Below are 121,896 nucleotides of genomic sequence, written 5' to 3'. Positions count from 1 at the left end.
CGAGAATGAAAAAGGACGCTGGCAGAATCTTTATGGGTGGGGGGAAAAAATGAGTCAGAGATTTGTATTCAGCAACAAATCGGCAAATACTCCCAAGTGACAAAGTCTCCAGGGCATAACTTAGAGGTTTGGGGAGTTCCCTGCTCCTCAGAGCCACAATCAATTGCTAAACATTGTCCACTCAGAAAGCAACATTCACCATCCTTCTGTGAAGCTCTATGTGGGAAGTAGTTACCTCTTGGGCTTGCCAGAGCTCTAAATCAGACCTCACTCCGTGCTGCTCAAGAAACCACATGGCCAGGAACAACACTCTTTATTGGTGGTGGCTCAAGGACATGGGGGAAGGGCGCTTTGCACACGGAAGTGCGAGAAACAAGGACAGGTGACTCCAGGCGTCCTGGGACTTTGCCGGGCATCTGTTCTGAACAGCACACTCCCCAGGAAGTCCCTGACTCACTCAGCCCCACCGGCCAGCGGCTTCCTCCACGTGGGGCTGGATGAGCAGCCAACCTGGCCACGCGCGGCCGGCTGGAGGCCACCCTCAGGCCTTGCAGCGAGAGGGCTGGGTGCTGTCAGTTCCCGTGGCCTCCATCAGGAGGGTTGAGTTGGCCAAAAAGAGATCGATATAACTCTGTCCTAGAAGACAGACAAAACAAATTGGTTAACACACTGGTTAACTTTCTAAGGTTAAAAAAAAGAACTAAGCTAGGAAATACCCCAATCCGTTTGTTCAATTGAAACCACAGCCATGTAATTAAAAATGCATCCCACAGGTCTTATTCACAAATACAGAGAGAGGGAGGAACTAGAAGCCAATCCAACAGTGAGATGTGTAAACGGTCCAGTGTGGCTGCACACCCCGTCTCCGGGGAATGAGTTTCCTGTAAGTTTGCCCTTTACAGACAGGCTCCTCAAGTAAGAAAACAAGATTGAATATTTTAATAGGATGTATGAGACTGCCACACGATGAGGAGGATTCAATCAGACATGGGATGGAGGGATATAATTTAGTTTTCATACATTTTCTTCGACTTGGCAGTACTTGAAAAACAATGAAAATGACCCAGCAACAAGATTCCAATTACTGTCACATGTGCAGCCGTTCAGGGGGACCACGGTGCTTCCCGCTCCCCTGCCCCCTTCCCTGCTCTCAATCTAATAAGTAATTCCAATGCCTAATTTATTATTTCTAAAACTGGAGTTTGACGTTATGAGAGCCACCACATGCCACGGTCCCGAGTCCTTGGAAATAAAGTAAACGATGTCTAACCTCTGTTTCAAATACAACATACACACAAACTATTCGGCGATTCGCGTGTCGAGGCCTGGAAAGTCTCAAAAAGACAAGGCCCTCTCCTGTCTTCATGGCAGAAACCCCGGGACGTTCCCCCTGTGGGCAGAGAGAGAGGAGCCAGAAGGTCCACACCGGTCAAATCCACTCAGAGGCGGCCTGTGGAGGACGTGATGAACGGAGGCAAGTGACGCACGGCCACTAACTCTCGGGGAAGGGGGATGGGCTGGCACCGGCTAAGGCTCCCGGCCAGGAGGAAACAGGCCCAGAAGAAAGCTGTACCTGCTCTGTGCTATACTTTCAAGATCTAACCCCAAAGGTAGCCTGTCCTTCTTGTTAAGAAAACAGGCTTTTCAAAGTGCTTTTATTATCTGAGAGTCATCATCAGCAAACCTGACCTTCAAACTAAAGCAAACAAACAAAAACCCCCACACAACCAGCACCCTTCAAACAGCTTTCTTGGTTCAGCAAGGTTTTAACATAAAAACTTATTTGTCCGTTTTTTAAGTTATCCCACTATAGTTGTGGTAGGAACAGCGGTCTATAATTAGAAAATCCAGCAATAAAAATAGCATGTGAAAGCTTTTTGAAAAGAAAAGGATCTTTAAAAAGAAACCACAGAAGCTGAGAATATCAATAGCCTTACGGTGCTGAGCACTCCCAGGGCGGCCCTGAAAAGTCAGGCCGGACAACAGCCGCTCTCCAATCCCAGTGCAGGCAATCGGGGCAGGAACTTGCTGCTACCCTCGCCCTGAACACTGACCAGCCCCGGCCTCCCGACAAACGAAGGAGGCAGGTTCACTCTGCGCTCCATCAGCTCTTCTGTTCCTGCCTCCCCTGGTGAGCCCCGGACACCAGCCTAGAAATGAGAGGCAGCTTCATGCTAAATGCAAGTCTGAGGCAGCAGCCTCATTTCCAGTTGCTTCCAAATCACCAGCTCCATCGCAGAAGCGACAGCAAGACCCTGCCCAGGCTGCCCTCATCACGCGATGGCCTGCCTGTCTGCCAGTAAGTGCGTGTCTCTCTTGCCATTTCACAAAAAATCAAGTGGCACGGACGGGAGAGCCTCCATGACAAATAGGAAAGTGTGAGTTTAAGGCTGCAGCATCAGACAAGAGGGAAATACAGAGGCACATGCTTATTCAACCTTCGCAATAGTACCCACCCCCCTCACTTGAGCCTGCCACATCCGCCCCATCATTACCACCAGCAAATGCTTCCACTCAGCGCCAGGCCACAGAGAAGCGCCTGGGCTGGGGCAGCAGTTACCATCCCAGCAGGGCTGGAGAGGCAGGCAGGGAATGCAATGCTGAAACCCATGTTTTGATTGAACATTGGTTCACACTAAAGTGGGCAAAGCTGACACAGACGAGGCTGTTCATGGCAAAGCAACTTGCAAAGTGGAGTGCTCTGGGTTCTTAAAATCTTTTTATGGAGAGAGGGAGAATATGAGAAAGGGCTTATTCCAATCTAAAACTCCCCAAGGAATTACAACTCCATGTCTTCCTCACCCACCGATCAGGGGCTGTTTGTGCCTTCAAAGCATCTCAAGCTCCCTGTTCCTACAGGCTCCACCACTTCAGGCCTCACCGTCTCTGACCGGGAATATGTGACCGCTTCTACCCGACTGCTCTGCTCCCTCCTCCTCATCCCCTCTGCATGTCACTCCCAGGCCTGGCTCCCTCCCAAGTCCAGGAGCACCGCCAGGATAAAGATCCAGCCCCTCCTTTTCCCTTACCCTTGCACAGGCTGCACATGGCAGGGCCTCCCACCTTGGGACCCCGACCAGGAAGGGTGGGGCCTCAGCCCTGGTCCAACCGCTTTGCTACACCCCAACAGAATTTGACAAAACCCCTCATACATTTTCAAGTTTACATATAAATGTTTTCTATAAACTTAATAATCACAAAGGATACAGTTATCAGAATACTGTGAACACTAATTTTTAAAATAAAACTCACATCCCTTCTGTAATACACCCAATGGACTCTATATGCCATATTGATTGCTACCCATCACCACTCATTTAAATAACACATAAACAAACTCTTTAACTTGGAAATGTTACAGCATTTTTCTTTTTAAATGTATATTTCCATTTGACTTTTCCCTGGAGATTTTGGTCCCAATATAATTGTTTTATGCTTGAAAGTCTTTTATTGATCACCCTATCATATTTCTTGGTCACAAAAATAAATATGTAAATTGAAACATTTTTTGAAATTTAAAAAGTTGAAATAAAAACATTCTAATTTCTTGCGACTATAAGGTTCTAATTAATTTTTAAAATTTATTTTTGGATTGTGTTATCATTACAATTATTATTAGGATATATTTGTATATACAATAACAATATAAAAAAGTATATCATACTTTTGATATAAACAATGTATATAAATAAGTATAACATTAGTGGAAATGCATCTCTTAATGACACAGAAGAGGCTTCCTCTCCAGGACTGAGATTTATCTATTGCTGGAAGGAGTGGGTTCAGATCGACCTGTTCCTGTTTGTAGTTTTGTAGATGTAAGTACTGAGAGACCCTGTCACATTAACAAGTAGGCGGGAATGGGAGGGTTTTTTTAGAGCAACACCACTCATTTACTTTAATTCTTTCTGAATTATATACCCCCACCCAAAAAAAATCATATAGTGATCTGCCACCAAAAGTCTGTTTTAATCATCTACCAGCTGACAACTCAATCAACTTCTCCTGCATTTTGTTAAAAATAAAGGTCCTGCAGGGACTTGTTACCTAGCTCTTAGTCACTGCCATTCCCAATCCCTGCACCTGTAGTCTGACCTTTTGTGTGGTGCCCACTGCAAGGCCACGTCCCAGGTCAGAGCAAGGTGTTAGAGGTGTGCTGGAGCCAGCGGGCAGAGGACAGCTGGGCCAGGCCCGAGTGCACATCTGGGTCCTGGACACTGTGTCTACTTTCCCAGGGGAAGTCTCTGCACATCCCAGGATGAAGACTGACGTGTGGGTGCACTGAGCTCTGTCCCCCAAACCCAGACAGGCGGTAGTCTGCTGCCACTGCGTAGGGAAAGGGAGAGGCATCTGAAAAGAAGCAGGACGTGTCCATACCCCCTGCCCCATCCCAAGGAAAACAAAGCTAAAAATAAAAGTAGGCTGCAAAAAGTCACCATGTGACCAAGGGCAGGGCTGCCTTCTGCTACAAGGACATGTCCGATGATGAGGATTTAGCCACAAGCTCAGCTATCAATCCTCAGGTGACCCTCGTCTTCACCTAATTCTCTGGGCAACTGTAGTTTAATCCTAGAGGTTCCCTTAAGGCCATGCATGATGTTGTTTGTTTGTTTTTAAAATACACAATTCCTGCTCTCTCCCACATTAAGAATCAAGAGTTGAATCACTGAGCTGAAATGCCGTCCCCCACAGTCTTGGCCTCACTGGCCAGTGAGAATGTCCACTGTAGAAAATGTATTAATGTTGGTCTCATGCAGGAGAATAACCTACAGAGTAATTAACAGGACTTGGACCTGAGGTAGAAGGTCGATAGCAGGGGCTCTTCCTTGAATTAAAATTTAACTTACCCTTTATTGCAACCTACAAAAGCAAGTAATGAGCACTAACATTTTTATTTCTTTTAAACTGTCATTTAGGCTGTAGAGGGGATAATTACCTATCTCTAGTGTAGTAAGGTTTTATAACCCTTAGTAAGGCATTTTCTAATTTAATATTTTTACTATATTATCATAAAACCTGTTTCTGGGAGGAAAAATGATCATGGATTAGCAGCCATTTTCCATAAAGATTGTGTGTGTGTGTGTGTGTGTGTGTGTGTGTGTGTGTGGATTCAGCTTATTTATATGTGATTCTCCTGAAAAGATTTAAAGTATGCAGTTTATTTGGCCGTGAAGTGCAGGTGAGGTTGAAACTGTCCTGAATGACGGTGGTGTACGTGTTGAATAATGCAGCCCCGTACGTGTGCACCCAATATTCCCTTCAGCTCCACAGTCCCTCCTCACCGACTGCAACACAGACCAGTGTCTTCCACGCTGTTATCTGGGCAAACAGTGTAGAGCATACTGAACTTGCAGAGGATCTGTGTGGGGCTTGGATTCGCTAGGTAAGTAGCTTGCAGCACCTGGGATTCTGAGGGAAATGGACCACTGTACCCAGAATGCTACACTCCCGACGCTGGCCAGAAACCCCCACATCTCCAAGATATCCCCGAGCTGCACCTGTCCATCCCTGTGGCCAAAGACAGGTGAGGTGGACAGCAGAGGGAAAGCAGCAATGCCATTGCTTTCTAAAGAAACCTGTACAGCCCCAACCGGTTTGGCTCAGTAGATAGAGCATCGGCCTGTGGACTCAAAGGTCCCAGGTTCAATTCCAGTCAAGGGCATGTACCTTGGTTGCAGGCACATCCTCAATAGGGGATGTGCAGGAGGCAGGTGATTGATGTTTCTCTTTCATCAATGTTTCTATTGTAACTCTCTATCCCTCTCCTTTCCTCTCTGTAAAAAAATCAATAAAATATATTAAAAAATAAAAAAGAAACCTGTACAACTCCGAGCAAGTATTACACAGGAGTTCTAAACAGTCTTCCCAATGTGCTGGAGAAGACGATTCCACCGATTTCTTGCTTAAAATTATACACATAATGTGCCCTTATTATTTTGAAATTGTTCATTTGTCACTTCAATGGGGTGAGAAGGTAGTCTCCCTACATGTACAAGACACATCCCAGAATGCATCCTGGTGCCCCCTCCTTCCTAATTCTCCCCGCTCTGCCCACTCAGGACCCAAAAGTGGAGCAGCATTTGTTCCTGTTTAACATAATCCCTTGGACATACATTCCAGAATCAAAGGATGAGAAAACACACAAAGGGAGGAGACGAAGGGCTCCAATCCCAGCACTGCTCACGTCTAGAGGAATCCCGACACAATCTGCATCCTCCTGAGGCAGCAGGAACACGGACACATAACTGGCGCGGCTGCTGATGGCAGATGTGCTCTTAAAGATTACTGGGGATGTTACAATGTGTGCCTCTTTATACATGCAGTGTTTTGAAAATGGTTACTTATTAAGGCTTTGGAAACTTATAAATGTGCATCAGATGTGCATGGTCTCTGACCTCAGAGAATAACACAAAGATATAATAAATTCATAAATCACACCTGGATGCCTGTTTGACTTTGTAAGACTTCTGGAGGATTGCAGAGGTGTGGTGAGTGCCCGTTTCTCTGAGCCAGGGCTGTGGATGGCAGTACTGAGTTGGGAAAGTGAGCTAGCCAGCAAGTCTGTCTGGGGCAAACCATACCATGCAGAGAGACACATGAGCATTCTACCCTTTGCTGACCCGATTCGGCCGTTTGGTGATCAGGCTCTGTCCCTCCAGAGCCAGGAGAGGAATAAGGCTGACTGCTCTTCCTTGTGGCAGCGTTTCAAATTTGATGTCTTCCCCTAACTAAATCTGCTCTTTTCTAGGTAAAAAAAAAAAAAAGAGTTCACTCCATTCCTGCTCTGACTAAGTTGGAGTTCTCTTGCTATCCTAACCAAACTGCTCTCAGCCCTCCAGTTTGCCAAAGAACTGGCGGCAAGGCCCCCATACCTTCTGTGCCAGTCCCGATACACCTGGGGCAGCCTTGTTGGCGCAGAGCAGGGCTCTGTGGCCTCCTGTGTTCTCAGCACACCCTCCTCCTGCCTTCACAGAGCTCCACTCTCTTCTGATTTGCTCACCAATATGCCCAGCATTGCAAACATCAACAGAAAAGATACTGGCCAATTACCATAGGCACGTGCTAATGCCACCAAATGACGGGATACTCCCAACCCTGACACCCCAACCACTTGACAAAATCTTTCATTTACTCTTTCCTTCCTCTGCGTCCTCTGACCAGACCCATTCTCCTGTATCAGTTACTGTACAGGTCAGAGAGAGGGAGGTGTTTGAGAAATGTTTCTATGACCTAAAGAGGAAATACATAGACCCAAGAGGCAAGCAACTGCCCATTGCTCCTTGGGGGCACATGGCGGAGGGTAAAGCTCTGGGTCCCAGGAATGGAAGCAGGACACGCTGGAATCTGTCTCTCAAGAAGACTGGGCCGTTAGGAAGGCGGTCCGAGAGAAGAGAAGAGAAGACAGAGCTCTTACAGGGAAGGCAGTATCATCTAGTCAGAATGACATGCACACACTATGAGCATAGACAACTTAGAATCCTAGTGCAGTGGAAAGGTCCGCTCTTAGCTCTCCCTCTTTCCTCCCAACCTAGCCCAGCAACAAAAGGTGGAGCACAGGCTTCTTTGAAATCTCATAACAATTTTATACAAAACACACACACACACAAAGAAACAAAGAAATGAGGGGAAAAGAAAGCAACTTTTTCTTACCTAGAGCTTATTTCTTAACAGGATCAAGCTAGCAAAGTAGCAGTGACTCAGAGAACACCCGTCTGTCACTAATTATCTAAATCCGGATACAAGGCAAATCTCCAGACACTGGCTGAAGCTACAAAACAGCCAAACCGCGACTTCCCGAATCTGCCACAAGGTGGCAGCACACAACGCACATCTGATCAGACCAGGCAACCAGCGAGATTCCCAGCAAACGGCGCCCATAAATTACCTAGTGTGTCTGCTGTCATTACCATCCTCCCAGCGCTTGACGGAGACTCTAGAAGGTCTGTTCCAATTCTCTCTTTTGGTCGGGTCAGAACTAGGTCCTTCAAACCTCTGCAAATGCTTTTAGCCCCACAGCTTTAAATTACCAATGGTGACGTGTGGCCTCTGGCCTGTCTCCTAAAGATCAGACAGACCGAAGATTTATAAATGTTCAAAGAAGCAGGTTCAGGCCCCAAACAAAGGAACTGAAAGGCTGGGGGAAAGAAGGAGAGGGAAGAGGAGTAGAAGGTGAGGAGGGAAGGAGAGGTAAACTGGTAAGGTTTTCTCCTCACTTACGCTCCCTCCCGATTCCCAAGTCACTTCACAAATTCACTCCACTGAACAAAGGAAGAGAAATATTTGAAACTTCCATCATCCCTACCAATAGCTTCAAGACTCTCAAATTCTTTAAAAGAAAGATAGTTTGCCTTGGTATCGGATATGCAAAAGCCTGGCGTGAGGGGGGGCGGGGGGGGGTGTTCCTTAGACAAAGGGGACATCCCTCCTCCCCGTACATTAATATTCCACATTCCGGGGATGATTTCCACTTTCACAGTTTGACTGTTTTATAACAGATCTGATGCGAGAGAAGACAAATGGCCTCGCAAAGGAAAGACGACAAATCATCTCGCTGCTTTTAGCAGGGTTTTCTCTTTACTTTATTTATTTTTATTCTGTGGCTGAGCTGCAGAGCTCTCTGTCTTGCTGGAGATGTTTAATATTAACGTCAAGCCGCTGCGATCCTGGCAATAGAGTTGGCCGGTGTTGTGTTTACGGTTTTGTGACTGCTGGCTGCAGGAAGATGAAGCTCCTTGTTCAAACAGCAGCCCCTTTACCAGCTCCTGCTAAAAGCGATGCGGGGGCAGGGGGTGTGGGAGGAAGATATGCTTCACTGCTTGGACGTGAATCACTTCCTCCACCTTGGAGGTGAGACTGACACAGGAGTTACATTTGTATCCCTATCGAGGCTGTTGGCGGAGGGGGAGGAGGCAGCAGATGCCACATCTCTCAGCTCGGTGCAACTTCCACTTTTAGAGGATCAAAATACATGGAAATTGGCGAGGGTATTTACTGTCAACCCGCAGGGTTCCAGAAAGGCCTTCTATTACTTCTGGTAGTAAGTTATTTTACTAAAAACCCAGCACCGATTCAAACATAAAAGGAGCAACTACTACCCAGCAAACGCCCACAGGCAGTGCCTGCAATGCCATGACCCTTCCCAGTGAGCACTTCTAACTGCTCACCAGCCGCCGTCCCACCTCCTCCTCCCTAAGGTGCATGGCTCTTGGGTTCTCCTGGTCTCCTCCTTCTTTGTCTTTTTTACCTTTCTCTAGGTTCCCTTCTCATCCTTCCCGTCTCTCCTGACACCCTCCCCTGGAGTCTCACCCACACTCTCAGCTCTAACATCCGTGTGTGGAGGAGGAGGCCCAGAGGCAGAGCTCTGCCTCCTCACCTAGACCCTGAATCCTGCCCCCTGGCCCGGCAAAGCCAGCCTGTCACCTAAACCAGAGTTTCTGTTCCTAATGGTAGAGAATTATTTGTTATTCACAGCTTACAATTAAATGCTTAATGACAGGAAGTTATAAACAGAGTTACAGGTATCAATACCACATTTTCGATTAAAAAATAAAATACACCCAGAGATAAGCTCTTGTTTAGACATTTATATTAACTGATAAAAATGCAAATTGATGCCATTCCTCTGTCAATCTTTGTGGTTTTTAACAGTACTCTTCAAAGAGCATCCCCCTCTCCTCTGTAAATCAGAGAACAATTTAGGAAAAGGGAAATTTGTCCCAGACACCTGCTAGGTAAACTTTCCCAGGATTTGGCCATCCCAACCCTTCTCCCCTCACTTCACCAACTCATCACTGAAGTCAGCAATTGGATGACCTCGGCGGTTATGTGACTTGCTTTTAAAAGCCTGACTGCTCAGTGCAAAATGAACAGTTTGCATTTCTGCCCCTGAAAGCTGGCGAGTCTGCGTTGCTGCAGAGCTGTGCGCCCCCCCCCCCGCCCCCCCGCAGGATGAGAGGTGGGCGAGGAGGCAGAATGCTGCCAAGTGCATGTAGGAGAAAATGTGTATTGATTCCTTCTTTCTTATAAAGGAGCACAAAGCACTGAAGAACAATTGCTCGTCTTTGCAGCGTTTCACATTCCACATGAGACAAAAGGCCCAACCCCCACCAGCCTCTGCGAAGCTGAAAGGGGAGCCAGGTGAGCCGCACCACGGAGCGGGGTCTCCCGGGTGTCAGTGGTCACCACGCTGTTCGGCTCCACTGCTGGGACTCCAAACACCCCGGGCCAGACACCTCCCCTGCCTCTGACCGAGTAATTTCCCTCTCTGGGCTGATGTTTCCTCATTTATATTGGAGAAGAAAGTGCCTTCAGTCTTATTTACTTTTAAGTGGAGATGCCCAGAGGGTAAAAGAGTTCATGTTTATAAAGTGTTCTGTTCCCGAGGGAGACAATGGGTAGAATACAAGGTGTGGTTATGGCTCATTCAAGACCTCATTTCCAGGTTAGTTATAATAGCTTCCGTTACAAATGCTGGCTTTCCTAGCTCCTTGAACTCAAAGTACAAAGAGGCAATGTCCTTTATCTAAATATCCTTGTTTTAGTTTGACACGTAATACCAACACTAAAAATAACAAAAGGTAACCAGGGACTATTAAGCCTTGTTAATGCACAGAGAGAATCCATTCCAGAGGTGTTTTCTTCTTAAACTAAACACATCCTGAAAGCAGTCCAAAAACCAGACCTAAAGCTTTAATTGTTCATCACGGAGGCCGGTCTGTGTTCACACGTTTCCATAGTAACCAACAGTTTGGAGGAGGACCACCATAAACCAAACCCAATACAGACATCAGAGCCAAGAGGGGCAGGAGAAACCCTATGGTCTAATGTAAGGTTTATAGTGTACACTCTTAGTGAGGGAAATACAAGGGTGTTCATGAAAGATCTTTTCCCAGGGTTCATGTTAAGTAAACATGACCTCAAAAACTCTCTAGGTAAAGGGTTGGGAATGTGGAGTCCCAAATCTGGGCTCATTTCCAAGGCTTTTCCCGAGGTGGCATGAGTGAAGACCACATGAGCTGGCCCTCAAGCAGTACAATATTCCAGCGTGAAGACAGCCCGCAGGTGATTACAGCGCACCCTGGTGGTGAATGCTATATACATTCATGTGATCACGCACAAAGTGCTGAGGGAGGGAGCAGAGGGAGTGTATCACAGGAGCTAGGTGATTTGCAGAAATTTCAATAAATGGGCCGAAGCCGGTTTGGCTCAGTGGTAGAGCGTAGGTCTGCGAACTGAAAGGTCCCAGGTTCGATTCCAGTCAAGGGCATGTAAATTGGTTGCGGGCACATCCCCGGTAGGGGGTGTGCAAGAGGCAGCTGGTTGATGTTTCTCATCGACATTTCTAGCTCTCTAGCTCTCTCCCTTCCTCTCTGTAAAAAATCAATAAAATATATTAAAAAAAAAGAAATTTCAATAAATGGCAAGAAGCAGGTATTCCATCTTATAGGACTGTTTGCAAAAATAATCTTACTAACACATTGTAAATAGCCTTATAAGCTGAAAATATTAAAAGACTTTTCAGCCTGGCCAGCATGTCTCAGGGGTTGAACTTCAACCTATGAAACTGGAGATCACGGTTCAATTCCTGGTCAGGACACATGCCCAGGTTGTGCACTTGATCTCCAGTGTGGGGCCTGCAGGAGACAGCTGATCAATGAGTCTCTCTCATTACTGATGTCTCTTTCTCTCTCTCCCTTTCCCTTCCTCTCTGAAAATAATAAAAATATATACTTTTTAAAAATAGTGTTTCAAGGAAGAAAGAGTACTCCCCCAGTGGGGGGCAGGGAATCCTAAAAGCCTCCCTGGAAAGGCTGGTGTTGGTCAAGCACTTGAACATGGCAACAGGACAGACTGAGAGGAATGGGGTTAGGGGGTGCTCCAGGTTAAGTGAGCAGAATTAAGAGACACAAGTGGGAGGAGTATGGAGAGCGTCCTAGCACAAAGGGCATTACAAACGAAACAGGTGATGAAGGGAGGAAGGTAGCAAGGAGACATCTCACTGCAGGCCTTGCGTAGCAGGTTCAGACCATGTCCTTTATTCTACGACAATGAAGACTACTAATTTTCTTGAAGTGATGTTAGGAAAGTTTAATGTGGCAATGATACATAGAACTGGTTAGATCAGGCTAGTGGTCAAGAAACTGTTAGCGCAACAGTCTATGTGGAAAGTTAAAAAAAAAAAAATCCATAAGCATATATTGTGTTTATTGTAGGGGGGAAATATATTGTTTCTAAGGAAAACAGGTAATAGGTGCCTAAGTATGGCAGAGGTAGAACAATAAGAGCAAACTGACTGAATGTACTGGATCAGGTGTCAGAGCTAATTTCAAGGGTTAGGGTCTTTGTAATCACAAGAATGGTATGATGGTAAGCAGGTCTGGAAATTCAGAGATTCACACTAAAATGTGAATGACTTCATAGGCAAAAACTTCCTATATAGAAAGCATCTCTATTTAAAAAGAAAAAGGAGAAATCATTTAAAAAAATTTTTTTTTATTAAATTATTATGGAAAAATCATTTTAATCCAAATAAGTTCTTTGTTTTGTTTCTTTTCCCAAACAAGTTTTTGGTTGGGAGAGGTTCTGTGTATGTGTACCAGGGATGAGAAGAAGCAGTGTCCCCTTGCACATCGTTCCCAAATAGGTCTACAAGCTTGCTGGTTTTCTGGACACAGCGTAGGGGCTCGGAGCCATATTCCTAGGCCAGTGGTTGGCAAGCTCATTAGTCAACAGAGCCAAGTATCAACAGGACAACGATTAAAATTTCTTTCGAGAGCCAAATTTTTTAAACTTAAACTTCTTCTAACGTCACTTCTTCAAAATAGACTCACCCAGGCCGTGGTGTTTTGTGAAAGAGCCACACTCAAGGGGCCAAAGAGCCGCATGTGGCTTGAGAGCCACAGTTTGCTTACCACGGTCCTAGGTGCATGAATGATACCAGCTCCACTACTTGCTTGCTATTTAACTTAGGAAAGTTACTTATTTGTTCTATGCCTCAGTATTTTTATCATAAAATGCAAATAATGTCAAACACTTTAGCGGTTTCTTATAAGTATTTAATCAAATTGTATGTGAAGGGCTTAGTGCAGTGTCTGGCACACAATAAATGCTCAATAAGTGGAATATGATATTTTTCAATGTCATGTCATTGCCCATCAGAAATAGGGTGGCAGACTTAGGGTGGATAAATCAGAGTGAAGGATGAAGGCACTTAAAAACAGAAATGGTCTACAATCTAATGCTGGCTCAGTGATCATTGTGGGAAATGTATGAAGGTGCATAAATGCCCACTCTAAACTAACAGAAAAGATATCTAAACTAACAGAAAAGATATCTACATATTATATTTTAAGTAGAATAAAATAATAAAATACAAAAACTCAAAAACAATAAGTCCTTAGGAGAAACATTTGCACTTACTTTAAAGAATGTGAAATACTCCTTGGGGAATAAAAAGGATTCATAATCCTCTGAAGAAGTGATGGGCATGTGACTGCAGGAATGAAAACTACAGTCAAGAAGCCCCGTTTTGAGGAAAGATTGATCTGTTCAGCATTTACAATTTCTTCCTAGAAGATGTACTTTTATCACTCTACATCCTGTTTGGAACCATGACTTCAATCTGACAATGCAAATTCTCTAGAATTGTGTAAGACTGAACAAGCAGCAATCAGGAAAAATAGAGGAAACAATAGTGGTGCTTGCTTTTCAACCCAGGTTTAGAACTCTGGCCCAAGCTACGAGCTTGAACTTGAGAATATTTCCTTTGTCCTTTCTGAGGTTATGAGGAGAAAGGTCCGTGCCTCCCATTTCTGTGCTGGACGCCCTCTTTAATGATGATGTATGGGGTCCCTTTCCCTCAGCACTGCTGGGGGCTCAAACATGTGCTGCCACCCTCCAGAGCATCAACACGGGAATTATAAACTGTGTCAATCCGAGTTAATGCAAAGCTGTAATCCTCTTTATGAGCATAAAGATCAAATCACTGCCATGAGTTATGTTCATTCGGTAATCTGATAAGGAAGAGAGGGAACCTCTAATAAAAGAGTGATGGGAGCCTTTAATGACGCCGTGGAAGCCAGCACCGGAGAAAATACTGCTCTCGTTCACACCGATTAGATCAATGTTGCATATTCGCCTGGACTTGTTTCACCTGTCAGAACAACCTGTGTCTTTCTAGGAGATAAAAAGCTTCAGAGAAAACATCTGTATCTTAACTGTTCTTGCTTGCAAGTTTTTAAACAATGAAAAGTACTCTGTGGAGAATATTTCTGGGGTTATTAGCTGTTGTGTTTTCAAATGCTGGGCAAACTGCTCCATGATTCAGTGCCTATTTCTATTACATAAAGGGATAAAGTTAGCAACAGGGGATTCACAAATAGTCTACGTAACTTCTGGGTTACCAAGGGAGAAAAGAACATATTCAGTAGAGTGGTAGAATATCCCCAGCATTTAGGGTACAGACCCACACACGAAAGTGGCAAACCAAAGATAAATCGCCTGAACAAACCCTCAAGAACAGTGTGGCAGTGATATTGACAAAGCACTTTACAAGGCTGGATCACATTTGTGCATTTCTTTTCTAGAAAAGTCCAGATGCAGAACGATAACGTATTTGGTGCTTAGTAGTTATCATTAAAGCATCCTCTCTGGGTTCCTTTTTTAAATGCCAGTAGCTTTATAAAAGGAGTGGGAAAAGTGTTTTTTATTTGGGGGGAGAATATAAGAGGCATGGAAATTCTTGCTATTTCTATTGAGAATTTCTTTAAGGAACGAAGTACCTATAAAATGTTAATATTGCTATCATCTTTGTAATAAGAAAAAAAAGTTTCTTAGGAAATACAATAACTTACACCTCTAAGGGTCCGTACCAGGACCAGGACGCTGTTGAAGTAGCAGCTATGCAGGGCAAACACGTATTTTCCTTGGCGTACATCAAGCTGACTGTTCCCACTTAGACCAAAGCTCACCATGCCAGCAGAGCAAGCAGTTTGCACGGTTCCCTTTCCCTGAGGCCGTGGCCACTTTTGACCTATCTCTGAGGACTTACTCAGAATGTGCTTCTCCTACTTGCCACTAACATTTTCCTATCTGATTTCTATCAACACGACAAATGAGGAAGAATTACAAGTCTGCCTCAGAGAGGCTTTCAAAAACAGGTGATTTTTCCCACAACCTCCAAATTCTTCATTTTGTTAGAACTATAATGAGAGATCATCTGAATTTTACTTCAGAGTCCCTCTGGTCTGATAGACCTAGGGGGTTCACGTCATGTAAAGTAAGCTGCTTCTGAAATGTCCTTGGTAAGCTTCAGGTCCCTCAACAACACTCGTGTACATCCTGCAAGTGACATTCTGGCCTTTTCTTTGTGGTGATAATGTGCTTAGGGGAATTCTCTCCCAAGGAGACAGCAAGCCTCTTCTCCTCCTTAGCCCACTGATATCTGTCTCTACAATATCCCGTGATATTTTGGGCTCTTAGTAAAATGAGTCTGAAGGACAAACAGTAGCTGCTCTGGGAGTTGAGCTGTCCCATGCCAAGGGTACCCAAGAGTTTAGCAAAGCCAGTGATCATTCTTAGGCTCACGGTAATATCTTTCTTCACATGCAAACATGTAGTACATGGGCAAAGTGGCATTTCTTTTTTCTCTCAACACTGAGAATGCCCATCAGACCTGCAAGAGAAGCCAACTGCCCACCTCTTAATGGAGTAAAGATCTACTGGCCAGGAATTATATGAGATTAACTAACAAAGGAGACCTGAAGGCATATAAAGGCATTTAAAGCAGTATCCATAGTTTATCTAGAAAGAAAAGCCCCCAAAGGGAAATTGGTAACACAGAGAGGGGTGCAAACTATTGGGTCGGCAACTAAGTAATTGCGGGTTTCACACACATATGGCTTCAGTTGAATTTTTAGGTTTGCAGACGTAGTACAAATGTAAAACACATTTTGTATTTGATAGTTGGCTATTCAGCTGTTAATCAGTAAAAAAAGTTTTTTGATCTGTTTTGTAGTTTTTGTTTGGCGTTCGTTGAAAAATGGAAAATCAAAAGGAACATTTTCGTCATATTTTGCTTTTTTATTTCCGCAAGGGAAAAACGCATCACAAGCTCATAAAAAGTTATGTGCTGTTTATGGTGACGAAGCCTTAAAAGAACGGCAGTGTCAAAATTGGTTTGCCAAATTTCGTTCTGGTGATTTTTCACTCAAAGATGAAAGACGCTCTGGTCGTCCAGTTGAAGTTGATGACGCCCTAATCAAAGCAATAATCAATTCGGACTGTCACAGTACAACACGTGAGATTGCAGAGAAGCTTCATGTATCACATACATGCATTGAAAATCACTTAAAACAACTTGGCTATGTTCAAAAACTCGATACATGGGTTCCTCACGAACTGAAAGAATCACAGTTAACGCAACGCATTAGCAGCTGCGATTTGCTAAAGAAACGTAATGAAAATGATCCATTTTTAAAACGACTGATAACTGGCGATGAAAAATGGGTTGTTTACAACAATATCAAGCGGAAAAGATCGTGGAGCAGGCCAGGTGAACCAACTCAAACAACATCAAAAGCTGAGATTCATCAAAAGAAGGTTTTGTTATCAGTTTGGTGGGATTACAAAGGAATTGTCTACTTTGAACTCTTACCACCCAACCGAACGATCAATTCTGATGTCTACATTGAACAACTAACAAAATTAAACAATGCAGTTGAAGAAAAGTGGCTCGAATTGACAAATAGAAAAGGTGTTGTATTCCATCATGACAATGCAAGGCCACACACATCTTTGGTCACTCGGAAAAAATTAATGGAGCTTGGTTGGGATGTTTTGCCACATCCACCATATAGTCCTGACCTTGCACCATCTGATTACTTTTTGTTTCGATCTTTACAAAACTCCTTGAATGGTAAAAATTTCAATAATGATGATGATGTCAAATCGTACCTGATTCAGTTTTTTGCTAATAAAAAACAGAAGTTTTTTGAACGTGGGATTATGATGCTGCCTGAAAGATGGCAAAAGGTCATTGATCAAAATGGGCAATACATTAAAGAATAAAGTTATTTAGTTCCATGAAAAAATTGTCTTTGATTTTCTTTAAAAAATCCGCAATTACTTAGCTGCCGACCCAATATATTCATTTAACTCTGTTTAAAAAAAAAAAAAAAAAAAAAAAGACTAATCTAGAGATTAATGAGGAAAAAACAAAAAAGGCCATACATAGGCATTCATTTACAAAGCACAAAAGAAAATAAGAGGTCACAAAGTTTTGAGTATAAACATATTCAGAACTATTCACAAGCTGTTTAATACTCAAAGCATTGAACAAAGCAAACAAAAAATTAATAATCACTGTGCTCACCTAAACTTACAGTTCTATTACTTCACAGACAAGGGGGAGGAAGGGAACCTGTTAGGATTTAGTAGCAAACTAAATATATACAGATAAAAGGGTTAAATGTAGCTTGAGGTATAAAGCTGGCAAAACCCACATATGCCACATTATAACCAATCAGTTCCGTTGGTAAATATTTATGTTTAAAAATGTCTACCACAGCATTATTTACAACAATTATAATTAAAAACAATTTACATGCCCAATAATTACTGAATAGTTAAATAATATTTGAAAGTATACATAGTCATTACAAATTTTTGAATGATTTTAATAGTATAATGCTCACAGTAATTAAAGAAAAAATCCATAGTAGTGGAATATAATTTTAATTATGTAAAAAAGAAAAACAAGGACATACAAAAAATTAAATCAAAAGACTAAAAGAAAATATTCTGAAGTGATAAAAATGGTTATCTCCTGTGTATGTATACACACACTTCCTAGTTCTGAATGTTCAAAGAGCCCACTGTCAGTGAGCACCCCTAGCACCCAGATTTTGGTTTCTAAATACCACAATCAACGGAAAAGAATCAGGGCTCCTTGGAGAAAGACTGATTCCAGAGCTAGGACAGGGAAAGTATAAGATGAGCCTAGCATAACTTTGTTGTGCCAAATGGTAAGAAAGTGCTCAAATTACTAGGAACATCTCCAAAGGACACAAGCTAGCTTAAAGGGGCTTCCATTAATATGGGACAATTTAAAATCAAAGTAAACAATGACACTAACAGATTATAATTCACTATTATAAATGATCCATACTGATATAAATGAATGGTAAAAAAATAAGTAATCTTACAAAAATACTATATTATAATAAATTAGAGGCCCAGTGCATGAAATTCGTGAATTGGGGGTGAGGGGAGCGAGTCCCCTCAGCCTGGCCTGTGCCCTCTCGTAGTCTGGGATCCTTGGAGGATGTCCATCTGCCGGCCTAGGGGGATCGGGGCCTAAGCCAGCAGGTGGACATCCTTCTTGCAATCCGGATCCTTCGCTCCTTACTGCCTGCCTGCTTGCTCCTTATTGCTCGGCTCACTGCTCACTAGTCCCCACCGCCGCCGCACTAACCAGTTTCTAGCTGAGCAGCACTCCCCCTGCATTGAGCATCTGCCCCCTGGTGGTCAGTGCTCATTATAGTCACGGGATGTTCTGCTGTAATGGTTGCTTAGGCTTTTATTATATAGACTAGTAGCCCACTGCACAAAATTCATGCAGGGGGTAGGGGGGTGTCCCTCAGCCCGGCCTACACCCTCTCCAATCTGGGATCCCTCTCGCAATCTGGGACTGCTGGCTCCTAACTGCTCACCTGCCTGCCTGCCTGATCACCCCTAACCATTCTGACTGCTGGCCTGCTCACCCCCACTGCCCTCTCCTCCTGGCCTGATTGCCTCTTAACCATCTCTGCCCCGGCCCCGCCACCATGGCTTTGTCTGGAAGGCCATCCAGAAGGTCTCCTGGTCTAATTAGCAATAATACCCTTGCATTAGTATAGATAGAGGCCCAGTGCATGGGTGGAGGCTGGCTGGTCTACCCTGAAGGGGATCCCGGATCAGGGTGGGGTTCTCTTTGGGGGGCGGGACTGGCCTGAGCAAGGGGCTGATGGCCATTTGCATGCCAGCCATGCCCCCATCAGGGTGGAAGTCCCCACTGGGGTGTATGGCCGGCCTGGGCAAGAGGCTGAGAGTCGTTTGGGGGTGGTTTGCAGGCTGACAAAGCCCTTGACTTTGTCCAGAAGGTCTCCTGATCTAATTAGCATATTACTCTTTTATTAGTATAGATTGCCAGCTAATAAATATAGAAGTAATTATTTTTAAAATGGTTATCTCTGAATTGTAATATTATGAGTATACATTTCTATTTTGTGTCAGCTTTATAAAATGAGCATATACTGCCAAAACCGGTTTGGCTCAGTGGATAGAGCATCAGCCTGTGGACTCAAGGGTCCCAGGTTCGATTCCGGATAAGGGCATGTACCTTGGTTGGGGGCACATCCCCAGTGGAGGGCATGCAAGAGGCAGCTGATCGATTATGACTCTCTCATTGGTGTTTCTAACTCTCTATCTCTTTCCCTTCCTCTCTGTAAAAAATCAATAAAATATATATTTTTTTTAAAATGAGCATGTACTTCTTTTATAAAAATACTTTTAAAAAAACCACACCAATCCTTAGCAGCAGCCTGAACACGTATAACATAATGTACATCTCTACAGCCATTTTTAAAAGGACAGCATATGCACAAAACCCCTGAACATAAATCAAGTGCATGTGCTGTCCTGACCTGTCTGTCCTAGACAAGAGCTCAGGTGCACTGGGCAGGTGGCTAAAGTTAAAAACAAAACAAAACAGCAAAATCAAACAAAAATCCACCAGAGGCAACAATGAGATGTATGGAAATTTTGTTTTGGTTTTACAGTAATTATGCAAGTGAAGAGATGTGACAAGGACCCTTGCTATGATGCCCATGACAAATGGTTAACTGATAAGAAGAAATGGAGAGGGTGACAGGCTGTAGAACAGGTCAATATCAGGCTGTCATGAAGCCATTTGAGACAAATAATTAATCTATTACTCACCTTGCATCATCATTCATTGTGGTATGGTCAATAGGTGCCATGAAGCTCAGTAGCTTGCTAAGGACATGAAACCTTAAAAAAGCAGGAAACAGGCAGCAACATTAGTAACTATTAAACTAGAAAAGGAAGCACATCCTATGAGCTAACAAACTCCAGAACATTTGGCTCCAGAGTTGAGTAGAAAACACAGACAGGCATGTAACACAACTACAGAACCCTTTTTCCTCAGTGCTACGAAGAGAAAATGTGTGTGGTAACAGCACATTGTAAATGACAGTTCAACACAGATCCATTTATATCTCAGCCCCCAGAAAGTAGATACACTGTGTCCTTAGCAATATGCTAAACATTACCAGATAGCTATACAATTTATTCTATGTTTTTTTAAAATATATTTTATTGATTTTTTACAGAGAGGAAGAGAGAAGGATAGAGAGTCAGAAACATCAATGAGAGAGAGACATTGTTCAGCTGCCTCCTGCACACCCCCTACTGGGGATGTGTCTGCAACCAAGGTTCATGCCCTTGACTGGAATCGAACCCGGGACCCTTCAGTCCGCAGGCCGATGCTCTATCCACTGAGCCAAACTGGTTTCGGCCCGAAGTATTTTTCTATTGATTTCTCGAGAGAGTGAAAGACAGAAATATCGATGTGAAAGAAATACATCGATTGGTTGCCTTCTGCACACCTCCCCCCTCACCAGGGTGCAGGCCAGTGAGGAGTTTGCAACCGAAGTACATGCCCTAGATTGGAATTGAACCAGAGCCCTTAGGTCCATAGGCTGACACTCTATATCCACTGAGCCAAACTGGCTAGAACTGTAATACATATTTTTATTGGATGGCACTGCTGTGTGGAATACCTTTACACAGTAATACAATATAGTAACTATTAACTGCATGATGAAAGACAAGCTTACAGAAGTAATCAGATTAAAGACATTTAGTAATGTGTGCTTAAAGCAATGTATTTCATCTAATCTTAGTACTGCTGAGGATGAATGCATGTCTTAGTATTAAAACACCTTTTACCAACCATACTAAGAAAAGATAAATGTAATTTTGTGCAGAAGAACAGAGACAAACACAGTAGACATCTCATTATTAAAGACCTGAAAATTTAATTCATTTACATTACAGATCCTGATTAAATCAGTCAAATCCACTTATATATACTGCTGTGTAAAATACTGATAATCAATAGTTATAATTATTTCTAAAAATCAAAATTTTCTTTTTTCTTTTTTTTAATCCTCACCCAAGAAGATGCTTAGAGAGGGGAAGGGGAGCAGGAGAGAGACATCAGTGTGAGAGAAACAGTTTGCCTTCCATATGCTCCTCAACCAGGGATCAAAGCCTCAACCCAGGTATGTGCCCTGACTGGGAATCAAATATGCAACCTTTTGGTGCACAGAACAATGTTCAACCAATCAGGCCAAAATATTCCTTTTTTTTTTTTTAAATTATTTTCCAGTATCCAACCAGGAAGGTGCCATGCCCAGTCTGATCAGGCTGATGCCACTGACCTGCTATCATTTCAACTAATATTTCCACAATGTAATGTTCATTGTTGTTACGACATTTCTGGAAATCTTATCTTTCCAACCATATCACAAAGCGTAAAGCTTGCTCAATGATAGAACCTCGTATCAGTTATGATAGCTAGTTGAGATTTAATTTAAGGAAGTATTTATAATATTCACATCTAGCGTGGGCCACTTGGTTTAATCTTTCAGGGCAGAATGCTAATGTAGCCCAACTGTCATTCTGGCATCTGCTATGGCCACTTGGTCCTGCCAGAGAAACAATTCAACATCCAGAGGTTATATGCATGGGCTCTGGAATCAGACCAATTAGCTCAAATCCCTGTTTGATACGAACTAGCTCTGTAATGCTGGGTAAGTTGTTGACCACTTTACATGAATTAGCTAATTTAATCTGCACAACAACCTATGAGATGTGACTTTTACTTCATTCCTCAAAGAGGAAATTGCAGCTCAGAGATATAAAGTTACGTGCCCCAGGTCTCAAGGGCAGTCAGTGGGAGAGTCAGATTTCAAACCTAGACAGTTTAGCATCACTGCCTGTGCTTTTTCTATCTCTGCAGGACTCAACAGTGAGTTTCATAAATGTTAGTTATCACTATTGCTATTAATAAAGATCATTCTCTGATTCTGATCACATCCCTCATATTTATGGTAGAGAGCCAGGTGAATACAGATGACAAAACTGAAAAACCAAAACACATGACCACATTCATAACTTTCCTTTTTACAACAATTTTAGACTTATAGAAAAGCTGCAAACATAGAGTAGAGATTCATGTTTAATTTCACCCAACTTCCTGTAATGTTAATAATTTACCTAAACAGAGTATAATTGTCAAAATCAGGAAATTAACACTGGTATAATACTACCAACTAAATTATACACCTTATTAAAATTTCACCAGTGTTTACTCCAATGTCCTTTCTCTTTTCTAGGGTCCAAGCTAGGACCCCACATTGCACCTGGATTTCTCAAGGTTGTGTTAAATTCAGCACATTAAAAAACTGAATCTACTCCCTCCCTCAAAGACAAAAATCATTTTCTTCTTGCAGCTTCCTTCTGAAAGCTCGTGAGAGTCAACTCTTAACGTTCTCACTTTTCTTTATCTCCTTTCATCTTTCTAAAATGCAACTGAAATGTAATAACATCCTTCTGCCTAAAGTCCTAAATGACGCACTACAGCCTACAGAGTCAAGTCCAAGTTTCTTCAACTGGCTATGATCTAGCACTCACTACTCATACAGCTTCATTTCCTACTCCACATTCACTTTACGTCTCTCCCCAAATTAATTGCAATTCCCCAAATGGCCATGTATACTCTCTAGACACATTTTTGCAAACGTTATTCTTTTTGGCCTTTCACTGGCTAACTGTTCCTAGACTGCTCAGTGTGAAGTGTGGATGCTGCACCTTACAGAAAATCTCCCTAAGGAGTCTGAGTTCCCTCAGAGTGAGTCAGGGAATCCTGTACCAGGATGATCCCTACCATAGCACTTTCCACACAGCATCACTTATTGGCTAATTGTCTGCCATGTCTCCAGACTACATGCCCCTTGAGGGTAGAATGTGTATTCCCCAGCTCCCAACATTGCTCCTAGAACTTCAGAAGAAACCCTTATCTTTTTTTAAAAAAAAAAAAAAAAAAAAACTGTTTAGTCCTCTTTAAGCAGAATGTCTATTTCCTGCTTGCCTGTTGTCAGAATAAGATGTCAAATGCCCCTGGATTTATAATTTTAATCATTATCAAAATGCTAAAAACACAGAAATATATTAGTAACATGTACCTCTGAAGAACAGTTTAATGAGGTTTAATAAATATAAGAAAAAACATAACAACTCTGATAAATTCATTTTTAAAAATATATTTCTTTTCTTTTTTTAATTTACTTCAGAGAAGAAGGGAGAGGTAGAGAGAGACAGAAACATCAATGATGAGACAGAATCATCGATTGGCTGCCTCCTGTACGCCCCCCTCGTGGGACTGATCCCGCAACATGGGCATGTGCCCTTGGCTGGAATCGAACCCAGGACCCTTCAGTCTGCAGGCCAAACCAGCTAGGGTGATAAATTCATTCTGATTTGGAAAACAGACCTGTAGTTCTCCTGAGGTGTTTGCCATGCTCACTTCTCCAACACTCATCCAGGTTTCTTAATCTGTATTATGTTTAGACTCACTGCCATTTCTCATTACCTGATGAGCATGTTTATTTTATTGTCATAATCATCCAAAAACATTTTCTGGCTGACTAATGTCTATAAGGCACTACAGAAGATAATAAGGATGGAATTGTCTTAAAGAATAAAGCAGCATAATTATTGCTCTCAAGAGGCACACAACTATAGCAACTTGTACCAATAGTTTTAAAATTTATAACAGTAAAATATGTAGAAAAGGCATTATTTTCTTCTCTTAATTCTTTGGAAGAGCATATATTTGCAACAGGAATGCCAATAGATACACACAAGAGAAACAAAATAAACCAACACTTTCAAATGCTTACTATGTACCAGGCATTTGTACATTATTTTAACCCTCAAACCAAATATTGTTGTTGTTTTTTGCTTAGTTTAAATAGATTTGCTTTATTTTCAACCTAAAATTTTTTAACTAATTTGGACATGGCCTTTATATTTAAGCTCATGGTGCAATGGGGAAAACAGATCCACCCACAAACCAGGCATTTAATACATGGTATAAGATATTATGAGACAATAGAGAGGAGAATAAGGGAATAACTGATGGAGTTGGAGGAAGGCTTACAGCCAAAGTAATGTCAAACCAAATCTTTAAAGTAGGAATTATTATCTCCACTTAATAAGTGAGAAAGTGAGGCCCAGAGAATAAAGAATAAGTAAAATTATATAGCCAGACAGAGCCAGGATTTGAACCCAAGTCTTCTAATTTGAAATCTTGGGCTCTTCCCTCTAGAAAATATATATTGCCTCATACAGCTATATAATTTTTAAAGCACAGTACTGGATAAAAATCTGATCTCAAAATTAAAGAATAAGCTTGGCCAATTATAAAGTACTATTAGTAACTTTCTTTTGCAAGTCCGTACAGAGGTGGCATGTATAGAAGAAACATGTACAATAGAGGCATGCATGTGAACCAGCAAGTAAATGAACACTAGAGCAGGAGACAGGCCCAGTCTTGGTGTAATAATAACAATAATAATGATGGTAATAATGGCAACAAATATTTATACTATGTACCTGGCACTGTTCTAAGAGTAGCACATATATTTACTCTCTTAATCCTCACAGCAATCCTACAATCCAGTACTGCTATCACCCCCATTTTACAGATGAAGGCACTAGCACAGAGAGTTTAACCGTTTTGCCCAAAGTAACTACTAGTCAATGTCAAAGCTGGGGTTTACATTCTGGCCGTTTGGCTCTCGAGTACATGCTCTTAACCACTACTCTAAAAACAAACCTGGGGAGCTATGAAGATTTGGAAACTTCAACACGTGAAAAAAGGAAATTTCTGCAAAGTTATCGAAAAATAAGCATTTCCTGAGAAGTTCTGTTAAACACTCAAAAAGGTTCATTAAAGTAGTTGTGAAATCTGCTTCTCTGAAGGTATTTAAAAATGAGATAGATCCACATTTGTCCAAAGGGAATTTAATGACAGGCAGGCTCTAATAAGGATGTGGGATTAGCCACCTGCTTAAAACTGTCCTAACACAATGAGTTTAAGAATTTTTTCAACATGCACCTGAATTACAAGTAGTTTCTTTGTCACGGAAGCTTTGTGTGAATGATATAATGTAATACATATAGTTACAAGGAATCTAAATCTAAAAGCATAAATTTAAAACACTCCTGTTCTCATTCCTTTTTTTCTCTGCATATTTGTAACACATCTTAAAGAAATCACAGAGTTGGGAGTTTTCCTATAGTTAGAAATTTCTTGGCTTTCTCATAAAAATTATATTTCTTATCTCATTTAAGCACATTGTTAACATTCTCTGGAATCTTTAATTATAACTTTTTAGCATAGTGTGTTACATGTATAGCATCATGAAATGAACCAATATAATCCTATTCTAAATAAGACTCCAAAACCGAAAGTTTTATAGCATTCTACAGAAATCACCTTTTAAAACTAAGACATTTCAACTATCTTGCCTTGTTTACTTATTTCTCCTTCAGAGAAATGCAGATATCACATGACCTATCCATTCACAAAAGTAGAAAAAAAACCAAACCCATAAGACCATTATTTCCATTTTAGAATAAGGAAATTGGATCAGAAAAAAGTTTCAAATATTTCAGTTATTTTCCTGATCCTTAAAAACAGAATCACCAGAAGAAATAGTAAAATGACATAACAGGCAAAAATGCAAAAGAGAGATATTAACATAATAGGTTCAAATTTTTTCTGAAAAGAAACTCACCGAAGTTTCCGTCCTTTGCTGGCTTTCCTATCTACTTTCTTGTGGATTTTGCTTCGTAACTTCTGGATTGCAAGCCACTGCCTGGGAAATTCACAAGCAATGTTATGCATCATCACTAACAGAAATAGTTATACGTACTGACAAATTGGAATTTTTCCCACTAACAACCCTGCAGAAAGAAATCATCAACCTACATGAAGTTCCTCAAGATAGTCTGGGGCCAAAGTGACTAATCAATTGAAGAGGATTTGTGGAATAGTAAAAAAACAAATGGCAGCTGGGAAATTCTACAGCAAATTTGGTTAACAATGCTCCTTAGTATTTGGAACTGCTGTGACAAGCACTAAATAAATCTACCAGTCTGTAGAAAAACCTATCAAATTGAGTATAGCTGCTTGGGTTTGCTTTTAATGTTTTAGCTGTGCAGCAAGTTCTATTACTAATATTGCAAATCCTGGTGTGGTTTAAACACATGAATTCTTTAAATCTAATTTTGCCTTTGATAATACCCAACTGTTTTTTCTTGTGCTTTCCAATTTTTGCTAATTTTAAAAATAATTATCCACTACTGATACCAGTTTTACAGTAACTTACTATTTTTTATTTAATTTGTGATATTTCAGAATGTGTTGCTAAAAGGTAAGGGCTCTCCTCCCCTCCACCCAGTATAAGCTCAATATTACTGTCACACCTAAAAAAAGTTAACAATAATTCCTTACTATCAAATATGCAGTCAGTCTTCAAATTTTCCAGATTGTCTCAATTTTGCAGTTTGTTTGAATCAGGATCCAAACAAGATTTACATTTTCTACAATCATTTTTGATTAAAAGGAATTAATTTTTCAAATAAAAGATACTGGGCTAAAAAAAAAATCTTCATAAATTGCTCATATGAACAAATGGGGAAAAAACCAACGGTAGCAGCTCGTCATCTTACCTGATTTATACAATGAAAATTCAACGGGGGGGGGGGGGGGGGGAGAACCCAGGGAAATCCAATTACTGTAATCTTAATATAATCTTAATTACCATAATCTATTTTATTGTAAAGTGAGATAAATGTACAATATAATCACCACTTAAATACAATTTATGCTATCACATTAAATTTATAGTGAACAGCTCTCTATAACATTCCAGGGAGACACAAAATACCAACAACATCCTATCCTAAAATTCAAATAATGTTTTACTCAAAATTATTTCATCAACACAAAATTTTCTTTGCATTTTCCAAATGTTTCTCTGCACAGAATCTACTCTGGCACTTGCAGCTTTAGTTTCCTTTCAGGCTTTTGCAAATTATGGCTCATGGCTATTTAAATGTACACTATTCATTAGGTAGCACTCTAAATGCCCTTTTTATTTTCCAACCACAGGATGAAGCATACACACAAGAGCCTTCCTTCACTACTTTGCATTCTCCCCTGACATCTGGGTAATGCTGCCACGTTCCATTTCTAATTGTGCTGAAGCTTTTATTGAGGGGTGGAGGTCTAAATTAGGGCAGACTCTAACAAAGCAGATTCAACTACCAGCAAGGAACCTGTTGTACACAGTGCCACATCTGACAGCTGAGAGCACACATTTGGGGTTTCTTTTCATCCACTGGTCAGAGATTGATACAGATACAGTCACAATCCAAATCAGAGAGCACAGAGCATAAGAAGGATTTTGAAAAACAAACCTAGAACAAATACATATTTATAACCTCTTATACAAACTACACATAAGGGAATGTAGGGTAAAGAATTAGGGTTTCCATCACTTTGTCTTTCTAGCACTTATAATCTTACTCAACTTTTATAATCATAGGGCCAATCATTACCTTGGAGGCAGAATTAAAGGAAATCAAAGAGAGAAATATTATGTAGGCTGCTTGCATAAATAGAAAGCCATATCTAAATTACCTTCCCATGGCCACCTGATCATTGGGATCCAATGAGCTGGTCTTCCGTTCTATGAGTTCTCGAAGGAGCTAGGGGGAAAAATAAAGCAACTGGTTTATTTATTATCTCCCAGCACCAACTAACTTTAAAAGGGCACAGTAGGAGTTTTGAATGGCACAGTAACATCTCTAAAACTACAATCAATAAGGGACAACCCAATGGCAAGAGCATGACTGAATTCCCATTAACCCATTCCATATTTATATATCCTTAAAAAGGTGGCTAGAGCAATAGCTGAGAACAGAGAAGTCCATTTGGAAGACTTATTATACTGCAGTTCATTCCAAATGGATCAATGAATCTGCAACATCCCCTTCATTGTTTTTATGATTAGTTTTGTCCACCTCATCGATATCAATGGAGAATCTTTAAAAGGTCAGGTGGGAAGGGCTATGTGGCAAAAAGGAAGATGCATCAGCTTCTCACCAATAGGATCATGGTAAATAGTTAACTTCTGACCTATAATCTCCAGCAGTCAGGAAGGTCTTCCTCAGGCAAAAGCCTTTATTTTATATAATTAAAGGTGTGGACTTCATTCTCTTGTTTTCCATAGCTAGTACTCTACCTTGCTAACTATTAAGTGATTTAATCATATATGACACAAACACATTCACAGCCATAATAATTTTAAGAGGGAACCTAAAGAAAGACATATGTGCACATTTCAAATACAACACAGAAAACTGGTCTCTCATCCTATACAATTAACTTCATAGGAACTCTATCCTCCTCTTCTACTCTCCTCTTAATCCTGGGTAGTCCACTGCATGCAATCAGAGTCTACATCTTTATCTTTTACACAGACCTGACCATTTGCACTGTGTCTTAAGGTCGTAGGTAAAGAGAAGCAATGGATTTAAAAAGTAAACATTAAAGAAGAATTTTAAATTACAATAATAAAACTGCATATCATCTCCCCTATACAAGTGCTATAAGTATGCAAGGGAATAGGAACAGAGATTAAAATTCTAAAAATTTTCTATGAAAAATCTAAGGGGAGACACCAAAATAAGCTAGTTCCTGCTAATCATCTGTCAATAATACTGGTTTGACTATAAAACTTGTTTCTTCACAATAATAAGTAATTGCTTCATAGAGACATGGCAGCAATATAAATATTTCACCAAGTTAAATAACTCAAGTCTGTGGGAGAATAGAGGAGGAGGAATAAATTCCTATGAAAGTAGTTCATGCTCTCAATTTCATTTGTATAAGTAGGCACTGGAAGAAATAAAACAAATTTATAAAAATATTAATTTCCAAAAGGGAAAAGGATATCTCAATTGCAATTAAAGAACTGCCTGTGCTGTTTTTTTCATTTGCTTATTTTAGACACTAATACTATAGCAATTACGTTTAAAATGCGGGGACCAGAGGCCACTGGTTTATTATCACTAGAAAACAGCAAGCTATTTCTCTACCCTGTTTATCTGATTGATTCCCAACACCTTTCTGGCAGCCAATCTATCAGTTTATCTCTCCTACTTCATCACAGTCACTTCTGGCAGCTAAATACAAGATCCAAATCCAGTGTTACACAGACATACGACATAGTAAACCTCTGTAACACTGCTACTCTGTAAACAGCTGCCCTTAAGGCTAAGCAAAAATGGGCTTCTGGTCCCTAGTCAATATGTTGTCAAAAGCAAGGTTGGGAGAGAGAAGAGGGAGAGATTAGTAATAAAAAAATAAAAATAAATATTTTTAAATAAAGAAGGAAAAGAAGAGAAATAAAATATAATGAAATGACCGCATCTCACTGCCCTTACCTTGTTCCAGCCACATAAGAAATTATAACCGTTCCTGGTTTTCCTAATCAGCTCTGATCCCTTGAGACTGGGGCTGTCATGGCCACTGGGAGCAAGTGCTCATGGAAGGCTGCCCCAGCACAAAAGGGGTGATCCTCTGGAAGAAAGCCCCATATGTCCTTCCCAGAGGCTGAAAACAGGAGCCGCACACTGCAGTGGATCCATTACACTTGCAGTGGCCTCTGCAATCCAAACACCAGGATGGTGCATGTTTACTTTCCAGCACTCTGGGTACTTTACATAGGTTGGTTTGCATTTAAGTGCTTTATGTGGCTATTCTTAGTCATTCGTGATTAGGAAGATGGTTTTCTTGGTCTATATGGCTGTCTTGCTTATTCAATCCAATATTTCAAAAGATCCTGTTGTGTGTACGGTAATAATAATAAAAAAAAAAAGTAGCAAGAAAATACAAGTAAACTATTCCCATGGGTATTACTGTTTTGCACTGGGTTTGAATTTAATTAGGAAAACTGCTTTCAGAAAAGTTGCAGAGAAAAAAATGAAGCTTTAGGGATATTGCTGAAGAATTCAATTTTGCTTCTCAGTTCAATTTTTATAAGCTGAACTTTATGAACAAACTTTTCCATTAAAATTCAGGTTTTGGTTACAGTTACTGGAGCTTTTAATTTTGACAATGATGACACAATATTTGTAATTTTCTATGTGACTTGGGAAATGGAGCGATGTGTGAAATATTTTTGTTCTAGCCTGTTATAATTCCTCCAGAGAGTCAACTCAGAAAAGCTGGATTGTTTCTCGAGTTCTAGGGGAAAATCATAGAGTTAGGTTTCCAGGTCAGCCCACAGAAGCCTATTTAATCCATAACAACATACATGAGGAATAGCATTGCTAGTATTATGCAGCATCTAATCAGCATTTATAATACTTTCCCTAGAAAAATGTATGCCAGAATCAGTTAAAAATGGCAGATTGAACACATTAGTTTATTTCTTCTCCCTTCTCAAGCCTCTAAAAGACAGTAGAGGAATAAAATAAATGTATTAACCCACAAGAAAGAAGAGAAAGGGAGAGCTAATGAGAGCAGATTTTCATAAATTTTTCAAAGACAGTCAGGAGATGAGGAGTAAAAGGAAGTTATCACTCAAGCACCCAGAGGGAATAAGGTGGGGGTGGAGCTAATTAGGCTGACAGAAGCCTAGGGAGGACAAGCTCTTGGAGTGGCAGTTACCATGAAAGGTGGGGAAGGGGAGGGGGCAGAACTACTGGGCCCTCTCCATTTACCCCCTCACCACTTCCTCTCACTGAAAGGGGGGGGGGGGGGGAAGAGACGACATTAAGGAAGTTTTATTCTCTGGAAAAATTGAGTCACGGAAGCTCCAGACAGAGAAATAGAAGGTATGGAAGCCTGGGATGAAGCCTGGGAAGAGGCATAAGGGAGAGGCACTGTGCTCCTCTCCGGGCCCTTCGGCTTCCTTCCCATACCCTAGGCACAGAATGTTAGCACCCACATATTAAACCAGATAGGCAGCAGAGCAAAGGAGGAGTCCTTTCTGGAGAGACTGCAGGGCTGATCCATGTTCTCCCTCCCCAGAAAATAATATGTCCAAGTTCTGACATTTGAGAATATTCCAACCAAAAGAGGTGAGTTCACAGCACAATTATAAAGGAGCCAAAAAGCTATGATCAGTTTCACAGGTATTTTTTAATGCCTTCCTCTTAAATATGAAGAGACAGTTAAGGATCATCAGCATCTGAAGAGAGCCTCAGACATAGACCAAAACAAACAGAAAAAAAGAAAAGGGACTCAGGAAAGCAATGGTGGTGGTGGGGTGGGGGTGGGGGTGGAGGAGGTGGCGCAGAAGAAAGGAGGAAGGGGGAAAAATACAATTCCATAAGAACAGGATGCTGAGGAAAAAAGTAAAACAAGAAATTCAAGAAATTAAATACAAACAGAAAAAATTCAATTTCAACAGAATGACTGGAAGATAAATATACAAAAATCTTTCAGATACAAAACCAAGAGGTGAAAAGATAATATCCCTTTGCTTTTTTGTGAGGAAAAAAAAAATCTAGAAGACAATCCAGAATGTCAAATATCTGACTAACAAAGGCTGGGAGAACATTATTTAAGAAATAATGAGAATTTCCCAAAATTGAAGGACAGGAATGAACCTACAAAGATCTAGTACAGTGAATGAAAAAAGATTTTCCCAAGACACATCATCGTGAAATGTGGAACACAAGAAGTGAAGAGAAGATCCTAAATGACTAGAGAAAAACAGGTCGCATATTAAAGAGGGTGACCACATGTCCCAGTTTACCCCAGAGAGTCCAGGTTTATGCTGCTATCTTAGTATTCTTTCAAGGCAAGCAGCTCAAGTGTCCCAGTTTTGACAATAAATTATATAGTCATTTAAGGAATGAAAATCTAGATGGAATTAGACATCTCAATAGCAACAGCAGATACCAGAGGACAGCTGAGCAATGCCTTCAAAATTCTAAGGAAAATGACTTTCAACCTCAAATTCCATACACAGCCAGAGTGTTAACCAAGTATGAGAGTTACATAAGACATTTTCACACATGCAGGGCCTCAACAATTTACTCTCCACATACTCCTTTCACAGGAAGTTGTGCTTCAGTAAAATGAGAGCATACAGCAAGAAAGAAAAAGAATGAGATGCTCAGAAGCAGGTCTAACTAAGAAAAAAGCTAAGGCAAGACCACAGATGACAGTGGCCCAGCAGCCGTTCCAGAAGGAACAGAGTCCAGGGAACTCTGGAGGAAGGTCTCCGGGGAAAAGACAGGAGATGGGGAAAGTAATAGGTTATTTTATATACCTGAGGCATTTTGAGTAAGTGGGGGGAAAATACCAAGAAATAAACAGGAAACAAAGCAGATTGTTTTAAAACAGGTAGAATTAGCTCTAGAAAACAAATTTGTGAGGAAATGTAATCACAGTTTATTACTTGTGAATATTTATTTAGTCATAACAGTGTAACACTCACTTGTTTTCACAAAACTCTTGACAATGTACATGGAGAATGGAGAAGTGAAGTGTGGAGGGAAAGCATATAGGAGAGCTAGGGCCTCACTACCAAAAATCAAGAAATGATTTGATAAATGACTAAAATTGACATATCAACAGTAGTATATATTATTTTAAATATGCGAGTAATTAGGAAAATAAATAAAAGCATAGGAAGTTTTTACCCTCTAGGACTTCTTAGCACCCTACTATTATAACATTTCTTAGGCAATGGAGAAGCCAAGAAGAATGTGTCAGTATTAATTCAGCAATGCTCAGAGAAAAGATATAGATGTTTCTGAAAAATCTTCCCAGTCTGCAAATTCACACTGAGAAATTTTACAATTCCTACAAGGAGGAAAAAGAGGAGAGGGATTGAGAAAATACAGATAAAACCCCTTATAATATTTTTCTGTTTTCTAAACATGGCAATATACTAGAAAGAATACTGATGAACATTTATTTTTATTTTCTGCAGATAATATAAATAATTGTTAACAGCTCTGAGATATAATTCACTTACAACCTATCCATTAAAAATGTATATAGTGTATTTTAGTAAATTCAGAGTTATGCAATCATCACCACATTTCTTTTACATTTTCATCCCTATCCCTATCTATTAGCTGTCATCCCCAGGACACCCAGCCATATATTTTCATAGCCTTAAGCAACCACTATTCTTTCTGTCTTTATGATATGCCCATTCTGGACATCTATCTATATATATAAAACTCTAATATGCAACTAGACCAAACGGCAGAACAACTGGTCACTATGATGTGTGCTGACCACCAGGGGGCACGCACAGAACATGAGCGTTGGCAGTAGGTAGCAAAGTGTGGAACATGGTGGGCGCTGGCCACAGCGGATAGTGGAGCAGGTGAGCAGTGGCACCAGACCAAGGCCAGTCGCTGTGATCAGGGTGAGCCTGTAGAGGTTACTGGAAATTCTTTGTTCCCACGCCATGTGGCGCTTGCACCTGCTGCCGGCACTGGCCCCGCTCGCACCCACAGCCTGCGTTGGAGCTGCCACTCACACTTGCTGCCAGCACCTGGCACCAACCCTGATCGCTCAGCGCTGTCAGTGGGTGCGAGTGGTGGCTACCGGCCCTGACCATCTCTGAGGGCTTCTCCACCTGCCCTGGCTCCTGAGGGGTGATTGGGACAGCAGCCACCACCACTCACACCCACTACTGGCACCAGCCCCACTTGCACCCGCTGCTGGCACAGGCCCCAATCGCTCCATGCTGTCAGTGGGTGTGAGTGGGGTCAGCGCTGTCAGCACGTGGGAGCAGCAGCAGCAGGAGCAGGGCTGCCGGCTAACAGAGGACCAGGAGCTGTGGTGGGAGGGGCCAGGCGGGAAATTCGTGCATGGGTAGGGTCCCTAGGCTTGGTTGGTGATCAAGGCCAATTGGGGCCTTCCAGCTGCTGGCTGGGGCCTCCCTCCCCCGGCTGCTGGCTGCCTGCTGGGGACTTCCTTTGTTCCACACCACCCCTGGTGGTCAGTACAAAGTCAAAGTGAGAGATCGAACTCCCAGTCTCCTGGTCAAACTCCCAAGGAAACAATTTGCATACTAGGCTTTTATATAGAGAGATTCTGCTATAAAGTCATTACAGATTTTTGTACAAATATATTCTTTCATTTATGAAATTGCTATGTTTAAAATTTTGAGGAACTGCCTGTTTTCCAAAGTAGCTGCATGACTTAGTGTTCCCGACAATGTTTGAGAAGTCCAATTTTTCTATATCCTTGCCAGCGCTTGTTATTATCTTACTTTTTGATGATAGCCATCCTAGTGAGTGTAAATTATTATCTCATCTTTCTATGGTTTTGACTTGCATTTCCCTGATAGCTAATGAGGTTGAGTATCTTCCTGTGCTTATTGGCCATTTGTATATCTTCTTTGAAGAAATGTCTATTCAGATGCTTTCCCCATTCTTTAATTAATTTTAGGTTGTCTTTTTATTGTTGAGTTACAATAGTACTTTATATATTCTAGATATCAGTCCCTTATCAACTCCCATTTTGTGAGTTGTCTTTCCACTTTCTTGATGGCATCATCTGCAGTAGAAAAGTTTTTAATTTTGCTGTAGTCCAATTTCTTTCATGTCATTTGTGCTTCTGGTGTTCTATCTATCATTGCCTAACCAAAGTTATAAAGATTTACTCCTAAGTTTTCTTCTAAGCATTTTATAGTGTTAGCTCTTATATATAGATCTATAATCCATTTTGAGTTAACTTCTGTGCATGGTGTGAGGTAGGGGTCCAATCTCATTCATTTGCATGTGGACATCCAATTGCACCGTTTGCTGAAAAACTATTCTTTGAATTGTTTTGGCACTCTTGTCTAAAACCCAAATAATTTTTATTTTTATTATTTTTTAAAAATATATTTTACTGATTTTTTACAGAGAGGAAGGGGGCGGGAATAGAGAGTCAGAAACATCAATGGAAGAGAAACATCTATCAGCTGCCTCCTGCACACCTCTTACTGGGGATATGCCCGCAACCAAGGCACATGCCCTTGACCAGAATCAAACCTGGGACCTTTCAGTCCGCAGGCCAACGCTCTATCCACTGAGCCAAACTAGTTAGGGCAAAAATCCAAAGAATTTTCAAAGCATTTGTTTTTATGGCCACATATTCCCTGGGTTTCAGAATTTGCGACCCATAATTATTGATTCATACCTCTCAGGCTTCCCTGGCTCATAACCAAAGATGCATGAGATGAAAAAAAAACTTGAGGCAACCCTCTAATTAACTCACTTAGCCTTGTTGAGTCAAGATTTCTCAAACTCTCTCCCCAATACATAGAGAGCATATGAAAGAAGTGAAGTCAAAGCCTCTTACATGTGTTTCTGTCTCTCTGTCCTTGAGAGATAACAAAAAGCAGACTCACAAGTCCTGGATTTACTCTTCCCTCAGCTTCCTCTCTAGTTCCCATAAAAATTCTTAGTGAAAATATATCTATCAATATTTCTGCTCTGCCTTCTACTTTATCAACATTTTGTTTTGTTCTCAGCTCTCCAGTCTTTCAAATTATCCCCAAAAGGAGTCATATGCAATTTCTATATACTATATTTGAAGTGTACAAAAAATAAATCCACATATACTATAATTTCAAATAGCTGGGAAGGAATTACTGTACATGCCTATAGTACAAAATTGCTACAAAATGATCCACTCATCGTGAGTAACTTTTTCTGTTTCTTTTCTACATTGCCTATTCATTCTTCAACCAATTCTATACTGTCGTAGTATTTCTACCTCCATTATTATACTGAAACAACGTATGTCAAGAATTCCAGATATCCATATCTAATGGACATCTATCTTTACTCATCTTATCAGACTTCTTGAAGCAGCAAGAAGTCTAGACATTCTCACCTTCCTAAAACACTTTTCTTAGAATCTTTGAGGCACCTCCTTTGCTTTGCTCCACATTCAAACATTAAATGCTAACATTCCTCAAGAGTCAGTTTCAAGCTTTTTTTCTTATCACTTCATAAGCTTTCCCCGAGTTTCATTCTACTCTCAAGGCTTCAATAACCTAAGAGTTATCCCTAGAATTCCTTTTCCTTATGCTCAATATCTAATCTATCTCCATGTCTTATATATATAACCCACTAATTTAGGAATCTGTCCATTTTTCTCTATCTCCAAAGCCTATATAAGCTATTATTTTCTTTTTAAAAATATATATTTTATTGATTTCTTACAGAGGAGAAGGGAGAGAGACAGAGAGTCAGAAACACTGATGAGAGAGAAACATTAATCAGCCGCCTCCTGCACACCCCACACTGGGGATATGCCCACAACCACGGTACATGCCCTTGACCGGAATCGAACCTGGGACCTTTCAGTCCGCAGACCAACACTCTATCCACTGAGCCAAACAAGTTTCAGTGGCTATTATTTTCTTTTAAAAAAATATTTTTATTGATTTCAGAGAAAAAGGGAGAGGGAGAGAGAGAGAGAAATATCAATGATAACAGAGAATCATTGATTGGCTGCCTTCTACACACCCCACACTGGGGATCAAGGCCACAACCTGGGTATGTGCCCTGATCAGGAATCGAACCATGATCTCCTGGTTCATAGGTCGACACTCAACCATTGAGCCGCGCCAGCTGGGCAGGCTTTATTTTTTTCATTCATTCCATAAATACTTATTCAGCACACTAGAAAAATAATGAAGAATAAAACAGACATGATTTCACCTGCCTTAGTATAATTTCCTTAGTAAAATGTACTCTTTCCCCCTCTCCATTTTGCTCTCTTCATTATAGTCAGAGTAATATTTTTAAAATGTAAATATGCCAGAAGATAAAATTCTTATTACAGCCTAAAGGCCCAACATAGTCTGGCCCTTTATCTACCTCTCCAGCCTAGCCCTCCACCTCCAACTCCAGTCCCACCAGTGTGTGCACTATCCCTGAAATGCTCCCAGGCTCACTCCCACCAGAGTCCTTTTGTGTACACGCACTGCCTGGAACGTGCATCCCTAACCATTTACCTGCTTATATCCTACTCCTTCTCTACTCCTTCATTAAATTTCAGCATAATCATCTCTTCCTCAGGGAAACCTTTCTTATATGCACCCCTCCACACGCAAACACACTATGTTTTTGGGTTGTGAGCTCAATCTCCGGTGTGAGGTGTGCAGGAGTTAGCCAATAGATGATTCTCTCTCATCATTGATGTTTCTGTCTCTCCCTCTTCCTGCCTCTCTGAAATCAATAAAAAAATGTAATTAAATATACACACGGGGGAGGGGAATTATTTCTGGGGAAAAAAGATAAAATATTTGTTTACTTTATTACACACACACACACACACACTCCTTGTCACTGTTTTTAAACAATAGGATTACATTATTTAATACCCTGATTCTAATCCAGAGTACAACTATCCACCTAAACAACTCAGGGACCTACTTGTTTTTATCATTACCATTTTTAGCAATTCCTCCTCCCAAACAATATTCTCCTTCTAAAGGATCTTGCATAGGACCTAGAGAACTGGGTGGTTTGTTTTAAGTGGGTGAGAATTACTTTCATTTAACTATATCAAGAGTACCTGAATTTAAAAAACAAAAACAGCCCTGGCCAGGTGGCTCAGATGGAGCGTAGTGTAGTCTGTAGGTTGTGGGTTTGATCTCCATTCAGGGCGCGTATGGGACACAACTGATCAATGTTTCTCTCTCACATCAATGTTTCTCTCTCTCTCCCCATTCTCCCTCCCCCTAAAATCAATAAAACCATATCCTTAGGTGAGGATTAAAAAACAAAAAACTGCCCAGCCTGTGGAATGAAGAGTCTTAAGTTGGATTCCAGGCAAGGGCACATGCCTGGGTTGCAGGCTCAATACTCAGTGTGAGGCGTGCAGGTGGCAGCCAGTTAATGATTCTCTCTCTTCATTGATGTTTCTCTCTCTCTCTCTCTCCCTTCCCCTTTCTCTCTGAAATCAATAAAAATATATTTTTAAAAAACAGAAAAAAAAACTATTTAATGCAACTGAATGAAAAGATATTAAAGCATTTCTCATTATTTTACTGTTAAAATAATGTAGATCTATCCTCCCTCTTGAGTCTCATTTCCCAAAGGAAAAAGTTGGTTCGTTTTTGCTCTCTCTAACCACCCTTCATACCCTAGCCCTTTCTGTGGTATCTCTGAGTTGGTTCTTTTACTGTAAGAAAGGTGTCTTGACATTTCTGTAATATAAATATCTGCATCAATTTCAACATTGTTTTCTATTTAAATATACCTTATTTATAAAATAGGTTTGTCAAATCATAGTCACAGGTTTCCATCTCCCATTTCCTAAGATCTAATGCTTCTAGACAGGAGCTTTCAATTGTATGTGTATGTGTGCTGCACAGTTCAATATAACTGTGATTATCTACCAAGGAGCCAGGATAATGCCGTGGTTTTGGAGTCTGACATATCTGGGTTTTGAATTCCAGCTATGCCCCCTAGTAGCTGTGTGATTTGAGACAAGTTATTGTACTTCTGAGACTCAATTTCCTCATCTATAAAGTAGCAATAATTATACCTTATAAAGTTGATTTGGCATTTTAAACAATGATAAAAGTAAAGCATTGAACAAAAATGTAAATATTTGATAAATAGAAATATTTTCAGCACCAGATAATACTTGTAATTCCAAAATCCCATTTAGGACAAAATAACAACAACAATAACAAAAACAACAAAATTCAACACCTTCCTTAGCTAAATCACTACAGCTGCTAACAATGAACAAGCATGATTCTATTTTTCCTTTCTACTGATTTTCAATAGTAGATTAAAAATAAGATGTGAAATAAAGGAAAAGCCATTAGAATGGAGAAAAGAAAATACAAAAATAGTAAGCACAATACTTGAAAAATATGCTATTATTTGCAGGACTTTTCCAAACTAGACCTTGATAAATTGGAGCAAAAGTGATCTTCTCCATTATCAACTTCTATTTGAACAACTAATGTCTATTCCCTTTCCATGACTTGCTACTACCTCCTTCATACTCTGATCACAAGTTCCCTCCACCCTCTCAATCTCATCCTATCTAAGATCCTATCTCTCCTTCTTTGAAGACCTAGTCAAATACCAATTCCTCCTCCCTGCAACATTCTCTAATTCTGCCAAACTGTTATTAATTTCTCCCTCTTCTGAATTCTTCAATATCCCTTCACCAAGCCTTCTGGTTGTTTATGTTTATGTCATCTCTTTTGCTTGGCTGTAAACTTCTTGAGGGCAGGATATGGTCTGACCCAAATTCTTAGCCCCATAGTAGTATGCATACTACCTTGCACATAGTGATTACTCAACAATATTTATAAAATGAAAGGGTTAGCAAGCAGTCTTAATTACAAGAAAAATTATATAGGGAAGAATGGAGGGAAATCGAGATGTGAGAATAAAATCCAAATGTATCTTAATACTGAAGTTAAAATAACCCACCTTTGGTTACTAAAATAAGAAAATGTATAGCTAGAGGCTACCATTGAAAAAGTCAGCCTAACTGCCTCACTGCCCTTGGTCTTTAAGGATTTGATTAGTTTTTCCAGTGTCTGATTCAGCCCCCGCCCCAACCCCCGAAGCTAGAGCTAAGGCGTGTGGTTTGGAAAGGATGATAAATAAATTCATTCACTGAATAAAAAAGTAACACTGTTTTCTCAGCACAAGTTCTAAAATATTTCAAAGGCTATAATATTTCACAAGGCTTGGCCATTTGGGTTAAAATTTATTAGTCAAAACAGAAAACTTTCTCATCAATCCCCATATATTCCATTAGGCATGACACAGAATGTCTCCCAAGGCCTAATTATTAACTAGAGGTGTAGGTAAATCACTATCAGTATTAGGATCTGATGTTTAAAGATAGAAGAAGAAAAAAAAGAGTAAAAATTAGGCAATGCAAATGCTAAGAAATTTCTTTTTGCAAATTTGCTTCTTGTTTCTTTTTCCTACAACTAAAATGAACTTTACAAAGACTAGTGACTGCATTAAGCCATTTCTTCCAATCCATACCAAAAGTAATAAAATACAGAAAGTGCTACTTTTTAGAATTTCCAACAGCTCCCATTTCTAGTATTCTGTCCCCTTGTCAGCAGACAAATGTCCTGGTGTGCATCTTTTTTTCTTCTTCTATCTGAAACAAAAGTGGGGAGGGGGGTTACATATTCTTTGGGACACCAGCTCAAACAAAGACTATTTCTGGGTTTCTTTTAATGGCACCATACAATACATCGTTTGTATTAAAAGGATAAAGAAGAAGTCATTCATAACTAGCGACAATTTAAGTAAAACGGATTCACAAGAAAGAAACCGAAAGGGTAGTACTAACTTATATTATGTAATTATGTCCCTTTGAGGACTAAAAGCCCAGCTGAAACAAACCTCAACCTGTCTTTCTAGCATTCAGACTCCAATAATTCTTCAGTCCCACCAGGATCAATCATGCATTGATCCTGCTACCTTTTCAGCATCCCTGATCCTCTCCTCATGTGCTCATTTCCCTCCTTACTCAGGTGGATGCAAACTCAGCTCATCAGGATAACCACTCCTGGTATACATCCTTAACTCCCTTGCATGTAGTAGTCCCTTTATCAGACAGATCCACAATTCCTTGGGGATCCATGTGTCTTAGAATTCAGAATTTTTAGGATACACAATAAATGCCCCAGCATAGCCTGGGGCAGTGTCCCAAAGTTAAACACATTAATATTTCTATAGTAGAATACTTGACTAAGTGGAATAAATATGATCACTCAGATCAGATATTGGCCACTCAGACCAGATATTGCCACCACAATGGTTTGCCAAACTAAAACAAACAAAAAAACAGAGTTTTTAGAACTTTTTAAATTTCAGAATTGCACATAAGGATTATGTACCTGTACTTCCTTGGCAAACCCCAACCATCTTAAATCTCAGAAGCTGCATCCACACAACTGAATTGGCTAAAGAAAAAGCCAAGATCATATGAACCGGTCTCACTTTAAATTCGTTAGCACTACCTTTTGTGGGTAAGTAGCACTTACTGCAGTATCACAATGTATTCTCCAATTTCACCATATTTCTAAGCCAGATAAAGCTCATGAGGACATGACTTTGCTTTGTTCTAGTCCCTAACATAGCTCCAATAGAAACTTCTGTGATGATGGAAATATTCTATATTTGCATCGTTTAACACAGTTGCCACTACTTGCACATGTGGCTACTTAGCACTTCAAACGTGGCTAGTATAACTGACTCAAGAGCTGAAATTTTAACTTTATTCTATTTTAATTAAATTTAAATAGCTACATGTGGTTAGTGGCTACTGCATTAAACAGCTTAGAATAGTAATCACTCAATAAACACATAGTAGGCACGCAAATATTTGTTGAATGAATTAATGGAAGGAAGAAAGAAATCTGAAGGCTTTTCTTCCCCTTTAACATAAAAAATTTCAGAAATACACAAAAAGCAGGCCATAGCAAATGAACCCTCAAATACTGGAAGTCTTTTCTAACCTGAAGTAAGTTTCAGTGGATATCTCAATCTGGCTTCTACCAGTGACTATATTCTTGAAAAATAGAGAATTTATATTAACCCAACTTATATCTAATAGCATCTCTTAGGGCCATTACAGGTTATGAAAAAATGACATTAGGAATTAGATCAGGTGTATGTTGAGGGAAATACCAGTATGCTATAAATGTTTGAAGCATATTTATGATAGTACACTAGAGAACTGCATGTATGTTTTTATATCAAGGACCTGACTGCTCTCTTTCACCACTTATCTTCTCCACTTAAATTTTAATAAAGCCGCGGAAACCGGTTTGGCTCAGTGGTAGAGCTTCGGTCTGCGGACTGAAAGGTCCCAGGTTCGATTCCGGTCCAGGGCATGTACATTGGTTGTGGGCACATCCCCGGTAGGGGGTGTGCAAGAGGCAGCTGGTCGATGTTTCTCTCTCATCAACGTTTCTAGCTCTCTATCCCTCTCTCCTCCGCTCTGTAAAAAATCAATAAAATATATTTTAAAAAATTTTTAATAAAGCCATACTCTTAAAGAGGAGCTAGATGGCTACACAAAATTGCAGAGGTCCTTACTCTTATTAGATGACACAAATTCCTTGGGCACTGATTTTGTCTTATTAGTCTTTATAAGCCTAGCATCTGGTATAATAAATGTTAATTGAATGAATTTCATAATTGCACAGAAGTGATACATGTGACTTGTCAGAGTGCAAATGGATACACTGGATCTCTAATTTCCTAAACAGATATTAATTTGAAAAGGAAACTCTAATGTGGATTTTTATACATGTCAGGTCAAAAGGCAGCAAAAATCAACCTGGGAGCAAGAACACCTTAAAGTCCTAACTCACTAGTGGAGTGATCCTACACTAGTCATTTATCTTCTCTAGGCTCGTTTGTAAAAAGACAACCTGTCTTTTAGTTTGGACTTCATAGTCTTCAAGGATGCTATCTAACTTTAATGCAGTTATGTTCTATTCTTTATCCACAATACACATCCCTTTATAAAAATGCTTATAAACTTCCCCTTTCTATGCTAAAACTTGTCCCTATAACTTACTTTAAAAAACTATACACTGACTATGATTTAATAAGGCACCATGACTACTTTAGTGAACTGGTAGTGTTCCCCTTTTCTTGAGGTGCCAAATTCTAAAATGCTGCTGAAATCCTGTGTTTAATTTACAGTCAGACAGCTGACATTGTGCTTATTAGCATAGAAAAGACAAGTTTGGCCATATGTTTGTCTAGTAAACTCCCATGACCATTTGTGCTTGAAATGTTTCTTCAATAGTTCTAAGCCAATTCTTATCTCTTTCCCAGCTGGCTCCTAACGTGTACTGTTTTAGTCTCTGTTCTGAAGTTTTATCTTTGTTAAATGAAGTAGTAGTACTGAAATCATGCTCTGATGTTTATTAAAGCCAGGAAACTGAAAGAAATGAGGGCCATTCATGTGTACCTTCCCTTGATGCTGCTTTCATGAAATTTCAGTCAGACCTTCACTTAAAATGTGGCTTTGGCCTCTTGTCTGTGCATCCTCCACAACAGTGAGCCCACCCTAGCAAACAAATGCAAATACTGATGTAGGATTTGGGGCTAAACATTGACAGATAATGGCAACACAGAAACCAGAATGTATCTCAAAATTTGTACACATGGTTGCAAAATAATCTTGTAATTATTAAAACTGGGATTTACTTGGACATTAGTATTTGGCTTGGTTTGTTTTTTAACACCTTTACTATACCTCAAGAAACTCGACTGATTCTCTGCTATATCTTTAACCAAAATTGCAATTTTCTAATTTATGTACTTCATTTGAATGTCTTCTCTAAAATCGCCATAAAGGCCTATGTGTAATAAGTTTTACCAAACTTTTAAGAAACACATTTCAAATAATAGCAACATTTTAAAGTAAAACTTAAAATTAAATACTATCCTGAACACAAGTATCTGTTTTTAAACAACTAATTAAAAGGAGCAGGTTCAGATAAAAGAGAAAACATATTATTAACCATCAACTGAACCACTGGCAAGACACATGCCAAAAGTACAATAAGAATGTCCCATTGTATTAGCATTCACCAGAGAAATGGCTTCAAACACTAAGATCTAAATGCATACAATTAAAGCCACCAACCACATCAACTGTCCATATTAATCACTCACCAATCTAATTAAAGTAAACCATCTTCTCAGAAAGCTTACCTCTTCTCTTTTTCTTAACATTATCAACTTTTAATTGTTCACCGAATCAGTAATTACTTCTTTATGGTATTATCAAATGTCCTGAATACAAAAATCCAATGTGTGGCAAGGTCAGTTATAGACATGTCCTGATGGCAAATAAAGGGAGAAACTTAACCCATCAAAGTGGTCATCAAAAGCGCAAAATCTATTATGCCTTTCTCCAGACACTCCTGGTTAAATTCAAAGTGACAGGACAAACCAGATCAAAACTAAACACAGCTAGAAGCAACATACAAAACCCTAATGAACTCTTAGAAATCCCGGTATTGATCTGTCAATATCTAAGCTCAATTAGGCCTTTCAGAACAAAATACCTCATGAGGTGACAAGAAACTAGTTTGAAGTCTTGGCTCTGAGAAGAATAAAACCAGTCACTTTCCTTGGGTTACAGCTAAATACAGTCATTTCTCAATATGGAAATCTTGTGAGGATTAAATAAAGATGTAGGCCAAGTATCTATGTAATTAGTCCAGGAGCTGGCACACAACTAGAGTTCAGTAAACATTAGCCCTTCCTTAATTCTTTAAGAACTCAAATCAGGCTGATCAAGTCAAAGATCAACTGATGGCTTAAAAAAATAACATAAAGAAAAAACTTAAATGGTCATCTAGACAACACATCCTTTAAAAAGTTAATGTTTTTAAAGCAAATAAGTTCATAAAAATGAAAAACAGATGTTGAAAGTATTTCTGAATGGCTCATCGTTCATGGCCATTTACAACCTTCACGTTTTGTGAAATCGTCTTTTGGGATGAGCTTTGACAAGAAACAGGCCAAATGCAAACTAACCCCACTTGAGAGTAATGGCACTGCTTGTAGCAGGTGAACAGTTTCCCTGATAAAAGCTTCACTACCGGGTATACTTCAAGCTTTTAGCAATCAGGTTCCCAAACAAACCAGTAACACAACTATAAAGCTAATTTTTTTTTATTAGAATTGTTAAGAAATAAAAGAGTTTGATAAATCATTTACGTTTTAAGGAAAAGACATTACTTTCTAACACACATAAAATTTCTTCCAGGTCTAAGGAAATGAAGCTTATTTATTCACACATTGAAAAGTAACACTATAGTGAAGTCTTTTTATGACTTGAGGATGAAATATTTAAGAAATAAAGGTATGGAAAGAACAGAACTTGGTCCAAAAAGTCTTGAGATCAAGTACTAGAGTTGCCATTTACTGTATAAGTTTATATGAAGTTACTTAATTTTTCAGGGAATCATTTTCTTATAAGGTTCTTTTCACCTCAAAAATGATATAATTGAAATACTGATACTCTTCAGATATATGTTTGTACCTTTATTAAGTAACACAGACATATTTTAAGGCTGTAGTAATTTAAGACCCATTATGAAACAAAGAGAGAGAGTAAGTGTGTGTGTTTTGGGTGTTCTGACCCCAAACATTGTTCTCAGTAGTTAGGGCATTTACAAGCCTCGTGACACCTGAATTAACCAAGTAAGCCTTTAAACCCCTACAATGAAACATTAAAATTCAGTGTGGCTATAATCTCTTCCTTACAAAACATGGACACAAAGAGTCTGGCTTCAAGTATGGTTTAAAAAAACAAGAAGGTGAAATGTATTATATTCACTACCCAGCTTTTCCATATGACCACAAAAAAAAAAAAAAAAAAAAAACCACGCAAATGAAAACTCACAAGCCCATTGTAATACATTGTACTACTTCTGAATACAACACTTAGCTCAGGCTTACTACCCTGACAAATAAAGGAAAGCACTTTATAAAGCCAATTTAATTGGGAGGTGACAGAAAACATACAGCCATTTTCTTTAGCCTTATCATCGAATTGGCTTCAGCTCCAATCTCTGGCAAATCCCACTCAACAGAAGAAATTAACCAGGTCAGCAGAACAGGTGCTACGTTGTGTCTGTCAAGGGCCTGGCATCACCACAATTACTTGTACACAATGAAGCAGTAATCTTTACAGATCATCTCTCCCAAGAAGCATATTGGGGAGGGGGAGAGGAAAACTGAAGGGAGGAGGGGGAAAGTGGAAAGGAGAGGAATAGGAGGCAAAAAGAAAAGGCAAGAAAAGAAAATGAATGTGCAGCTGCCTTGAGGCTCAGCAGATGTCGGGATGTGATGTACGAGGCTAGGATAAGCTGTCGTAGCCTGCTGCCAAACAGTGGTAAGTGATTAAAGCCTGCACAGTTCTAAGCACCATATTTAGAATCTGCGGGGTTTCAAGACTTGCACCCATTCCTTGCTGTGCTGCCAGATGTTGGCAACCGGACCAGTTCCTACTGACTGTGCATGGATGGCAGCAGTTGGTACAGCAGCAAAGCAATCTGGAATGCTTCCGGAGATACTGTACATTAACAAGTGTCACCCATCATTCACCTTTACAGAAGGCTGAAACAACTCCAATTTGCTGCCACTTCCCTCTTGGGAAACAGCCAAGATAAAGTTGCGCCTGGCAGTCCCATTTGTTTCACTCAGGTGTTTCAGCTGCCTTGCTGACCTCTATTAGTTTAAGTTTTAATTTAGATTAACCCCAGCACCCCAATTAACCAGCAAGGGGAAAAGCTAAGATGTGACTAGTCATAACTCTGAAATCAGAATTTACCAAAGTTAAAATTATTAATTGGGATGAAGGGCCAATCAAGTAATGCTATTTCTCTTTAAACAGACCTCCAGGCCAAAAAATAATTTTTTTAAATCTTTCAGGCTAGGGATTTCCAGTAGAAGCAATTCTTTCCATAATTTCAGTTTATTTTATTAAGGCTATTTAATTTATTATATACTCTCCATTAACTAATGTGCACTTCAATTAATGAAGACTGAAACATTTTTGATTGTCTCTCATGATCTCACACAACTATATCCATTAATATCCTGTATCAGGTATTTCCTTTGACATTATAGAACAAAATAGAGTTCCCTACTCTTCTGACAAATGGATATAATAAGAGAAGAAAAGGAAAAAAGAATCAGGACCTCTGACAAGGAACACTTGAGACTCCACCAATCCTCTCTCCTCTCATTTAAAACTCACTATGGTAATAATTTTATTGAACAACACAGAATGAATAGAAAGATTAATAGAAAGTTTCTCTTTTTAGGACAAAATCAGAGGTATCTGCAATAAAGAATCACTTGTTCTACTGGATTCACAGTGCAATTTTCCTAAGTTCCTTCCTTCATATTCCATGTATATAATACAGTCATCATGGTTAAACCTTCAACAAACAATTGCAAAATCTTTGCAAAAATTAAAACACTAAAAATTTAGCAGAGAAAAAAAAATTATCTTGATAAATAATGATTCAACAAAAACTGATATATCACTGCTGAGCAACCTCCTCAATTCTCTGGAACTAGAAAGGATACACCCTAAAGCACATTTCATTAAGAAATATGACTTATCAAGAGACCCGGGATTACAGGAAATTATCTTAGTTCTTTAGAATAGTTCAAATGTCTAGCTCAACATTCACTAACATCATTAAAAAGAGCAACATGGTAAGAGGTATGATGTGAGAAAAAGAATTGGGAGATGTTTGTGAAGAGAGATTGAGAATAGAACCACATTTCAATTTCTACCAATTCTTTCTGTCTGCAAACACTACAACCTATATATCTATATCTATATCTATCTATCTATCTATCTATCTATCTATCTATCTATCTATCTATCTATCCATCCCTCCCCCTGTCCCTCACCCTCAGTCAGCAGCAGGCCCCAATCGGCCTGGCCCCGATCAGGACTGGGAAGGACGGCCCCAATCAGCCATGATAGCTGGCCAGGCCTAGGGACCCCACCTGTGCATGAAATCAAGCACCAAATCTCTAGTATTATTATAATCAACAGTAGCAATCTCAATACAATCTTAACTGATTTGAACAGGCACAAAAATAAATTAAAGACAAGAGACTTAATAAGTAAGAGAACCAGAAGTGCAATTAAAGAATTCTGAGATCCCAGCCCTTCAGTTCCATATTCCAATATAATAGTAAATAGAGGCCCGATGCACAAAACTTCGTGCAAGAGTAGGCCTACCTTCCCCCAGCTGCCGGCACTGACTTCCCTCCGGCACCCGCTTTATCCTGAAGGATGTCTGGTCTAATTAGCATATTACCATTTTATTATTATTATAGAAGTATAGATAGGACAAAAAACAAATAACTAACCAAAAATCCTCCATTTTAACATTATCAAAATCAGTTAAGAAAGAATAGACCTGATTCAAAGTTGAAACCGTTTTACAGATAACTCACAATCTGTAACAACTAACAAAGTAGCTGTAGCTTTCAAAAAGAAAAATATAAGACAAAAGAAAAGCAACAGATCTAGAACTACACAGTGAGTGAATTCTGAACACAGAAGTTTTAACTCCCTGTGTTTCTCTATCCCCAAACCTTTTGGTCCGAGAAGTCGATCAGCTGTTTTAAAATGCTAAAACCTGATTTGTAACAAAAGAAAAGAGTGTAAAAATCATACCTGGTGGTAAAAATCATCATCATCAAAGATTTCTTCATCCAAATCCTTCAAGTGGGCATTGGCAGGAGCCTGAGGAAGGATCTCCTATATCAATAGGAAGAAAAGGTGAATACCATTAGGTTATCTAAGTATTGTAGTATTATACTATAAACATTCAAAGCACTGCTTTCCTTAAAATATAAAGAGCTCTTAAAATTAAAGAACGAAAACAGTCCAATTGAAAAATGGGCAAAAACATAAACAGGAACTTGACAGAATAAGAACCCCAAATAGTAAAAAAATCATTTGAAAGTCTGTTTAACTTCATTATAATTACATATATATATATATATATATATATATATATATATACACACACACACACACACACATACATATGCAAATTTAAATGAAAAGACACCATTTTTTCACCTCTAAAGCTGACAACACTCAGCACTGGAAAACATAGCTGGTGGGATTGGAAATTACAGCCTTTTTTGGAGGCAATTCAGCAGCATTCATAGGGGTTTAAAATGCATATTCTCTTTTATTTAATATTTCCAACTCAAGAAATCTATCCATATGTTCACACAAATACAAAAATATAAATGCTCAGGAATGTTTACTATAACACTGTTTTAAAACTAGAGATAACAAAAATATCCACTGTTTGGATAAATTGTAGTACACATCCATACAACAGAATACTCTAGCCATTAGAGAAAATGAGGTAGATCTCTATGTAATAATATGGGAAAATATCTGGGATATATTAAATTTAAAAACTGTAAGATTTTATAAATACTTTATAACATTTTATGTATTTATATAATTTAGTTTAAAAGAAAAGGCAACCACATTTTATATATGTATATTTATGTATGTTGCTATGTACATATTTTTCTGTGTCAGCAGAAAATATATATGAATGGAAAATTACCCAAAAGCATGTTACAACTATGAACATGGGTTAAATCTGAGGAGTAAAATTTTCAGACTAGGAGGAATTTTACTTTTCATTTAAAATTCTTCTGAACCTAAGTATTAAATATATATTTCTACTATAAATAAAAGTTTCCTTTCAAGAAAAGAATCTGACTAATCCAATTTTGGATCCTTTTCTGGAGTATCCAAACATCCAATATAAAGCCTAAAGAACACACTTGCTTCAATACTGACATTTCTAAAGAAATTGCTTTAAAATTAATTTTAAAATTTGGATTACAAATGCTTCCATTGCCAGACTCATATCAACTTCAAAATTAAGATAAGACTACACACATGTTAAGAATAGCTCCAAATTTTAAAACCATTTTTTAAAAAACACATTTCTTTAACAATCTAGTCATGTTTTTCCCACTTTCTTTCATTAATTTTTCATATCAAGAGTAATACCTACAAGGAGGTGATCAGATTTTTCGGTTAATTAGCCTCACAGAAACTGCTCCCCATAATCATCCTGCATGCATCACAGAGTTCTTACCGGTTGCCCTGGCAAACTCTCCGGGACAGGCTGTGGTGCTGGCTCGGGTTTGCCAAGAACTTGGTAAATAGAACGCTTGGTCTGTGTCCTTCGAAGTAATCTTTCTTTGTCCATTAGAATATGATCAATCTGAGTCAAGATTGAGCGTTCAAATGCACCAAAACCCTGCAACAACATTAACCAGTGTCAGATAATGCAGAAAGTCTGTGCTGAAGGCAGCTACATTGGTTTCTCTATCTTTCTGTGTCAGCAGAGAAATAGACAACCCTTCTTTCAAGAGAGACTTTCTGTTAAAGACTGAGTTTATGAATGGCTGTAATTGTTCTCAGAAAAAAAAAAGTGGCTAATTGTATTACTTCCCTACACCCAGAGTTTAACTTCTGCTCCTTTAATAATATTTGTTTAACATCTGTTCTTTTAATAATAATTGTTTAACATCAACTTCTTTATTTGTATTTCCAACACTAGAACACTTACAAGGCCACAATTTCTGGAATAAAATATTCTTTTTAATAAAGTTAAAATCACAAGTCTGAATGGTATAAACCCCAATGATAGGATTTCAGTAAATTTTTTTCTACAGAATGACTGATTACCACAGTGACATCATCCATACAAACAAGCTGTAGATCCAATTTTTTAGAACTGCTTCATGTTGCCACAGCATGTTACTCACACTTGTGAGCACATGTGTGCACGCGCGCATACACACACACACACACACACACACACACACACACACACACTTGCCTTCCCCAGTTTTCCAGAAGCCAGTTTGGTTTTATCATGCCACTTCTGAAGTGTGCGGTTCCTGTAAACTGTGAAGTCAGCAAAACGCTTTGCCATAAAGCCAGGATAGTCATCCATCTCCAGCTTCCTCTTTGGTGGGGCCCTTTTCTGCTTCTTCTTCTCTCCTACCAGCTCTTCATCTTCACTTGAAATCTCCTCCTCACTAGAAAACCAGGAAGAATAATGAGTCCAATATAAATAAACATTACCCATATAAAAAGCTAGACTTGCATGAAGTTGAAAGTATTTAGGCCTTCCCTATTTTGTCTACATATTAAATAGAACCACAGATGTGAGGATGAATTTTATTTTGTTTGAAAAGAATGTTCATGAGGTCAATCAAAACCTCATTTAAGTTTTCAAATAAATATAACTGATTCAAAATATTTCTTAAAAGGTAAGCAAATCGTAAAATTACATGAGATTGCAAAAACATTATTAGAAATGGATATGAACCAAGCCTATACTGGTTACAAGAGGATCTTTAAAAGTTAAAACATATTATCATACTTTTATGACCTTAATCCCCAAATCAATAAAAGCAAACACCTCCTTATAATCAATTGTTCAGGACAACTGAATAATATTAGCAAGCCAGATGAGGAGAAGATGAATGTGAAGAAAACATAAAGGGGTAGGCAACAGAACCAGCATTAAGCCCCAATATTGTGTGCAACTGCCATGAGAAAGTAATACAACCTCCAATTATATAGTCAATCGCATTCACTGGATTACAGACCCGAACACACAGTAGGTACTCAATAAATGTGAGTTTACTACTTATCCCTCCAATTCCATAGAAAAGAATGGAGCAAAGGATAAACAAAAGGGAAAGCAGTAAGCAGGCTCAAACAAAGGGGCAGGGAGATGCTCCACTGAATGGGATAATTTCAATAAAGAAAGAGTTTTATTCTACTGTTTCCTGAAATTTTCCACCCTTCAAAATAATTGCTCCTTCCCTCAGTGAAAAGAAGATGGTTGTGACCAGAGATTCCATGGTATGGGCACAAAGTGCTTCATAAACATTAATTAAGCACTGACATTAAAATGTGCTTTCATCTACTAATTTCAATAGCTCTAAAGAGAAGGCAAGTCTTTTGCTGAAGTCATAAAGAGAATGAGGCACAATTAAGTATAAAAATTCAAAATTTAATTCCCAATTTTTGTGCTATCCTGGCCAAAAGGGCAGGTAATTATAAGTGGCTCTATTTTACTAACATTTAAGTCTGGTATCTGCATGGAAAGGATTTAGCTTTCTTTTTTCATAAATGATGGGACACTATTCATATGAAAAGAAAACAAGCAACTCCACAGCTGCATTCCTCCTTACCTTTCTGCTTTGGGCTTCGTCCCATCTACTAGGTACCTAGTGTCGGGGTACTGGAAGAGCAGCTCTTCCTGAAGACCTACCAATGACCTCAACAATGCTTTAAGTGCCTTGTGACCTGGGAAATAAAGCACAGAGAAGGAATAATTATCATGGCTCCGGAGCAGCTCTTGCTCAGGGTAAAAGTGGGGGCAGGCACAGGGAATGCAGGGACTAAGAACAACCACCTGAAGAGGAAGGCATTGTTATTATTTCCTTTTGCGAATTCTGTTTTTCAAAAATATATTCTTACCTGGCTCTCCTCATAGCCAACAGGATGCATTTGTAAAAGTTTGTCAGGATTCAGTATATAGTCTTTGGCTAAGCACTTTCAGAATAAAAACTGGCCCTTTGAGAATTGAACTCTTTCTTACCTTCTTTATCAGCCTAGTCCTATTCTAGAGGCTAATGACACTGGTCATCACTAGTTATGTGTTGATAGCACTCAGACATCTCTCCCAAGCTCAAACTTACACATTTCCAGCAACTCCAAGAAAATCTTCGCATGGATGACCCATCACTCCTTCATATATACCATTTCAGAAACAGAACCTTTTTCTTCCTAATACTTCTTCCTGGTCTGATTTTTCTCTTCTCTGTTTAATGTGTTTTCATAGATCACTGACATTTTGGTGCCCTTATTCTATACATTTAATTGATTAAAATGTATATTTTTCACAGTAATAGTTATCTCTGGCCACGCTTCTATCGCTCCTTCCCCTTCCCCCTTAAATAACTGCAGTCGCCGAAACCAGTTTGGCCTCGTGGTAGAGCATGGGTCTGTGGACTGAAAGGTCCCAGGTTCGATTCCTGTCAAGGGCATATACATTGGTTGCAGGCACATCCCCGGTAGGGGGTGTGCAAGAGCAGCTGGTCGATGTTTCTCTCTCATCGACGACGTTTCTAGCTCTCTATCTCTCTCCCTTCCTCTCTGTAAGAAAAATCAATAAAATATATTAAAAAAATAATAATAACAACTGCAGTCTTCTCACAAGTAACCCTACTTTCACTTAACAATCCCTACATTCATTTTTGTTTTACAATCCACACTAACTTCAGCTCAAGTGATTTTTATAAGTCTTGTTCTATCATTTCTGCTTCTACCTGGCCCAGCATGAATTATACTATTTATATCCCAACTTGTTTCATCAATGGTACACCAAGCCCCGAGTTAAACAAACTAACCTTGTGAGATAGCCTTCTCAGATTTGTCAGAAGGAAATCAATAACTCAATAACTACGTTGTATCCCTTCAAATACTCTGCATAAAAGACTACATAAATACTTCCTTGTTTAAAATAAGACCCTTGATCACAGCTTTTCTAAATTCTGTATTCTAATCCTTTTATAATCAGTGTATATCTGTACCACTTGGGAACATCATTACTCAAGAAATCCAAAATGCCTTGTGTTCCAAACCAAAATTCCAAATCTATTGCTCTGCCTCTTAAAAAACAACAAAACAAAATTTTCACCAAATATGGAGACAACTATACCCATGAAGAACAAAAGTAATACAGCATTATTCTTCTTTCTGTCGGCTTTGAACAAATGGATTAAGTATAAACAAGATGATAACACAGGCCAGAAGGAAAAATAGAACAAAGGTGTAGCAATTTTAAAACCTAAAATCAGTCAGTCTAAATGTGCTAAGTGTATAAGTAGAACACAAATTATGTAAATATATATGGGAAATTTTAAAAGGAATGAGCAGAACAAAGAATACAAATGATAATTACAAATATTAGATTACCACAAATGGTCATCTGTGAAAAGACCCCAGAACTAATAAGAGATATCCCAAGTAGCTAAGGTTCTGAAGTATATATTGTAGCAAGAACACTGAGAAAATAGAAAAGACACTTATACTTGGAAGGAAGCCCATGAAAACGGACAATTGTCATCTCATCCAAATTCCATGTATTAATCACTATTTTATAACTTTTCTAGAAATGTCTGTATCTTAAAGAGACAGGGCCCATGTTTTCCAAAGTGAAACCACAAATCAATTTTACATTTGCACACTAGTTTCTAAAATTCCCAAGACTCAACTTTGAAAATATTATGCTCAATGAAATAAGCCAGTGGCAAAAGGGCAGACACTGTTGATTCCATTTACATGAGGTACCTAAAACAGTCACATTCATAGAAAGTAGAATGGTGCTTGCCAGGGGTTGAAGGAAGGGGGAAGGGGATTTATGGATACAGTTTCAATTTGAGATTATGAAAAAGTTCTGGAGATGGATAATGGTGATAGTTGCATAACAATATGAATGTACATAATGGTACTGAACTGTACACTGAAAAACAGTTAAAATAGTAAATTTTATGTCATGATATTTTACCACAATTAAATAAACACTTTAAAAAAAATCCCAAGACCAGAATATAATAAATAATTCTACCATTCTAGACAAAATAATCTACAATCCCTCAATCTTGAATTCGGTCAAAAAGAACGGGGGGGGGGGGGGAGGAATATTATTCAGCCTTTAAAAATAAGGAAATTCTGACACATGCTACAATATGGATGAACCTTGAGGACACTATGCTAAATGAAGTAAGACAGTCACAAAATATTATATCATTCCACTTATATAAGGTACGTAGTAATTCATACAAACAGAAAATTGAAGGGTAGTTTCCAGAGGTTGGGGCAGAGGGAAATATTTGTTGTTTTAATGAAGTGTAAAGATTTTTAGCTTTGCAAGGTGGAAAGATTCTAAAAACTGGTTGTATAACAATGTGAATATACTTAACACTATTGAAATGATTATTAAGGTAAGTGTTGTTATGCATTTTTTTTTGCCACAATAAAAAATTTAAAAGAACAGAAAAGGCCAGTGCTTATTCCTTACTTTCACTAGGTACCATGTGTCATGTTCTAAAATATGAAATGAAGATCCATGCAGGGAAGAAGCTGCAGAGCAGTCCATAATGTTTATAGCTGCTTGCCCCCAACAAGCAAGTCATAATTTGACTCTAACATGTAACATAACCAAGAATTGTGAAAACATCCAATGAAAGCCTAGTACTTTAAGGGCCACTCTCAAATAGCTATACAAGCCCTTTTATTTTGTTCAAGTCAGTTTTTAAAAATCCACTGCAGATATATTAGACAGCCTATCAATCCAACAAGAAAGCAGAGAGCCAATATCAGTAAATCAAAGTGTGCCTTTCTGTTAATACTCTCTCATATGTTCTCATTTTATACACCCCTTCACCCAGTCAGAAAGTAGCCCTGAAGTATTTAAGCTCCATTCAGGGATAGCACCACCATGCATCAAAGTGTCAAGAGACCTACCAGAGATGAAATCTGCAATTCTGTGCTTCTAACCACACCAGAAAAAAAAAGAAAAAGAAAAAAAAAAGTTTATCAAAGTAAAGTCACTAGTGGCCAACACATGGACAACGGACAACTTCCTGTTTTAGAAGAAAGAACCCAATCCTCATTTCTTTACAATATTAGGGCCACATTTCCTCCTAGTAAGATTTTATGTAAAACCTGAGGAGATAAGGAGCAATCCTTTGCTGGACGTGGTAGGCCTCCTCAAAGCCACAACTGATAAGAGTGAGTCAAGATTCTCTCTGGGAGGCTCCAATCTAACAGTGAATTCTTCCCAGACAAAACCAAGACAAATGCTCTTTATCACTCATATAGGGCTGAATTCTGTTTGTTCAACCCTATAAATTATAAAGAGAATGGAATCAACAGTTTCTAATTCACTTCTAATTTTTCACCCATTACTGTTAAGAGTTAAGTTTTTAAAAGCAGCAAAGATGCATATACTTTCTTCTCTCTCCTTCTTGGCAAGTGGTTACCAAAACAAACAAACAACAACAACAACAAAAAATAGAGACTGTCAAAGATACATGTTTATTTTGCCTTACATGGACAATTTCCAGAAGAGAGCAAGAAGAACATATGCCTCACCGTATTACCAAGATTCAACCTAAGCATCTAGCCACCAATTTAGGAATAATTTTCCAAGCAGATAATAAATAGAAAGAGGTCAGTAACCCCACATTCTAAGTGACACTATCACTAACTAGTCATTTTATAGACTGAGTGGACCAATGTAATCTCTTTGAGTCTCAATGGTCTCATCTATAAAACACAGATAATCCTTTGCCTGTTTAGACCACAGAAAAATAAATGTTTTTTATATATTAAGGTATTTTTTAAAGTTTTAATGTCATAAAGATGGAAAGAATATTACCATAAAAATCATCATTTCACATGGTGAAAATTGTTAAGCTCTGCTTGTACTGATCTACAGCACTAGGGCTAAGCTAGTACTCACAGTCTAATATTAAGTATTCATTTGCATGCTACCCATATGCAAGCATTCTATATAGAAAATGTCACCAATCTAAAAACCATTTTCACCTAACAGCTTTATTTTTTCCCCTGATTCATCTAGGCTATCCAACAAAAACAAAATTGTAGGCAGAGAATAGGTTTGGACATGGGTGCACAGTTCATTCATTAGATTATAACCCAATATGTAAAACTTTGGTAAGGGGGTGGAGGTGGAATGGGAAGAGTGAATATATAAAGTAAAATAAAGTTTACCTTATCAGTTTTTAAATATCTATAACATTATTTTTAAAATATGCAAACATACAATTATTTATGTATAATAAACTGCCACATCCCTATTACCCCCAGATAAATATATTGAACTAGAATGTACATATAACAAGGGCATATGTTTTTCTCTCCTTCAAAAGTAACTCTAGAACTAGAGCTAAACTATAGGTCAAAATGACACACAATATATTGGCCTGAGAACAATACTTTTCATTCAAATCCACACAAGCCTGCCACTTGCACTAGTCATCCCCGGCAATTAATCCCCCAAGAAAGACGTTTGATTAAATCTTTTCAAGCAAATCCTTTGCTTTGCTTTTGTTAGTTCACTTCTTGTCAACATCTATTAAAATATGCCTTTAATTCTCCCACAATCTTAAAAAACACCGATTCCACTGTCTTCAACTTTAATCAACTGTATGGCCGGCATTTTTCATTTCATAATAATGTGCTGCTTGGAATTCAAGAGGCAGGCTCAGCATCAATCATCTGGTAAGAATTTTTCCACTGCAATAAATATGCAAATGAGGAGAGCCAGTCAGTCGTATTTCAGGCCCGACTTGCTAGTGTTTTAAAAAAGACACAAATTTATTAATTGCCGGTGGCCAGAGGAATCCTATTACTTTGGGCATTGATTACAAAGCTGTGTGAGTGATTATTGTGCAACTCGCGGGCTACCCAGGCATGAGGAAAAATTATTAAAGCAAGGCAGAGATTATCAACTCAGAATAACAATAAGCCTTAACATTTAGGCCCTAACTTCTTCAACAAAGAATTACGTGAAGGCTCCACTGTATCATAATTCCAAATTCTGTCAGCATTACTTGTTTGGGCTTGTACTTTATTCCCCCAGCAGAATGGTGTTACCAGTAAGAAAGAGTACAGCGGGTAACAAATTCCTCAACACCAACCATATGGATGAGTTGTTACGTTTTCCAACGTGTGTCCAACTAGAATTTTTATATATCCATGTATGAATACATATATACAGATGTGTGCACACACTGATTCCCAGATAGAGATACATGGCTGTGTTATTATTGAGGACTGTGGTTTTAACTGGAACCGTATAACGAGCACTGTCCCAGTGTGTTGGCTGGTTGTGTGAACCAAAAGCAGAATTTTTTTTTAATGGTACAAAATAACCTTTGATAACATTTTCAAAGCACAGCATGGAGACTTATATTCTAAATCATGACGGCTAAGCCAAAAGCAGACTTGGGTTTTCATACCTCTGAGGGTACCACAGTAGAAGGCAAGCAATCTATGCAGAGGTCTATGGAGAAAAAGGTTTGATAGGCTAATATGGAATGCAAAGTGTTTTTGTGAGAAACATTCAGCCCAAGACATATTAAATCAAATCAGAAAGAGGACTCAGTGGGCAAAACTTATTTTTTTCTCTTAAGAGAATGACGTGGGGAGTTGGGGGAGTAAGTGGAAGTTGAAAAAAGGGAGAGATGAAGAGACACATGATAAAATATATTGGGGGAGCCCCTCAAAGAAAGAAACAAAAAGAAAAAATCCTTAACATTTTACATTACTGCCACACTAAGTAACATGATAGATAGTGTGCATTTGAGTTCTGTGGAGGGACATCCCACTCAAGCTGTAATTTCTGACCAGGCATGAATTTATAAGGAGGGGAAAAGAACTGTAGAATTTCTTAGGTTTCCCTGAATACTCTCTCAAACACCTTGATGAAGTGTGTCAATAAATCCTTAAAAAGCCCTATAGGACACAGCAATCTAACTGATCAATGTACTTCCCGAAATCCACTACAGTTACCTTCCACTTCATAGTTCCTAGACAACCTCCATTGCTCTGGAGTACTTCCCTAACAAGGGAAATTGATTACCCTCCTCTAAAAAGAAAGAGTAACCACTCAGAGCATGAGGTACTTCAAATCCAGGTTTATTTACAAATAATTGTTTAACTGCCTGACAGGAGTTCCCCGGGAGAGTGGGGATACTCTTTTATCTGATTAGATGTTTTATATGCATATATTACTTTTATAATTTAAAATACTATGTAAAGTTAACTTTAAAGTAAGAAAACTTATTAAAACTAAAATTAGAACCACAACCCAAGTCACCCTCTCTTTCATATAAAATAGTCTGACCCCTTCACATTAAAAAGCCTTTAAATAAACAGACTCTTAGGTAATGAAACTATTCCTAACTAAATGCCAAAATTCTCCATAGAATACAGGTCTGAAAATAACTCCTTTGAAAATGGGGATTCAGAGAATACCTTTCTGAAAATGAGGATTCTCATGCAGAATTAATCACTCCTTTCTCAGTATCATTCATGTCACTGCTACCACACTTATAATGTATCATGAGTCTGTCTTCACTGCACTGTTAGCAGCTCGAGACCATAGACCTCACCCTATCACTCTAGCATCCAACACATACCCTGCGCCATAAAAAATATCCTACAATATTTTAGTTCCAGAAAAAGGATGCCTAGGTCACATGGCAGAACATCTTATTGCACTATCATTTCCAAATCTAATGCTGACAAGCAAACAAACTGTGGACTCCGTATCTGCTAACTGTGACAAATATGTATCCTCCACAAGCTGACCTTTGTTAACAGAAGCGAAGTAATCGAACTGAACTTTCCCCTTATTATAATACACCAACTATAACTGTATAGGTTACTCCTAAGAGTCTCAAAACCATCTTACCAGCTTGAAGAACCTAAAATTGTTACAATGTATTCTCATGAAGATTTAGTAGTTATCACCACTTAGAGCAATGGTTCTCAACCTTTCTAATGCTGCGACCCTTTAATACAGTTCCTTCTGTTGTGGTGACCCGGTTGAGAACCGCTAGCAGGGTCACCTAAGACCATCGGAAAACACAGATATTTACATTACGATTCATAACAGTAGCAAAATTACAGTTATGAAGTAGCAATGAAAATAATTTTATGGTTGGGGGTCACCACAACATGAGGAACTGTATTAAAGGGTCACGGCATTAGGAAGGTTGAGAACTACTGACTTAGAGGGATAAACTAAGGCTCAGACAATAAAAGTTAGTTTTCCTTTTCTTAATATTAGGAAGACTAAGCATTATTTATTTGCATAATCAAAATAAAACACTTGGAGAGGATGCTTTCATGTAAAAAAAAAAAAAAATACAAAAAAAACACTTAAATGATTTATGCTTTAAAAGTGGTTTACCCATCTCTACACCTTACTATGAGCTCCTTGAGGCAAGGACTATGAACCTTGGTATGCTTGGTGTTGGCAAATGGTGGACTCTATGTTCCTGACTGAATAACTGAAAAAAAAATGACAATGTAATATTTTTCTTGGCTCATACTTTTTTGTATGTGCATTTCAAGTCTTCAAAGAACTAACTGAACTAGTAAGTGCAGAATTTATTTATATGATGACCCTTTTAGAAAGAGGGAAACAAATACTTTGGCCATAGAACTACAGTCTAAGAAAAGACTGTACTATCACTATAAAGATTAACATTAAACACTAAGAACCTACTAAGTAGCAGCACTAGCCCCTAAGCACTTTGTATGTATAACTCATTTAAATTCTCACAACAACCATTTGATTAGGTACTATTATTATAATACTACTAAAGGCCTGGTGCACGAAATTCGTGCACAGGTAGGGTCCACAGGCCTGGCCAGCGATCAGGGCCTAATGGGACCGGGCCTCCCTTCCCTGGCTGCTGGTCAGGGCCTTCCTTCATTCTGCACCGGCCCCTGGTGGAATTCCTGAGGGGACAATTTGGATATTAGGCTTTTATATATATAGATAGATTACTGGTATATAGATAAAGAAAATGAAACACTCCTACAAGCTTAAAAAAGAAAAAGCCTGCACATTTTTCATTTTCTAGGTCAATGTATATTTATGGGTACAAACTATCTGAAAAAGGAAGTGTAATAAAATTTCAATTTCTAAAAAATGACAAAACTGTCCTCCCCTTACACTATTAAACACACACACACACACACACACACACACACACACACACACGAGGCTCTGTTACAATGTTATGTCCAGTCTTGGCTTGTTTGGTTCAGTGGAGAGAACATTGGCCTAAGGAATGAAGTGTCCCAGGTTTGATTCTGGCCAAGGACACATGCTCAGGGTTATAGGCTCAATCCCCAGTAGGGGTGTGCAGGAGGCAACCAATCAACGATTCTCATCATTAATGTTTCTCTCTCTCTGAAATCAATAAAAATATGTATAAAAAAAGAAAAGATAGCAAAATATTGCTTTTAAAGAAAGAAAAAGTAGATTTATATTCATTAACATGGGACGATATAAAGCATAATCTCATTTATGGCTTATAAAAAAGTTTAAATTGACATATAGTATATGGAAAGATATATACCAAATTGTTAAATATATTTACCTCTGAAGAGCACTATCAAGAGAATGGAAAAAGGGGACTGTTTATTAATCCATGTTACATGTTTCAGTATTGTTTGGGGGCAAGAGGCAGAACTATCTGAAAAAACTTTTTTACTAGTTTAAACAAATTTTATTTTTATGATTTTTAAAAAGGCAATGAAGATAAAATAAATATATTTAAAATACAGAAAGGTCTTCTAAGGGAGATGTAATTCATTCTGTCAACAGAAAATCAAACAAGGAGAAACATTAAAATAAAAGCAAAAAAGATTAGAGGTGGCCAAAAGATTGATTGACAAGGAAACTATCCACCCCTATAACTATTTTAAAATTTTCCCTGTACGATTCCCAAAGAAATACCAAAAACCAATAAATGTAAGGGAAAAATTGTTTATTCTCATTAAACACAGGGAAATAAAAAAATTTAAATGTAAATTAAAATAAGCATAAACCATTTTTCCTCTATCAAAGTGAAAAATATGAAAAAAAAAAAAAAAAGATAAAATTCAGTATTAACAAGAAAAAGGGAAACTGATGTTCATATAAAGAATGTAAGAATGGCCGGGACCGGTTTGGCTCAATGGATAGAGCGTCGGCTTGGGGAGTGAAGGGTCCCGGGTTCGATTCCGGTCGAGGGCATGTACCTTGGTTGCGGGCATATCCCCAGTGGGGGGTGTGCAGGAGGCAGCTGATCGATGACTCTCTCTCATCGATGTTTCTGGCTCTCTATCTCTCTCCCTTCCTCTCTGTATAAAATCAATAAAATATATTAAAAAAAAAAAAAAAAAGAATGTAAGAATGTTAACTAATATAACTAACTTTACTGGAGGGCAACTTGGTGATACAGATCAAAAGCCTAAAAATTTAGTATATCTTTAGAACACATACTAATTTCACATACAGAAATTTATTGTATGCAATAACATAATCATGGATATGAATGCAATGATGTTTTTTGTATTATTTATAAAAATAATCTGGTAGATTTGAGACTAAACATTCAGCAAAATGATCAATGTTATATGAAAGGTAACTAAAATTTATCAAATAACTCAGCAATAATCCAGTGTTGTCCAAATACAACAAATTTTCAAAGGAAATCATCTAAGCATACTTATGTGGAGATAGGTTATAAATAATCCTATCTAATAAAAATAGTAATATGCAAATTAATCATCACTCTGCTACACCACAAGCCATGCCCACCAGCCACACCCACCAGCTAATCAGAGTGAATATGCAAATTTCTCCAACCAAGATGGCTGTGGCCAGAGAGCAGGAGGGAGGCTTGGGTTTCCTAGCAATGGAAGAAGCCAAGCTTTCCATACACTCTTGGGGGCCCAGGCCTCCACTCAAGAGTACAAAGTTTCAATTATAGAAGATAAAGTAAATTCCAACAGAAATGGCAGCAGCCACTGAGCTGGAAGAACAGGAGGCTAGGGTTGCCCCGGACGATGGAGAAAGCCAAGCTTCTGCAGCCCTGGGGGTGATCAGGCTGGCAGGCAGAAGCGGTTAGGGGCAATCAGGAAGGCAGGCAGGCAAGCAATTTGGAGCCAGCAGTCCTGGATTGTGAGAAGGATGTCCCAGATTGTAGAGGGTGCAGGCTGCGCTGAGGAACACCTCCCCCCTGCACAAATTTCGTGCACCAGGCCTCTAGTAATTGTAATAATCAAGAGAGAAGTATGTCTTATAAAGGTATCATGATACAGACTTTCTCTAAGATAATTCATAAGTAACATTATAGCCGTTTTTTCCCTCACACCGCCTGCTACCCCCTATCCCATCTCCTCTTCTTGTCAAACTTCCATTAAGACTTAATGGAAAAACAAATCTAGTGAGAGAAAATATATATACATTAAAATGTCTGGAATAGCTGAAACCAGTTTGGCTCAGTGGATAGACCATCGGCCTGCAGACTGAAAGGTCCCAGGTTTGATTCTGGTCAAGGGCATGTACCTTGGTTGCAGGCACATCCCCAGTAGGGGGTGTGCAAGAGGCAGCTGGTCAATGTTTCTAGCTCTCTATCCCTCTCTCTTCCTCTCTGTAAAAACTCAATAATATATATATATATATATATATATATATATATATATTTTTTTTTTTTTAAATGTCTGGAATAATACACCCCAGGGTGTGTTCTCTAAGGAGAAGGTGTAGGGATTTGGAAAACTGGGAGAACTTTTACTTTCTCCTTTACATACATCTATATTGTTTATGTATTTTTTAAATTTTATTTATTGATTGGCTTTGAAAGAGAAAGGGAGAGATAGGGGAAAGAGAAATAATGACTTGTTGTTCCACTTATTTATGCATTCATTGGTTGATTCTTGTATGTACCCTGACTGTGGATCGAACCCCCAACCTTGGCATATCAGAACGACACTCTAACCAACTGAGCTATCTGGCTAGTGTGTGTGTGTGTGTGTGTGTGTGTGTGTGTGTGTGTGTGTATGAAAGAGCATAAGGATAAACTAAATTAAGTCCTATAAAATCCCTAGCAAGTTTATAATTTCAGGGGGGGAAACGCCTCTACACTCTTGAAAAATACTTTGCAGCTTCACATAGTATTTTTAAATATAGACTGGCTACTATTAGAAAAATACATTAGGAGTAGATAAGCATTAGCCATGGTTAAAACTGAAAAGAAAGAACCTGATGAACCAGTGAACTGATTTCATGTTTCCAAATGCTATTCATATTCCCTTTCTTTTTTAACTGCCTTTCATTCTTCAACTCCCTTTATTTTTAAGAATAGTTTATTGATTTTTTTTAGACTGGGAGAAAAGAGAAACATCCATGTGAGAACATAATATCAATCTCCTGCCTCCTGCAGGCCCCCTATGGGGGGTCAAGCCCACAACCCTGTCAGGAATCAAAACAACAACTCTTGGTGCCCAGGACAACACCCAACCAACTGAGCCACACGAGCCAGAGCTACACTCCTTTCTTACACACCAAGATGGAGACCACCTCTGGTTTAGACCAAGGATTCCATACACTGAGAAACTTGTATCTTGCACTTTTACCATGTAAATAATGCACAGATCCTGCGGGAACATGCCAAACACTAGGATTCTTAATTAATGGAGCTCTTTAATGTGCAAATCAGGAACAAATTGCAAGTTCTGACTTGCATTGATTATGAAAACAATTGAATGAGCAAGACCCTAAAAAATACCTACACAACAGAATCCTAAGTCTTTGAAGAGACCAAAAGAATACAAAGCTCTCAAACCGGTCAAGTCTAACCAATGTCCAAAATGCAAACCTAAAACAGTGCTGCTCATAGTACACAATGAATTTAAAAAAACAAAAACAAAAACAAAAAGCCTACAGTTTAATCAGAAAGCAATCATTATAAAAGCATATATTCCACCAACACTTGCATTAAGCAGAAAAACGAGTGTTTACTCCAGAAGCTCATATACACTGTTTTAAGGAAGGAAAAAAACACACTCTCTATGTCCACACTTATATGTATATAGGTATAACAAAACAATGCTGTCTCTTTAAAAAGAAATTCATCCTATATAAATTATAGCCATAAACTTTCCTGCAGTGCAGCCTAATTAATTCTTGTTCTATACACAAAGGGAAATGCTGGGTGACAAATGGGTGTGAGGCCAGAAAGCTGCCAGGTCTGCAAAACATTTTCTACTTCAATTTATAAGCAATTTTGCAGTAAATCATCAACCAGAACCTGGAATCTCAGGAATCTCTGAGTGTCCAAGCCACATTATATCATATCACTTATCAAAGAAAGAAGGAAAAAGAGTTTAAAGACATCTCATTTTTCAGTTCTAACCCACATCAAAATCTAGAAGCTCTGTGTAATCTATTATTCTCTTCTGGGTCAGGTTTTAGTACCAAAGATATATATTTCAAGCAAAAATGACAATATAGGTTGATGCAGCCATTCTTCCATCCCTAGAAGTACTGTACCACGTATCCATTACTATAAGAAATATTCCCAGAGTTATCTGGGAATCAGCACACAACTATTTATAGCCCCTCCCTCAATCCAAGCAAAATGTTCACAATCAAGCCAAACTGCAGGGTTCAGCAGTGAGCCACTGTGGAAAAACAGGTGGGATACACTCCAAGGAAATGAAGCTACTGGAGAGGAAAATAGAAACTACAAAGAAGAAAGCAGAGCTGCCCCTATATAGTCAAACCCTTCCCCTGCCCCTAACCTCTGCCAGTTCTCTAGCCCTTTTTGACAGAATGTAATCTGAATGGAATTTTAAAGTACATAATTTACTTTTCTATTGTTTAAAGTATTATATATAGTATTATATATGTATCCTTTAAAGTACATAATTTATTAAAACTGGACTCTTTCACTGCCAGAATAACTTGGACATTCAACAAGTTTTTGCATTTATCATGTTTGTTCCTTTTTATTGATGAGTAATGTACCAGAAGTGGTTTACCCATTTGCCACTGAAGGACATTTGGGCTGTTTCCAGTTTTGGGTGATAATCAACGAAGGTGCTATAAACAAGCATTACAAGTCTTTGTGTGAACATATGCTTTCATTTCTCTGTGATAAATATCTAAGATTAGGACTGCTGGATCATCTGGCAAATACTCATTTAACTTTATAAAACAAAAACAAAAATGGCTCAACCGATTCCCAAGGTGGCTGTCCTATTTTCCATTCCCACTAGCAATAGATGTACAATAAGTTCCAATCACTCTGCATCCTTGCTAGTACTTGGTGCTGCAGGTGTTTGTCTTAACTATTCTAATAAGTATGTAGTAGTATCTCATTGTGAGTTTAATTTGCATTACCTCAACATTTAACTAATGACATTTTTTCATATGCTTACTTCCCATCATATACCTTCCCTGGAAAAGTTGCTGTTCAAATATATATTTAAAAATGAATGGAGGAGCAGTAAGAAAAACAGTGATATGAAAACAAAACATCATTGGCTGACTCCTGCACACCCACTACCGGGAATCAAGCCCACAATCTAGGCGTGTACCTGACCAGGAATCAAACTGACAACTTTTCAGTGCACAGGACAAAACCTAGCCAACTGAGCCACACCAGCCAGGCCTTTTGTTCCCTTATTAATGGGTGTTTTTATTGTTGGGTTTTGAGAGTTCTTTATATATTCTGAACACAAGTCTTTTGTTGAATATGTGACTTGCAAACATTTTCTCTAGGCTGCTAGCTTGTCTTTTCATTTTGTTAACATATCTTTCACAGAGCAAAATTTTTATTCTGAGTTAGCCCAGTCATCAATTTGTTCTTTCATGGATTGTACCTTTGATATTGTATCTAAGAACTCTTTGCCTACCTAAGTCATGAGGATTTTTTTCCCATGTGTTCTTCACTTTATAGTTTCATGTCAATGATCTATTTCATGTTCATTTTTGTCTAAAGTGTGAGCTATTGATTAAAGGTCATTTTTTGCAAGGGAATGTACGTTGTTCTAGCACCATTCGTTGAAAAGACTATCCTGTCTCAATAAGCTGATTTTGTACCTATGTAAAAAGTCAATTACCCATATTTCTGAACTCTCTATTCTATTCCACTGATTAAAGTAACTTTTAGAATAAACAAACCCAAAATGAAAGGACAAAGTATGAGAGAGATGACAGCAACTCAGTTTGGTAAGCTAAAAAGCCAATTGACTAAGCAATTATGAGAATGTCTAAAATTAAAAAGACTGACCATATCAAATGTTTATGTAGATGTGAAGCAACTAGAACTCTTACACAATGCTGGTGAGATTTAAAATGGTAAAACCACTTTGGAAAACAGGTTGGTAGTTTCTTTAAAGATTAAACACATAAACATATATGTACTAGAGGCCCAGTGCACAAATTTTTGCATGGGTGAAGTCCAGCAGGGCCAGCCAGGGGGAGGGGCTGCAAGAGGTTGGCCAGCCGGTCCTGCCCCCTGATCAAACTCCCAGTAGAGGGGACAATTTGCATATCAGCCTTTTATTATATAAGAAGATATGGATAGCCCATGGACACAGGCAATAGGATGGTGAAGACTGGAGGAGGGGGGTGGGTAGGGGCTGAAGAGTATGGGAATAAATGGGGGTTGGGGGGAATGGGAGACTTGATTGGGGGTGGTGAAAACAATACAGTGAACATATGATGTGTCGTAGAATTCTGCACCTGAAACCTGTATAATTTTGTTAATATCACCCCAATAAATTCAATAGAAAGGAAACAAAATACTCAAAGAAATTGAAAATAAAGCTAAAGAAATTGTCTTAGAGAGTAGAACCAGAGAAAGAAGAAAAAGAGAAAACTGAAAAAGAAAAAGAAAAGAGAACCAGAGGAATAGTCTAACTCCAAATAATAGACCTTCCAGAAAGAGAGAAAACAGAGGTAATAAAATCACTAACAAAGTAATTTCAAAAAACTTTTCCAGGATTGGAAGTTATGCTTCCAGACTGAAAAGACCCTGCAAGTACTCTGCACAATGAATGAGGACACATGTACACCAAGGGGCAACATCATGAAACTTCAGAATTCTTCAAACAAAGAGAAGTTTCCAACATCCAAAAATGGAGGGAAAAAAGTAAGATCAGGAATCAGAATGGCTTTTGACTTATCAATAGTAATTTTGCAAGGTGGAAGGCAATGGAATACTATTCTATAGAATTCTATATACAAACAGAATTGTGTTGAGTGTCATTACAGAATCAAAGTATTTTCAAACAAGCAAGGTCTAAAAAAGTTGATCTCTCATGCACCCTTTCTCAGCAAGCCACAAGAGAATGTGCTTTACCAACATAAGAGGATAAGCCAAGAAAGATGCTGGAATATGGAGAAGATCCACAGAAGCAAGAAGTGAAGGTAATGCTAGCACATTAGCTGGGTACAGAAGGTGAATAGTTCAGAATGAGCAAGTCAAAAGGCTCTAAGAGAGACTTCTGTAGGAAGATAAATCAACAGAATATCTGATGCAACTGAATATCCTGAGGGAAGATTTAGACAACCAGAGTAAAGTTTGGGCTTGACTTACTGCATAGAAAACCAAGTAAATAAAAATAGAACAATTATTAACTCTAGGGAAAAAAATAGAGTGTGGGAAAGGAAAAATAATCATAGTATATATATATTACTCAGCTCAGCTGTGAACAGTGTTTACATAGACATAATATTGTAAACACTGACTATTGATCTAACCAAATTACAATATAACCATGAAGAGACAAGGAGGTGTATATGAGTGTAGTAGGAGAACTATTGTAAATCCTCATTTTCATAATGAAAAGTCAATAGATAATGCCTAGAACGGAAAAATCAAGTAGAAACAAAACATGTTAACTAGAGATATAAAGATAAATCTTATGGATTAAAAAAAAAAAAACAGAATTAAAAATTTAACTGTTGCTTTGGAAGAGTCAATTATGGCAAGGGGTGATGTACAGCCAGCAGAATCTGGTTTTCATAGCAAGCTTTGTCAAACTATTTGACTCTTCAAATTATATACGTGTATAACTTGGATGAAAATTTAAACGAAAGGAAAACTGTCCAAGGTAAACAGAAAAGCTGGTGGAGATAGGAACAATTTTAGGAACTAAAGTGAAAACAAAACCAAAAAAAGCTTTAAATGTACATAATATACTCCAGGCATATTAATTATATTGAAAAGAAACACTCAGAATGCAAAAGAGGTTAAAAATATAATTAAAAAAAAAAAAAAAAAAAAGAACTAGCCTGGCCAGTGTGGCAAAGTGGTTGAGCGTCAACCTATGAACCAGAAGGTCACAAGTTCGATTCCCCGTCAGGGCATGTGTAGGGGTTGTGGGCTTGATCCCCAGTAGGAGGGGTGCAAGAAGCCAATCAATTATTCTCTCTCATCATTGATGTTTCTATCTCTCTCTCCTTTTCCCTCCCTCTCTGACATTAATAAAAATGTATTTTTTTGAAACTTGCTCATTAAGATCACAGATGACCACCATGCTGCAAAACTAAATGTTCAATTCTCAATCCTTTTTTCTTTAAGCTTTTACTAGAGGCCCGATGCACAGAAATTCACGCACAGGTAGGGTCCATAGGCTTGGCCTGCAATCAAGGCCAATTGGGGCCTTCCGAATGCCAACTGGGGCCTCCTTTTCCTGGCTGCCAACTGGGGCCTTCCTTCCTTCCGCACTGCCCCCTGGTGGTCAGCACACATCATAGCAAGCAGTCAAACTTCCAAGGGGACACTTTGCATATTAGCCTTTTATATATATATGGATATATTTCCTGAATTTTTGAAGTAAGCACAACATAATTTTATAATTAGAACAGTAAAGCTATTTAAAAAACCGACAGCCATCACCTGAAACAAAAAGATCAATCTTATATTATCTTGGCTAAATGAAGTCCACAGTGATAAAGGTCCTTAATTCTATATATTGCTACTCTTGGAGAAGCTTGCAAGTGCCTTCATACCAAACAATACTTAAAAACCAATTCCAAGTAATTTAAAATATTTCAGGTTTCTACAGACCATTTGTGAGAACTCTGTCAAGTGTTAATTGAGAGAGAACACCGAAATAGATGTTCATGAATTAGTCACCTAAGGCAACTAAGTAATTAAAGGGAGGAGTTCCACTGATAACATCGATTGCCTATAGGATAGAGAACTGAAGGGGGTGGGGGTGCAAGAATAGGAAAGAGAATTCTAAGTAGTTGTTAGTATCTTTGGAATTCTGAGCCATGTGAATGTATTGCCTACTTAAAAATAAATAAAATACAAAAACAACAGAAACATTATCAAGACACTGTGGTTGCCCATGACTTATTCAAAATTTTAAAAGTTATTCTTTAAGGTATCTATTAGTGTTGAGGTCAATTAAGAATTAAAGTTTTCAGTCTATTCAAGTCAAAATAGTTGAGGGGCCAGGGGAAGGACCACAGAGAGATGAGAAGATGAGTATGAATCATATGTGGGAAGATGAGGGGGAGCAAACAAAATGTGGTTTATTAATAATGGAATTTGTTTTTATACTCTTAGGCAAGCAAAAAATTCCAACACTGCCTCTATATTCATATTACATTATACTGTGTTCTTGAATTTTTTTGCTTATGGGAAATATCAAAATGTCAACTATTGTTTCTATTAAAGGTCTTTAATGATATTGCATTTTGGACCTGTAATGAAACATAGTGCTCACTGCAGTTTGTAATGCATCTCATTAAATACATTAATAACATGCATTTCACTAAAAGGTCAACTTATTATGGCTGGAGTTTGGCTTTCCTTTAATCACTTCATTTAAAGCTATAGAGCAGCCGAAACCGGTTTGGCTCAGTGGATAGAGTGTCTGCCTGCGGACTGAAAGGTCCTGGGTTTGATTCCGGTCAAGGGCATGTACCTTGGTTGCGGGCACATCCCCAGTAGGGGGTGTGCAAGAGGCAGCTGATCGATGTCTCTCTCTCATCAATGTTTCTAACTCTCTATCCCTCTCTCGCTTCCTCTCTGTGAAAAATCAATAAAATATATTTAAAAATAAATAAAAATAAATAAATAAATAAAGCTATAGAGCAAACTCTGAAAAGACAGTAGAGTGCCTGTTACAAAAATGTTCTCTCAATTCCCCATTCATTAAAATCAGTTATGCTTATTAAGAAATCATTGTTAATGTTTTTATGTGAAATAATGTTTTGATTTTTTTTAAATCCTTTTATTTTAGAGATACATGCTAATTTACTGATAATAGGATGTCTAGTATTTGCTTTAAAATAATCCAGAAATAAGGGGAGAGTTAATATAACTACAGATGAAGTAAGATTGATATTACTTAGCTGATAACGGTATGAGTTCATTGTACAATTCTCTTTACTTTTATGTAGGTTTGACATATCCCATAATGAAAAGTTTTAAATAACTCTTGCTGAGTTTTCCTTAAGTAGCTTGCACTCTTCCTTGTATATCATTGCTATCAATATAAAAGACCTTCCTCCTAATACTGGAGAACTTTTTAAAAGAAAATCAAAGAAAAAGCTAATCTCTTTAGAGAAATGGTTTCAGTATACAAAAGATTAGTTAATTTTGCCAAGGTTACTTCATGGTTTATCACTATGCGGCTATGCTACTAAGATATTTTAAAAATGTCTTTGAAATTACTTCACAGTTAAAGAGTTAATTACTAACATGTAACGTCAAGGTGATTGGGGATTAAATGTATATGTGTGTTGTTGAAGGAAGGAGATATTTGTTAAGTTTCTGAAAAGTAGACATTAGGGTAATGAAGGTACAAAGACATGCTCAGAAGTTTACTGTGGCTAAAATACAGCTGGAAGTCTGTTGATTTAGAGACTATTGTTAGGACTATGAGATAAATGATGGTGTCAAGGAGAGAATATATCAAGAAAACACTACTTGAGAACAGGATCCTAAATGCAATGAAACTGACATTGCGAGCATAAAAGAAGAGTCTGAGATGAGAAGAAATCAGAAAGGCAGGAGAACCCAAACAGCTTATGTAATGTCACCAAAGTCAATGGGAAATATTTCCAGGAACGACTGATCGTTTCAGGGAGGCAACAGGCTGGGTTTGGCAATAAGGAAATATCTGCTCACCTTTCTGTAAGCATAAGCTGAATTGTAAGTATTATCTATAATAATAAAAGGGCAAAATGCTAATTAGACTGGACGATGACCTCCCCAACAAAACCAGGGCTGTGAAGGGAAGCCTGGGTCCCGGGTGCCAGAGAGAAGCCAGTGCCAGCAGCCCAGGGAAGGAAGGCTTACTCTTGTATGATTTTCATGCATCGGGCCTCTATTAATCAAATAAAACACTATCAACTTTCCAGCACAAATGGTTAATTTAGATTATATAGGGAATATAAATACTAATAAAAAATCAAAAAACACTGAAGACAGTGGGGATAGTTTGTTATAATGACAGCCATCATTCGTATAGCTGAACATCGCCAAATACCTTTCAGCAGAAAAAGATAATACCCAACTCTAACATTTGTGTTGTGCTATGTGCCGACACTGTGCTAAGGCATTGTATCATGTCCTTTAACTCACAACCTTATTATTACTATTTTAGTGTGATGTTAAGTAACTTGCCCAAGATCACAGAGATGGAATCTAAACCCACAAAGTCTGACTTTAACTACTGCAAGACCAAGCAAACTGAAAAGAGATTTACTTAAAGACAGTTAAGTTCCAGTGTTTACGTGAAGTCAGCACAAATTCAGTGTATGCTCCACACCAGCTTTACTACACAGTATAAATTCTTCATTCAGAATAAAATAATCAAGATATTTTTCTTAAAATCTGTTTACCAAGAAAGGCAATTATATAACGTCATATTGTCATCAGAAGGTTGAAAACAAATATTAACTACCTTTAAGATGTGCAGGAATTCAGGCTATCAGAAAACTCCCCGCTCTCCCATCTTAAAATATATGCTATCAAACAAACATTCCTTTCTTCTTCCACCATAGCCCACCCCGTCAGATTAATAGACATCCATCAGATTATCTGGAGTTCATCAATAAGGCAAAGAGGCAATTGGTTAAATTAAAAAAAAAAAAAAAAGGAAAAAAAAAATCAAAACTGTTACAAAAGTTAAATATAACATTAAAACTGCTAAAGATACTAAATTATATCCAAGAATAAAAATGTATCCATTATACATGATACTGATTCTTAAAATATCAATATTTTAAGATGACTTAAAAAAATGAAAAGGCTCAAGCAAGAAGACTATTAAGTAACAAAACGGAAAAGGCCTTTAACAAAAACATTTCAGAGAGTCTAGGTCTCATTCCAAGGCAAACCAGGGATTAGGTCAAAGATAGCAGAGAAATGCTCCAAAAATCTCAAAAATTTTGAAAACTGGCCATCTATCATGTATTTAAGGGAGGAAGGGGGAAAAACTGGGAGAGGGATATAAAAGGCCCACCCTCACAGTATCTGCAGGGTTTCCAAAGGATTAACCAGGACTTTCACATAGGAAACAGACTTCATGTATGGCAAGACATACAATCTAAAGACTGGACTCTGGGAAGTAATTTCTAATTAAACCACATGTTTTCCTATGCGAATGGTCCACAAAATCTCCTTCCCTAGAAATCCTACCTATTTATTTGGAATGGCATAAGCTCCCTAAAGGTAGGTATCAAATCCTCCTCAGCTCCCTTCCAACCCTAATGCTATAAGATAAAAAAAAAAAAAAAAAAAAAAAAAAAAAAAAAAAAAAATTTTACAACAAATACGTAACTATCAACAAGTGAATCTAAAAACCAAGGAAATTTAAAAAAAAAAATCTGATGAACAATATTAACTGGTGAATATAATAGAATCAGAGGTATGGAAGGGGAGTGAACTGACGATTCTTGGGGAAAGGGGGAGAGTGGGGTGTGGGAAGAGACTGAACATAAACTGTGCACCTATGGGTGAGGACAATGGGGGGTGGGGAAAGGGCAGAGGGTGGGGTGGGAACCTGGTGGAGGGGAGCAATGGGGGGGAGGGGGGAATGAGGAACATTTGTAATAATATGAACAATAAAGATTTATTTTTAAAAAAATAATAAAATAAAATAAAAAATAAAGATGGGGAAAAAAAAGTCTTAAAGAACAAATGAAAACACTAAGCCTCAGCAGGTAAATGAGGATTAGAGATTCCAACCACAGTGCACTAGCCCCAAATCTCTCCCTACCCGAGTCTTTTGGTGCCACTGAGCACACAGGCACGCAGCACACGGGAGGCAGAAAAGCTGAAGTGTTCTCTCTGCCTTGCATGTACAAGATCTGTAATTCAGCAACTCGTTCTCTCTGGGCCACAGTTCTTTAATATGTAAAATGAAGGGACTGGGAACCAAAATATTTCTAAATTCCTTTTTTCTCCTAAAATTTTTGGCCTTCACAGCTCAGCAATTCTCTTCTAAAACCTTTTTCCTCCTTCTGGAGTCATCATCTTGTCTCACTCTATGCAACTCAAAGGAAGATATGAGTAAGATCTTAGCATAATAAAAACCTCACAATAAAAAAACAAAAGAAAACAAGGCATCTTTTAAGTATGTGATACAACCAATTTAAATGAACTGATTTTAGTCATTCCTTCTCTCCTTTTCATTTTGTAACAGATTTTCAGCGAGTGTTCTCTGAAATTACGAGTAACTCAAAAGCCAAGGAGCAGAGGGGGAGGTAAGAAAAATAGCAGAACAGACATGACTCCAGCACCCAATCCATTTCAACCAAAGTTATTTTCATTTGATAAAAGAATTATATTGCTTTTTTTTAAGTTAAAAACTACTATTTTATACCATGTTATCATGAAAACTATATCTTTTTTTCAACTCTGTAGTTCTGCAAAATATCCCAATAAGTATGCTTACTATTTTTCAAGGCGCTGGCAAATTCTTGGCCACCCTTGTCCTTGAAAACAGGGAAAACATCCGGTTGAGGAAGCTGATTGGTAGTCAACAGAGCTTTTTGCAGTTTGATCCTTCCTTCCAAGAGCTGGTCCCACAGAGCTGAGAAAGAAAAAATAATATAATCTTCTTGGGGAGGGAAGAGGAGGGGTGGAAAGGATAGGAAATCACACCAGTCTGTCTCTAAGCAACACAACTTTATCACAGTTTTTCATGCCATGGGAACACTCTCTGTTATAGGAAATAAATTCAGTATCTTGGAAGCAAATATGTGCTACATGAGAGAAAATGCTAAGCCCAAAGAGAGGAGAAAATGCTCTCCTCTTCAATCTTCCACAGTTGCCGCAAGTACCAGAGCAGAACCAACTAAGCAGCTCAGTGTAGAAATGGCTGGCTAAGCATCGAGGAATGGGGCTTTAGGCTTCTAGGTAAGTGGGGCATGTCACAAACTTAATTGGAAGGACACAGGAGAGAGCAAACAGTCAAAAACAAACAAACAAACAAAAAGGACATCAAATGCAGACTTTGAAAAATAAGCAAACCATGTACAAACCTATCTGGTTCTTCACAGCTCTGCCTTTCTCCACTTCCTCGGAAACTTTGGCACTGGAGAAGGTCATCACCACACCATCATCTTCACTGTTCCTATCTTCAGCCCTGTCTTCCTCACTGGCACCCTCTAAATCTTCTTCCCCATCCCCGTCTTCCATGCCACTCTCCTCCTCTTCATCTTCCTCGTCATCACTGCTACCAAGGTCATCCATTCCCTCAGTAAATTTTTCAAAGTCACTGATATTCTGGAAACTGAAACCTGGTGTTTTCCCAGAGCGGCTTGTGCTCCCCTTCCTTTTGGCCAGACTATTGTCCCCATCAGCACCACACTCCTGTTCCTCGGCAACACTCATGGCATCCTCATCAGACTCCTCCAGACCCAGCCCCTCTGAATCGCCATCTCCAGACTCTTCCTCATCAGATATTTCCTTGTCTAAACAAGAGAGAGAAGAAGGAAAGACAACGGATGTTACCTTGAAGCAAATACCGAGCTGTATTTTTCACTTCACCTAAAGGACCATGGCAGTTATTTTTTTTTATAGTACTAATATTATACATTGTACTCAATCCAATAAATATTTATTACACATCTATTATCTATAAAATGCTAATGGAGAAGCAAAGATGAACAAAACATAAGTACAATCCTAATATAAAGGTTCTAGTGGGAAAGACCCATAAAATTATAATACAGAAAAGACTTAAAAGTTTTAACAAAGTTTTAATAACCCAGAGAAGAGGGAAATTTTAACTGTGGGACAAGTGAATTTAAGTATACTTAAATAGGAAGAGATGGTCCTTAGTCTGGATCTTAAAGAATGGTCAGATTTTGCCAAGACCGGTTTGGCTCAGTGGATAGAGCGTCAGCCTGCGGACTGAAAAGTCCCTGGTTCGATTCCGGTCAAGGGCATGTACGTTGGTTGCGGGCACATCCCCAGTAGGGGGTGTGCAAGAGGCAGCTGGTCGATGTTTCTCTCTCATCGACATTTCTAACTCTCTATCCTTCTCAATTCCTCTCTGTGTAAAATCAATAAAAAATATTAAAAAAAAAAAAAAAAAAAAAAGAATGGTCAGGTGTGAGGGAATTACCAGTTTTCTCAAAACTGCATCTAAAAGCATATACCTTAACTATCCCAAATGCATAATTTCTATCACACAAATGTACACAATTTATTATATACTTACTAGAGGCCCGGTGCACAGATTCATGCATGGGTAAGGCCCCTCAGCCACTTGGTAGCGCTGCTGTGGAGGCAAAAGAGGCTCCCACCACTGCACTCGCCAGCCATGAGCCCAGCTTCTGGCTGAGTGGCACTCCTGCTGTGGGAGTGCACTGATCACCAAGGGACAACTCCTGCATTGAGTGTCTGCCCCCTGGTGGTCCGTGCACATCATAGCAACCAGTTGACAGGTTGTTCAGTCTTGGTCTTACCAGTAGCTTAGGCATATATATATATATATATATATATATATATATATATATATATATATGGCGTCTATTATGAGCCAGGCATAGAAAAATGCTAAGGAATGATAAAAAGAATGTGATACCTATGAGGAAGGCTTCATAGTCTGGTTGGAGTGGTAGATATGCACACCAGTAATTATGTTACAATGTCATAAGGAACCACTTAACTCACCTGCAAAGGTGAGAGATGGCTTCATGTGTAGGAGGAGACATTATGATTTTAGTTATTAAGTGTAAGTAACAGCACATCATATAGAGAAAGGGGAAAGAGAAAACAGCATATGCAAAGATCCAGCACCTTAAAACTACACTAGAGTGCAGAATGTTAGGAAATATGCCTACAGAGTTGCTATCAAGAGAGTCTTACCTGTAATGGGAAGGAGTTTGAACTTAATCCTATAGTAAGTGGAATGTTAATTACAGCTCCTGATTTTATTTTTCCTTAGGGTATCACCTGATTAGGGTTATCATTGATTATCCTATCTCTTATATGGTAGAACGTCAGGGTCCCATGGATAGCAAACATAATTATTAGACATAGGGACTAGTTACCAACAACTTTCTTCAATAAAATAAAGATTTTATGAAAACGTGGAGAGGCTTTTAGTGTTTCTTTTAAAAAACTATATAAAAACTAAAAACACAGGGAAATCTGTCAAATATACAAATACAAAAACTAAATGCAAAGTTCTTTAAAGGTATGCAATTTTTCAAATTAAGAAACATTCCTACAGAGTACTAATTAAGAGTACTCTTGGAGTCGGACTGCCTTACTAAGTCTGGGATCCTCCACTTACTATCTATATGACCTTAAACAAGTTACTTAACCAATCTATCCCTCCATTTCTTTATCTGTAAAATGGGAATAAATAGTATCAACCTCACAAGGCTATTGGGAAGATTAAATGAAATTATGTAAGTAATGATAATGGTGATAACATTTTTTTGAAGACTTACTGTGTCCCAGATTCTTGGAATTTAATTAAAAGTGTTTTCTACCATGCCTGACACATGGTGACAACACAATAAGTATTATAATATTTGTCTCATACTAGTCTCTTTAGCAGTCTCTAGGCAAAAAATGTGAAATGAGGTTATCAAGAACTTGCAGAACTATATCAAGGACTAAATCATATATATATATATTTTAACCTAAATGAAAGTTTGTTTTATATTATTTGTGGATTCTCAACATAGCCCCTCTGATCTCTTTAATGAAAATCAAATGGCATCCACTCAGCAATTACCATATGCAACCACTTCTTCCACTCTGCTTTAAAACTATAAGCTCACATCTTCTAACACTCCTGCAGGGAATAGGGAAGGATTATATTATTTTTTGCCATCCATCAGGCAAAAGATGAGTTTCACAAATTAATGTCATATAGTGACCCAATGTAAGACTGAAAAACTGAAGGAAAAGGATCAAAATCCCTGAATAGCACGCTTATCAGAGGCAATGCTTTTTCAATACACAGCCTCTTCGATGTCCAATATGCACTGCCTTTTCTCTTACTCCATTTTACAGTGAACTATTAAACGTAGGGAGTATAGCAACTTAATACCTTCAGGCTTTTGATTCCTTACGAAGTGGAAATTAAGTACCTCTAAGGCCCTTTCTAAAGCTAAATCAATGATTTCTCTTAAGATCATAGGTGGGGGTACATAGACTAGTCTTGCAAAATGCATTAAAAGGGAATCTTCACCCTAAAAAATTAGGAAAGAAAGAGGAAGAGTACCATGCAAAAAATAAACAAACAACCCCCCCAAAAAAACATGCAAATACATCCACTCACCAGAAGAGCCTGATAGAGGATGCTCCCATTGGTCTTCCTTCAAAGCTTTCCTAGAGATGGTCTTGCCAGAATACCTTTTGTCTGTGTCCAAGAGGGAGGCTGATGCCAGTTTCCTAATGTTACCCACAGCCAGTAAGTCACCTTCCCCATCTTCTCCTTCCTCAAACCTGTCAATCACTCTGGCAGCAGTGGCTGTGGATGGGTGAGGCGAAACGTAATCAGAACCTCCAACTTTAATGGTAACCCTGTTCAAACCCCCTCCATTCGTACTTGAATGTCCTCTACGAAATCCCTACCAACTTCCAGGAACAGGGAACGCATTACCTCCCAAGGCAGTCCTCTACCTTACCGCTGTTCCTGAACAGAAAGCCAACTCTGTATGTACTAAGTCGTATATAGTTCTATGCCTTGGATCACATAAAACTGGGCTAATTCCTCTTCCATGCATGACAGTCACTCAAACATTGTCTGTCAGCCATCATCATGTTCTGTCCTCATTCCCTCCTATCCCTGGAGGAGTTTTTTGGGGGGTTTTGTTTTTTTTGCTTACCCTGGCAAAATAGCCCCAGTTCCTTCAACTGATATCCCTAAAACGCAGTCCAGCACTCACATTTATCCTTCATTATTCTCCCTTCCTCACACTTTGTTAACTCAAGTCTAAAGCAGGATCACTCCCAACCAGACCTCGAACCTGAGCGTACCCAACTGAGTCTCCCTCATCAGCCCCTGAGCAAATGTCCTGAGGCCTGAAGAGACTGAGGCAGCACCATGGAAATCTACTTCTTCATTCCCCAAGTTAAGTGCTTAGGGACAGGCAGGGTTTACAAACACCGGAGGAGACTTCCTCCTCCTCCTCCTTTCCAACACAATTCCTGGAAGAGCATCCTGAAAGTAACTCCCAACCTGCGACCAGACTCTGGTTCCCTGCGACAGCCCTGGACCCAGTTACCGAGCCACAGTCCGCGGGACGCTCCGCCACCACCACCTCCCCAACCCCAGCCCCCCCCCCCCAACCTCTCCCCCACTCCGGGCACCGAGTCTACCGAGGACAGCGTGTCAGCAGCCCAGCTGTCCTCCGGAGCCCGGGGCATCCCCCGGGGTCGGGGGGCGGTTTTTCTCCACACAGGAATAAGGAGGCGGCCCTCCCACGCGGCCCGGGCCCGCACGTGGCCTCGCCCCGGTCACCTCACCCTCCTCCGGGTCGGCCTCCGGATCCGCCTCGCGTGGTCGCGGGTTCAACAGCTGTTCCAGCTGCAACGCGAGGGGCTGCGACCCCGCCATGGTCACCGGGTCAGTCTCACTCCGCTCCGGGCCGCGCGCGGACGGGAACGAGCGGCCCTCGCCTCGCTCGGGACGCTCCCTCCCCTCGGGGCCCTCCCTCCGGGAGACGCCTCCCAAAGCCAGTCAGGAACCGCGCGGAGCCCGGCGCCCGGCTCCCGGAGGGCAACTTCCGGGAGGGGGCGGGGCCTCCGCGTCACCGCCAGGCTGAAGGCGGAAGCGCCCGCGAGGCTGAAGGGATCGTCGCCGGCCGGCCGCGCAAGCGCGTCGAGGGGCGTGTTGGGAGGCGCGGGAACGCGCACGGGTGCGTGGCTGACGCCGGCGCTCCGCAGGGATTGCGATGCGAGCTGTTGTTGTCCCCTCGGCATGAACTATTCCTCAAGATTTGTCCGAGATTTGCTTGGAAATAAAGTATGGCGTAGCCGTGACCCTGCCGTGGTGGCTGATTTGGGAAGGAGGGAGTCGAGCTTCAGGGGCGCTTTGGGGTGTGCACAAACCTGGGACTAAAAGCGGGTCTGGCGTGTCTCCATTTGGAGGGGCCGAGTTAAGACGTGGGCCCCGCAGCAGCCAGGATTTGGCAATCCTACATCAGAGATGTGTGTATGTGTGTAGTCATACGGCAGGCTGCTGGCATCTTTACTAATAGGGATAATTAGAAATCGCTATGGTTGTGCATAAATAAAGATCGATTATGCAGTTTCTCCAAGTAGCCTTGTCTAAACAGGGAAAAGAGGGTGGGGAGGGGGTGACTACTAGTCACACCCATCGCTATTGATAGCTCTGCTGTTCAAAGGGGAGGGCCTACTCTGACAGTTGGAACTGATACAGAAAACCTCAAATCTACCGTTAGACTCAGAATATAAAGACTTAATAGGATCAATTTAATTGCATTCAGGCGCATGGAAAGATACAATCCTTTGATATTTTCTTTCCTCATCAAGCATTCCCTGACTGCCCGCTATGTGGCAGGCACTGCTAGAAGAGATGCAAAGATGAGTAAGAGTCTCTCCTTGGTGATCAGCCTAGAGGGGCAGACAAACTTGTCAACAGAAGCAACAATAAGAGACGAGTGATCTTCCAGAGCCGTCTACCCTTCCAGGATCTGTTTGAAGTCACTTGTAGAGAACTGAAAAACCCCTAAACAGAAACTGCCTCAAAAGGATCCAGAAAACAGACGTTCAAGATGCCCCCATGACCTTCTTGGGGACAGCCCAGGCTAATTGCACCCCCACAAGCTGAACTTCCTAGGGAACCTCAGCTGCCCAGTGTTTACTGAGGAACCCAAGGGAAGTAGGAATCCCTGACGTTCACAGTCTTCATATCCCTTCAAGATCAATGAGGGACCACCACTTTAGTGTGCCTTGTCATACATATGTCCCTTCCTGAGTGGCTGCATAGGGGAAGGAGACCTGTTTTAGGATTGATCTCCCCCACAAACATGGAAGGGAAAGAATGCCCGGCTAGAAATGGAGCACCCTGGACAGGGGACTCAGGCAAAAAAACAAACAAACAGCAGCAACACACACACACACACACACACACACACACTGCTTTTTACTGCCTGCAAGAAAATTCAAGCTAGAAAATAGCTTTTTAAAAAAACAAACACAACATATCCCCTGGAATTGTAGTCTCGTGCCCCTCTCAGAGCAAATCATGCTCCTCAGGCTGTAACAAGGGGCCATTGCCTTGGGCTTCCAAGGACAAAAATGTTTCTCTCAGCCCATATTTAGGGAATTACCACCCACACTCCTCTTCCCTTCCTATTTTGGACACATACTGCTTAGAAATCTGCCCTAGGGGTAAAAAAAAAAAAAAAAGCAAGAAACCGGGAGGAAGACAAGGCAGGTCAGAGACCACCTTTAAGCTGCCATGCAAACAGGACACAGCCACTCCTGTCTCATACATCCCAGAGCTCCCAAATGTCCCCCTGCTTTCTTACCCCATGCTGAGGGGAGGGGAGGGAGAGGATTCCAGGAATGGAGAAAAGAGGGAGAATTCTAAAACTTAAGATGCAACTCAGAGAAACTGAGGCATGGGATAGAAGAGCAACCTCCCATGCTTTCTTTGTCCCCCACCCTCTAGGAACGAGGGGTTTCCTGATGGGGATGGGAAGGAGACGGAGGGTAATCTACCGGGGGACATATTTCAAAGACTTCATTTCCTAGAAGAAACGCAAACTTCCGACTGCTCTAGAAATGAGAACAGATGAGATAAGCAGGGGTGATGGGTATAAATGGGAGCACACTCCCAACAGAACAGTCCTCCCCAGAGAAGGTCTGAGGGATACCCTCTGCTTGGGGCCTGAGGGCTGCAAAGTGGCAGACAGATGTAGGAATACCGGAGTATGGGCAAGGGTGCCATTAGATACCACCCCGAGCCCCCCCCTCCCCCGTCCCAATCAACGGCCTATCCCATGACCAAGAGTTTGGGGAAACCAGGTTCTTAACTGCCTCTCCTCTCTTTTCTGATACTATCCATCTCCATCTCCAGGTCCCAGGCCCTGCCAATGCCTGTCCTGGCTTTCCATGAATAGTCCTCCCCAATCTTGTCTCACCTTAAAGTAGCCCCCCAGATTCCCCCCCACCCCCGCCTCCCCCAGCCTGGGGAAGTTGGGTGGGTGAGTTTCACCTCTTTCACCCAGGGCAGATGGTGACTCCCCTGCTGGCACCCTGAGGGCAGGTGGCAAAAGGCACCAGCAGTGGCGGCTTTAAGATGGCTGCAGGGAGGAACCAGGCTGCCAGAGAGGAAACTGCCCTCTTAGGCGGGAGGGGACAGCCTGGGTGCTCCCCGCTGCCTGGCTGGCCAGGTCTTTCTCTGGCAGCTCCTAGCTCCACCGGAGTGGGGATGGTGAGGTGCTTTTCTGCACCTTAGAGCTAGAGGTGGCCGGTCCGATGGGAAGGAGAGCGAGGGTCCGATGGGAAGGAGAGCAGTTCCTGACATTTCTAGATTTCCTCTTCTCAGGCAGCCCCAACATTGACTGCTAAGCTTTGCCACCTGTTCAGGTGTTCGCTAGGGTTCAGGGGACAGCGCCAAGGCGGAAAGACTGAGCTGCTGCCTCAGAGCGCCCAACTCTAAAACGATTCTTATCAAGCGCCCCGATTCCACAATAAAGCTGCTAAATAATTCAGTAGGCTTGATAGGAAAATGCAGCTTTCCAACGAGGTGCAGTTAAATGAATGTCTTTAAAAGGGGTGGCTATAATAAATAAGTTGGCTAAGATTTAACACAAATAAACGCTAAATGGGGGTGGGGTGGGGGGGAGAGAAACAAACCCATCCAGTGATTGCATACAAAGCAGATAAAGAAATGTGCTACGTGCAGAGGCTAGGGGTTTCAGAAGTTTCTCCTGTATTTCATAAATTTGGATTTCTACAGGACACCATCAGATTCCTCCCTGATAGTCCTCCCCATTCGATAAGCCATCACATGGGTGCAGTGAAATATTGCTTATTTTAAAGCCTTCTTGTCAAGATGCAGTTGGTTGTGTCTTAACAAAATATGGAAACAACACTAGAAAATACATGCCATTTAATGTAAAACCTTGATTTTTAAAAAAGGGTAAAGTAAATAACCCAGTGTGAAATCTAGGTGATATGGAAAAGGAATCCTGGAACTCTAATAGGGTTTTGATATTAATACACACACACACACACACACACACACACACACACAGACACACGAATTTCATAGTAGAAAAAATATTTAAATTCCTTCCACACTTAATGAAGGGTTGGAAGGGACTGAACTACTTTTCAGAACTTATGGAAAACTGCGAGTTGACATTTGATTTCTATATTGGTTATTTTTATTCATCTCTCAAAGAAATGTGATATGTACCTGTACCAGCAAAATAATTTTCCTTCTGGGGAACTTCAAATGTAAAAAATACTATAAAACAACTATTTCATATCATTTCTGTGGAAGGGATTAAAGTATTTCACTTTCAGCTGTATTGTACATCCGTTTTACATTATCTTTCAAACCACCAAATTAGAAAACAGGATTATCTATGGGAAATGAATTCAAACTGAAAAAGACCACCTCTAACTCTATGTTTGCAGCTGACATTCACAAGTCCAGTCTTGTTTGTGCGGGGATGCTGGGTTGGGGGTGGGTGGGAGAGAGTACATGTGATCTCATGCCTAATCACAGACGAGGGTCATTCATTTTGAGCCATGGATTTTATTTCTATTTCAAATTCTGTATTAACTTATCAGCAAGTATCTCTTCAACTGTACCAGTTAAATCCACAGAATGCAAATCTGTAGTTAATAACAGCAGGAAGCCATGGAGAAAAGCTTGGCTGGCATTAGGAATGGGGTTCAACCACAGCCAAGGTGAAAACAGAGAACTCAGTCCTGCCTCGATTCTAAGGGGTCACCCTGCCTCCCTTCCAGATCTGAAAACATCAAATAACACACCGGTTATCTAAACATCAGGTTTTCTATTTTTATTAAAAACTCACAAATTTATTCAACATGTTTTCTTTCATACAGTGAATGGTCTAATATGCACTGGAGGTCACACAAGCTTAGGTTTATCAGAACAATAAAAGACATATGAGAAATTTAATATATAAAGAAAAAAGTAGCAGCTGCTGACTGCATATTTGACCATAAAATTTAAATATTTTGGACTTTTATTTTTAAAGACACAAAAATAAAACCTGTGTGGGTCTATATAAGTCATATTAACAATTCCATGAATGTTCAACAGGACTAAAAATTAGCAAAGATGTTTCTTTCTTAAACCTTGTAACACTTTTTTTTTTTTTTAACACTTTCTCAGGTTGTGGTGCCAGGCACCTTTACAGTATTTGTGCTATAATTATTCTATTTGGCAAGTGTCTGAATATCGTGTTTTCTTTTTGCCTTGTGTAAACAACACCTTTTTACATACTAGCACAGTGAGCTGTGAGCCCTGCAAATCTGTCAGAACATCTACAGGAAAAGAAAATGAACAATTTTGGTTGACTGCTCAAAACGTTTTGTTTTTGAACAAGAGGTTTCAAAACAGGATGTATTAGTAAAACACTGAACTCCTGAATTTAACATTATACGTAAACAGTTGACTGTTTTTAGTTCTCGTCTTTTTTAAAACTGTGTGTGTGTCTGTGTGTGTGTGTGTGTGTGACTGAAAGTAGAATACTTTTCTTGCACAGATGATGTTCAAGTCATCTTACTGAGAGGTCTGGCTGGAGACCATCCTATCCAGTGTGTCTGTGTGTGTAGGTGTGTAGAGCTTTGTGAAGGTAGAAGAGTTGATACTGAGGGCTTTACATTTAGAATTTTGCAATTTTGGCAAAAACAAAAAAACAAAAACCCAGAGAGACAAAATATATGTATATATGTATATATATATAGTCCCACCTGATGCACAGCAGGTCGACGTTTCTGAAGCTATCATAGTTTGCTGTCGCTGTTGCTGAACTGAGACCAACACTACTAGGTTTCCCACAGCCAACGCCCTCCTGGCTGGCCTGGGAGCACCCAGGGACGGCTGGGGGCGCAGCCTCCCTCCTGGGTCACCACTGAGCTGTGCGCCCCTGTGGCCTCCGAGGTCGTTCCTGTGCCGCCCACCGGCCGGACTCGCTCGCCTGCCCGCGGTGTCTGTCCACGGAGTCGGGTCCAGGTGGGAGGTGAGGAGAGGTCTGAAGCCCAGTCCTGCACCGGGCAAGCCAGCTCGCGGATCCCAGTCCCACCTCCAGGCAGATTTAAGTCTTTTGTCCTGTTTCCTTTACCCATTCAGCCTTCCCCAGACGGAAAGTGGTCCCCGAGGCTGGAGGAAGGTGGTGGTGGCGGTGGTGGTGGTAGGTGACTAGATTTTTATGATTTTCCCCTATTTTTCTTAAATAAAAGTTCATTTCTGTACAACCACGAACTCCGCGGACCGTGGAGACCCCCGCTACCATACGGCCGCCTCGTTCATTTCGGGAGGGTGAGACAGGTGGTTCCCGTAGCTCGCCCCGCCGTTGACCGACAGCGATGAGAAGGGCGGGCTTGGCCCGAAGACCTCGGCCGACATGGAGTGCAGAGGCCCGGGCAGGCTGGGCTCGGGGCTGGGCGAGTCCCCAGGGGGGTGCGCCAGGATGTCGGTGAACCGCTGCGCCTCGCTGGACGGATGGTGGCCGGGCAGTGGGTGCTCCAAGCCGCCCAGGGGCGTCCCGGACGGCCCGGACGACGGCACGAAAGGTAGGTCCACTGGTGTCTGAGCCTGCGAGGACGGGGGGCCTTGCGGGAAGAAGTCGTAGTTGCCTCCGGGCCCGTAGTACTCGCTCTGGTAATCTGCGGAGCGGCGGGGAGGGGGATGTCAGGGTGGGGTGGGACCAAGGGCAGGGAGGCGCCCTAGCTGGGGGCTCCCTTTCCAGGCTGGGAGCTGGGAGGAGGAGGCTGGTGCGTACGGAAGCCACGCGCTAACTGCCCACCCGCCCCATTCAGGGTCAGGGATTCCGCCTTCGGGGTTACTACCTCCCCCCAATTTAGTCCCCAGCCGCCCCCATCTCCCCTCCTGTCTGCAGAATGAGAGGAGCGCCGGCGGCGCTGCCACCCGCTTCCAACGAAGCCAACCCCGGCCTGGCCGAGCCCTGCCCGGGGCAGCACACCCACCTCCGTAGAAGGAGAAGGGCCCGTTGGGGAGGAGCTCGCCGGGCTCCAGGCGGTCCACGAGGGGCCGCATTCGGCGCGGGCTGCGGAAGAAGGCGTGGCGCCGGGCGCCCAGCGCGCTCAGCTGCTTCATCCTCCGTTCCTTGGAGCGGCGGTTCTGGAACCAGACCTGAAGCACACACACGCCACAGGGTGAAGCCACAAAAGCCCACTCCCCATTTCAGGTTCGCCGCCCGCCCGGCCCCTCGCCCTCCGTAGCCTAGCTCTCGGAGCTCCGTGTGCGCGTGTGTGTGTGTGTGTGTGTGTGTGTGTGTGTGTGTGTATGCGCGTGTTGTGCACGGTGTTGGTGTTGGGGGTGGGGTCCTCTGAGGAGGGCAGCGCTGGGCGGCCCCTGAGCCAACGGGGAACAGGATTCCCGTCTGGAGGACCTGGGCAAGCTGCCCTGCCCCGCGTGAGGCAGTTGGAGTTGTTTCTAACAGGCACGGTGTCATAGCTACAGCTTCTCGTCGGGGTCTGTGCACACATAGATACTCAACCTCCCCAAGCAGTGTCAGACACAGTTTCCCTCCAGGGTCCCTGGCAGCTCCCTCCCCGACATGATAGCAGACAGAGAACTAAACAGCCTCCTGTTGACATTCAGTCTCGCAAGGGTAGCGACACCAAAATGCACAATATGCTTTTCACACCCACACATCATCTTCCAGTGCCAACGATACTTATCCACAGCAGCGCACTCAAAGTGACACCGACATGCAGCCGACCATTCACGCGCGTGCACTTTGGCACAACCTCCCAGCCGCTGCAGGGCCTCCCTCAGAGGCGGTGGCTTGCAGGCGTGTGCACACTCAGTCTCCCAGGCGCACCCACCCACACCCTGGAAGAGCATCCAGGCCCATGAACGGGACAACTGCACTTGAGCCGGAGACTCCATCCGAAGCTCCTGCAGTCTCAGGTCCTTACAACACCAGCACAGCTGCCCAGAGGGCCACCTCCCCTCCCCATCCTACTTGGGACCATGAGGGAGGGCTGACTCCCGGGAGATGGAGGTGTCATCTTCTCACCAGGATGCCCCACCTCTCTCCGGAGGAGGAGTCTCTGCGCTGGGACTTGTCTAACTAGGGCAAGAGACCCACAAAGTTGGGGTTAGGGATGCAGAAGGAGGTCTCCTTATGCAGAAGTCAGAGGAACCATTAAGTTCCACAAGCACAGTGACCTCTGGGCTCCTTCGGAACAGGGGTAGGTGGTGCAGGGAAAAAAATAAGCGCCCCAATTCTCACTGGGTGTCCCACAACATCCCTTCCTCCAACCTCCTGCGGAGCTCCCTCCCGTTCCCTCCCTCCTCCGCCACCACCATCACCAGGAAGAGGAGGAGACCTAGGCCCTAGGGGTTTCCAGTCCTTCTAAACATTGGGCAGAGCTTCAAATGCCCAAAGGGGTAAGGGTGTGTGGTGTGTTTGGGCTTCTCCTCACTCCAAGGCCAGCCTCCGAAAACTTGCTCAGCTCCTGCAAGCTGGCCTGGAGGAGTCCGGCGGGTCTGGGGGAATTGGGTGGACCCTGACCTGAATGACGCGCATGTTGAGGCCCGTCTCCTGAGCCAGCTGCTCGCGGATGTGGCGCGTGGGCTTCGGCGTGGCGGCGAAGGCGGCCTTCAGCGTCTCCAGCTGCTTGGCTTTGATGGTGGTGCGCGGCCCCCGCCGCTTGGCGCCCAGGTTCTGGTCGTCGTTCTCATTGCTGCCCCCTTCCTTGTCCGAGACGTTGGCGCTCTCCGAGTCCTTGGCGTCGTCCTGCGACGGGTCTTGGGAGTCCGGAGACAAGCTGGGGTCACTGCCCGTGGTGGCTGGAGAGAAGGAAGGGACAGGTGTGAGCGGCGGCCTTGGCAGAGAGAGAGAGAGAGAAAGAGACAGAGAGAGAGAGAGAGAGAGAGAGAGGGAGAGAGAGAGAGAGAGAGAGAGAGAGAGAGAGGGACCTTCCTCTCCCGGGACCTGCCCGCCCCCGGGGAGCGGGCGAGCGGGGCCTCACCCGAGTGGAGGCTGTTCTCTTTGGCGACGCTGCTGTTGCTCAGGTAGTCCTCTTTGCAGACGAACTTGTTCTCGTCGATGATGTAGAGCTCCTCGCCGGTGGAGAGCTGCTTGTTACACATCATGCAGGTGAAGCAGTTGAGGTGAAACACTTTGCTCCGCGCCCTCCGCACCAGGTCGCTAGGGGAGATGCCCTGCGCGCAGCCCGCGCATTTTGTACCGAAACACCTGCAAGAGGAAAGCGGTGAAGGGGGCAGAGAACACAGAGGCAGGGGGGAAAGACAGGGGGAAATAAATAAGCAGAAAATGGAGGAAGGCGCAAAGGAAGGGGGAAATGAAGAAAGGGAGAGAAAGCGCGCGAGCAAAAAAAAAAAAAAAAAAGTAAGAAAGGCAGAATGCCGATCAAGTAGGCAGGAAGAGAGCGCGGGCCCCAGGACAAGTCGGGAGGAGATACGTTTGGTTCGAGTGAGAGTGAAGGAGATACATTTGGTTCGAGTGAGAGCGAGCGGGGCCCAAACTGCCCCTGCTCCTAGACTCACGCCCAATGTTGTCCCCAAGGAAAAAAAAACGCTGCCCGAGAAGGCAGCACGGCGGAGACGGACGGGAAGGGGGAGAGGCACTTATTTTCCGATTAGATTCAGAGAAACAGTCCAATTCTAACCAGAGCGCCTTCTAATCGCCTCCCCGGTGGCGCCGCTTTCTCTTCTCTTCGCGCCCTTTCTCCTTCTCCTTCACCGCCAAAGGGACCGCGCACTGGCGGCAGTGGGAGGGGGGTGGAGGGCTTGGCAGGTCCAGTCCCGCTGCAGGTGAACCAACAGCCTGGGAGGGCCCAGACGGCCGCCGCTGGACCTGGACCGCCGCCACGTTCAAGCCCAAAGACAGGCAGGTTGGCGCAGGCGAGAGCCCAGGCTTGGCTGTAGACACCGGGACGCGCTTTGCGGGAGGGCCGGGCCTCTGGGGGCCCCCTGGCACCGCTCGCAGCTCCCCCGGCTGGGTTCCAGCCAGCACCAGGGGAAGCAGCGGGCATGGCCTGCCGAGGCTCAGAGGTTCAGCCTGGGCTTCTCCTGGCAATGCCAGCCTGCACGGCGTTTTGCTCCACAGCCTCCCTTAACCAGAGCCCCGCGTCCTGGGGTGACACTGGGGACGGGTGGCTTTGAACTCCCACCCGCCATCCCCCAGTTTGATCTGTCAGAACAGACTCCGAAGAAAACAGAGACCTCGTCGGCCCAGTAAACTGGGAGATTTCAAGCACCCGCGCGGGGAATTACAGATCGCGTTTGCTCCGGTTCGCTGTTGACCTGTGTGTTTGTGTGGGTTTGGTGGCCGAAATAGTGAATTGAAGAGAATACAATTAAAATGCTAAATGGATGGGGTGTCAGGAGAATTTGAGGCTCCCCCCCCCCAGGTTTCCGCAAGGAGGTGGCGGGGTGATGGGCAGTGCTGGGGAGAAGAGCTCAGAGTGGATTACCCGCCCCGGAGCCAAAGTCCGCGTAGGGCGGAGGCCAAACCTCCCGCCGTCCCCAGGCGGCGGGGTTAGCCGGGGAAAACATCTCCATGGAGGCTGCAGCCTCTGGGCATTTCACCGCGACGGGGAGGCAGTTTGCCTAGGCCAGCGCTAGGAGGGGACCGGTTGGGGTTTAGGGAACGCCGGGAATGTGTAGGATAGGGGCGATTTCCTGCCGCTGCCTAGGCAGGCGGCGGTGGCACCCCATGCAAAAAGCCCCGCGGTTCCCGCCAAGACCTCTTGGAAACCTCAAGCCTGGGCGGGCGGCGGAGAGCTAGACGGGGCTTCAAAGCTCAGCCTGGAGGGCAAGCAACCCAGGAGGCCGGGAGGATGCAGCTGCTGGAGAGCTCCGCGCACCACCGGTGGGGAAAGAGAGCAGCCAAGGCCGCCGCGCTGCCTTCCTCCGAGCTTTGGAGGGGCTTCTGGGCACGGCGGGCTCGGACCCTTTTTTCCCTAGGCACGTGCAGCTAAAGCCGAGACCCACCGTTTCCAGGATGCAAGCAGGGAGCCCAGCGCGCCAGCTGGCCAAGAGGCGGGCGCCTGCGGGACGTCGCTGCCCTCTCCGAAGGCAGCCCCTAACGCACCCACGCTGACCTCTGACCCGTGGCTGGCCCCCCGGAGGGCCCTGGGGAAGAAGGGGGCGGCAGGGGCCAGCGAGGGAAGGACTCACCGGAAGAAGTCGTTCTTGCAGTAGAGCTTGCCTTCCCGGGAGAAGCACTTCTCGGTCAGGTTGCATTTACATTCGCAGCACTGGACGCACTTGACGTGCCAGGCCCTGTCCAGCACGTTCAAGAGGAAGCGGTCCAGGATGGGCCTTTTGCAGCCGGCACAGTGCACCATGGTCTTTGGTTTAGTCGGGCGAGGCCCGGAGGGAGAGGAGCAGGTCGAGCAGAGAGGGGTGGACTCCCCAAAGACGACCGAAACGAGCTCCCCAACCCTTCCAAAAAGAGGAGACACACTCGGCGGCGGGGTGCAAGCCAAAATCCGCACCAGGAAATCAAAAGAGGGGAAAACAGGGCAAACGGGGGCGCCAGCCTAGGTGTCCCAAGGCCCCGGGGCTCAGCAGCGCCACCACAGCTCCCGGGGCGAGGAAAGGAGTCTCCGGCGGCGGCGGCGGGTGCGAAAGCGACTCTTCTGCCCGGAACTCTCGGAGGAGTGAAGGTCACCGAGGCGGCGAGGGTAACGGAATTAAATAAATAAAATGGGGGACGGTGAAGAAAGAAGAGGTCGACGACGCGACGACGAGCTATTTTGCAGGGAAAGCGAGCGCCGCCGAGTTCTCACGGGCTTGAGGTAGAGCTGTCAGAAGTCAAAGTGCATCTGCTTTTGTCGGGAGTCTGAGGGCGGGTGGTAACGTGTGCCCGGCTGCCCGCCGCCACCGGGATGTCCCCTCCTCTTTTTTATATAAAAGAAAGAGAACAAAATGAGTAAGAGAAGCTTTGGATCCTAAGCTGCAGGCATCGCACAGCGGGGTCGGGGCGTGCTGGGCGCCCAGGGTGGGCCGGGGGGAAGGGGCGGGGGCAGACCGAGGGAGGAGGAGGAGGAGGAGGAACAGAGGAGGGGAGGGCGGGAGGAAGATCCCGTAGTTGACTGCTGTTGCTTGGGCTTCTCCCCTTTTGGAGAAGTGTTTGTGTCAATCGAGAAAGGAGGGGGGACAACTCCGGAAGGATGCAGCCGGGCGCACTCGCTCGCTAGCTTCCCACCGCCCCAGCCCCGTCACCTCGGCCCGGGGCCTGCCCGGCGGCCTCCGCGTCCTCGGGACCGACCGCCCTCCCAGCGCCCGGACTCCGGCGGGAGGCGATTCGGGCCGGCTCCTCACCGCGCCCGGCGGGGCATCGCGGCTCCGGTCACAATTCGCGGCCGCCTGGGCGCGCAGCCCCGCATCGCTGGCCCGCGCTCCGGCTGCAGGCGTCCAACCCCGCAGTCGCTCGACTTTTTCTTTTTCTTGTCCCCTCTTTTTTTCGTCGTGGTTTCCTTGCTAGCCTCTTTCTTTCCTTTCTTTTTTTTTCCTTTCTTTCCTTTATCCCCCCCTCTTTTGCAGCGGGAGGAGTCGGGAAGAGGGGGAGTAGCTTAGAGCGCTTTTTAGAAAACGTCCTGGCGCAGCGGCGACAGTTCTGCGCGGCCGGAGCAGCTCGGCACCGGCCGCCGCTGTCGCCGCCCCGGGCCGCGGGGTCGTTGCTTGCTGGCTCTCCCTGGAAAAGCGTCCCTCTGTCCCCGGCGCGTCTCTCCCCAGCTCCGGCGGCTCGGCCACTGCTCCCGGCTGTCGGCGGAGCTCTAGAAGCCCCCTCGCCTTAATGCAGCGCCCGCCGACGTCACCGCGGCCCGCGACCAATCAGCGGCCCGCGGTCCCTCCGTAAACCATCCTGCATCCCCAGGCCGGGGCGAGTGCGGGGGAGACCGCGTCTACAGCATCAGCGGCGGCCGCGGCGGCGGCCCCGGCGCTCTGCAAGGTGCCCCCGGCCCCCTCCGGCTCCGGTAAGGCCCCGGTTTCGGTGGGAACGCGGGAGCAGGGCAGGCGGGAACAGTTCTGCTGGAGGGGAGGACGTATTCCAAGATCAAACCTGGCTGAAGACAGGAGTGCAACTGGGTCTGGGAGCCCCGGCGGCTCTAGGTTAATTCATTGAGTGCTGGCTTTCCCCCCCACCCCTTTTCCTTGCAATCTTGACCTAGAAGTTTGGCCCGAACCCAGGGCGCGTCTTTGGGGGGAGTGGTGAAGGGAGGGCCGTTGGCGGCAGGATTTCCCTCCTCCGGTCCTTCCTCCTGCTCTCCCCCCCCCCCCCCCCCATCCATCCAAAGTCCACCGGGTCCCTGCCTCGGGGAGATCTAGGTGTCTGTTTCCCGCGGCGCCTTCTTGTCAAGTTGATTCCGGCGGTTTCCTGACGGGGGCGGGGGAGGCCGGAGGCGCGGCGCCCGGGAGGGGACGGGAGTGGGTGGGGAAACGCCTTGGGTGAAGAGTTGCAATCTGGACGAGTTGTTGTGAGAAAACTGGGATCCGGAGACACCTTTTACACATAAAAACAAGCGGCGAGGCGGGAAACCGCAGGGCCACAGGGGCGTGTGGGGGTGGGGGTGGGAGTAGGGTGGGGGTGTCGATGGGAAGGCGGCCGTGGATTGGGGTGTGCAGCGCAGTGGCAGGGTGAGCCTCCCCTGTTCCAGGCCTCGGGCTGGCCTCAACTTTCCCAGACAACCGCCGACAGTGCACCCCCTCCCGTGTTCGCTTTCAGGGAGCAGCCCCAAAACCTTCACCAATTCCCGCGCAGAGTATAAACTCCGGACCACTGTCCACGGGGGCGGATTATCACGGACATGGGGGTCGCTTCGGGGTCCCGAAAGCCTTAGCCTCAAAGAGTCAGCCTGGCTCCCTGGCCCACACCAGTCAAACACCAAATTCCGTTTCCACGGCCGCCGTGCCTATGCCGTGCCTGGGATTTCTCCCCAAGTGAAATTTGAAGGCGGCAAAGCTAGGCAGTCCTGCTGTTTTGCTCCCCCCTTTTGTTTGTTTGTTTGTTTTATTTTGTTTTTCTTCCGGAGAAGGGGTGCTAGGGAAGAGTATCTGGCCCTAGCTAGCGTGGGAGAAAGGAAAAAACAGGCAATCAGCCCGGTCCAGCCGGCATTTGGGGACTAGCCCTCCTACCCCACAGGAGGGGCAGGGTCAGCCATCCCTATACCAGATCCGGGGCTCAGGAGGGGAAAATGAGCCCCGAACCCCACCTGCACTGAGCTTGGGGTGGGTCGGGGCAGGGAATCTAAGCCCTTTGCAAACAGAATACCCTCTTCGGGCGAACCGGCAAACGGCTGCAGCGAATTTGGGTTGAGCCTCAGAGGGGTTGGGATTTTGGAGTTCTACCAGCGCCCCTTGTCTGCCTTCATATCTCCGCCCGCACCACCCTACAAGCCCGGGGCCTGCGGACCGCCCCGGCCTCGCCGCCGGCCACCTTTCCTGGGAAGCCCGGCCCCGCCGCGCACCTCCGCTCCGCCCACCCCGACCTCTGGGTGCGCAGCCCCTACCGCCTCCGCCGCACCCCTTCACACACACACACACACACACACACACACACACACACACACACACACGGGTTCGGGCTCCTCATTGCGGGGAGGGCGGTGCTGGAGTTGGTTATCTCTGGGGCTAGCCGGGGATGGGAGGCCGTTTTCCAGCCCAGCCCGCGGGCTCCGGAGGCTCAGACGCGGCTGTGTGCTCCCCCTGCGGACCCACACTTCAGGAGGAACAAGTCCGCCCGCACCCGGGCCTCCAGGACCCAGGAGACGCTAGAGATACGCGGGATCCTCGCCGCCTCCCGCGGGGCCCGCCGCGCCCGGTCGGTCCCGGGGAGGGGCCGGACCAGCCCCGCGGCCCCCGCGCTCCTCCCTCCCCCAGCTGTCCGGGTTCTCGCCGCCAGCGCCCAGGACCCAACCGCCCCTTTCTGGGATCTATAGCGGACCCGGTCCCAGCGGCTCGCCACCGCCCCCACCCCAGCTGGGCTTCTTCTTATGCAAAGCAGACGGGCCACGGGGGGTTGGGGAGGGCGGTCGGCGGGGGACCTGTGAGGTGACAGCTGGACCCGGCTGCGGGCCCCTCCTGAACCCCACACCCGCCGCCGCTTCCGTCTGGGTGGGCAGGAGGTGGCTGCACCCATCTGGGGGTTCAGGGAACCCTCCAGGGGGGGGGGGGCAGCGTGGCAGAGGCTGAGGCCAGGATGCGGGTTCTGGGACAGCGGCCTCTGCTTGTCCGTGTCCAGATGGCTAGTAAACAGGGCCCCGGGAACCAACCCAAGCGTCTACTGGGAGGTCAGGGCGCGCCTCCTGGCCCTGGATTCTAGGTGGAAAGTCCAGATTTAACGCCTCCAGGGGGACAGCACACCAGATTGATATTTTCGTTTCCACTGGGTTTTTATTTTAAAATGTAATTGGGCACAGAGACACGGAGAGGACACTGAGCGAGCTTTATTTCTCCGAAGCCGCTCAGCTCAGCTCAGCTCTCTGCTTTTAAACCAAAGGCCGCTCCGTGGAGACCAACAACCTTCCCGCTGCGCACACCCACACCTCCCCGGGTCCCCTAAACTCTGGGCTGGGCGCCCCAGGGTGCTCCCACCTCGCCCCACACACTCTCGGGGAAGGCCCTGAAGCCGGTTTCCACAGGATGGGCTTTTCTCCCGAGCAAAGCCAGCCCTCCCCGGCCGCTCTGCAGTTTGGGGGGACAAACAGGAGGGAGAAGTGGTCTGAACAAGCCCTACCCTACGCCCCTTTCTCACCGCTGCCTTCTTGGTTCCGAACCCGCGTCGCCTCCCTCCCCCACGTCCCCGAGTGGCTCCTGAGGCCCAGGACCCGAGTCTGCTCCGCTGTTGATCTCCCAAGCGCGGCCACCGTGGGCGCCTGTCCCTCCTCGCCCTCAGCGCTCCTATCCAGCCACGACCCCGGCCCGGGGCGGAGAGGCCGCGGGGCCAGGAAGAGGAGGAGGAGGGAGCCCTGGACGCCGCCCGCCCCAGGGGCCACGCCAACCGCACGGACCCGGCGAGGACGCCCGCCCGGAGGCCACGCAGGAAACTGGCCCGAGCCTTCCCATCCCTCCCCCTCCTCTCTCAGCCGCTCCCGCCTGCGGCTGCCTTCCTCTTACTCCACCCGGCTCTCCTGGAAACGACCTATTGTGTGCAGCCCGAGGTGCCCTGGCCCAGGCCGTGCGAGCGGGGTCGGCGTTATCTCCTTGTTCCCCCTCCATCCCCCCCAGGAAGAACCCCCAAGTGAGACGGTTTGCTCGGGGACCCGTCCGTCGGGCATGACGGAAGGAGAGAAGTTTGGGGGGCTTGTCACCTCGCCCCACTACGTGCTTGGCCTCGGCCAGGTTTTCCCAAGCGAAGGCTCGGTGGTGGAGACTGGGGCGGGGGGGCGGGGGGGGGTAGAGGGGTACCCAGAGGCCAGGAAAGGGCGGCATCCGGCGGGCGTCACGGTGAGCGCTCGGCCGGGAAACCACCGGCTTCCCACCAGGCTGGCGGCTCCGGGGCGCGGAGAGCGGAGCGGGGTCAGGCGAGCGCGGCGATCTCCGCTGCGAGTCGGTGCTGCGGGGCCTCCGAAGGGAGGGGGCCAGGGAAGGCAGGGGAGGGGGGAGCGAGGGGAGAGGAGGGGGGAAGACTGGGGGCGGGAAACCAGAGGAAAGAGCGGAGTGTGGAAGAGTGAGCCCCGATGATAAAAGACGAGCTGGGGGAAATCCATGGAAGAGTAGAGGGAAAGAAAGGGGAAAGACATTCAGCAACAACCACCAAAAAAAATTAAAATAAAATAAAAATAAGGCAGCGGCGGGGCAGGCTCGGAGCTCAGGCCCCTCAGCCTGCAGGCCTTGGGGACAGGGACGCGGCGGGGGTGTGACGGGCGCGCTCGGAGGCGGGAGCAGGGGAGGCGGTGTGTTGGGTGGGAGACTCGACTCGGCGCCCGTGGAAAAGCGTGCGAGCGGCTCTGGGCAGGAATCCAACAAATAAATAAAACGTCTAAGACGGCGTGACAACAATGTGTATTTGGGTGCGTGCCCGTGTTCCCCTGTCTGAACACACACACCCCGTAAGGAAGACAAACGGGGCTCGTGCCTCCGAGTAATTAATCCTCCCACTAATTGACTCTCTCCCCTTACCTAATGGCGATGGTCACTTCGAGATCTGGAGAGATATCAAGTGGAAAGAGAGACCCCCCCCCCCCAAAAAAAAGCTAGCGAACTACCTTTGGGAATGGGACTGAATCCTTTCTGGACTTGGCTGCTCTAAGCCCCCCTCCCCTCTTTTTTTTTTGGGGGGGGCAGAGTTCAATAGATGGTGCTGCTTCCCCAGCCCCTCCATGTTTGCATTAATAAAAATCTCTGATTAGGGGTGACCAGGAGCACCCCCCCCCCCACATACACACACACACAGAGGCCCTTCATCAATCTCAGAGGCTGAAAGCCACCCACTGCCCCTTTGCTGGACATTTCCTACCTCTGGGCAGCACCAAATCTCCCCCTCCCTGACTGCTCCCCCCTTCCCCCAGCCCAGCCCTGCTCCCCTTCTTTCAGTCCCTGTTTTCCCACACCTGAGGTGTGTCCTGCAGCCCTGGCTGGGAGTGGGGGAGGTTTTGAATGGTAGATGGAGAGAGGACTGCGGGAGGGATGGGGTCAGGGCAAGGGTGGGAAGAGTCTTCTGGGACAAACCCACCCAGATAGGAGTGGAGAGACAGGGAAGCACAGTGGAGAGGGAGGCACACCTGGCAAGTGTGAGGACCCCTCCCCCCCCAGAAGGGAAAAGAGGTGGCCATGTGCTGTGGGGGAGGGCAGGAAGGTGACCCTGTTTCTGTGACTGTGTGTCTTAGGGAGACAGTTCTATCTGTGTGATCCTGGGGAGGGGCTCCTCTCACTCCCCCCACAGCACCCCCAATTTACATCCTGGAAAAAGAGGCAGGAGAACGTTGGACTTGGCAGGAAGGGGGGCCGAAGGCCTGCGGGCTGCCTGTGATGCAGCTTTGAGGCTTGGGTTTGGGAGGTGGATGTTAACTTGCGCCCCTTGGAGTTGGCAGGTCTGCCCTGTTGGCCTCCTCAGAGACTAAATAAGTAATTGTTGAGATCCAGAAACCAGCCAGTCTAGAGGGAGAGAGGAAGGAGAGGGAAAGGGCAGCACCCCAGGGGGGAAAAAAAAATCCCCCACCCCACTAAACACATTCTTAATTGTCCCTTGGGAACATTTATATATTTGACCAAAGCAAATCCCCAAGCAGGAACAGCAAGATTCGTCATAGGGGCTGGCAGTCCAGGGAGAGTTGGGGTCTAGAGAAGGGGGAGGTGGGGAGACGCGGGCGGGCGTGCGTGAGAAGGTGAGAAACTTGGCTCCTCTCTCCCTGTCTGTCATGCTTTAGAAAGAAAGTGAGCAGGAGGAATAAAGTTCCGGAGGATGGAAAGAGAAGGGCATCTAAAAGGCAAATCCAAAGCAGAAAGGAAGGAACGTGAAGAAGAAAGAAAAAGGCGGGGAAGGGGTGGGGGGAGAGGATAATAAAAAAGGGTGAAGGCGGCCCCAGGAGGCTGGGCCTTGTCCCAAACCATCCGTCTTCATTGTCTCCGTGTGTGCAAAGGCAACTCCGGCATAAGGAAAAGCCACTATTGGAGCCGAGGCTTTATTTTATATCCTATACATCAGGAGGGAGGCAAAGCTTTATTTTCGCCAAGAGACAGATATTTTATTTCTCTCTTACGGTTTTATGTGTGAGAGATGTCAGGTTGCCACAATGGATGGCTAATGCATAGGCAAGAGGAAGCCGTGTTGGCATGCTGTGTGTCATGGGGTCTTGGGGAGGGGGTGAGTGGGTCTGGGATTTAGGGCTGATGGGACGCTCTGGGGGATTTCTGCTAAAACATCTCTCTTCATAAATCCAGAAGCATGGTCAGCTCAACAGGGAGAAGAAGGAGTTTTAGAGGGAAAAGAGTTGGGCTTAGTAATAAACGAACACACAAAGGAACCGCTTACCTTCCAACAGGCTCGGGCAGCCGGGGCCAGGCGGCCCTGTGGAAAGGCAGAGACCCGTGTCCACATACACACTCCCCGTCCTCAGGGAAGGACTTTTCCTACAGAACCCAGTGCCACTTAACGTCCTATCCCCGTTTTATAATTTTCCGCCTTTCCCTTCCTCATCAGAAATCTTTTTTTTTTTTTCACCTCCTCGGAGCCTTGGGGTGGTGGTGGGGGAAGCTATTAATTTGCAAATCATCTGATCTGTGAAAGGATCAAGATGCCTGTTTTTCACCGTTAAATCCAATGTCTTGAGCGGACACACACATGCACACATGAGCCCATCACGCTGTGAATCCTGATGGGGGGTAGGGGCCAGATTTGAATCCAAGAAAAGTATGCTTTCTCCTTCGGGGTCTGTGCCCAAATGAAGTCTTAGATCTCAAACTACATAATGCTCATATTTTTAAACCCGGAGACAAGGGGGAGATGAGGTGACAAAGAGACAGAGAGAGGGAGGCGAGGGAAGTGTGTTAATTAACATGTTCCATTTAGGACTTAGACTAGTATCTCCTACTCCCAACCCGCCACCTGCCAAATAATTTCTTACAAGAATTACCTTTATTCACTCTAATGTCCTATTTTTAATTTTTTTAAAAAAAGTTCTTGGTTTTATAGTTACTGTGGAGCGAAAAGATGACCATGTTTTTTCCCTCTTTTATGAGAATCCGCGGCGACATAGTCTCTAGACAGTGGGGACCTGGCCACACTGTCCTTACCTGTGGCCTTGGGACAAGACATTTCCTCTTCCTGGGCCTCAGTTTCCCCCTGTGTCACACATGGGGATGGGGCTAAATAGTTGCTGAGATCCCTTCCAGTTCCAAACTCCTCCGACCGAAAGAGATAATGTGTGAAAACACTTTGTGAACGCTAAAGCCGGACGAATGGGGGATGATTATTACGATTCTAATCAATCCTCTTTTCTCCACATGGATCTTGGCTGTTTAGTGCCGGCAAACAAGCTAAAGAGGGCCTAAAGCGAGAAAGCTTAGCGGGGATAGGAAAGCTCCGTGGCATGGACATAAAAAAACCAAACCTGCATCTCCAGAAACATTCTGTCCCTGTGTGGCCCCCAGGCCCCGGGGGGGGGGGGGGGCGGAGTGGGGGGGAGAGGAGGGAGGCCCAGCTTGGTCTGATGCATTTCAGTCTACATGGAGGCACAAAGTGCATTTCTTCCAGAGCATCACTTGTCTCCAAGCGACTGACAGAGGAACCTGATGGGAAGGAGATTTGCAATTGTGTGGGGTTTTTTTTCCAGAAAGAAAGGAAAAAAGCAAGGTGTAGCTGATTAGCAAGTTAATTATTTCAGTACCCCAAGGGTTCTAGTACGGTGGTAAGTTGTCCGGTCCTGGTGTAATTTCACAGTCCGTGCATTTCCCTGTGAGCACCTGGGGTGCCGGGTCTGTCTCTCTCCATCCACCTGCCTTATGTCTTCCTGACACACCTGGGGAGATGAGCAGGGGCTGGGGTGATAGATAGCACAGGGTATGTATTTGGCCTAGGCTGCAGGGGGGCTGGGAGGGGGGCGGGGGCAGACAGAGAACAGAATGGAGGAAGCCTCTACCTCTACTGAGTGTTAATTATCTGCCCTTCTTTCTTCTTTTTATTTTTTAAATCTTTTCAAAAATAAATATTAATGAGGCGGGTTATCGGAAACTGGAGCTGTTGTGAGGTTATTTCCCAGACTTAGCACAGAAAGAAACTGGGTTTGAGTGGCCTTCTGGCCTCTCACCTCCTCCCAGCCCCGGCTGGCTCTCCAGTGCTCTATTTGCTTTCCCAACTCTGGCCACCACTTGGTCGGCTGTGACCTCCTCCAATCTGATTTCAAGATCGGATTTCCCCTTGGGGCCGAGGAGGAGGGAGGATTGTGTGGTCAAACGGACACCTCCCTCAGAGAGATAAGTTGGGGATGTGAACGTGAGCCTCGGAATTAGCAGCTTTTGCTGCTCTCTGCTCTCCTGGCTGCTAGGGCTGGTGCCCTGCTGCTCCTCCCGAGATGGACAAGGGAGGGCTCGGCAGTTTACTTAAGAGTGGTCCCATCTGCTCGGCCTGGCCTTTCATAAGGGGAGGGATTTATGCAGCGTCCTTGTGCACAGACCTGGGATTTGCCTGAAAACCTTGGGCCTCTGAGAATATTACCGAACGCTAAAATGTTCAGCCACGGAGATGATTCATGATTTATCTGCAAGGACAGGGTGCGCGTGTGTGTGTGTGTGTGTGTGTGTGTGTGTGTTGGGCAGAGGCACATGGATGGGTACTTGTCACCGTTCTTACTTCTAATCCAAACATTAGGAATTTTTTTTTTTCTATATTCACGCAGGAGACAGTGCATGGCACCAAGCTCTGGAGAGCCAACGTCCTGACCGGAGCGGTGTGAAGATGATGCCATGCTTTTTGGTGCAGGCTGGCTGGTATCCCTGCTGTTGGAGAGGGGCCGGGGGCTGCTGGAAAGACAGCTCTGATGGCTGCAGAACCTATAAAAATTGCAGTTGGCAAAGGACTTGGGGAGTGAGGTGGATCCAATCAGTGTTCAAATTCTACTCGGCCATCTTTGGTCTTTATGTCTCGGTAGGAGAGAAGTTAAGAGAAAACGACAATCCAGGGGCCCCTATTTCATGCCCAAAGGAAGCCTAGTGGTGACAAACCACACACCAGGGAGCTGGGTTTTGAGGTTCCATGTGCAGTTTCAGCCCTGGTTCCTGCGAGATTAAGAAGCCTTTCCCAAGTTTTGGAAAGGCCCACAACGTGTCATTTATTCACAATCTTTGGGAGTAAGTTCAGCCTCTCTCACTGCCCAGCGGCTGGAAAGGGAGTGTTCTCAGCTGGTATGACCCTCATTTGTGGTTCTACCATTTTCTTGCTCGTGCCCCAGGCTGCACTGTGGATGAAGACCCCAGCTTCTCAGCTGCTGAGTTTTTCTTTTCTCTCAGGCCGTGCATTCGTTAGCCCGCCTATGAGGTCGTTGGCCAGCACACATTTTGAAAGGTGAGATGGCAGACCTCTAACTGTGTAAGGCCGACCTCATTTGGGCTCAAGAAAGGATAGTTCACTCTTAAAAAAAAAAAAAAAGAGAAGCAGGGAATCGTTTCTATGAATCTTTTAGTGAAGGATTTACTACTAATTTCATCGCACTTTTTACTCATTCTGAATGAATAACTTTGTCAGTCAACCCGAGGGTCTGCAGAACCTATAAAAATGCTTCCTTTGGTCTCCTTCTTTTCACACATGCTGGGGCTCGGGCCTGCCTCTGACAGACTGGGGAGGAGTAGAAACATTCCAGAGACCAGGTCTTAGAATGTTATCTCTTCTCCCACCCCAAATCCTCACCCTCCATTTATCTCTCAAATACAAATGCAGGGACCTCCTAGGGAAGTGTGAAGGGATGGATTTTAATCAGGTTTGGGGAAGGAAGGGGGATGCCTTGAGACCAGAGAAAGATGGGGACAGTTGGAATTTTTTTTAACACTCCTCTGTTACCACTTCTTATGTGTTGTATAGGATGTCTCACAAAGTATGCGTTTGTTCCGGTAATCTACAGTGTATTATGTGGCCTTTGCCAAATGCTGCTTGGTCAAAACAGTGTTAAATAAAATTGTAAGAAATGCTACCAGGGCCTTGCATGGGTTATTTAATTCTATCAATGATAAACAATGTTAATGTGCAGCATCTCAGATGGCACAATAATCATGTTTCATTTGTATATGCTGAGATATAGTTAAGCATGAACGATACAGTTTTCCAACACATATATTTCCCAGTGATTACTTAGGAGAAATGTGATGGGAATAGCAGAAACCTCTTCTCTCTCCACATTTACTTGCGCCCTGCACACTCACACTGTCAGTCACACACATTCGCACAGCTGGCCAGCCCCGTATGTATCGTCCTACATATGTCTCCACCGGTGAATATAAAGTACAGATTCTGTAAAGGTTGATCTAACTTTTTGCACCTGTGCATAATTACAGACACATGTACCAGCATTCTACAAACTTTGGTACATCTATACCTATTCCTCACAAACCCGTAACTGCCTCATAGGTAATGCTGACACGAACGTGCATACCATCCCACATGTGGCTATCTATGTGCACACATGTAAGTGCTCTCACTGCAGATGTGAGAGTGCCCATATGCAAGAGGATCGTCTGCACAGGCTCCTACGTCAGTGTGCATCTAGGTGCATGTGCACTTCTGCATGCACACACTCCTGCACCCCTGCTCTGGGGCATCCGCTGACGCCCACGGGCCAGGTGCAGCAGCTGCCCGTTACTCTCGGAGGTCCCAGGGCTGTCGGACAATATCTGAACTGGGTGTTTGCCCTCTATGAGTCCCCAGGCACTCAGGATGGGAGGCCAGGAGGAGCAGGGTCAAGATGCCAGCCTGCCTGGCCTCTGAGGAAAACAATATGAAAATGGGGGGGCAGGAGTTTGGGTAGCTGGTCTCTGCAGATAAAGATGCCTCCAAAAAAGGATCATTTTTTTTTGCTCATTTAACAAATGAGTCAGGGTACCATCTCTGGTCCTGGTTCTGCTGCCAGTCAGCCTAGATAAACTGCTCTCTCAACCTCAATTTCTACCTCTGGAAAGTGTAGTACTGGCCCAGACTGGTGGTTCTCAACCCTGGCTGCTCAGTAAGATCATCTGGGGAGCTTTTAAAAAGCACAGGCACCTGGCTCCACCCCAGACCAACTAGATCAGACTCTCTGGAGGTGGGTGCCCAGCATTTTATTATTATTATTATTATTATTATTTTAAAAATTAAAATAATAATAATAATAGGAGATTCTATACATATTCAACCAACATTGAAACCTACTGGCCTAAATGTTCCCAAGGCCCTTCTAGCCCTTAAACTCTATGTCACGGAGGACCTTTTATATATAAAGCACTGTGCTGGGCACCAGGGCACGCTGTTGAAAGTTCTAAATTCACTCACGAGATCATAAAAAGTCACTGAAGTTATTCTTTTAGTTTAGGAAGAGGATACTTTTTGAACAAACTATATTTGTTCTGGAAAAACTCGTGCCTGCATTCCCAGCTATCTCTGTTCCCTTCCATCTTTGTTCCAGTCTTCCAGCTCCCTGACTCAAACTCATCGAACATCCTTTATAATGCCATATATGCAAATGCTCTAAGCTGGTACCTGATCAATGTGATAGAAACCTTGCCACCTGCACACATTTCCTGGCTAGCTCCTCACCCAATCTGCCGGCAGCACGGTATTTTTAGTTGGGTAAATGATAAGGCACAGGCCCCCGGGGGGGTTCCTCCCTCCCCCAGCCCTGAGACAGAATGCCGGCCCCCAGGCCCGTGCCCCAATTCTGGGGGCTGGCATGGTGGCTGACAAAAGCCTTGAGCTACGTGTCCTAGAAAGCTGCTCCCAGACTTGGCTTCTGGGAATTCTGTGTTAATATTCTCCAACAACCGTTCCCCAGGCCGAGCCAGTCCTCCTTGAAAACACATCTGCTTTCAGCTGCACCTGCCGGAGGAGGCTGAGCCCAGGTGAGCCAGGGTACCCGCTTGGCAAGAGGAAGGCAGAGCTGAAACAACGTGGGCCCCTTTCTCACATTGAGGATGCCCCAAAGAGAGTGTGGGGGAGGGGCTCTGCCCTTCACGTGGGGTGGTGGGGAGGAGGAGAGTACATTCTGGATGGAGGCTCTCCACTTCTCACTCACTAAGGGTGAGGCTCAGGGCCTCCCAGGGAAACAGAACAGAGTCTGGTTCTCCCTTTCACGCTCTCTCTAGCTCGGCTGCTGATTTTCTCCTGAGGGCAGTTGGACTAGTTTTCTTTAAGAAAAGTTGTCCTTATATGCATGCATACAAGTCCAAGCCTAAACCAGTGGTCATGGACAACAGGGGGGTGGGGGCATACGAGGGGAGGGGTTGGGGATGGGAATGGGGGGGATGAGGACAATTATGTCATACCTTAATCAATAAACAAATTTTAAAAAGATACCTTTAGACATATTAAAAAAGAAGAAGAAGAAGAAGAAGAAGAAGAAGAAGAAGAAGAAGAAGAAGAAGAAGAAGAAGAGGAGGAAGAAGAAGAAGAAGAAGAAGAAGAAGAAGAAGAAGAAGAAGAAGAAGAAGAAGAAGAAGAAGAAGAGAAAAGTTGTCCTAAGATGGCTATCTTTAAGCCACCATCCCAAGAGGGCAGTAGAGGTAGTGATAAGACCTGAGACCCTCTGGGTTTCTTGCTCTAACCCTCTCATCCACTCATGCTCACTGTTTCTTCATTTGCCTCTTTGTCCCCACTCCCCTCCACCCCCACTCTTTCACTTTGTCGCCTTCTCCCCTGATGACATGCCAGGCACATACGACAGAAAAGCGACAGAAAAGTTTGCTGATCGCTGGGCTGTGCCCAGTGCCCTTCGGCCTCTCCCCTCACTTCCCTGCAGGGGGGCTGGCTTGGAGCTGGGGAGGGAGCCCCAGGCACAGTACAGGATCCTCAGAGTCTAAATCTAGACCCAGAGCCCAGCTTCCCAGGCCTGCCGCCCCTTCCCAGGGCCCACCTCCCCGTGGGCCTGGGGAGCATCACACCCAGGGCGTGATGGATTCTCCAGGCACCTTCAAAGGGCTCTGCGTTTGTTTGCAATGCGGACCTTGAATCCTTCTCTGGTCATAAACGTTGTTTATTTTGACTAGGACCTACTGAAAGGGGATGGGGGGTTAAGGAGGGCAAAGAGAGGATTCCTCTGGAAGATCATAAAACCATTAGCAGGCAGGGCTCTCCGGGGTCACAGGATCATAGAATTTTCTGACTGAAAGGAACACAGGCCATTAGGAAGGTCTCAGATGACCACTTTGTCAGCCAAAGGCTCCTAGGGGCCACACGGGGCTGGGGTGGGGGCTTCTGGGCCTCTTTCTAGAAAGTGGACACAAGGTGTGGGGGCATGACCCCACAATAACCTTACACCGGGCGGGGGAGGCCAATAGTTTGGGAACATGATGGATTTGCCCTCCCAGTGGGATGAACCAGCTGCTTGAATGTGCAGTGGAGACTCTCATTCTGGGGAATGGGCACAGCTCTGGGTAAAGGAAAGGAAACCCCCTCTCATTCTGCCTCCACCAGGATTTTAAGCAGCTAGTATGTAAGGTGCTATGCTTAAGGCCCTTCCAGCATTTTCAAAACAATTCCGAAAGAGATGTCTTCGATTTGCCGAGAAGACAAACTGCACTCAGAGAGGGGAGGTGGTTTGCCCAAGGTCACACAGCAAGGTAAGCGGTAAGGCTGGGACTAGATCTTAAGACTTTAAAGTCTTCAAATCTGATTTCCTTCCCACCTCCCCATCTGTTGTGGTCTGGCCCCCTGCAGCCGGAGAGACTGGATGGGCCCCCTCTCTCTGAAGCTCACATTGGGGCTGAGGAAAGTTCACCAGCAAATCTTCCACTAAGGGAGCATTGTAGAGTTTTGGGCTCCTTCCTGTCCCTGGCATAGACCTGGCTCGCTCTGCAGAGAACATGCTCCAGCCACAGTCAGGAAACCAACCAGGTTGCCTGTTCCTTGCTGTGTGACTCGGAGCAAGTCACTTCACCTCTCTGAACTACACCTTCTGGATCCATCTTCAGACCTGAGGTCTCGGTGGAAAGTGAGGTTAGTGGAGGTGGTGGCATGCTGTCCCTTTTGAGTCCCTCTTTGGTGTCACAGCTTTGGGGGTAGAAGGAGAGGAGACTTTGTCTTGCCCACAAGGCTGACTCAGATCACACACACACAAAAGCAGGCAAGGCGAGGCTCACTAAGATCCCTGCTGAGAACAGGGGAGGCTGAGAGCCAGGGCAGAGGCTAGGCTGTGGAGAGTTCTCCCCTGACCCCCTGATAGGGTAATCCAGTTGCTCAGAGAATGGAAAATCCCCTTCTTCTCCCCAACCCCCTCCCCCACAAAGGCCCTCTAGTAGGCCTGCCAGCTTTGGGCACTTATCTGCCCAGACATCACATTGGGAGCAGGTTGCCTGGGGTCCCCATCCTCTGTGGAAGCTGGGAAGGCTGGGAGGGGCCAGGAGTCCAGTATTTGGGGCGGGGGAAGGGGATTTGTCTGCTGCTCTCTGGCCTTCCCAAGGATCAGGGATACTGATGAGCCTCTGTTCTGAGGGAAACTTCAGGTAACAGGACAGAGACACAGGACTGGAGGGAGTGAGGCAGGAAGGATGGGTCCCAGGGCAGAGATATCTTGGGTGGGGCTTCTATTAAACAGCCCCGTTTTTCCCGCCGCCATGCTCCTCTCATTTTTATTTGAAGATGGTTCCCTCCCCAGCACCTTCGCCTCCCACCTCTTACACTTTCACTCATCCATCCCCTGAGCTGCTGACAGCTGCCCTGCGAGTGAACTCCTGGTCCTCAGGCCAGAGCATGCCCCCTCCAGCCCCCAGCCCCACACACATACTCCCTCAAACCCGTGCCACCTGGGTTCCCCTGAGCCAAACTGATTTCTGAATACCTACTTTATGCCAGGCACTTTGGCTACATGATTCTCAATAAATCTTCATACATATACTGTTTGGCGGACATTCTATGTCCTGCCTTTACAGAGAAGTAAACCAAGGCCCAGAGAGGTTAAGTAACATGCCCAAAGTCACAGAGCTAGGAATTTGAGGTGGGATTTGCTCAAAGCCCATGCTGAATCCCTTATTTCATGCTCTCTCTGGGGGAATGATAGCTTAATGCTCTCTTCCATCACCCCGTTCTCCACCCCACCCCCATATTCCTGGGATTAGACCTTAGGCACCACCTGCCTCATGCTGTCCAGGATTGATGTTGTCACCGAGAACCCAGCGACGTGGAATCCTTTGACCATGTCCTGCTGACTTCCACCAAAGACCCCACAAGGACAAGGGTAAGACCCCCCGCGACTCTGAGTGATTTATCCGGCGAAATCATTATTTTATGGGATGGGCCAAAGAGGTGTCAGGAAGCAAGTTTGCTGTAAATCTCCTCTCCTTGCTCCCTTCCCCCCCATGTGTCCCCTCCTGGGATTTATGGTGGAAAATGTTCAGAGCTGGGGACTTGGGGCTTGGGTTCAGGCTTGGGGTGGGAAGGCAAAGGACGATATATCTTCCTCCTTGGAGATCTGCTAAACATGTGTGCGTGTGTGCGTGTGTGTGTGCGTGTGTGCGTGTGTGTGCATGCACCATCCATGCTCTATCACAAGTTAACCAAATCTGTATGAAGCCCTCTAAGGCACTCAAGTGGCTCTGCAGACAGCACCCATTGCCTGCACCAGAGGTATGTCATGGGAGCCAACCCACTGGCGGTGCCCCACGTGCACCTCCCTTCCTGGGGGGCCTTTCCCTGGGCTGAGCCCTTTCCCCATCCCAGGGCTCCTTACACAGGTCTGGTGGCCCCCATTACCGGTCCCTCCATTGCAGGGGGGTTTTCCCCCAAAGGGTGTCTGGCACCTAGAGGACATGTCTTGAGCATCCCACACTGCCCGCAGCCCCAAGCCCAGGGTGCAGGCCCTAAGGGAGCACCCGGTGAATCTGGCTGAATGAATCCAGGAGAGAAGAAGAGAAGACGTCACTCTCTGAGTGAACATCAGGTCACTCGCCCACCCCGTCCCCTCCCGGCTCCTCTCCTGGCTGCCCGAACCAGGCTGCACTGTGTCTCCGGTTAAATATATGGAATTATCTATTACAATACTTCAATATTTATTACATTGATTTCGCTTTAAATGCTTTGTAAATCATAGCAAAAAATAATGGCCTTCCAACAGAGAGTCATATACCGTAATCAACTGGAAGAAAGTCGGCATTGTAATTTAAAATAAAAAAAATCCTTATGTGAGTCTCTCGTTTAAATTAAGAGACAGGACGTGATTCAAATAATAAGGCCCAAGTGAGGCTGGTTTTTCTTGGCAAATTAGTAGAGGTTTTAACTGGAACTGAAAAGGTGTTAAGGTGGAACAGTGACCTTATTAGACCTTAATTATTTTCTGTTGTTACATTCCTGGAGCTGAGGTTTTTTCCAAAGTGGCCATGTTAAGCCTCATCGCAGGAACTTTGACTTTTAGAGAGAGATCACTTCTCAAGAGGCATTAGTGGGATAAAAAGCAGACATTTCGCTTGAGTTCCTTTTCACTACCCCGGAGTTTCTAGAGCTCCCAGAATTCCTGGTTCAGAGGCACTGTCCTTGTCCTTGAAAGATGAGAATTGCCCCCACTGTGCCCCTGGCTTCTGACACTCAGCCTTCTCAATGGCAGCCTCCTCCCTCTGGCTATCCTCTGTCGACTGGTGAAGCCAGCATTTATAGGGCCAAGAGAGAGGAGGGGGAGTGTGCGTGTGTTTGTGCGTGTGCCTGTGTGTGTGTGTGTGTGTGTGTGTGTGTGCATGCATTGTTTGTGGGGACACACAAATTGCTCTTTCTTCATCTTTCACTGTAACCTTCCTGGTCTACCTTCCATGGTCAAGTTTGGCTGATTATTGGTCCCAATGCTAGCCCAACCCTGCCCAAGATGCTCATGGCACTTAGAGATGAAAACGGAGCCAATGACATCCTTTCTGAGTGGAAATAATGCGAGTAAATGGCCTAGCCCTGAGCCAAGTATATGGTGGGTATCCAATAGTGGTGACTTTATTTTTGCTGGAAGGAAAGGGAGCCAGAAAGGGGTCTTTTCCACTTGCTTCCAGATTCCCCCCAACATGTTCCACTGGCCCTGGGGTGGGTGCAGTGGTGGGAAAGAAATACTGAGCCCAGGAAGGCCCAGTGCATGTCTCTCCAGGAAGATAACCCAGCTGAGCAATGTTTATTAAACACATTCAGCTCCATTCCTCCCACTGGCCTTCCAAACAGACTTTGAATTTGACCAGAATGAGGGAGACCTTTTTCTGAGGTCTGGCGTTTTGGGGACCAGGGCTGGTGGAGATCTGTGTGGGCATGGAGATGACGTAAGAGCCTTGGGAAATGGCTGGGGTTGAGGAGGAATCTATTAGGCCATCACAGGCGGGAGGAATCCCCACAAAAAGGGAAATCAAGACTATTTGTGGCCAAAACCGGTTTGGCTCAGTGGATAGAGTGTCGGTCTGCGGACTGAGAGGTCCCAGGTTCGATTCCGGTCAAGGGCATGTACTTTGGTTGCGGGCACATCCCCAGAGGGAGGTGTGCAAGAGGCAGCTGATCGATGATTCTCTCTCATCAATGTTTCTAACTCTCTATCCCTCTCTCTTCCTCTCTGTAAAAAAAAATCAATAAAATATATTTTAAAAAAAAAGACTATTTGTAATTGCCCATCAACTATGTAGTTGCCCCCAGCTGTTGGTGCATATGCTGCAGTACATGCTTCGGAGGATATTAAAAATCTTAGAATACCAGGTTCGAAAGGGCTTTAGACACCATCTAGGCAGACTCTTTTGCTTTACAAAGGGGATGCTCAGGCAATCTGAAATGATCCAACACCCTGCTGAAGACCCACGCGGGCAGAGTTGAGAAGGTGAGGGAGGGGACAGAAGCTTCAGGTAGGTGCTGGGGTCTCTGGCCTGGGTGAGGCTGGCCCAGCTGAAGAGTCCTGGCACCTGGATACACAAAGGTGCTCCTTGGGCCAGTCCCCTCTCTGGTGGGCCAGCCCCTGCTCCTGGCCAGAGGGATGACCTTTCTCGACCCCATTCACACAGAAAGGTTAGGGATGGAGGAGGATGGAGGTCTGGGCTCCAGTCTTACCAGCGACATGAGCCAGGAGCACTTCCTCTTTTTGAGCCATTCCTCCCTGCCCCACTTAGGTAACACAGCGTGGGGGCTATTGGCTTGCAGGGAGGATGGTGGTGCCCTGGCTTTATAAACAGTGAAGTGCAGTGCAGGGAGGTGGGGGAGGGCTGTGGCCAGCTGGGTTGTAGAGACCCAGGAGTGGAGATGACTTAATCAGACTTTTATTTGTGGGCTCAGATTGAGTTTTGTCTCCTTTTCTCCTACCTTCCTTGTAGCTTAACTCCAAATTCTGCCCTGCCAAGGGATGGGATGAGGAAGGAAGCTTAATCCTCCCAATAACAGGACTATAGGATGGGTAGATATTATTATATCCATGTCACAGATAAGTACACTGAGGCCCAGTCAATCATATACCATGTTCCCATCCCCAGCTGCTGAGAGGAAGAGCTGAGATATGAACCTAAGCCTGATTCTACATACATCGCAATCCCACTGGGAGGGAAAGGCAGTGGAATGTGAGCTCCATGGGGTCTGTAGAGGATTGTTTGCTGCTGTTTCCCTGGCCCCTGGAATAGTGCCTGGCACATAGTGAGAATCAACTTTAATGGAAGGTGTGGTATAGCAAAAGTGAGTTAAGAATGAACAATCTATCAGGGCTATAGCTTACATCACAGTTCCAGGGAAGGCTCTGTGTGGGTAGAGAATTTGGGGTAGCATTACATTATTCATGGTAGCCCCTTCTGGCTGTTTTTATAGCCAGTTACCGCCATGATGGAAGTTTGGGCCTCAGGTAGTAGTTAAGTGGAAAGGAAATAAAATTAGGACATGGCAATGTTGGCAGTAAAGTGAAATCTCCACAGACATACAAAGATTATATTAAAATGATGTCATAGAGGCGAATACTATCTTGCTCTTTGGGAGAGCCCTTGGGAAGACCTTATGGAGCAGAGAACATTGTGTGTTTTCCTAGTCATTGCATCCTATAATGTTACATCCAAAGACACTGGTCCTTTCCCTAGCCGGCTTGGCTCAGTGGATGGAGTGTCAGCCTGTGGACTGAAGGGTCCCAGGTTTGATTCCAGCCAAGGGCACATGCCTGGGTTGCGGGCTCCATCCCCAGTGGGGGGGCGTGCAGGAGGCAGCCAATCAATGATCCTCTCTCATCATTGATATTCCTCTCTCTCTCTCCTTCTCCTTTCCTCTCTGAAATCAATTAAAAAAACATATTTAACAGAAACATTGGTTCTTGATGCAAAGGAACCAACGTTTCATTCAGCCAATTTTTACCGAGCACCTACTATACACCATGTACTGGGTTGGACCCTGGCAGGTACAGAGATGCCCAAGGGATAGCCCTTTAAGAGCATAGTCAAGGCCTTGGGAGGCCAGACTTGTTCAGCAGCTTGGCTCTTCCTTTTCTCCAACTTGGTTCAGAGAGACTCAGGCTCTTGCTATAGGAGGTCAGCCTGAGAGTGCCTCTCCCTTGCTCCCGCACTCACTTCCCCCCTCCATCCCTAGTTCCCTGGCTGACAGAAAAGGTACAAGAGGGAATCTGAGAGATTCTGTGCTGTTTGTTTTGGGTTCAATGGAATCTCATTTACACGTGTTAATTGCAACTAATTGGCACTAATTGGATGAACAGGAAACCCTCTGGGAGCACTCATACCTTTAATTTGTAGTAAATATCATTAATTAACATATGCTAATTAGAACCAATTAACATTGATTAAGGGTTTCCAGCTACTTGGAAAGTACAACTGTGTCCTCCTCCCTTGGTTGCCTGAAGTCAGCACAAAATATGATACGAGGAGTCTGGGCAGGGAGAGGACCACCCTGCTGGCTGCATCTCCTGGTGAGGGGGCATTGTGGCCAGGAGCCCTCACTGAGCTGGGTGCTTGGAGGCACCATGCCCTCTCCTTCCCCAGGACAGAGGGGTCTGCAGGGGAGGGGCTACATGGTTAGTGCTCCTCAGGGAATGGGAGGGAACATACATGGGAGGTTCTGGATGTTGGGATGTTCTCCCCTTGGCCTGGTTCCCAGGGTGGGTTGAAAGAGCCCTAGAGACCAGCCTGGCAGGGAGACCAAGCAATGCTTGGACTGAAAAGGTGCAGATGATGCAGGTGAGACACCCATCCACGAGTCCTGCTTGGTGCACACACACAGGCACATCTCCATCTGACATGGAGGTGTGAATGTCAGACCTTCTAGGTCTGACAGGCGCATAGACCGTGGGACCACCTCTGTCAAACATCTCTTTGCCCATCTTGGAATGTTATTTTAACTAAAAAAACAACAACAGGGTATTGATGTCCAATTAAAAAAACACACATAAAACATTTGCCTGAGAACCAGAAGGCTTTTAGGTCTACGGTCAGTTCTGATACTACCGGTAACTAGCTATGGGACTCTTGGGATTCATTGAAAAAATATATGAATTGTTCTAGTTGAGTACTTTTAGGAAAGAAATAAATGTTTAGTACAGAGGCCCCATTGCCACCCCCAGGATTGCCCTTGCTGTGAGAGGTTCCCGAGGCCCTGCCTTCCCTTTTCTGCAACAGTCGTGTCATTGTTTCATGTCCAATGTCCATCACTCAGTTCCTTCAAAGCAGAGTTCAAGTCTGGCCTGTTTGTGTGGCACTCTTTGAGCACTAAAAAAGCTGCTATTTAGTTAAATAGTGTGTAGAGTGAAAAAAAAAAGAAGTGTTGAATGAATGAACACATAAAACAGAACCATCTGTAATTTTAACTACCACAGAGAAAATAGCATTTGGTGTGTGTGTATGTGTGTGTGTGTACTTACTTAGAAATAAAATGTTATATATACATAAATATCCCAAAAGGCTTAGTGAAGTTTTTGCTTTAATAACTTCAAAAGTATAAGTGCTACAAACTTTAAAAACCAAAGAAATTATTTAAAACTTGATATAGATTTAGTATATACTTGGTCAGTTTTGTGAATTTTGACTAATTTTAATGTCCTGTTTCAGTCCCTCTGAATGAAGGCAGCAAAGAGTGACTCAAAAATTAAAACTAAAATTTTATTCCTAAAAATGCACAAGATCAAATGTGTAATTCTGCCAGCACTGAGAACTGTTTTTCTCTTTCCACCCCTGGGCCAGTGAACCCTGCACCATGTAACTCTCCAGGCCACCCAGGTGGGAGGAAGTGGGTGATTCTGTAACCCAAGGAAAGGTGGATTTTCCAGGTCTCCTGAGAAAAAATAGCTTTATAGCTCCCAGATCTGAGCTACTGGCTCTGATGGAAAGAGGTGTGGGCCCAGGTGGGACAGAACCTGGCAGCAACCTCACCTCCAAGGCGATCTCTGTGGTAGATTCTTACCCAACTCAGAGCAACAGGGCTGCCCTGGTTTAAGGTGCAGGCCAGTGCAAATTGCAGGGTTGGAAAGATAACCCTGTGAGGAGCTTGATCCCACTGGGGAAAGCAGATTAAAGCCACTGCTCTGGGTCCTAACCGGTTTGGCTCAGTGGATAGAGCATCAGCCCGCAAAATCAATGGTCCCAAGTTCGATTCCGGTCAAGGGCATGTACGTTGGTTGCGAGCATATACCCAGTAGGGAGGGTGCAGGAAGCAGCTGATTGATGTTTCTAACTCTCTATCCCTCTCCCTTCCTCTCTGTAAAAAATAAATATATACATATATATTTTTTCCAATAAAATATATTTAAAAAAATAAAAATAAAAATCCCTGCTGTGGGGCAGGCCCTCTTCTAAATGTGCTACATGCATTCATTCACTCACTCCTCCCACAACCCAATAATGTAGGCACTACTATTATCCCCATTACACAGATGAGAAATCTGAGGCTCAGAGAGGTCAGGTCTACAATCGGAATTTCAGTTTAGCTGCTACGTGCTGTCCCCTCCCTTCCACCCCCACTTTTGGTACCTACAGAAATGGCTCCAGGAAGCTGTGGCTCCGGGGTGGAATCCCCAAGGCAGGGAGCTCCTGGCCCTGCCGGGGCCTCCACAGCATGGCTGAGTGAACCCCGATTCCCAGCTCCCTCCCCATGGAAATCTGAGGTCTGAGGGAGGAGAGCTGCTGGCGAGGTTCACAGCAGCTTAATTACTAAAGTGATTTTAATTTGTTTTTGTTAATTGAAATCTCATTAAGCTGGTAATTTACTCCAACACAGCTCAGGAGTCCACAATTCTACGGGTGAGGAGGCTAGAGGGGACTCGCCTTAATCTGGGGATTGTGCCTCTTTACGCTGTGGCCTTTGTGGTGGGTGCCCACATGTGCTCCTGTGGAAGGGCCCTCCTGGCTGGGCACCCTTTCTCCTTCTTGGCCTACACTCCCCTGCCCCAGGGCCCTGGGTCCCACCAGCCTGCGCTGTTCCCTGGAACGTGAATTTTAAATAAGGAAGACGTGAATCCAAGCCATCTCTCTTTAGAGCGTGTATGTATTCAGGCGTGTGGCATGTGGTGCATTGGCCTGAACCCTAATGTTAAGCGGAAGAGATACTGTTCAGTATTTGCCCATCTTTGTGCCAACCACTGCTCTAGGCACACACTGGAGATGCTGGGGGAACAAATGACACTCTTTAGGGGGGTCCTTTCTGAATCCTGGGCTTCGTTAGTTCCCCTGCGAAACGTCCCGAGTCCTCTTTCGTAACTGGCATCCCACGCACCAATCTCACTGTCACAGGGGCCCCTCGGCATCTTCGTGGCCGTGGCCTTGGCTTAGCGTGAGGTTCCCCACTGGGTGTGGGTGGGCAGTCCTTTATGGAATGGGACTGCCCTGGGCATTGCAAGTCTCCTAGTGTTCCTGGGTGCCTTGCCTATTCAGTACCGATAGCACCCTCCCCGATAAGTATGACAACACAACACAAGCATGCCCTCCACATGCTTCCAACCTCCCTGAGAGGGGTGGGGACTTGAAACCAGGAGCTCCATGAGTATTTGTTGGGTGACAGAGAGAGTGTATGAACTGTATCTCTGACCTGGTCCATGCTTCTCCACGATGTGTGTGCATGTGTGACTTTGAAATGTGTGTGCTGCTCTTCCGGGCCTGTGTACCCTTGGGTGTTCCGGGCCCAGTGGAGGATTCTGGGCCCTGTCACAGGCCAGGCCTTGGTTCTCCAGGGCTCTGTCTGCACCGGGCATGTTCTCTCTCCCTTCATGGCCTCATCCCCTGGCTGCCTCTTGAAGGCCCTCGCCACCCAGCTGCCTCCTCCTTTTGCCCCTGATTACAGCCACTTGGTAGTTTTCCAGGCCTGACATTTCGAACATGCAATGCCATATGTATTGCCACTCTCAGGTAATTATCACGTAAAATTAAGCTAGTCTTGTACATGAAACCAGCAATTAGCCAGGGATTGAAGGTCAGGGAGATCTCGTTTATAGAGTCGCTAACAAAATGTTAAGTGGAAGTGTGTGTCAGATGGGCCAGGAGGCTGGATTAGCCGGGGTCGCAGCGGTGGGACTGGAGAGCCGTGGAGACTCCTGGGCTAGGCAGCGCCGGGCACAGCAGGAGGAGCTGGGGATTTATGGCTCACACTTCCCTCTTCCAGCCCTCAATCTGGGGCATAGCTTTGAAGGAAGGTTGCTAAGTCTGCTAAATCCTAGTGCACACCGATGCTCCGTCCCCATTCATCCGGAAGCTGGGGAGATCCTGCCTAAGAGCCTGTATCCCAATGCCACCTCCTGCCTGGCTGCCCACCGTGCCCGCATTTTACACTGGAGCCTTTCAGATCTGCTTTGTGTATCTAAAGACAGGATGAGCTTTCAAGACTCAGAAACTTTGCAAATTTGCCATTTCCTTTGCTTGAAAATACCTTCTCCTTTCCCCCCAACTCTCTTATCATCAGCCTGGAAATTTCCTATTTCCCTTCCCAAAATCTCAGTCTTCACTTCTCCAAGAACCTCCCCCCGCGCCCCCCCCCCAACTTTATTCTGGGAGTTACTTCACTTTTGTACCGTGAGCAGGTTTCCACTATTGCACTTACACTCTATGACTCTATGGCAATTTATTGGTGACTTGTCTGCCCCCCGCTACTGGACTGTGAATTATTCATCTCTTCCTGGCAACATGGAGCTTCTCAATAAATGTATGTGGGATGAATATAGAAATTATTCCCTTCTGCTCTTTGTTCTTTTGCCTATCCTTCAAGGCCTGGCTCAGATGTCACCTCCACTTTTCTGGATCCCCTACCCTGGTAGAATTAATCATACCTTCCGTGTTCCTGTAGCACTCTATACACATTTTTATTACAGCACTTACCAAATTGCCTCATATTTCATTATAGTCTACCCAGGGCTACCACAACCCATAGAGACCGTTCACACTGAGCCAGGCAACAGAGAGGTGGTGCTTGTACTTGCCCACTGGGCAGTGAGCTTCTGCAGAGCAAAGAGCCTGAGACTTTGCAAATGGCCTGCATATTATATGCTCTCCTTGGCCACATGTATTTAATTATTGGACAGGAACCCAATAGTTCAGTGGAGCGAGCTCTAGAGTTGGTTTCTGGGGACCTGGGTTCCAGTTCTGGCTCTGCCACTAGATTGCTGTGCAGCCTTAAGTGAATCAGCCTCTCTGGTCCTATCTTTTTAAATCAGGTCCCCTGTATCAAAGTGCCTGGGACAAAAGTAGGTGCTCAATGCAGGTTACGTGCCCGCCCCCCCCCCCCCCCCCCCCCGCTTTTGTCATCTGCAACATGAGGAGTTTTAAGATTCCATGTGGTCTTCTAGAATTATAGGCTCTCACGATTAGAAGTTTTGAAAGGCATTTGGCCTAACCTCTGGTTTCTCCAGTTAGTTGTCATGAAGTTCTGGTTTGTACATCTCTAATGACAAGAAGCTCACTTCCTCGAAAAGTAGGCCATTCTATTTTCAGAAGCTATGCCTTAAAAAGAGCCTGATTATCTGACAGTTTTCCAGAGCTTCCACCCCAGGCTCTGTTTTTTCACAGACAACGATCATAGACAACGATCTGCTCCAAGCTCAGAGACACAGTTCTGTCCCCATCCCTTTTGAGACTTGATTCACCCTGTTGGTTATCCTTCGCCGCCCCCCCTCCACCCGGAACTTGCTCCCCTTAGTCCAAAGACCTCTTGAGATGAGGGTAGGACTATCTCACCTTCCTCTGCCTAGAACTTGTGTGTCTATCAAGAGCCCAGATTGGAACCCAAGATCGTGTTCTTATGACCTATATCTCCTCCAACCCTAGCAAGCATGTCATTAGGAGAGGCAAAGCTGGGAAGGAGCAGAATTCTTCTTCAATTTTATTTTTATGTTTCAAAAAGTCTGTATTTAAAAAAAAACATAAACAAAGTTCAAATACAAATGACAAGCAAGGGAAAGATTATTTGTAATTCATATCACAGGCAAAGGGCTAATTTCCTTAAGAGATAGAGAATCCACAAATCAACATGAAAAGGATCCATGACCTAATAGAAATATGAGCAAAGGATAGCAGATAATTGACAGAAAAGGACCTGAATAGTGTTCTTATACATATGAAACCATGTTTAACCCCATTCATCATAAAGAAATGCAAATTAAAACTACAGTTCTTTTTCATGTGTCACAAGGGCAAAGATAAAAAAAAGTCTGATAATGTTTTGTTGGTAAAGGGTAAGGAAGAGACACTCTCCTACCTTGTGAGGGTAAATTGGTACAAACTCTCTGGGATAAACGTGGCTTTATCTACTAACATTTAAAAATGCACGTGCACTTTGATTCAACGATCTACTTTCTAGGGATGTATCCTACAAATCTACTCAGATACTTCAGAAAATACGCTCAGTGGGGGCAAGGAGTTTCACCCACTTGTTCACTGTTCTATCTTTGGTACCTGGATTGCTGTCCAGTACATAGTAGGTGCTCAATAAATATATGTTATATGGATGAATGAATGAATGAATGAATGAACAACTGGATGGATGAAATTGTAAAATGACATTATTCATCACAAAATTTTTGGTAAAAGCCAAAAATAATGTAAATCTCCAACTACAATGAAATAATATATTACTATTAAAAATATCAAGGCAGCTCTCCATGTACTCATGTATAAGGATTTCTGAGAGACATTATTAGATGAGAAAATCAAGGTGTAGAAAAATGCGTGTAATAAAAATGCAGCTGAATAGAGAATAAAAATGGCAGCAGAGTAAGAGGATGCTGCACGGACATGCTCCCAGGAACAAGCTGGAAATACAACTGAAATACAGAAAGGCTTCCTGAATAATCAATGGAAAATTCACAGGAGAGAACCTGATACCCAAGGACCAAAGGTGGAGACCGCATAGAGACTGGTAGGAGGGGTAGAGGGGCGAAAAGGCTGGCAGGGCACCCACAGATGGCAACTGACATCCTGGAGAGATATCCCAACTGTGGGGAAGTGGGGGGTTGCAACTGAGAACTCTGGGATCTAATCCTGAAGCTTTGCTCCTCAACAGAGAGCACCAAACTAAAGAGGTTATCCACATAACATCTAGCTGTGAAAAGCAGTGGGGTGCTATCTGCCAGGGAGTGGCAGCCGAAAGTTCGGGCACCCTCTTAAAGGGCCAACACATAAAAATTCCCTGTGGAGCCACCCACATTGTGCTCTGGCAGAGGGAGGGTGAAGTGGACTAGAGCTGTGAAAGAAGAACCCAGGACTGGGGATTTGGGAAATAGAGCTCAGAAAACTGACACCCCAAGTTTCCTGGGCTGAGTCATTCCCTCATGTGGCTGAGGACACCTTTCCCAAGTAGACATCTGCCTTGCCTGGGGGGAGAAAGACACTCGGAAACAATCTCCTGGAAAACACCTTGCCCTGAGGCCACTTAAGAGATTAAAAGTAACCATTAGCCTCCAGGCGGAAGCAACCACCCCACCCTGTTGAAAAAAAACTCTCACCACACCTGAGCATGATTGCCTGGGGGCAATTTAAGTGAGAATCCTATTAGTCTGAAGACAGGGACCTCTCTGTCTCCCAGAGGCTTTCAGTCTTTGCCTGATCCAATTAGTCAGAAACAACCTTTAACACTATCCTGCACTAAAGTTCAAGTGGTGCAGAGGATCTAACCAATACATAATAATAAACCCAAACAGACAACCAAAATGAGGAAACAAAGAAACAACCCTCAAATGAAAGAACTAGAGAATACTCCAGAAGAGATAAATAAAACAGAGATAAGAAATTTATCTGAAACAGAATTCAGAGTAATATGGTAAAAATGCTCAACAGTATGAAAAAAATATAGTAATTATGAAAAAATAATAGTCTGAGATAAAGAATGACATAACACAAATAAAGAACACATTGCAAGGAATACACAGCAGATTAGGGGAAGCTGAGGATTGAATCAGTAAATTAAAAGACAGAGTTGAAAATATCACTCAATTAGAGAACCAAAAAGAAAAAAACAACAACAATTAAACAACATATTAGAGAACCAAAAAGAAAAGAAACAATTAAACAACAGGAGGACAACTTAGGGAGCTGAGGGATAATGTGAAACGTAACAATATTAGAATAATAGGTTTGCCAGAATAGGGAGAAAGGAACAGAGAAGGTGTTTGAAGAAATAATGGTAGAAAACTTCCCTAACTGCTAAAGGAAAAAGTCATACAAGTTCAGGAGGCACAGAGAATCCCAAATAAGAAGAACCCAAACAGACCCATACGAAGAAACATAATTTAAATGCCAAAATTTAAAGACAAAGAGAGCATCTTAAAGAGAGCAAGAGAAAAGAAAACTGTTATCTACAAAGGAGTTCCCATAAGGCTGACACCTGGTTTCTCATCAGAAACTCTATAGGCCAGAGGGAATGGCATGAAGTACTCAAGGTAATGGCAAGCAAGAATCTGAGACCAAGATTACTATATCCAGCAAGGCTATCATTCAAAATAGATGGTCAAATAAAGAGCTTCCCAGACCAAAAAAAAAAAAAAGGCAAAATGAGTTCATCACCAGCAAGCCAGCATTATAAAAAATGCTAAAGGGATTGCTGTAAGGGATTACTGAGAAGAAAAACCAGAGAGAGAAACCTAGCCATACAGAATTAAAATGGCTATAAATAAATACTTCTTAATAATAACCCTAAAAGGAGTAAATGCTCCAATCAAAAGGTATAGGGTAGCTGAATGGATACAAAAACATGACCCAAATATATGCTGTCTACAAGAGACCTACCTCAAAACAAAAGACACACAGGATTAAAGTGAAAGGATGGAAGAAAAAAAAAGCTAGAGTAGCAATACTTATATCTGGACAAAATAGACTTTAAAATGAAGGCCATCACAAGAGACATAGTACTGGAAGTGCTAGCCATAAGCAATCAAACAAGAAAAAGAAATAAAAGGTATCCAAGTTGGAAAAGAAGTAGAATTGTCATTATTTGCAGATGACATATTATTGTACAAAGAAAACCCCAAAGAATCCATCAAAAAACGACTAGACTTAATTAAGACTAGCTTAATTTTACGTGATAATTACCTGAGAGTGGCAATACATATGGCATTGCATGTTCGAAATGTCAGTAGTCAGGGGCAAAAGGAGGAGCCAGAGGGGGGAAATATTCTAGATATAATAGAAGCAATCCTGTTATTTGCAGATTTTTAATATTTCCTACAACTTTCGTAGTAGCATACTATGTTAGTACAGTATTGGTAAATATTATTGTCCCTAAAATCCTTTCATTCTTGAAATATTAATGTTTATTGCATATAAAATTATTATATTGTAAGATAATTTTTCTTAAACAATTGATGTTTATTGCATGTAACATCTTATTTAAGATCGTTTTTCTTGAAATATTAAGGTTTACTGCATATAATAATATTATGTTTAAAATCGTGGGTTGTTTTTTTTTTTTACATAAAAAACGTGAAAACTGTGGAAGCAAGCTCCCAACATGGGCACTGGATTTATCTCTAGGCAGAGGAGCTGGGGGCCTGGAGGAAGGAGTGGGGGTGGCTTTACTTCTCAGTGGATTCTCTGGGATTCCTCTTGAATTTTAGGTCACATGAATGTACAGGCAGTCCTTGAGTTACATCGGATTTGACTTATGTTGTTTCCCATTTACAGTATTTATTTTTTAAAAAAAAGTTTCGTCATTTCGACGTATGTACATATGTGCTTTATGTTTTTTATTATTTATTTGCCACAAGTAAAAGTCAATAATTGTTATCTTTCTTTTAAATTTTTTTGATGTTTCACATCACTACTGCTGTGTATGTGCTCCATGTGAGTGACGTAGGTGCTTATGGAGGTGGGTTCTGACTTATGGCGAAAATCAAGTTACGTCATGCTGTAGGAACTGATCTCCGACGTAACCCGAGGACTACCTATTTCAACAAACGGGTACAATTCAAAATTTAAAAAGGCCTGGTCTCAGGAATGAACTCTATTCTTTTGGGCCTGAGCATTTGTGCACACATGTATTACCCCTTCCTAAGAACGTACACGTGTGCATATGTACATGCATGTACATTTCCAAATTACTTTGCTCACAAACGTGGATGAGTCTTCCAAAATGAAACACAGCTCCCGAGGCCTTCTCCTGCTCAACATTCTTTGACAGCTCCCTCCCTATTGTCTGTACAGTCCAAATTCCTTGTCCTGGTCTTGGACCTCAACCCACCTCCCACCATTCCTTCCACACAGCCTTTGCCACAGAAAAATGGAGCTATTTGCTCTCTCCAGACCCGCCTGCCGTTACCTACCTGCACCTTGGACGGTTGTGCCTTGGGAAATCAAGATCCCCTTCTCCACTGACACATTACGTCATCCCCACTCTCCAAGACCCGCCTCACACCTCTTTCCCAGGAAGGCTCCTTCCATGTCTCACGCTGGAAGTGCTCTCTCACTCTATATCTGCATCTCTCTTACAGCATCTAGGTTTCTTTTAACATTCTATTAAAGCTTTCTCCCTAACTGAAAACTGTTCTCATAAGCTATCTGAAGGGAGACTGAGTTCAAGTTTGATTCCTGTTCGCATTGTTCTTAGTGCCCAGTAAAACGCCAGGCTCACAGTAGGTATTTGGGAAACGCCGAAGGAATGGATGTGCTTAAGACTCAGCGGTGGGTGATCCGTCTGTCTGGTCTCTGTATCGCCTGAACCATCATTGTCATCTTCACCATCACTGGGGAAAAGGCTTTTGCATACTGTAGAGGGGCTCAGCAGGAGCCACTGCCGCCCA

At 43.3% G+C, this 121,896-nt stretch overlaps 2 protein-coding genes and 1 long non-coding RNA gene across 3 annotated transcripts; 1 reads left to right on the top strand and 2 right to left on the bottom strand.

Moving 5' to 3' along the window:
* Positions 1-297: 297 nt before the first annotated feature.
* On the bottom strand, positions 298-79,647 carry AATF (apoptosis antagonizing transcription factor). The gene is made up of 12 exons (XM_084864212.1): positions 79,387-79,647; positions 78,197-78,388; positions 74,934-75,365; positions 74,345-74,482; positions 52,003-52,117; positions 50,634-50,835; positions 49,884-50,048; positions 48,422-48,505; positions 27,839-27,906; positions 25,929-26,009; positions 19,978-20,049; positions 298-636 (listed from the first exon to the last, which is right to left on the bottom strand). Exons 1-12 carry the CDS (start codon positions 79,475-79,477, stop codon positions 573-575), a joined length of 1,704 nt encoding a protein of 567 aa, XP_084720338.1. The 5' UTR covers positions 79,478-79,647; the 3' UTR covers positions 298-572.
* A 4,254-nt stretch (positions 79,648-83,901) lies between these two features.
* Positions 83,902-91,617, bottom strand: LHX1 (LIM homeobox 1). The gene is made up of 5 exons (XM_084864171.1): positions 90,272-91,617; positions 88,099-88,325; positions 87,639-87,916; positions 86,083-86,248; positions 83,902-85,761 (listed from the first exon to the last, which is right to left on the bottom strand). Exons 1-5 carry the CDS (start codon positions 90,439-90,441, stop codon positions 85,382-85,384), a joined length of 1,221 nt encoding a protein of 406 aa, XP_084720297.1. The 5' UTR covers positions 90,442-91,617; the 3' UTR covers positions 83,902-85,381.
* LOC311611727 lies at positions 90,767-101,721 on the top strand. Its single transcript, XR_014793142.1, has 3 exons — positions 90,767-90,894; positions 91,643-92,076; positions 100,435-101,721. It is a non-coding gene; the product is annotated as an uncharacterized lncRNA (long non-coding RNA).
* The last annotated feature ends 20,175 nt before the right edge of the window (positions 101,722-121,896 follow it).

Source organism: Pipistrellus hanaki, assembly GCF_964339955.1.
Source record: "Pipistrellus hanaki genome assembly, chromosome: 16".
Lineage (NCBI taxonomy): Eukaryota > Metazoa > Chordata > Mammalia > Chiroptera > Vespertilionidae > Pipistrellus > Pipistrellus hanaki.
Note: the sequence above shows the minus strand (reverse complement) of the source record. Positions and strands in the feature narration are given on the sequence as shown.

Bases quoted from the DNA above. Each gene is read 5' to 3' on its own strand.
- AATF (XM_084864212.1), bottom strand. From the start codon at position 79,477: ATGGCGGGGTCGCAGCCCCTCGCGTTGCAGCTGGAACAGCTGTTGAAC. The intron at 75,366-78,196 runs GTGAGTGGATGT...TCTCTTGTTTAG, and splicing joins TCCTCTATCAGGCTCTTCTG to ACAAGGAAATATCTGATGAG. The intron at 26,010-27,838 runs GTAATTTAGATA...TGAATTTCCCAG, and splicing joins GATCAGGTGGCCATGGGAAG to GCAGTGGCTTGCAATCCAGA.
- LHX1 (XM_084864171.1), bottom strand. From the start codon at position 90,441: ATGGTGCACTGTGCCGGCTGCAAAAGGCCCATCCTGGACCGCTTCCTC. The intron at 87,917-88,098 runs GTGAGGCCCCGC...CCTTCTCTCCAG, and splicing joins AGAGAACAGCCTCCACTCGG to CCACCACGGGCAGTGACCCC. The intron at 86,249-87,638 runs GTCAGGGTCCAC...TGTGTGCTTCAG, and splicing joins TCAACATGCGCGTCATTCAG to GTCTGGTTCCAGAACCGCCG.